This window comes from Salvelinus namaycush, chromosome 6, assembly GCF_016432855.1.
Source record: "Salvelinus namaycush isolate Seneca chromosome 6, SaNama_1.0, whole genome shotgun sequence".
NCBI lineage: Eukaryota > Metazoa > Chordata > Actinopteri > Salmoniformes > Salmonidae > Salvelinus > Salvelinus namaycush.
This window is the reverse complement of record NC_052312.1, coordinates 25,610,500-25,754,678: the sequence shown is the minus strand read 5'-3', so window position 1 is coordinate 25,754,678 and position 144,179 is coordinate 25,610,500. Positions and strand designations below refer to the sequence as shown.

Below are 144,179 nucleotides of genomic sequence, written 5' to 3'. Positions count from 1 at the left end.
ATGCTAAGGGTTATTATGCCAAGCAGAATTTCTATTAGACGCTAATAGTGCACCGTCATTGTGATCATGATTCCCTCAGAGCTAGAATGGAGAGGGGTTGTTTTACTGTACTCTATAGTAGTGAAGGTGTAAAAGCTGAGCATGATGAATATGATGATGGGGATGATGATGACTATAATAATGATAATTATAATAATGATGATGATGATGATGAACCAAGTAACTATCTCTTACCCTGACATTCTTCTTGATGATCTTGCGGCTCATCAGGACACGCCCCTCCGTCAGGTCGATCCCGGCCAATGGGATGAGCATCTCGCCGATAACCTCATCACGGGAGAACCTATCGAAGCTGAGCACCATGAAGTGGAGCGACAGCTCCTGCACGCGGATCATTGGGATCCCATAGAAGCTGAAGGTCTCGTCGAACACCGGGTCCAGAGTCTTCCTCAGGACGCGGGTCTTGACCCGGTGCTTCTTCTCAGGCAGCAGGGTCAGCTTGATGTAGGGGTCAGAAGTCAGGGACTGCTCGTCGGTCGGAGTCAGCCTGTGGGCCTCCTTAATGTGAACCACGAAGGCCTTCTTCTCTGAGTTGTACTCCAGAGAGAAGTGGAGGGTCCCAAGGCCGACATCGGGGCCTCCATCCTGGGGTTTGTCCTGGTCCGCGTCCCCTTGGGTGTGGGTGGTGGCCTGGCTGGAGAGACTGCCGCTGGTGGGGGAAACCAGGGCCAGGTCTCTAACCCCAGGTTGGGTGAACCCTGGGTGGGGCGAGGGAAGATCCAAGTCTGGGGAGCTGCGGACCTTGGTGTGGATCTGGACATTGGGGTGTGGAGGTTTGGTGGTGATGGTGAAGTTGTCATTCAGGTCTTGTTGTTTTTCCAGGTCGAGGTGGAGGGCCATTCTGCCCCCTGCTGGGCTGGAGGCCACTTGTTGTTGTTGTTGTTTACCATTGTTGCTGTTGACATTACAGTTTCCGTTCACGTCGATCTTGCTGTCTAACTTCTTGTCGCTGAGGCTCTCTGGGTAGATGTCGATGCCTTTGAGCATGTGCATGAACTTGTAGGGTGTTGTCTCCTGGGACTTGGTGTTCTTACGTTGGCAGCAGATCCAGGCGAAGATGGAGACGCAGGACACTAGGCCAAACACACTTACCACGGCAACACTCACCGGCACCTCTGCTATGGAGAAGGGGGGGGGGGGGGGGGGGTCACAGAGAGAGTAGGGGAGAAGTCGGGGGGAGAGAGAGAAAGATAAATTAATACTTTTGTCTTGTTTTTGTAACTGTCCCTCCCTCCTGTTGATCCGTCTGTCTGTTGAGTGTGTCTCTGTGTGTGTGTGTGTGTGTGTGTGTGTGTGTGTGTGTGTGTGTGTGTGTGTGTGTGTGTGTGTGTGTGTGTGTGTGTGTGTGTGTGTGTGTGTGTGTGTGTGTGAATGTGCGGAAGCTCCTTTGTCTTACTAGGTCTGTAGATGAATATAATGACAAGCTGCGTCAGAAACCCACTGCTTAATACTAATTACTAATAGACTGAATGACTGACTGGCTGGCTGACTAATGCACTGTCTGAGTCAGAGACAGCATAACAACTGCACAATCTCGGGGCGTGTCACAAATGGCACCTTATTCCATATGGACACTGGTCAAAAGTATTGCACTATATAGGGAATAGGGTGCCAGAGACATCACACGTGTCATATGACAACAGCACAATCTGTGACTCCTACATTACATGACTGACTAATCAAGGCCCATATAGAGTCATGAGATGTACTGAATATGAATAGAGAAAATGCCTTTTTGACGTAAACATTTAGATGTCATGGCGATTTGAAGACAAAGTCATTCACTTGCTTACTGATTTATCTAACTGATTACTGATTAATTAACTATCACTAATCTCAAATAGTAATCTAATCAGATGAGTGACTAGGGTGCTTGGTTAGTTAGCAACACAAATAGATATTCTTAGCTTAGTGTCAGAGCACAAACTGGGTAGGCAACCCCAGTGCATTAGGACATGACAGGATATTTTCAATATGAACTCCTAAATAAATAAAGGATAAATACATTTAATAAATAGTGAATAGGGTACTATTTGTGACGCAACTGAATATTACCAACCAAAATAAAAGAGACAGGGGCTTTCCGAGTTCTCCCACCAACTATTGGCTGCTCCCACTCAAATAAGACAGTTTTCCCATCCCAGCTACTTACCGAACTGCATTTCTTTCGTCACCATTGGAGCCATGGTCCCGCTCGCTCGCGTGCTCTATCCAAGGTGCTGAAAATGCTCCCTCTTCGACTTAATTCAGCGCTCGTGCTCTATAAACCTACCGTCAACCAACAACCCTGCGCACCAATAGTCAACCTCTCTCGGTAGCTTATATCTAGGTATATCTCCTTGACAGGGAATAGCGATTGTTTTTTACCAATTGTCAACCTCTCTCGGTAGCTTATATCTAGGTATATCTCCTTGACAGCGAATAGCGATTGTTTTTTATGATGTGACTCCTTCAATCATTTAATCTGTTTGTTTCCGTTTAATAAGTCAAACCCAGCTGTTCCTTTCAGAGAGGCGAAGGTTGGTATTCTCCGTTCTCTTCCAAGTGCGAGTCTCACCCTGCTCGTGTTGTTACTCTCTGCACTATGATCTTCTGAGGAGGCACCACCCTCTCTCTCTCTCTCTCTCTCCTCTCTCCTCCCTCCCTCCTTCCTTCCTTCCCTCCCTACCTCCCTCCCCCGCCTCCACCAACCATGCTGAGTTCACTGCCACTGCCAGAATTGTGATGGCTTCAGAAATCACTGCCTCAGTGACAGCACAACAAGCAACAAGCTCATCAATTTCCCTGACTGGTTGGCTGACTGAAGGTCTGAATGGTTGACTGAATGCCTAGCCATGAAAGGAGTTTCCCAGACCCCAGAGGTGTGTGTGTGGTGTGCAGGGCATTACGGGCGGGTCTTATGGGGCCTGGCCTGCCCTACCTTACCTCTTTGTCTGTTCAAAGAAAATATTCAAATATTGATAATTTATTTGACCGAGACTGCCCCTCTGTCTCAGTATGTGTAGACCATGTATCTGATGCTGTATGGACCAAAAGATTATGGCTTGTCATACTATTTCTGTCCAGACAGCATCAGATGCATGGGCTACATATAGTTGGCAGTAAATTGATTCGCCAAAAATTATATAATTACTCCTGTCTAAATCAAATCATTCAAAATACTTCAACCGGTAGCATGACATAGCCACAGACGATCATTAGCTTACTTAAAAAATAGCTGTGGATTGGATCAAATCACAAGTATGTTTGGAAAGCCCGCAATTTGGGTAGTGTGCATGGCAATAGGTCTAGCTGATTGAGTTGCGGCTGTCAGTGAAAAGCTTCTAAAATACACAACATGACCAAAAGTATGTGGACACCTGCTCGTTGAACATCTAATTTCAAAATCATAACCATTAATATTGAGTTGATCCCCCCCTTTGATGCTATAACAGTCTCCACTCTTCAGGGAAGGCTTTCCACTAGATGTTGGAACATTGCTGCGGGGACTTGCTTCCATTCAGCCACAAGAGCAATTCTAAGGTCGGGCACTGATGTTGGGCAATTAGGCCTGTCTCGCAGTCGGTGTTCCAATTAATCCCAAAGGTTCGATGGGGTTGAGGTCAGGGCTCTGTACAGGCCAGTCACGTTCTTCCACACCGATCTCGACAAACCATTTCTGTATGGACCTCGCTTTGTGGACAGGGGCATTGTCATGCTGAAACAGCAAAGGGCGTTCCCCAAACTGTTACAAAGTTGGAAGCACAGAATCGTCTATAATGTCATTGTATGCTGTAGCATTAAGATTTCCCTTCACTGGAACTATGGGGCCATGATAAACAGCCCCAGACCATTATTCTTCCTCCACCAAATGTTATGGCACTATCCATTCGGGCAGGTAGCATTCTCCAAGAATCCGCCAAACCCAGATTTGTCCGTCAGACTGCCAGATGGTGAAGTGTGATTCATCACTCCAGAGAACGCATTTCCACTGCGCCAAAGTCAAATGACGGTGAGCTTTACGCCACTCCCGTTGACGCTTGGCATTGCGCATGGTGAGCTTAGGCTTGTTTGTGGCTGCACGGCCATAAAAACCCAGTTCATGAAGCTCCTGACGAACAGTTATTTTGCTAACGTTGCTTCCAGAGGCAGTTTGGAACTCGGTAGTTAGTGTTACAACTGAGGAATGACACGCTACGCGCTTCAGCACTCTGCGGTCCCGTTCTGTGAGCTTCTGTGTCCTACCACTTCGCGGCTGAGTCGTTGTTGCTCCTAGACGTTTCCATTTCACAATAACAGCACTTACAGTTGACCGGGCAGTTTTAGCGAGGCAAAAATTTGACGAACTGACTTGTTGAAAAGGTTGCATCCTATGACGGTGCCACATTGAATGTCACTGAGCTCTTCAGTAAGGCCATTCTCTGGTCAATGTTTGTTTTTGTAGATTGCATGGCTGCCCGGTCAACTGTAAGTGCAAAACTAGATAAATCTGACGAGTTATCTACAAACAGGGGCATGCAACTTGATAAAATGCATGCAGTTTTGATGAACGTTACTCAAAGCAATAATGTTGTAGTCCAAATGCTGCAGATCAAAGACGATACATTTATGAACACAATGACCATGTTGGATGAAAAAACAGCGGAACTCATTGAAGTCGCTGATCAAATGATTGATGAGAGAACCCAGGTGAGAAAGATGGAAAAATGTATCTCCAATCTCATCACTGAATCTCTCGCTCCACACTCTCTACCTGCAAACCATGACAGTTAAGTATGAAGCCAAACGGAGACAGTGTGACACTCACGTGTCTGAAATAAGTACTCTAAGCGCCCAAGTGGACTCTGCTATGCGGCAAAATACCACCCTTAGGTACTGTACCGTCTGGAGGAATTCCAGAACAGTCACGCACTCGTGACTATCCTACCAAGCAGCCAAGCTCGCAATCGGACCCCGGTACACAAAGGTGTGAAGACGACAAAAGGTTTCAGTCTTCTCCTCTTGGCCATTCGGCACAGAGTAATTTGGCACCTCCTTGCCAACAATCCCAAAGCTTGGCTTCTCCTCTTGGCCAAGAGGGTACTATTGGTAATGGTGAGATTCAAGAGGCTCTGTTGCGCCTTCTTCACCACACTGTCTGTGTCCGTGGTCCATTTCAGTTTGTCAGTGATGTGTAAGCCAAGGAGCTTGAAGCTTTCCACCTTCTCCACTGCGGCCCCATTGATGTAGATTGGTCGGTACACAGTGTGCTGTTTCCTGAAGTCCACGATCATCTCCTTTGTTTTGTTGACTTTGAGTGAGAGGTTGTTTTCCTGACACCACACTCCGAGTGCCCTCACCTCCTCCTCCCTCGTCATCGTTGGTAATCAAGCCTGCTACTGTTGTGGCTTCTGCAAACTTGATGATTCATAACACATTCATGAAGCCTCTATATCGAATGACGCTGTACTTCTTTTAAAGTCAGATATATTTGGTCATTTACAGCACATGCAAAATGGCTTAATGATGTAAACACAAATGTTCTAACACTTAGGGAATCATCACTAACAGTTAAAACAAATAAACATTTAAGACATGTTTAAATGATATATTTCCTTTTATTTGTACATTTTTACATTTTTGTACATAAAGTTCAGCAATGCAATTACATTGAACATTACAGAGGGCTGGCGAATAGTGTAGCTTGTCCCTGAGCTGGCGGACAAATGGTTTTTGCCTCTCTTCTTGTTGGAGGAACTGCATGTAACAACAAAGAAAGTTAGTAGGTCTGTTTGTAAATGCCTTTGTCACACCATCTGGATAAGGGCATTTCTGTGCTGTGACAGAAACTCTAAATAGGAAGATGGGAAACTCAATTAAATTGGTATTATTATATTCCTCTCAATTTACAAATCTCATGACGTGGCTATGAGATGTGGCTGTATCTAGGGGGATTTGTATTTAGCTGAGCCTGCTAGCTAGCAAAATTGTAGCTAGCTGAAATTGCTGTGAAGTCACAGAAATTATTTGAAAGAAATGTGGTAAACCAGAAGAAATCTGGGAAATCCGAAACCTGGAAAAACAAAACCAAGAAAACAGAATTTTGGGGGAAAAAATGATTTTAAAAGGCCCTAACAATGTTTTGTTTCATCCTGCAGCACAGCATTTTGGGGGAAGTTGAGGTCAGGTCCAATATTGACTCTGCACCCAAGAGGAAAAGAGGTTGGGACATCCTAGAAATGTTTTATTGAAATATAATAGATACTGAACAAAAATATTTATACACATTTAAAGTGTTGGTCGAATGTTTCATGAGCTGAAATAAAAGATCCCAGAAAGCACAAAATGCTTATTTCTCTCAAATTTTGTGCACAAATTTGTTTACATCCCTGTTATTGAGAATTTCTTATTTGCCAAGATAATCCATCCACCTGACAGGTGTGGCAAATCAAGAAGCTGAGCATGATCACAGGTGAACCTTGTGCTGGGTACAATAAAAGCATATTCTAAAATATGCCGTTTTGTCACAAAACACAATGCCACAAATGTCTCAAGTTTTGAGGGAGCATGCAATTGGCATGCTGACTGCAGGAATGTGCACCAGAACTCTTGCCAGAGAATCCTCTACCATAAACTGCCTCCAACTTCATTTTAGATAATTTGGCAGTACGTCCAACCGGCCTCACAAACGCAGATCATGTGTAACCACACATGTGGTATCATCGGAGACCAGCCACCCGGACAGCAGATGAATCTGAGGAGTATTTCTGTCTGTAATAAAGCCCGTTTGTGGGGAAAAACTCATTCTGATTGGCTGGGCCTGGCTCCCCAGTGGGTGGGCATATGCCCTCCCAGGCCCACCCATGGCTGCACCGCTGCCAAGTCATGTGAAATCCATAGATTAGGGAGTAATGAATTTATTTCAATTGACTGATTTCATTATAAATCAAATCAAATGTTATTTGTCACATACACATGATTAGCAGATGTTAATGCGAGTGTAGCGAAATGCTTGTGCTTCTAGTCCCGACCATGCAGTAATATCTAACAAGTGATCTAACAATTTCACAACAACTACCTTATACACACAAGTGTAAAGGAATGAATAAGAATATGTACATAAAAATATATACGGATGAACGATGGCCGAATGGCATAGGCAAGATGCAGTAGATGGTATAGAGTACATTATATACATATGAGATGAGTATTGTAGGGTATGTAAACATTATATAAAGTGGCATATTATATAAAGTGGCACACTAGTGACTAGTGATACATTTATTACATCAAATTTTTAATTATTCAAGTGTATAGAGATGAGTCAGTATGTTGGCAGCAGCCACTCAATGTTAGTGATGGCTGTTTAACAGTCTGATGGCCTTGAGATAGAAGCTGTTTTTCAGTCTCTCGGTCCCCGCTTTGATGCACCTGTACTGACCTCGCCTTCTGGATGATAGCGGGGTGAACAGGCAGTGGCTCGGGGGGTTGTTGTCCTTGATGATCTTTTTGGCCTTCCTGTGACATCGGATAGTGTAGGTGTCCTGGAGGGCAGGTAGTTTGCCCCCGGTGATGCGTTGTGCAGACCTCACTACCCTCTGGAGAGCCCTACGGTTGTGGGCGGAGCAGTTGCCGTACCAGGTGGTAATACAGCCCAACAGGATGCTCTCGATTGCGCATCTGTAAAAGTTTGTGAGTGTTTTTGGTGACTTGCCAAATTTCTTCAGCCTCCTAAAGGTTGAAGTGTCGCTGTTGCGCCTTCTTCACCACGCTGTCTGTGTGGGCATTTCAGTTTGGCCGTGATGTGTACGCTCGAGGAACTTAAAACTTTCCACCTTCTACACTACTGTCCCGTCGATGTCGATAGGGGGGTGTTCCCTCTGCTGTTTCCTGAAGTCCACAATCATCTCCTTTGTTTTGTTGACGTTGAGTGTGAGGTTATTTTCCTGACACCACACTCCAAGGGCCCTCACCTCCTCCCTGTAGGCCGTCTCGTCGTTGTTGGTAAGCAAGCCTACCATTGTAGTGTTGTCTGCAAACTTGATGATTGAGTTTGAGGCGTACATGGCCACGCAGTCATGGGTGAACAGGGAGTACAGGAGAGGGCTGAGAACGCACTCTTGTGGGGCCCCAGTGTTGAGGATCAGCGGGATGGAGATGTTGTGTCCTACCCTCACCACCTGGGAGCGGCCCGTAAGGAAGTCCAGGACCCAGTTGCACAGGGCGGGGTCGAGACCCAGGTCCTCGAGCTTAATGACGAGTTTGGAGGGTACTATGGTGTTAAATGCTGAGCTGTAGTCGATGAACAGCATTCTTACATAGGTATTCCTCTTGTCCAGATGGGTTAGGGCAGTGTGATTGCGATTGCGTCGTCTGTGGACCTATTGGGGCGGTAAGCAAATTAGAGTGGGTCAAGGGTGTCAGGTAGGGTGGAGGTGATATGATCCTTGACTAGTCTCTCAATACACCTCATGATGACAGAAGTGAGTGCTACGGTAGTCATTTAGCTCAGTTACCTTAGCTTTCTTGGGAACAGGAACAATGGTGGCCCTCTTGAAGCATGTGGGAACAGCAGACTGGGATAAGGACTGATTGAATATGTCCGTAAACACACCAGCCAGCTGGTCTGCGCATGCTCTTAGGACGCGGCTAGGGATGCCGTCTGTGCCAGCAGCCTTGCGAGGTTTAACACGTAAATGCTTTACTCACGTTGGCTGCGGTGAAGGAGAGCCCGCAGGTGTTGGTAACGGGCCGTGTGTGTGGCACTGTATTGTCCTCAAAGCGAGCAAAGAAGTTGTTTGGTTTTTCTGGGAGCAGGACATCATGGTCCGCGACGGGGCTGGTTTTCTTTTTGTAGTCTGTGATTGACTGTAGACCCTGCCACATACCTCTCGTGTCTGAGCCGTTGAATTGTGACTCTACTTTGTCTCTATACTGACACTTAGCTTGTTTGATTTCCTTGCGGAGGGAATAGCTACACTGTTTGTATTCGGTCATGTTTCCGGTCGCCTTGCCCTGATTAAAAGCAGTGGTTCGCGCTTTCAGTTTTGCACGAATGCTGCCATCAATCCACGGTTTCTGGTTGTGGAAGGTTTTAGTAGTTGTTGTAGGCAATCTTGAAGCATGGAATCAGATTGGTCTGACCAGCGTTGAACAGACCTGAGCACGGACGTTTCCTGTTTTAGTTTCTATCTATAGGCTGGGAGCAACAAAATGGAGTCGTGGTCAGATTTTCCGAAAGGTGGGCGGGGCAGGGCTTTGTATGCGTTGCAGAAGTTAGAGTAACAATGGTCCAGGATTTTTTCAGCCCAGGTAGCGCATTCGATATGCTGATACAATTTATGGAGTCTTGTTTTCAGATTTGCCTTGTTAAAATGCCCAGCTACAATGAATGCAGCCTCAGGATATGTGGTTTCCAGTTTACATAGAGTCCAATGAACACTGCCATCGATGTGTCTGCTTGGGGGGGATATATGCGGCTGTGATTATAATTGAAGAGAATTCTCTTGGTAGATAATGCGGTCGACATTTGATCGTAAGGAATTCTACGTCAGGTGAGCAAAAGGACTTGAGTTCCTATATGTTGTTATGTTCACACCACGTCTCATTAATCATAAGGCATAACCTCCCGCCCTTCTTCTTAACAGAGAGATGTTGGTTTCTGTCGGTGAAGAAACCAGGTGGCTGTACCGACTTCGATAGCGTGTCTCGAGTGACTCACGTTTCCGTGAAACAAAGAATATTATAATCTCTGAAGTCTCTCTGGAAGGCAACCCTTGCTTGGATTTCGTCTACCTTGTTGTCAAAAGACTGGACGTTGGCGAGTAGTAAACTCGGGAGCGGTGCGCGATGTGCCTGTCTACGGAGCCTGACCAGAAGAACGCTCCTTCTGCCCCTCCTGCGGCACCGTTGTTTTGGGTCGCCGGCTGGGAACCGATCCATTGTCTTGGGTGGGGGACCAAACAGAGGATACGCTTCGGGAAAGTCGTTTTCCTGGTAGTAATGTTGCTAAGTTGACGTTGCTCTTATATCCAATAGTTCCTCCCGGCTGTATGTGATAAAACGTAAGATTTCCTGGGGTAAGAATGTAAGAAATAATACATAAAAAAACAAAATACTGCATAGTTTCCTGAGAACTTGAAGCGAGGCGGCCATCTCTGTCAGCGCCGGAAGAACAGTAACTCAGTAAAATCATTGAAATTGTTGCATGTTGGGTTTATCATTTTGTTCAGTATCATATATCAAATTTAGCAGGCGCTTTTATGCAAAGCGACTTACAGTCAAGCGTCAAAACATTTTTACGTAAGGGTGGTCCCTTGAATCTGTACCAAGATGCATGACAGGGTTAAACATTCTTTGTGAAGCCTCAATTTAATATGATTTATAAGGACGTTAATAACCCTTGTGTGGTGTTCATGTTTTTGTAATTCACCCAATGTCCGAGGGTCTGATGGACCCACAACATGATTGGGTTTATAAAACAATACAGCCATAACCATTTACATAAAAATACTTAGTACTTAATACTTAGATGTTGACTTATATCAATTGCAAGCAGTATAGACAGCATACAGGTTAATATTTGCCATTTACCTCTGCTAGATCACATTTATAAATAAAAGCGCTAATCATTTTTATTATCAATTATCATCAAGACATGGGTGGAATAAATCATTTTTATCTTGAACAAATATAAATAAAGGTTTTCATCACTTGCCTGATTACCTTCCCTATATATGTCACTCCCTTTGGTTCCTTCCCCAGGTGTTATTGTTTTTGTTCTGTGTCAAGTCTGTGCGTTGTTCGTGTTTTCTTGTTTCGTATTATGTTACCTTTATTTATTAAAACACTCACTCCCTGAATTGCTTCCCGACTCTCAGCGCACTCGTTACAAAATAACGCCTCACCTAAGGGAGTGTTTTTTGTTTTTTTGTGTGTCAGTGGGAATGACTTCGGGTCCGGGAGCCGCTAATGGCTCTCATGCCTCAGCCAGATCAACAGGCACTCATGCCTCAGCCGGATCGCCAGGCTCCCCTGCCTCAGCCGGCTCGTCGGGCTTTCATGCCTTCGCCGGATCGCCAGGCTCTCCTGTTTCCACCGGCTCGTCAGGCTCTCATGCCTCACCCGGATTGCCAGGCTTCCCTGCCTCAGCCGGACTAACAGGTTCCCGCGCCCCAGTCGGCGACAGGGGTGACCTGTCTGCTCCTGATCCCCGAGATCGTCCCTTTGGTTGGTGTCCTGCGGCTGGAACTGAATGCGCCGGGGAGGGTGTACCGTCACGTATGCTCTCTCTCCGGCGCTCTCGGTCACCATGCTCCCACGTCTCAGCCGGATTGACAGGTTTCCTGTGCCTCAGCAGAGGTGACTGGTCCGCTCCTGATCCCCGGGATCGTCATTTTGGTCGGTGTCCTGTGGCCGGAGCCGCGAGTCGGGGAGGGGGTACTGTCACGTGTGCTCCCTCTCCGGCCTCTAGGTCACCAGGCTGCTCGTTATGGCGTACACCTGTCACCATCGTTACACGCACATGCGCGCACATGCGCGTCATCAGACTCCTGGACACCTGGACTTCATCACTTGCCTGATTACCTTCCCTATATATGTCACTCCCTTTGGTTCATTCCCCAGGCGTTACTGTTTCTGTTTCTTTGTGAAGTATGTGCATTGTTCGTGTTTTCTTGTTTTGTATTATGTTACGTTTATTTATTTAAACACTCACTCCCAGAACTTGCTTCCCGACTCTCAGCGCACTCGTTACATCACTATTGATATTTATTGCTTTGAACTGAACAAATTGGAAGGACACATTTTACATTTTACAGTATTTTATGGAAATTATAAATGAGCCCCATTGAACACAAATTAAGGCCGGTCTACACACCACATGAGGGACAGAATTGTACTGTGTGTGTTTGCATATGTGTCTTGAACTCTGTGAAGCATATATTTGGGCTGCAATCTGAGGTGCAGTTAACTCTAATGAACTTATCCTCTGCTGCAGATCCTGTGGCGGTTCTCATGAGAGCCAGTTTCATCATAGCGCATGATGGTTTTTACAACTGCACTTGAAGAAACGTTGAAAGTTATTTTACATTTTCTGCATTGATTGACCTTCATGTCTTAAAGTAATGATGGACTGTTGTTTCTCTTTCTCGCCATAATATGGACTTTTACCAAATAGGGCTTTCTTCTGTATATCACCCCTACCATGTCACAACACAACTGATTGGCTCAAATCCATTAAGAAGGAAATAAATTCCACAAATTAACTTTTAACAAGGCACACCTGTTAATTGAAATGCATTACAGGTGACTACCTGGATAGAAGGCCAAGAGTGTGCAAAGCTGTCATCAAGGCAAAGGGTGGCTACTTTGAAGAATCTCAAATATAAAATATGTTTTGATTTGTTTAACACTTTTTTTGTTACTGTATGATTCCATATGTGTTATTTCACAGTCTTCACTATTATTCTGCAATGTAGAAAACAGTAAAAATAAAGAAAAACCCCGTACTGAGTTGGTGTGTCCAAACTTTTTACTGGTGCTGTATGTCCATGAATCTCTGGAATGCATTTTAAGCCATTACATGCATTTTAGCAAATACATTCTATGTGACTTAAATGTATTGAACTGTATTTTTTTCTCATCTGGGTTAAGAACAAAACAGTACTTTATTAGCCACGTGTCAAATCATTATTTTCTCTCTCGTCTCTTGTGCCCTCATACTCTTCATTATCTCTGCTCTTCATTCTTATACTTTTGCTCTCCTTTCCTCTCTCTCTCTCTGTCCCCATTCCTCCCGTTCTCTCAAACAGAGATGTGTTGAAACTACCCCAGCTGAAGAATCTGAACTCCTTAGATTTATCCCTCCCAAGAGCATAACAAAAACCATTTGACGATAATCAGGCCAACATTGCAGTGGTACCGAATTCGTCACTTCTTTACTGAGTGCGTTTTTGCAAATCAAGCACTTTCAGTTGGGAAAGACATCAGGAATTAGAACTCAAAGGGTCTCCCGATTGGCGCAGAGGTCTAAGGCACTGCATCGCAGTGCTAGCTGTGTCACTACAGATCTTGGTTTGGTCCCAGACTGTGACCGGGAGACTCATGAGGCAGCGCACAATTAGGGGAGGGTTTGACTGGCTTGGTTGTCCTTGTCTCATCGTGCTCTAGCGGCTCTTGTTGCAGGCATGGTCACCAGGTGTACACTGTTTCCTCTGACACATTGGTGCGGCTGTCTTCTGGGTTAAGTGAGCATTGTGCTAAGAAGCAGTACGACTTGGCGGGGTTGCGTTTCGGAGGACGCACGGCTCTCAGTCTTCGCCACTTCCGAGTCCGTATGGGAGTTGCAGCGATGGGACAAGTCTGTAACTACCAATTGGGGAGAAAAAGGGGTAAAAACAAATATGATAAAACATTTATAAAAACTAACTTAGAAATTAGAACTCACAACATATAACTCAGAACTATGGACTATCATTATAGTGAATACTTTGAAACCTCCTTAAATTAAATATGCTGTTGTCCTTGCAAGAGATTCAGCATGTCAAAATCAATGTGATTGCGTGTTTTTTCTTTCTGAAACAATAACATGCAAGAGATAAACCTAGCTACATCCAGTTACATAATAGCAGGCCTATATGGGTTGATGTTCTGGAATAATTAATCTGTGTTGTTCCAACATATGTGAAAGGTAAAATAATTTTCCCTTTGACGAACACAAATAATAGCATGTTCCATGTTCGATCCAGATGACAGAGTTAGTAAGACAGAAAGTCAGGACCTTTGTTTGGCTTTGGAATCGGACCCGGTTCTAATAAAGAGTTCTGAGGTCTTTTCGCCTCATGATTTCTTCATGACTTTTATGCAGATGTGGTGACTCACATGGATTCTCACTCATGCTTTTATGATGCACACATTCCAGGAATCTATACCATATGTGCTCATAAAATATCCTGTAATTTCGCGTAACTGCATCAGCTTGCATGGAAACCGTTACTGTTGAGGATATTTAAGATGAATAAAGTACATATTCAGTTAAGAGTAATTGACACAATGCCTATTATATTTACATGTTGTCCCTTTCTGTAATACACATTATTTCCTGTGTTCTATTTTGTGACACATTTGTGTACGGTTTGAAGGTCACTAGACTTGATACTGAATGTTATGGATTGTTCTCATATCTGTTGATAATGATTCATGCCAGACTGTAGGTAAAAGGACCGAGGACACTGATTGTGAATGGCGGGTGTTTACAGAACTTTAAATTTAGATAAAGGGCTTGCTTACAGAAAGTGAGTTAGACATTTTCTATGCTTCTATCCTGGAGGTTGCCTCCCTGTTGTAACTTGTATTAAACATTTTAAAGTGCTATAAGACAACCAAATTTAACACTGATTTACAGTCATTTTCACACGCCCTCCCTTAAGGGCCTTATCTTTTATGACAAGGAAGGACTCAAACTCTCTTAAGCCTCAACACTCCCCCTTCAACCTCCCCCTTCCCCAATCTCAAGTTCACACGCCACGTTCATGCTAGCAGTGTCTGCACAGCAGGTATGTGTGCGTGTGACTGCTGTTCTGCTGGCTCACGGTCTAGAGCTACGGCTGATCAGAACGATCTTCAAGCTTTGAACAAACACATGATGTCATAGAGGGGGCATAAAAAGGCCAAGTGCAGAAAGAGAAAGAGAGAGAGAGAGAGAGAGAGAGAGAGAGAGAGAGAGAGAGAGAGAGAGAGAGAGAGAGATGGAGAGAGAGAGAGTCAAACTGATAAGCTGACACGCATGTGCGCGCACACACACACACACACAATTCTCTGAGGACCTTATGGGAGAGTATAAGGAGGAGGAGAAACAGTCTAGTTCTGCTGACACTGCTAACTGAGACTGAGTTGAGGAGAGAGACGACGCCGGCCAGAACTAAACAGACTCTGTAAAACTACTGAACATAGACTAGGCTTCACCAGACCAGTATAGCACCTCTGTCTACCTGTCTCTAGTTGTGTCTCGAGCTCTGTCTACCTGTTTTAGTTGTGTTTAGCTGCATCTAGCCTGTGTCTCTAGCCTGTCTCTAGCCTGTATCTAGCTCTGTCTATCTGTATCATCGGACCTCAACTTCATCAGTCAAACATGCAGGACCATCACCACTATTTCAGTAGCAGGACAGCCTTTGCATGGTGTCTGGTGTCTCTGGTGCTCGCTCAACAGGTAAGACTGAAAACCTTTACATTTCCTATACTGTAACTTCTATTCATTATTTTGCATGCTTGCGAGTTTATGGAACTTTGGACCTGCAGCCATTCCGATGTAGAAAATGGAAACAGTCAACATGATGACATATCAACGGTAAAGTAAAGTTACAACATTTGTCCTTTACAATTACAACTACCTCCAATTATTGGCCATAGATCATAATTGGACTGCCTGTGTAAACTCAGCCTGACTTTCTATTGTATCAGTTGTCTGCCAGCCCTATTCTCTCTTTAATATTTTATTTTACAAACAACGGTATGAACAACCGTAGCTCATTGATTATGTCTGTGTATATTTTTCAGGTGTCTTCGAGCCCTGATCCTTCTGCGGACGTCCAGCCCAACTCTGGTCAGCTCCAGCTGGGTCCGGGGCAGAGGGTACTGAGGAGGACGGCACGTATGACCCCGCTGTGGAGGACCATGGGTACTAAACCCTATGGGGCGTACTGTCAGAACTACTACGAATGCTCCACTGGAAACTGCAGGTAAATAACATACACGCGCAGACACGCACACACACACACACACACACACACACACACACACACACACACACACCTAGGCAACATCTGTGGGTCAAAATGTTCCATCATTAGCTACAGTGTATGACGTAGGTGCCAAAATGTTGGAGTACGATTCAACAACGTTACATTATTGCCTTGCATGTCTGTTTCCACTTTTATCGTTTTCAGTTGAAGAGAACCGAAGTTGTTTAATTCTACAGATAGATGAAGTTGATTTATTCTACAAATGGATGAAATTGATTTATTCACACCAGATAGATTTCACTATTTGGCTTTTATCCAGGTCCACAGGACATCAGGAGATGCCTTCAATACCGTCCACTAGGGGCAACATGAATCTGTATTACATCTAGTAGGCTCGCGGCTTGCAAGAGCATTGTGGATGGGTATAGTGTAAGGGCTTAAACTGTGTGCTTTGGCTCTGAGTATCACAGATTCAATCCCTGTGCTAGGCACTCTTTTTTTAACCATAACCCTTACATTAACCAGTCAGAATTAATGCCTTCACTTAAACGTCAAGTCTTTTTCTGTTTTAACATTAACCCTTACCTACTTTCACTTCACCCATAGATGTTTATCCCCCCTCGACAAACGTTGAATACTGAAGTGAGACTGTGAGATCTTGTTGCATTCTAAACACTTTTTTGACTCTCTCCTCTCATCTCTTTTTCTCTTCTCATTGCCTCCTTTCATTCTCCTCTCTTCTCTTCTACTGTCCTTTCCTCCCCTCTCCTTTCCTCTCCTCTCTTCTCATCTCCTCTCCTCTCATCTCTTCTCCAGGCGTGGTCACTGTATGTTCAGCCAAGCCATCAAGTCCTAGAAGAGATGACAGAGAAACATGTTCAACATTTTCCCAATCAGTTCTTCATGGACTTGTTCTCCAGGGATATATCATCACTCCCCTCAACCCTCCTTCTCCTCCACAGAGCCAATTATTAGTTATGGTATGGCTGGTTTCTATTGAAGAAAACCTCCAAGCGTAAGGGTTAGGATTTTTAATAAACAAGGAGTTTGGAAGATTGTATATTAGCTTTTTGACTTCACCAAAGTCGATGATATGCAAAAGGTATATCTCTAGTATATGAAGGGTTGAGATATCTTAAATCAGGCGTAAAGATATTCCTTAGAGCAGGACTCTCCAACCCTGGAGTGCTACCCTCCTGTAGGTTTTCGCTCCAACCCTAGTTGTAACTAACCTAATTCAGCTTATCAACCAGCTAATTATTAAAATTAGGTGCGCTTGATTAGGATTGGAATGAAAATCCACCTATCTTTCTTTTTCTTATGCAAGGTGATGGTTTGACTTGATGTTGTATGTAAGCTTTTTGACATTACCAAAATGGATGCCACACAAGTGTCACATCCACATGGGTTTTTGCTTGTCATACAGGTGACATATGAGGTTTCTAATATTTCTACTAAGATTTCATATGGGTGACAACAAATCATAGTGCCTAAACAAATCAAATCAATAAAATTGTATTTGTCACATGCACCGAATACAACTGGTGTAGACTTTACCGTGAAATGCTTGCTTACGAGCCGTTCCCAACAATAAAGAGTTAAAACATGTAATATTAACACAAGAGGAATAAAATAAAATACAAGAATGGAGCTATGTACAGGGAGCAGTACCAGTTCAATGTGCAGAGGTACAAGGTATTTAAGGGTAGATATGTACATGAAGGCAGGGTAAAGTGACTTGGCATCAGGATCGATAATAATACAAGTGAAATAAAGAACAGCGTAGCACCATCAAATTATGAGTGTTGAAGTGTACGTGTGTAATGTTTGTGTTGTGTCAGTATGCGTGTGTGTGTTATGTGTGTGCGTATGTAGTGTATGTGAATGTGTGTGGGTTTTGTGTGGGAGTGTCAATGTAGTGTGTGTGAGTGAGTGTGTAGAGTATATATATATGGGCTGCTGAGTGGTGCAGTGGTCTAAGGCATTGCATCTCAGTGCTAGAGGTGTCACTACAGACACCAATCCAGGCTGTATCACAACCGGCCGTGATTGGGAGTCCTATAGGGCGGTGCACAATTGGCCCAGCGTCGTCCTGATTTGGCCGGTGTAGGCATAATATCCTCTACAGGATCGGTGGGTCCCCCACGGGACAGTTGAGCTAACGTAGGCTAATGCGACTATTATGAGGTTGTAAGTAACAAGAACATTTCCCAGGACATACACATATCTGAAATTGGCAGAAAGCTTAAATTATTGTTATTCTAACTGCACTGTCCAGTTTACAATAGCTATTACAGTGAAAGAATACCATGCTACTGTTTGAGGAGAGTGCACAGTTATGAACATGAAAAAATATAAATAAACCAAATAGGCACATTTGGGCAGTCTTGACACAACATTTTGAACAGAAATACAATGGTTTATTGGATCAGTCTAAAACTTTGCACATACACTGCTGCCATCTAGTGGCCAAAATCTAAATTGCACCTGGGCTGGAGTAATGCATTATGGCCTTTCTTTTGCATTTAAAAAAATACCAAAAAAAGCATGTTTTTTTTCTTTGTGTTATATTTTACCAGATTGTATGTGTTATATTCTCCTACATTCATTTAACATTTCCACAAACTTCAAAGTGTTTTCTTTCAAATGGTATCAAGAATATGCATAACCTTGCTTCAGGTCCTGGGCTACAGGAAGTTAGATTTGGGTGTGTCAATTTAGGCGAAAATTGAAAAACGGGAGGATCCCTGACTTGCCAAGTTATATAAAGGTATATATATATATATATATATATATATATATAGATAGATATAGATATAGATATATATATATAGATAGTTTATAGATAGTCTAGTGAGTATGCTTAGACTCAGTGCAAGATAGGGTCAGTGCAGATACAGTAGTTTGTGTACCATTAATTGACTATTTAGCTGTCTGGCTATTTAGCAGTCTTATGGCTTGGGCGTACAAGCTGTTGGCTTGGCGGTAGAGCCTGTTGGTCTGCGAGCCGATGCATCTGTCCAACAGAGTGAACAGTCTATGGCTTGGGTGGCTGGATACTTTGGACATATTTCAGGCCTTCCTCTGGGATCTCGGCACCAGTGATATACTGGGCCGTACGATTTACCCTCTGTAGCATCTTCCGGTTGGATGCCAAGCAGTTAACATACAAAGCGATGATGCAGCCAGTCAAGATGCTCTCGATGGTGCAGCCGTAGAACCTTTTGAGTATCCGAGGTCCCATGCCAAATCTTTTCAGCCTCCTGAGGGGGGAGAGGTGCTGCTGTGCCCTCTTAATAACAGTGTGAGTGTGTGTAGACAATGTTAAGTCCTTAGTGTTGTGGACACCAAGGAGCTTGAAGCTCTCTGTCACGATCGTCGTCAGGGTGGAAATGACCGGACCAAGGTGCAGCGTGGTGAGCGTACATTTCTCTTTATTATGAATGTCGCCAACAAGAAACAACAGAAACGAACGTGAAGCTTACTAGGGCTATACAGGCCACTAACACAGACAACTACCCACAACTAAGGTGGCAAAACAGGCTGCCTAAGTATGATTCCCAATCAGAGACAATGATAGACAGCTGTCCCTGATTGAGAACCATACCCGGCCAAAACATAGAAACAGAAAACATAGAAATAAAGAAACTAGAATGCCCACCCTAGTCACACCCTGGCCTAACCAAAATAGAGAATAAAAGCCTCTCTATGGCCAGGGCGTGACACTCTCGACCCGCTCCACATCAGCCCCGTCAATGTGGATGGGGGCGTGCTCTCCTCTCTTTTTTCTATAGTACACAATCAGCTCCTTACATTTACATTTACATTTAAGTCATTTAGCAGACGCTCTTATCCAGAGCGACTTACAAATTGGTGCATTCACCTTATGATATCCAGTGGAACAACCACTTTACAATAGTGCATCTAAATCTTTTAAGGGGGGGGGGGGGGGGGGGGGGGTTAGAAGGATTACTTTATCCTATCCTAGGTAGGATCTTATTGACGTTGAGGGAGAGGTTGTTGTCCTGGCATCACACTGCTAAGTCTCTGACCACCTCCCTGTAGGCCAGTAGCTCGCCAAACAATTCTGAAAGTACATGCAATTTTTACGCGTTCCAATGCAAACTGTCATAAACAAATCTTATGAATATTAGACACCGCAAGCTCCCAGCTACTATCTAACAAATGCAACATTGACATTATCCCACCCCAGGATAGCCACTATTGGCTTAAAAAGCCAAACCTAACACAATATCTGCCAATTAATTTCCAGCAATATTGCCCCTTTTCTCTGTGTGGTGCGGGCGTTCGTCTATCACTTCGCATGTAGCCAGTAGTGATGGGTCATTCACAAACAAACAGCTCTTTTTGAATGGCTCTTTTTAGTGAACGTTGGGAAGCGAATCGCATATGTGAAAGAGATGGTCATTTGGCATATGTATTCACCCCCTTTGCTATGAAGCCCCTAAATAAAATCTGGTGCAACCAATTAGCTTCAGAAGTCACATAATTAGTCCACCTATGTGCAATCTGTGTGTCGCATGATCTGTCACATGATCTCAGTATATATACACCTGTTCTGAAAGGGCCCAGAGTCTGCAACACCAGTTAACAATGGGCACCACCAAGCAAGCGGCACCATGAAGACCAAGGAGCTCTCCAAACAGGTCAGGGACAAAGTTGTGGAGAAGTACAGATCAGGTTTGGGTTATAAAAAAATATCCGAAACATAGATTTTTTGGGGGAAAGAATATGGCACCACAACAAACCTGCCAAGAGAAGGCTGCCCACAAACTCATGGACCAGGAGGATTGGAATGAAATCATTCTAATCCAAGGAGGGCATTAATTATTAGAGGCCACGAAGAGACCAAAGATAACACTGAAGGAGCTGCAAGCTCCACAGCAGAGATTGGAGTATCTGTCCATAGGACCACTTTAAGCCGTATACTCCACAGAGGTGGGCTTTACGGAAGAGTGGCCAGAAAAAAGCCATTGCTTATAGAAGAAAATAAGCCAACACATTTGGTGTTCGCCAAAAGGCATGTAGGAGACTCTCCAAACATATGGAAGAAGGTACCCTGGTCAGATGAGACTAAAATGTAGCTTTTTGGCCATCAAGGAAAACGCTATGTCTACCACAAACCCAACACCTCTCATCACCCAGAGAACACCATCCCCATAGTGAAGCATGGTGGTGGCACCATTATGGTGTGGGGATGTTTTTCATCGGCAAGGACTGGGAAACTGGTCAGAATTTAAGGAATGATGGATGGTGCTAAATATAGGGAAATTTGAGGGAAACCTGTTTGTCTTCCAGAGATTTGAGACTGGGACGGAGGTTCACCTTCCAGCAGGAAGTGTAAATCAAATGATACACCCCCCAAAAAATCTATTTTAATTCCAGGTTGTAAGGCAACACTATAGGAAAAATGGGGGTGAATACTTCCGCAAGCAACTGTACCTGACAGAATTATATCATTAGTAGGTATATCATTTGTATCTATTATTTGTTATTTGCAAACTTTGAATGAAATGAGCAGCAGCAAAACAGAACCATTACTAGACCGGCACATTAGAAGGCACACTAGATGCGCAATTAAAGGGCCAGATGCACAATTAAAGGGGAATTACACCAAATCAAAATGTGTTTGTTTTCTTCCAGACAAATAAAAGGTATTTTAGCATTACATTGACTCAGAACATCCAATTGTGTTATTTCTCTATGAACAATTGTAATGACAGTGAGAATGAAAAACAAAACAAAATCTAAAACCAGGGAAAGTAAATCAGAGAAATTATAATTTGTGAAAATATAAAACATAATTTGGAAAACAAATCAGAGTTTATAGGGCCCGCTTAGAGCTTTTTATCAACCGTTATTTTACCAGGTATATTGACAGAAAACTCTTGTACACTAAGGACTTAGGGAAGAGTTGCAGGGGAGAGGAAAAGAGAAGAATGTGCCTATTTGAAACCTGGAAAGAAATTAGTAGCTTGAGAGATGTTTAATTATTAAAAAGTAGCTCTCGTGCTAGAAAAGGTTAGAGACCCCTGCTGTAGGCTTTCTCATCGCTGTCGTGTGTCATCAGCAAACTTGATGATGGTGTTGGAGTCCTACGTGGCCACACTGTCGTGGGTGAACAGGGAGTACAGGAGGGGACTAAGCACACACCGCTGAGGGGTACTCTGGTTGAGGGTCAGTGTGGTGGAGGTGTTGTTTCCTACCCTCACCACCTGGGGCTGGCCCATCAGGATGTCCAGGATCCAGTTGCAGATGGAGGGGTTCAGCCCCAGGGTACCTAGTTTGATGATGAGTTTGGAGGGGCTATGGTGTTGAACGCTGAGCTGTCTTCTATGAGCAGCATTCTCACATAGTTATTTCCCCTCTTGTCCAGGAGGTGGGAGAGAGCAGTGTGAAGAGCAATTGAGATTGTGTCGTCTGTGGATCTATTGGGGTGGTAAGCTAATTGGAGTGGGTCTACAGTGTCTGGGATGATGGTGTTAATATGTGTCATGACCAGCCTTTCAAAGCACTTCATAATTACAGACGTGAGTGCTACAGGGCGATAGTCTTCCAAGGTGCTTTACTAAATGTTTATACACTAGGACATTTAACCTCTAACGCCTACCAAACCCGGATCCGGGATCCCCCCCAACACAAAAGCTGACTAGCATAGCCTAGCCTAAAGTTACAGGGATATCATAAAAAAAAATGTTCATGAAATCACAAGTCCAAGACACCAAATGAAAGATACAGATCTTGTGATTCAAGCCATCATCTCTGATTTGTAAAATGTTTTACAGGGAAGACACAATATGTAAATCTATTAGCTAACCACTGTTAGCAAAAGACAACAATTTTCTTACTCCACCATTTTCTTACTGCATCAGTAGCTATCACCAATTCGGCCAAATAAAGATATTGATAGCCACTAACCAAGAAAAAAGCTCATCAGATGACAGTCTGATAACATATTTATGGTATAGGATAGGTTTTGTTAGAAAAATGTGCATATTTCAGGTATAAATCATAGTTTACAATTGCACCCACCATCACAACTCGACTAGAAAAAATACAGAGAGCAACGTGTATTACCTAATTACTAATCATAAAACATTTCTTAAAAATACACAGGGTACACTAATTGAAAGACACAGATCCTGTGAATCCAGACAATATTTCAGATTTTCTAAGTGTCTTACAGCGAAAACACAATAAATCGTTATATTAGCATAGCACATGTGCAAACATTACCCCAGCATTGATTCACGGCAAAAAGAGCGATAGCATTATCACCACCAAAATGTATTAATTTTTTCACTAACCTTCTCAGAATTCTTCAGATGACACTCCTGTAACATCATATTACAACATACATATAGAGTTTGTTCGAAAATGTGCATATTTAGCCACCAAAATCATGGTTAGACAATGAGAAAAGTAGCCCAGCTGGTCAGAAAATGTCGGGCGCCATATTAGACAGTGATCTAGTCTTATACATAAATACTCATAAACTTGACAAAAAAATACAGGGTGGACAGCGATTGATAGACAATTTAATTCTTAATACAATCGCTGAATTACATTTTTTAAATTATCCTTACTTTTCAATACAGGTTGCGCCAAGCGAAGCTATACCAAACAAAATGGCGGCATAAGCGTTTAACATTTTTTGACAGAAACACGATTTATCATCATAAATTGTTCTTACTATGAGCTGTTCTTCCATCAGAATCTTGGGCAATGAATCCTTTCTCCGGTCTAATCGTCTTTTGGTCGAAAGATCTCCTCTTGTCCGGTCGAAATGGTCACTAACGTTCACCATGCACTCGAAAAGTGCCCAGCGCTTCAAAGTGCATTACACAGAAAATGCCATAAAATCGCCCTAAACGGATATAAATTGCTATAAAACGGTTCAAATTAACTACCTTATGATGTTTTTAACACCTATAACGAGTAAAAACATGACCGGAGAAATATTACTGGCTAAACAACAGCTTGGAAGGAGGCAAGTCCGACGTCCTTCGTGCGTCAGGCGCAGGCAGCAAAAGAAAGCTACTTCCGGTATTTGGTGTTTCATACAGGCCCTGATTGCGCAATCGACTCCATTCAAAGCGTCACCACGTACTGACATCCAGAGGAAGACGTAGGCAGTGTCTGTTTCTCCATAGCATTTACAGGGACATTACAACCGACCTGGGAACAGGGGCCAAGATGTCTGAAATCTCACTCCCTGTCATGAAAAGTGCTGTAGAAGGAGTTCTGTTTCACTCAGAGACAAAATTCCAACGGCTATAGAAACTAGAGAGTGTTTTCTATCCAATAATAATAATAATATGCATATTGTACGAGCAAGAATTGAGTAGGAAGCCGTTTAATCTGGAGCCCGATTTATGCTAAGTCGAAACAGCACCCCCTATATTCGCAAGAAGTTAATGCAATGGTAACTATATTTGCTTTGTCATCTAGAAATGTGTACATGAACTTGGTCTGATATACAGTATCATTTTGACAGAATTTCAACACGTTTTTTTTTATCAGAATGCAATACATTTTACAGTACATGTATTATACTTGATAGTGCTAATGACATGGTCAACTAGATCTGTTCTGCAAAAAAATACATTAAAATGTAAAGAATAATGTATAGAAAGAAGGAAAGAAGTAAAGATAGAATGAAAAGAACAGACATGGAGCAAAGTTGACTTTGAACTCTAGAACAGATGTTTTATGCACATAGAGATGTACTAGAGACCTCATCTCCTGTCTTTGCCAATGACCACTTCTGTGACAGCCTATTCCACTTCATGTTTATACATGCTCACGTTTTAATTTTATTTGACATAGAAACACATTTAAATCATTTTCAGATACTGATGTACTGTATGTGTTTATGTAGTTAAACAGGTATTTATATAAAAAAATATATTTTGAATGGTTCAACCAGTCTCAAGTTCGGGAATTATGTGGTTTAATTATGTGGTTTAACAAAAAGCACCAAAATTAATATTTGTTTTAAACTATTTGATATCATGCATAGGCCTACAGTGCCATCAGAAAGTATTCACACCACTTGACTTTTAATTTGTTTCATTTATTGTCATTTTTTGTCAATGATCTACACAAAATACTTTGTAACGTCAAAGTGGAAGAAAAATTATATATTTTTATTAATGGGAAATTAAACTAATATATCTTGATTAGACAAGTAGTCAACCCCCTGAGTCAATACATGTTAGAATCATCTTTGGCAGTGATTACAGCTGTGAATCTTTCTGGGTAAGTCTTTCTGAGCTTTCCACACCTGGATTGTACACCATTTAACCATTATTCTTTAAAAGTTGGTTGTTGATCATTACTAGAAAGCCATTGTCAAGTCTTGCCATTGATTTTCAATCTGATTTAAGTCCAAACTGTAATTAGGCCACTCGGGAACTTAAATGTCATCTTGTTAAGCAACACCAGTGTATATTTGGCCTTGTGTTTTAGATTAATGTCCTGCTGAAAGGTGAATTTGTCTCCCAATGTCTGCTGAAAAGCAGACTTAAGGGTTTCCTCTAGGATTTTGCCTGTGCTTAGCTATATTCCGTGTCTTTTTATCCCCCAAAAAACTCCCTAATCCTTGCCGACAACAAGCATACCCATAATATTATGCAGCGACCACCATGCTTTAAAATATGAAGAGTGGTACTCAGTGATGTGTTGTGTTGGATTTGCCCCAAACATAACGCTTTGCATTCAAGACAAAACTTAATTTCTTTGCCACATTTTTTGCAGTATTACTTTAATAGTGGTTTTTGCAAACATCTTTTGAAATACTTTTTTTCTGTACAGGCTTCTTCCTTTTCATTCTGTCATTTATGCTAGTATTGTGGATTTATTTTAGTGTTTCTGATCCATCCTCAGTTATCTCCTATCCCAGCCATTAAACTCTGTAATTGCTTTAAAATCACCATTGGCCTCATGGTGAAATCTCCGATAACTGATTTAGAAAAATTGCCTGTATCTTTGTAGTGACTGGATACAAAGTGTACCATATTGAACCATATGAAAACCTCCCTGGTCTTTGTGGTTGAATCTGTGCTTGAAATTCACTGCTCGACTGCGGGACCTTACAGATAATTGTATGTGTGGGGTACAGAGATGGGGTAGTCGTTTAACACTATTACTGCACACAGAAGTCCATGTACCTTATTATGCAACTTGTTAAACACATTTTTACTCCTAAACCTATTTAGGCTTGCCATAACAGAAGAGTTGAATACTTATTGACATGTTAGCTTTTCATATTTAATTTATTTGTACAATTTCTAAAAACATAATTCCTCTTTGACATTATGGGGTATTGTGTCACAAAATCTAAATTTAAATTTAGGCTATAACACAAGAAAATGTGAAAAAAGTCAAGGGGTCTGAATACTTTTTGAAGGCACATATAATCCATTATACCTTAGAATATATTATTTCTTGTATTAAACTTCTACATGGTTGCCATAGATACCCATATATATCTGCATCCTCTCTGTTCATGAAACAATGTGCAATACAAAATAAACATGTTTTTTTTTTATTACAACTGCAGATTTTCTGTTTTTATGTACCACCGGCCTGTAGTGTAGTCTATCTACATACAGTCTCTTAACATTTTGTATTTTCATATGCAACCTTTGGAAGAACAGAATAGACATATTTTGAGTGAATTGTTTATACAAGAACAACCGAACTTACTGTAAAGCAGAACTGTCTGTGCTGTTGACTGTAAGCATGCATGGCACATGCTAATTGTTGTAAAATAAATAAATAAATAAAAATAAGAAAAGGATGTACAAAACCAATACAACTACTATGAAAATAAATGAATGTGACTTAACTTGAATTACTTTATTCTAGCTTGAATATTGTACTTTTAACAAAACAGAAACGCACAGGAAGTTTTCTCGGAGTGCTTTTGCTTCTGCTTTGCTTGCTCTCTGGGCTTTAGGCCAGGTAACTGTAAAGAGAAAGACAGAGAGAGAGAGAAGGAAAGAGAGACAGAGGAGAGAGATAGAGAGAGAGAGAGCAATGAACATAACTGAGGTGATTTAGTCCATTGATAAGCAAAATGGAAGAACGATAATCTTAGTCGTTAGGGAGGGACAAAGAGAAAGAACGGGTACAAAGAGATCAAATCAAATTGTATCTGTCACATGCTTCGTAAACAACAGGTCTGAACGAACAGTGAAATGCTTACTTATGGCCCCTCCCCAATAATGCAGAGAGAAAAAAAAGAGAAATAATAGAACAATTATAACACAAGGAATAAATACACAATGAGTAACGAAAACTTGGCTATATACACGTATACCAGTACCGAGTCTATGTGCAGCGGTACGAGGTAATTAAGGTAGATATGTACAGTACATACAGATAGGGATAACGTGACTAGGCAACAGGATAGATGATAAACAGTAACAGCAGCGTTAGAGCAAAAAGGGTCAATGCAGATAGTTAAATTGTTAACCAATAGCTACCCGTACTAACTATTTAGCAGTCTTATGGCTTGGAGGTACAAGCTGTTCAGGGTCCTGCTGGTTCCAGACTTGGTACATCGGTACCGCTTGCTATGCAGAGAGAACAGTCTATGACTTGGGTGGCTGGATTCTTAGACAATTTTTAGGGCCTTCCTTTGACACAGCCTGGTATAGAGGTCCTGGATGGCAGGGATCTCGAGCCCAGTGATATACTGGGCTGTACGCATTACCCTCTGTAGCGCCTTGCGGTCGGATGCCAAGCAGTTGTAATACCAAGAGTTGATATAGCCGGTCAATATGCTGTCAATTGTGCACCTGTAGAACTGTTGAGGATCTGAGCGTCCATGCCACATTTTTTCAGCCCCCTGAGGGGGAAGAGACGTTGTTGTGCCATCTTCACCACTGTGTTGGTTTGTTTGGACCATAATAATTCCTTAGTGATGTGGACTGAGGAAGTTGGAGGTCTCGACCTGCTCCACTACAGCCCGCAGATTTGGATGGGGGTGTGCTTGGCTCTCTGTTTCCTGTAGTCCACGATCAGCTCTTTTCTCTTGCTGACGTTGAGGGAGAGGTTGTTGTCCTGGCACCACATTGTCAGGTCTCTGACGACCTGTAGGCTGTCTCATTGTCGTCTAAGCAAGCATCCCTGCTTAGTCCCCTCCAGACGGAAAAATCGTCTTTGACACACAGTAGGCCTAGGCTACTGCTCTACAAAACAAACACTGTAGCCTACATTACACGTTCATGTAATGTGTGTGTGTTACTCACCTGTAGACGCTGTCAGAGGGTGGTGGGTCGCAGCAGACACACTGTGTTCGACCCGAACTTCCGATGCTGTTTAGGCCTCCCATCCGGGTTGGCCGTGCTCTTATACGAACTTAACATATACTGCAAGTTCTGGTTGGCCTTTTGCGCCCCTGTTAGTGGCCTGTGATGCGGCTGCTAGATTGTCTGCCTAGTGTTGTGGTGATTTCGGCAGCTTCTCCCACATAGTTGTGATTGTGACGATGCAAAGGCACTAGAAGGAATGGTGGCCATTTTCCCATCTGCTCGGGTAAAAGTAGAAGACAACAAAAATGAATGATGGCGCCGACAGAGATGGTCGCCTCGCTTCGCGTTCTTAGGAAACTATGCAGTATTTTGTTTTTTTATGTATTATTTCTTATACTGTTACCCCAGGAAATCTTAAGTCTTATTACATACAGCCAGGAAGAACTATTGGATATAAGAGCAACGTCAGCTACCAACATTACGACCAGGAATACGACTTTCCCGAAGCAGATCCTCTGTTTGGACCACCACCCAAGACAATGGACTGGATCGTTGAAAACAACGGCGCTGCAGAAAGGGCAGATGGAGCGGTCTTCTGGTCAGGCTCCGTAGACGGGCACATCACGCACCGCTCCCGAGTACACTACTCGCCGATGCCCAGTCTCTTGACAACAAGGTAGACGAAATTCGAGCAAGGGCTGCCTTTCAGAGAGACATCAGAGATTGTAACATTCTCTGTTTCACGAAAACATGGCTCACTCGGGATACCTTATCAGAGTCGGTACAGCCACCTGGTTTCTTCACGCATCGCGCCGACAGAAACAAACATCTCTCTGGTAAGAAGAAGGGTGGGGGTGTATGCCTTATGATTAACGAATCATGGTGTGATCATAACATCATACAGGAACTCAAGTCCTTTTGTTCACCTGACCTAGAATTCCTTACAATCAAATGCCGACCGCATTATCTACCAAGAGAATTCTCTTCGATTATAATCACAGCCGTGTATATCCCCCCCCCCCAAGCAGACACATCGACGGCCCAGAAAGAACTTCATTGGACTCTATGTAAACTGGAAACCATATATCCTGAGGCTTCATTCATTGTAGCTGGGGATTTTAATAAGGCTAATCTGAAAACAAGGCTCCCTACATTTTATCAGCATATCGAATGCGCGACCCGGGCTGGAAAAATTCTGGATCATTGCTACTCTAACTTCCGCGACGCATACAAAGCCCTGCTGTAACGGTCGTCTTGTGGTGAATGAGCGGACCAAGGCGCAGCGGGTGATGAATACATAACGAATTTAATAAATGAAAGACGAAACACGAAAACACTTGAACAAACTACAAAACAATAAACGAAGTAGACAGACCTGAACAAACGAACTTACATAAGAACACGAAGAACGCACGAAACAGGAACAGACTACCTAAAACGAACGAACAAACGAAACAGTCCCGTGTGGTATACACAGACACAGGAACAATCACCCACAAACAAACAGTGAGAACAGCCTACCTTAATAACCTGTTTGGGCTGCAGGGGGAGTATTGAGTAGCCAGATAAAAGGTGCCCATTTCAAACGGCCTCGTACTCAATTCTTGCTCGTACAATATGCATATTATTATTACTATTGGATAGAAAACACTCTCTAGTTTCTAAAACCGTTTGAATTATATCTGTGAGTCGAACAGAACTCATTTGGCACAAACTTCCTGACCAGGAAGTGGAAAATCTGAAATCGATGCTCTGTTCTACTCCCTGCCTATACATGGGCATGATACGTAAGAGTCTACGTGCACTTCATACACCTTCCCCTGGATGTCAAGAGGCGGTGAGAGAAGAAATTTCGTGTTTATCTTGGTCTGAGGTGGAATAAAAGCTCTTTGTATGACGTGACCGTCCATTTTCTGTTTTCTGGAGCGCGCGAAAGGGGACATGGATTTGCCTTCTGTTTAGCTGTCGTTATGGACGACTAATATCTCCGGCTATGATTTTATTTGATACATGTGACCATATCATCGTAAAGTATGTTTTTTCAATATAGTTTCATCAGATTATTGAAAATTTTTCGGGAGTTTTGCCGTGTTCCGTTCTCTTCCGTTTGTTGACTTGGAGAGCTTTGTGCCACTTGGCAAGTGCGCGTGCTAAATCGAGAGGGAAAATGAACGTTTTAAATCCAAACAACGACTGTTCTTGACAAAGGACACCTTCTACAACATTCTGATGGAAGATCACCAAAAGTAAGAAACATTTTATGATGCTAATTCATATATCTGTCGTGCATGTGAATTAGTCGTGGGCGCCCAACTTTGGGGTACTCAGCTATACCGAAGCTGGATGTCGTAATGAAGTTATTTTTTAGAATTCTAACACTGCGATTTCATTAAGAACTAATGGATCTATCATTTCCTATACAACATGTATTTTTTACTTATGTTTATGAATAGCTATTTGGTCAGAATATGTGTGTCAGAAAACGTGTCAGAAAAATATCGTTGCTGTTTAGACGTTGTGGGAAAAAGATGCTACGTTAGCACAATGTGTAACCACTGATTTCAGCTCTAAATATGCACATTTTCGAACAAAACATAAGTGTATGTATAACCTGATGTTATAGGACTGTCATCTGATGAAGAAAATCAAGGTTAGTCAAAAATTATATATCTTTTGCTTGTTTGTTACGATCGCTAACTTTTGCTACTGGGAAATTGCTTGTGTTTTTGGCTATTGTGGTAAGCTAATATAACGCTCTATTGTGTTTTCGCTGTAAAACACTTGATAAATCGGAAATATTGTCTGGAATCACAAGATGCCTGTCTTTCAATTGCTATACACTATGTATTTTTCAGAAATGTTTTATGATGAGTATTTAGTTATTTGGCGTTGGTGTCTGTAATTATTCTGTCTGCTTTCGGTGCAATTTCTGATTGTAGCTGCAATGTAAACTATGATTTATACCTGAAATATGCACATTTTTCTAACAAAACATATGCTATACAATAAATATGTTATCAGACTGTCATCTGATGAAGTTGTTTCTTGGTTAGTGGCTATTTATATCTTTATTTGGTCGAATTTGTGATAGCTACTGATGGAGTAAAAAACTGATGGAGTAAAAAAAGTGGTGTCTTTTGCTAACGTGGTTAGCTAATAGATTTACATATTGTGTCTTCCCTGTAAAACATTTTAAAAATCGGACATGTTGGCTGGATTCACAAGATGTGTACCTTTCATATGCTGTATTGGACTTGTTAATGTGTGAAAGTTAAATATTTAAAAAAAAAATCTTTTGAATTTCGCGCCCTGCACTTTGAGCTGGCTGTTGTCATAAGTGTACCGGTGTCGGGCTGCAGCCATAAGAAGTTAATATGGTTCTCAATCAGAGGAAACGTCAAACACCTGCCTCTAATTGAGAACCATATCAGGCAACACCTAAACCCAACATAGAAAACACATAACATAGACTACCCACCCCAACTCACGCCCTGACCAACTAAACACATACAAAAACAACAGAAAACAGGTCAGGAACGTGACACCTGCCCCGCCCTCCTTTCGGAAAATCTGACCACGACTCCATTTTATTGCTCCCAGCCTATAGACAGAAACTAAAACAGGAAACGCCCGTGCTCAGGTCTGTTCAACGCTGGTCCGACCAATCGGATTCCACGCTTCAAGATTGCTTCGATCACGTGGACTGGGATATGTTCCCGCATAGCTTCGGAAAATAACATGGATGAATACGCTGATTCGGTGAGCGAGTTTATTGGCAAGTGCATCGGTGATGTTGTACCCACAGTGACAACTAAAACCTTCCCCATCCAGAAAATGTGGAATGATGGCAGCATTCGCGCAAAACTGAAAGCGCGAACCACTGCTTTTAATCAGGGCAAGGCGACCGGAAACATGACCGAATACAAACAGTGTAGCTATTCCCTCCGCAAGGCAATCAAACAAGCTAAGCCTCAGTATTGAGACAAAGTAGAGTCGCAATTCATCGGCTCAGACACGAGAGGTATGTGGCAGGGTCTACAGTCAATCACGGACTATAAAAAGAAGACCAGCCCCATCGTGGACCACGATGTCTTGCTCCCAGACAAACTAAACAACTTCTTTGCTCGCTTTGAGGACAATACAGTGCCACTGACACAGCCCGCTACCAAAACCTGCGGGCTCTCCTTGGGAGCGGGCCACGTCAGCGGCACTGTGTTATCCTCAAAGCGGGCGAAGAAGGTGTTTAACTTGTCCGTGAGCAAGATGTCGGAGTTTATGAAGTGGTTGGTTTTCCCTTTGTTTTCTCAAAATTGTCTGTAGACCCTGCCACATACGTCTCATATCTGAGCCGTTGAATTGTGACTCCATTTCCTCTGTACTGACATTTTGCCTGTTTGACTGCTTTGCGGATGGAATAACTACACTGTTTGTATTTGACTAAATTCCCAGACACCTTGCCGTGGTTCACAGTTTTGGGTCGAATGCTGCTATCTTTCCATATTTTTTGGTTTGGGTAGGTTTTAATAGTCACAGTGGGAACAACATCCCCTATACACTTCCTGATGAACTCAGTCACTGTGTCTGTCAATGGTATTCTCAAAGGCAACCCGGAACATATACCAGTCCACGTGATCAAAACAATCTTGAAGCATTGATTCCGATTGGTCAGACCAGCGTTGAATAGACCTTAGCATGGGTACTTCCTGTTTGAGTTTCTGCCTATAGGAAGGGAGGAACAGAATGGAGTCATGCTTTGATTTGCCAAAGGGAAGGTGTGGGAGGGCCTTGTAGCTATGACAGAAGGGAGAGTAACAATGTTTGAGATATTTTGAAGTGCGAGTACTACATTCAATGTGTTGATAAAATTTTGGTAGAGTTTTCCTCATTTGCTTTGTTAAAATCCCAAGCTACAATAAATGCGGCTTTGGGATATATGGTTTCCAGTTTGATACAAAGTTCAGTGTAGTTCCTTGAGGGCCGTTGTGGTATCGGCTTGAGGGAATATACAGTGCATTCGGAAACTATTCAGACCCCTTCACTTTTTCCACATTTTGTTATGTTACAGATTTATTCTAAAATTGATTAAAGAATTTTTTTTCTCATCAATCTACACACAATGCCCCATAATGAACACCTATATAGTAATGCTGTTCATTGACTATAGCTCAGCATTCAACACCATAGTACCCTCAAAGCTCATCATTAAGCTCGAGGCCCTGGATCTGACCCCTGCCCTGTGCAACTGGTTCCTGAACTTCCTGACGGGCCGCCCCCAGGTGGTCAAGGTAGGAAACAACACCTCCACTTCGTTGATCCCCAACACTAGGGTGCGTGCTCAGCCCCCTCCTGTACTCATCGTTCACCCATGACTGCGTGGCCACGCATGCCTCCAACTCAATCATCAAGTTTGCATACCACACAACAGTAGTAGGTTTGATGACCAACAATGACGAGACAGCCTACAGGGAGGTGGTGAGCACTCTGGGAGTGTGGTGCCTGGAAAATAACCTCTCACTTAATGTCAAGAAAACAAAGGAGCTGATTGTGGACTTCAGGAAACAGCAGAGGGAGCACCCCCCTATCCACATCGACGGGACCGCAGTGGAGAAGGTGGAAAGCTTCAAGTTCCTCGGCGTACACATCACTGACAAACTGAAATGGTCCACCCACACAGACAGTGTGGTGAAGAAGGCGCAACAGCGCAGCAGCGCCTCTTCAACCTCAAGAGGCTAAAGAAATTTGGCTTGGCACCTAAAACCCTCACAAACTTCTACAGATGCACAATTGAGAGCATCCTGTCGGACTGTATCACCGCCTGGTACGGCAACTGCACCGCCCGCAACCGCAGGGCTCTCCAGAGGGTGGTGCGGTCTGCCCAACGCATTACCAGGGGCAAACTACCTCCAGGACACCTACAGCACCCGATTTCACAGGAAGGCCAAAAAAATCATCAAGGAAACAACCACCCGAGCCACTGCCTGTTCTATCATCCAGAAGGCAAGGTCAGAACAGGTGCATCAAAGCTGGGACAGAGAGACTGAAAAGCAGCTTCTATCTCAAGGCCATCAGACTGTTAAACAGCCATCACTAGCACATTAGAGGCTGCTGCCTATATACAGACTTGAAATCACTGGCCACTTTAATAATGTTTACATATTTTGCATTTCTCATGTCATATGTATATACTGTATTGTATTCTACTGTATCTTAGTCTATGCCGCTCTGATATTGCTTGTCCATATATTTCTATATTCTTAATTCCATTCCTTTACTTAGATGTGTGTGTGTGTTTGTTGTTGTGAAACTGTTAGATATTACTGCACTGTTGGAGCTAGAAACACAGCATTTTGCTATACTCGCAATAACATCTTCTAAACACGTCTATGTGACCAATAAAATTTGATTTGAACATCTGGAAAATGTGTATGTGACGAATAAAATTAGATTAAGATTTGATCTGTTACCATTAATGCTAAATTGTGTAGTGTGTTGCCTATGCAAATGAACCTCAAACAATGAAAACGTGTGGTGGGCGGGGCCTGTCCGGGCCGACTCCGCCCACAACCGCCCCCGCCCCGTTACATGTGCCGCAGTGTGGTGTACAATCACAGTTTTTAAATTCTACCGTGACTATCTGTGAAAGATGTCAGTCAAACTAGTTTTGAAATTGGGGGACTGGGAAAACTTCTTCCTACTGCGTCAGAGAAGTTTTGGTTTTGGAAGAATACTACCGTAGCAGGCGTAAAAAGACGCCTGAGCAGAGTCCTCACAACAGTTTTTTCAGGGGAAACTGCTGTAGCCCTGAAAACCGGAAACATCCGTTTTCACCACCCCGATGAGAGTGGAACACTAACGCTACTGCCTGAACTTTTTTTTTAGCCCTCCCCCAATCTGTATGTATCACTAATGTCTCTGTTCGATTTGTTGCTTTATTGCAATGGAATGGTAGGACCCATTGGCTAGTAGTGATGGAGACCGAGTTCTAAAACGGCGCAGGTAGAAAAGTGACTCCCTTCCACTCCGCTAGGTCGGTTACCGCGAGTATAATAACGTTAAAAGAGATCTAGAATGGAGACTGTTGAGCAGCTCGTGTCGTTTAACCATATCCCAGTCCAGTTAAACGGAGGCACGCCTTGGGGGTTCACGCTGAAAGGAGGTCTCGAGCACGGAGAACCGCTCATCATCACTAAAGTGAGTCGTGATTTGTTTTCAGAACTCTCGCACGCGCTCTGTTGTCGTGGGATACGTTTTAGTTGAGCTTTTACTGTTAGACTGACCGTCCACAAGGCCAATGCAATGTCCATTTGTTAGGCTACATAATTCTTGTGGTTTATGACTGTGTGTGAGAGTAACATGTCCAGTCTGTAGAACTGCATGGCTGGATATTTTGTTGCAACTTCTTTGCCTTTAATTCATCAATGTTCCACCACAGTCCTTTGAAACTTAGATCATTCTTGTGACTATATAGAAATAAGAATACATAGTATAGCTTGCGGTCACTACTGGGCATTTCCATCTAAAATGAGCCATAAGCACCAACATGTGAAGTGCATAGGAGAATTTCAAATTAGCTGTCAAAGCTGAGTTTTATTGATTTTTATTAAGGCATATACCTTTTTTAAGCCATTTTCCAACCTAAAAAATAGGAATAAGCAAAATCATTGACTTCTGGTCAACATATACCAGAAACAGTTTTACACAGGATTATAAATCCATCAAAACACAATCATGTTGTTGAAGCAAAGACCCCTGCCAACTAATATGAACACTTTTATATTTAGTTTTAGAGAAATAATTTGCCTTCTCTATTATATTGAACAAACATTGCCGTGTTATTCCAATACCAAAAACCCACATTTTATTAAGATAATTTCTATTTTCTCTCCCTCATGGGGGGATAATGAAAGTTCACACTCACCGAAGTAGCAAGTAAAGGTATACCTACCAATTTAGTTAGTGTTTTTACTGATATCAAGTTTGTTTATGAATGTATTAAGTGATTTAAAACCCATAATTCTGTAACTAAATCAGAATTATTTGCAATTGAATTGGCTACAATGGGAAATCATAGTAGTCATAAACCACAGTTGGGTCACCTGCTACTGTCCTCGCTTCCACTGGCATACTGTTATGTTCAGCTCAACAAAAAAGTTTTTTCTCTCTTTCTGTGGTCTGGTGGTCAAAGCCAAGACGTGGTCGGTATGCCCTGGCCGGACCAAATCTGAACCAACCCTAGACGTCTATGTTTCACAAGTTTGTACAGTACAGTAGACAACAGTACAGTCAAGAAAAGAGTACTGTAGAGTTCAGTACAGTAGAGCACACTAGAGTAGAGTACAGTGTATTGTACTGAACATATCTACTTTACTGTACAATATGGAACTCTGCTGTGCTGTACTGTCCAAAGTTGTGAAACACAGACATCTATAATTGTTTCAGATTTGGTCTGGACCGGACCAACCAAATGTGGTCTTGTTTGGGGGCGGAGCTCATTACAATAATAGCCAGTGTGTACAAATATACCCAAATATGAAAAAGGATATTGCATATGCTACCTTTGTGTACCTATTCAGGATGCATCACCATGAATATAATGATATTCATATCCATAATTATGCATTTCTGTATAGTACAGATCAGGGAGCCATAAATCCTGTACATGGTAGATTGTTACCCATAAATACCGTAAATACGTTACCAGGTGTACATCCACTTTACTTGCTGTATGTAGTTAAATAACCCACATACATTTTCAAATTCAAGGTGCCATGTCATAGCTGACAACTCATTCTTTCTGCAGATATCTTTGAATCTTAGGTTTTTATGCGACCACATTTTTCCAAAAACGGACAGATTTTACCATAATCCCATTACCAAAGTTTACAAAGAGTTGTATGGTTCGTTAAACTATGAAATCAAAGTTTTTTGTTGATGTTTTGTTTGGCAAACATTTTAAAGTGAAAACTAATTAAGATAATGGAATTGCCCACATGTTCAACAGTGCACAGATAGTCACCTATTGTTGTTTCCACATGACTGCAGTAGATTTTAGGTCTACATCCCAAATGGCACCCTATTACATATGTAGTGCACTGCTTTTTACCATGGTCCGTATGGGTCTGGCCAACAGTAATGCACTATATATGGGAAATAGGGTGCAATTTGGGACAGTAGTTTCTTCTCCTTTATCACAGCCGGGTGTGATAAACGTTTCTACTGCTTAGATTTGACACAATTGTGCGTGTGTGAGTGAGTTGTCAAAATGTTCTTAATGTTTAAACGGCCATGTCCTTCTCTTTAAACGATAAGAAAACAATTGTAAAATTACATGTGATTTCACCATAGATATGGTCCTGCGTATGACCGCACAGTTTTAGAGGCCGAGAGAAACTGTCCAGAAACAGACAAAGATCTTTCTTCTGAAACTTTTCAGTCTATTCTTGTTCTGAGAAATGAAGGCTATTCCATGCGAGAAATTACCAAGAAAATGAAGATCTGGTACAACGCTGTGTACTACTTCCTTCACAGAACAGCGCAAACTGGCTCTCACCAGAATGAAAAGAGGAGTGGGAGGCCCCGGTGCACAACTGAGCAAAAGGACAAGTACATTAGTGTCTAGTTTTTTGAACCCACAAATTCTGATGCGCCAGATACTCAACTAGTCTAAAGAAGGCCAGTTTTATTGCTTCTATAATCAGCACAACAGTTTTCAGCTGTGCTAACATAATTGCAAAAGGGTTTACGAATGATCAATTAGCCATTTTTAAAATGATAAACTTGGATTAGCTAACACAATGTGCCATTGGAACACAGGAGTGATGGTTGCTGATAATGGGCCTCTGTACGCCCATGTAGATATTCCATAAAAAACCTGCCGTTTCCAGCTACAAATGTCATTTACAACATTAACAATGTCTACACTGTAATTCTGATACATTTGATGTTATTTTAATTGACAACTAATGTGCTTTTCTTTCAAAATAAGGACATTTCTAAGTGACCCCAAACTTTTGAACGGTAATGTGTATTTTTCAATGGTGCTGTGATGTTTTTCACAATTTTTGAACCTTTCTAATCATATACACTGCTCAAAAAAATAAAGGGAACACTTAAACAACACAATGTAACTCCAAGTCAATCACACTTCTGTGACATCAAACTGTTCACTTAGGAAGAAAAAAGGTGGAAATTATAGGCAATTAGCAAGACACCCCCAATAAAGGAGTGGTTCTGCAGGTGGTGACCACAGACCACTTCTTAGTTCCTATGCTTCCTGGCTGATGTTTTGGTCACTTTTGAATGCTGGCGGTGCTTTCACTCTAGTGGTAGCATGAGACGGAGTCTACAACCCACACAAGTGGCTCAGGTAGTGCAGCTCATCCAGGATGGCACATCAATGCGAGCTGTGGCAAGAAGGTTTGCTGTGTCTGTCAGCGTAGTGTCCAGAGCATGGAGGCGCTACCAGGAGACAGGCCAGTACATCAGGAGACGTGGAGGAGGCCGTAGGAGGGCAACAACCCAGCAGCAGGACCGCTACCTCCGCCTTTGTGCAAGGAGGACTAGGAGGAGCACTGCCAGAGCCCTGCAAAATGACCTCCAGCAGGCCACAAATATGCATGTGTCTGCTCAAACGGTCAGAAACAGACTCCATGAGGGTGGTATGAGGGCCCGACGTCCACAGGTGGGGGTTGTGCTTACGGCCCAACACCGTGCAGGACGTTTGGCATTTGCCAGAGAACACCAAGATTGGCAAATTCGCCACTGGCGCCCTGTGCTCTTCACAGATGAAAGCAGGTTCACACTGAGCACGTGACAGACTTAACAGTCTGGAGACGCTGTGGAGAACGTTCTGCTGCCTGCAACATCCTCCAGCATGACCGGTTTGGCAGTGGGTCAGTCATGGTGTGGGGTGGCATTTCTTTGGGGGGCCGCACAGCCCTCCATGGGCTCGCCAGAGGTAGCCTGACTGCCATTGGGTACTGAGATGAGATCCTCAGACCCCTTGTGAGACCATATGCTGGTGCGGTTGGCCCTGGGTTCCTCCTAATGCAAGACAATGCTAGACCTCATGTGGCTGGAGTGTGTCAGCAGTTCCTGCAAGAGGAAGGCATTGATGCTATGGACTGGCCCGCCCGTTCCCCAGACCTGAATCCAATTGAGCACATCTGGGACATCATGTCTCGCGCCATCCACCAACGACACGTTGCACCACAGACTATCCAGGAGTTGGCAGATGCTTTAGTCCAGGTCTGGGAGGAGATCCCTCAGGAGACCATCCGCCACCTCATCAGGAGCATGCCCAGGCGTTGTAGGGAGGTCATACAGGCACGTGGAGGCCACACACACTACTGAGCCTCATTTTGACTTGTTTTAAGGACATTACATCAAAGTTGGATCAGCCTGTAGTGTGGTTTTCCACTTTAATTTTGAGATTGACTCCAAATCCAGACCTCCATGGGTTGATAAATTTGATTTCCATTGATAATTTTTGTGTGATTTTGTTGTCAGCACATTCAACTATGTAAAGAAAAATGTATTTAATAAGAATATTTCATTCATTCAGATCTAGGATGTGTTATTTTAGTGTTCCCTTTATTTTTTGAGCAGTGTATTATCCACAGATTGTGAGCTAAAGATGAAAACCATTCCTACGAGTACTTTTATATTATTTATTGATTGACTATGGCTTTCCATATCACCCAACACTGCTATTTGTAAGGTTTATTTTAAGTGCATGTTGTGGTTAAAAAACAAACAACTTTTGCCATTCCTGAACCTGTGACCAGAAACAAGCTACATAGGGGCCATACCAGAATAAGTGACATATTGATTCTGTCTCTTCGCAGCAAAATCTGCAGAGCTGAGATTGTTGTATGCCCTGTACATATAGCATTCTGTTGGTGGCAAGAAATGTATATTATTTAAATAGAAAAACTCTAAGTGTTGAATCAAGTAACTTTTTGTACCAGTTCATAAACCATGTGCCATGGAATTGGTACATCGAAAATCTCCTATTTATTTTGCAACCTGTATGGCGCAGCTGTCAACATTTTTGTCCTCAGATGAAACTGGTATATTTTTCTATTTATGCCAGTTCCTTTCAGCCAGTTTGTATCTTTAATATATGGCAGGCAAACAAATTCCCTACATTCTCCCTTTTCCACTTGCCTCCTCAATTTCTGCAATCAGTTGGTTGTAAGTTTGGATTGAGCAGATATTCCCATACATTTTTGATAACTGCATATGTAACAACTCCATTTCTATTCATAATATCATTAATAAATGTAATATCATAAAAAATAAAAAATTCCCCATAAAGAATGTTTTTTTATTAACTTCTCTAGGGTATGTGGGACGGTAGCGTTTCACCTCGTCAACAGCCAGTGAAACTGCAGGGCGCCAAATTCAAAACAACAGAAATCCCATAATTAAAATTCCTCAAACATACATGTATTTTACACCATTTTAAAGATACACTTGTTGTAAATCCAGCCACAGTGTCCGATTTTCAAGTAGGCTTTACGACAAAAGCAAACCAAACGATTATGTTAGGTGAGTGCCTATTCACAGAAAAACACAGCCATTTTTCCAGCCAAAGAGAGGAGTCACAAAAAGCAGAAATATAGATCAAATGAATCACTAACCTTTGATCTTCATCAGATGACACTCATAGGACTTCATGTTACACAATACATGTATGTTTTGTTCTGTAAAGTTCATATTTATATCCAAAAATCTCAGTTTACATTGGCGCGTTATGTTCAGTAGTTCCTAAACATCCGGTGATTTTGCAGAGCCACATCAATTTACAGAAATAGTCATCATAAATGTTGATGAAAATACAAGTGTTACACATTGAATTTTAGATCTACTTCTCCATAATGCAACCGCTGTGTCAGAATTTAAAAAAAACTTTGCGGAAAAAGCAAACCATGCAATAATCTGAGTACGGCGCTCAGACGACAAATCAACCCAAAGAGATATCCGCCATGTTGGAGTCAACATAAGTCAGAAATAGCATTATAAATATTCACTTACCTTTGATGATCTTAATCAGAATGCACTCCCAGGAATCTCAGTTCCACAATAAATGTTTGTTTTGTTCGATAATGTCCATCATTTATGTCCAAATTCCTCCTTGTTGTTCGCACGTTCAGTACACAATCTAAACTCACGACGCGCGGAAAGTACGGACGAAAAGTCCAAACAGTTCCGTTACAGTCCGTAGAAACATGTCAAGCGATGTATAGAATCAATCTTTAGGATGTTTTTAACATAAATCTTCAATAATGTTCCAACCGGAGAATTCCTTTGTCTTCAGAAATGCGATGGGACGCAGCTAACTCTCACATGAACGCACATGGTCAGCTCGTGGCACTCTGGGAGAGACCTTACTCAATCTCCTCTCATTCGCTCCCACTTCACAGTAGAAGCATCAAACAAGGTTCTATAGACAGTTTACATCTAGTGGAAGCCTTAGGAAGTGCAACATGACCCCATTTCCACTATCTTGGATAAGCAAAGAGTTGAAAACCAAAAAACCTCAGATTTCCCACTTCCTGGTTGGATTTTTTCTCAGGTTTTTGCCTGCCATACAAGTTCTGTTATTCTCACAGACATCATTCAAACAGTTTTAGAAACTTCAGTGTGATCTATCCAAATCTACTAATAATATGCATATCCTAGGATCTGGGCCTGAGTAGCAGGCAGTTTACTCTGAGCACGCTTTTCATCCGGACGTGAAAATACTGCCCCCTTCCTCAAATAAGTTAATTAGTATATTGGACTTTAGCCATAACATTTGTTGTAATATTTGGTAGATTTTTTCTGGAGGATAAAACTGAAATTGTAACCAGCTTTGTATGGCTTGTTTAACCTCTTTGGGCTGCAGGGGCAGTATTGAGTAGCCTGGATAAAAGGTGCCCATTTCAAACGGCCTCGTACTCAATTCTTGCTCGTACAATATGCATATTATTATTACTATTGGATAGAAAACACTCTCTAGTTTCTAAAACCGTTTGAATTATATCTGTGAGTAAAACAGAACTCATTTTGCAGCAAAATTCCTGACAGGAAGTGGAAAATCTGAAATCGATGCTCTGTTCTAGGGCCTGCCTATAAATGTGCTTGATATGTATTAGTATACATGCACTTCATACGCCTTCCACTAGATGTCAACAGGCAGTGAGAGAAGAAATGGAGTGTATAACTTGATCTGAGGTCGAATAAAAGCTCTTGGCATGACGTGACACCAATTTCCTGTTTTCTGGAACGCGTGAGAAGGGACCGGGTATTGCCTTCTGAAAAGCTGTCGTTATAGACGACTAATATCTCCGGCTTTGATTTTATTTGATAAATGTGACAATATCATCGTAAAGTATGTTTTTTCAATATAGTTTTATTAGATTATTGAATTTTTTTCGGGACTTTAGGCGTGTTGCGTTGTCTGCGTTTGTTCACGAAGGAGAGCTTCGCGCCACTTTGCTAGCTTTCCGTGCTAATTGACTGGAGAAGAGGACATTCTAAAACCAAACAACGATTGTTCCCGACAAAGGACCCCTTGTACAACATTCTGATGGAAGATCATCAAAAGTAGGACCCATTTTATGATGCTATTTCATATATCTGTCGAACATGTGTACTATTAGTTTGCGCCTAGATTTTGGGCACTCTCTCGCTATAACGTAAGCTGGATGTCGTAATGAAGTTATTTTTAGAATTCTAACACGGCGATTGCATTAAGAACTAGTGTATCTATCATTTCCTATACAACATGTATTTTTTAGTAACGTTTATGAATAGTTATTTGGTCAGAATAGGTGAGTGTCATAAAAATATCCGGACATTCTGGGAAAAAGATGCTACGTTAGCACAATGTATAACCACTGATTTCAGCTCTAAATATGCACATTTTCGAACAAAACATAAGTGTATGTATAACCTGATGTTATAGGACTGTCATCTGATGAAGCTTATCAAGGTTAGTCAAAAATTATATCTTTTGCTGGTTTGTTACGATCGCTAACTTTTGCTGCTGGTAAATGGCTTGTGTTTCTGGCTATTGTGGTAAGCTAATATAATGCTATATTGTGTTTTCGCTGTAAAACACTTAAGAAATCGGAAATATTGGCTGGATTCACAAGATGCTTGTCTTTCATTTGCTGTACACCATGTATTTTTCAGAAATGTTTTATGATGAGTATTTAGGTATTTCACGTTGGTGTCTGTAATTACTCTGGCTGCTTCGGTGCTATTTGTGACGGTAGCTGTGATGGTAGCTGCAATGTAAAACTGATTTATAGCTCAAATATGCACATATTTCGAACAAAACATAGATTTATTGTATAACATGTTATAAGACTGTCATCTGATGAAGTTGTTTTTTTGTTAGTTTGGTTGGTTCTTGGTTAGTTAGGTTGGTTTTGTGCATGCTACCTGTGCTGTGAAAAATGTCTGTCCTTTTTTGTATTTGGTGGTGAGCTAACATAAATATACGTGGTGTTTTCGGACATGTTGGCTGGATTCACAAGATGTTTATCTTTCATTTGCTGTATTGGACTTGTTAATGTGTGAAAGTTAAATATTTCAAAAAAATATATTTTGAATTTTGCGCCCTGCACTTGAGTGGCTGTTGTCATATTGTGCCCGGCTTCGGGCCTGCAGCCCAAATAAGTTAAGAAAGGGCAATACTTGAAACAAAACATTTTTTGCATATGAGAAGTTGTAATCTGTATGAAGGCAAAAAGGCAATTTTTGAACAAAGTATGAGTATTCCTTAATAATCTACTGAAGAACCATTTTGGGTTTAAGTATGACTTATGTATGAATGAAGCTTTTAGTGAGGGGTTTAAAGCTTTAATATTTAATTATTTTAGCCCCTCAAACTCCTATTCATTATATAAATAGACACTTTTTAATTTTGTCTGGCTTAGCATTCCAAATAAAATGAAATATTTTTTGCTCATATGATTTAAAAAAATGAGTCATTTGAAGTAGGCAGTGCCATTAGTAAGTAAGTAAACTGTGATAGGACCAAAGTGTTAATCAGTGTGATTAACACCCCCCCCCCATAAATAGACAAGTATTTACCTCTCCATGGTTGCAGAATCTTATCTATTTTTGCTGACTTTATATTGAAATTGTGGTAAGTTCATTTATATTTTTTGAGATGTGTATACCAAGTATGTCTACTTCACCATCTGCCCATTTTATTGGTAAAGTACAAGGTAGTGTAAACAATCCAATACTTAACCTCTTCAGGCTGCAGGGTGAATATTGAAAAAACTGGAAAATATGTGCACATTTTCAAACGGCCTCCTAAGAAACTTTTTATTTTACAATATGCATATATTTACTACTGTTGGATAGATAACAGTCTATAGTTTCTAAAAAGGTTTGAATTATTTCTCTAAGTCGAACAGAAATATTTTTACAGCCATTTTCCCAGCCGAATTGAGATTTCCAAAATGCGATGTGTCTCTTTAAGACCTTGTCTATAAAAGGTCATTAGACTTAGGACCGTAGAAACACGTCACACTCCTTCATCAGGGTGTAATGCGGAAGTGAGAATTGAAAGCAGTCGAATATCTCGTCCATGGACTGAATAACACACCTTCTTGTGAGACCTGCGCAGTTAAAAAAAAATTCCGGGCGCGAAGCATAATTTGGTCTCGGCTACTGGAAGAAGGTCGATAACGGTGAATATGATCTCTGACTTCGATATTATTTGATACATGTCACAAAATCATCCTAAAGTATGTTTTTTCAATATACTTTAATTATATTATTGCAATTTATTCTGGACTTTAGATGTGATGAGACGTAAGAATTTTTTGAAGAAAGACAGATTAGCGCCGCAATGCTATTGTGCTTGCTAACCAAAGAGGGAAATAGTTCGTTCTGGAACCCAACTAAAGACTCTACTGGACATTGGACCCCGTTACAACATTCTGATGGAATATCAACAAAGATAAGGACCCAATTTGGGATGCTTTTTCATATATCTGTCGAACTGTTGTATGCTAGCTGTGCTAACTGTGCTAGGCTAGCGCTTGACTTATGCTAGTGCTGCCTTATGCTAGCTTATGTTGTTAGCTAATATAACGATATATTGTGTTTTCGCTGTAAAACACTTCAAAAATCGGAAATATTGGCTTTATTCACACGATATCTGTCTTTCATTAGCTATCCACCATATGTTTTTCTGAAATGTTTTATGAGGTGTAATTAGTAGTCGACGTTGGTGTATGTATTTTCTCTGGCTACTCCCGTCTGGATTCAGACTTTAGCTATGTGGTAGCATTTATGGTAGCATCAATGTAAAACTGATTTATAGCTAAAATATGCACTTTTTATGAACAAAACATAGATTTATTGTGTAACATGTTATATGACTGTCATCTGAGGTAGTTTTTTCTGGGTTCTTTAGGTTGGTTTTAGTTTATTTCGGTTGGCTTGTGCATGCTACTTGAATCATAATTCATACATCATAATCATATTCATACGTGTCTGTCCACTTTTGTATTTGGTGGTGAGCTAACATAAATATATGTGGTGTTTTCTCTGTAAAACATTTAAAAAATCGGACATGTTGGCTGGATTGACAAGATGTTTATCTTTCAAATGCTGTATTGGACTTGTTAATGTGTGAAAGTTAAATATTTTTAAAAAATAGATTTTGAATTTCGCGCCCTGCAATAGAGCTGGATGTTGTCATAAGTGTACCGATATCGGGACAGCCCGCCTAACAGGTTAATATGGTACACTTGTCATAATTAGGTTTTATTCCAGAGGCTAGAAAGGTGATCAAGTTCTTCAGTGAGACTGCAGGGATCCAGATTGCAGACTTAAGAAAAAACTAGAGTCATCGGCATACATTGACACTTTTGTTTTTATCCCCTGGATTTCTAACCCCTTGACGTTCTTGTTGGATCTAATTTTAATAGCTAGCATTTCAATGGCCATAATAAATAGATATGGAGACAACGGACAGCCTTGTTATACTCCGCTTAAAAGCTCAATACTTTCTGAGAAGTAACCATTATTTACTATTTTACATCTGGGGTTGCTGTACATAACTTTAACCCATTGTATAAGAGATTAAGTAATCCAGGCATTTATATATAAATTCTAGTCGTACTTTATCAAACGCCTTTTCAAAATCTGCTATGTAGACCAGGCCTGGTATCTTCGATGTTTCATAATGTTCAATTGTTTTAAGTAATTGTCATATATTATCTCCAATATGACATCCATGTAAAAAACCTGTTTGATCAGGATGAACAATATCTGGTAAAAACCTTTTTTTAAATTCTATGTGCTATGCATTTCGCCAGGATTTCCGCATCACAAAATTGAAGTGTAAGAGGCCTCCCAGTTTTTTAAATGGACTGGGTCTTTATACTTACCACCTGGGTCCTGTTTTAGTAGTAATGAAATCAGACCTTGTTGAGTACCTGAAAGTCTACCATTTGTATAAGAGTAATGAAAACATGCTAATAATGGGTCTTTGAGTACATCAAAAAAGGTCTGATATACCTCTACTGGTATACCGTCAAGCCCTGGTGTTTTTCCAGACTGAAAAGATTTTATTGCCTCAAAAAGTTCCTCTTCTGTAAGGTGGCCTTCAGACAGGTCTTTCTGTAAATGTGTTAGTTTTACATTATTGTTATTAGAAAACATATGTTTTCTTTGCCCATGACAAAAGTATATTTCTCCCTCCCAGTCCTTTTTCTATATTTGTAGAATTTGTTTCCTGTAAACAATATATATTATGTTCTTTATCTTTTAGCCATGTAAAAATGTGTTTTTGCCCTAATATTCCACCCACTAAAACCCCCCATATCTAGGTCTGTTGTCACTAAGACCATCAGATCATCTCCCTGACTCACGACGCACCTTTTGCGTCCTAAGGCAAACCCTTGGCCGCCAATTGCTGTTGGCCAGAGGGAAATATGGGAAGTCCATAAATATCTGAGGATGCTTAAGAGAACTAACCAAATAACATGGAAAACAGTCAGAAAAAAGTAAATAGTAACAATAAGAGATAATATTAATAGAACTAATAACAGCACAATCTTATAAATTAATGGTCATATTTGAAAGTCCTAGCAAGGCTATAAGCATGTCAGCCTAGCCTGCTCAGTTCATTGGATTCAATGGTTTGACTTTTTTTTTTTTTTTTTAATGAAGAGAACTTCATAAATATAATCGCAAGACCAGACCTTTTTTTATGTCCATTACATGCAAGACATATTTCATGTAGTCCTCATTTATATCCTGTTGTATTCCGACGGAAAAAGGAACATAGATTCTAATGACTGCAAGTAAAAATTATTCTTAGGCATCACATTATATCCTGCTGTATCGTGCCATGGCTGTGCCAGAGCCGACTGCAAGCCAACCCCGGGCACTCTCTTATGGGAAGGCATACCCAAGTTCAACTCACAATCGACTCTGACACAGCCAAGAACACATGCAGTACTGACAATCCAGAGCGAGTAAACCTGTAAAACCAACCCTCTCTCCACCCATACACATTTTGTTTTTTATTCAAGAGTTGTTGCTCTATCACTTCAGCTGTTTTACACCTAGGCCTATAATCATTAGGATCAAGAATATAAAAGGTAGCATAAATAGCTTATGGAAATATATAATATACCTTTCTCTTGCTTAGAGAAGTGCTTCCGTAAGCCAGTTATTGTATTACTTCTACTGTTAACTTTAATCCCTTTATCCCAGTGTTAACCAGCCTGCCACACACTAGAGACAACAACCCTGTTGACAATACCTAATCCATCCATTTGCCGGTGTGTATCGGAAGAATAATCATCCTTAACATTTTTTATATTTATTTTTAATAAATAATAACACCAATAACACCAATTATTTTAGGATCGTGTAGGCCTATTCCAATAGAAAAACTAGGCAGGTTTTTAATTATATAATCCTTTATCGTAGCACTAAAAACGTAATATGAATAGATTTATTAATCTTAAAGGCTAATCCTTCCGATTCACATCGGCGAGCAAGGGCCGCACTATATAAGAGCTTTTAAGTCATAATATTCTCGACCTCTACAATTAGGCCATGTCATGTTAAACAAAAAAAAATACTTTGTACATTAGAAATACCAATCTTCAAATGTAATACATAAAAAGTCAGCCTTAACCATCCTCGCCGTCCCCTAAATAAAAACCTGATATTACGTCCATATTGTCCAAAGTTCCATATTTCCTAAATAGAAAAAGAATAAGTTCATCATTCCCATTCTGCATTACCATAAGTCCAACCTTTGTATTAAGTCCACGGTTCCATACTACATTAATAAAAAAATGAATCCATATTTGTACTGTGTAATGCGGTGCAAATATGTATCGGGGATTACTTCAGCAGGAGGTCGTGCCGTGTTGCGTTATTCAAGTGTGTAAACTTCTGTGCATCGTGGGGAGCTAACACGTAGCAGCCAAGACTCCAGTTCTGGGGATACTGTTGTATTTGTCCTACTCTGGCTCCAGATGTAAGGATGTTTTATGTATTTCATCTATCTTATGTATATAGTCTTATTTAGTATCTTATGACTTTGCTTATTTGTGAAACATCTAGGCTGATGTAGTGTTTTAAGTCTTTATTATTGGCCTAATAGACCTGAGAACCACATGGAACGCTTTTGTTTGATGTTACCGTCGTAGATAGCCCAGTGTTAATGGTTGTAAAATATGTACCGGTTGTAACATTGAGCTGCTTTATGCATTAACTCAATGGGAATCTCTTTACTAGTTGTCCCAAGTCAATATTTTACAAGTTGCAATAAGAGGACAAGTGTCAAAGGGATACCTTTTTAATTTTGGCATTGATGCCCTTTATTTTCTTCCCCAGAGTCAGATTAGCTCGCGGATACCATTTTTATGTGTCTGTGTCCAGTATGAAGGAAGTTAGAGGTAGTTTCGCAAGCCGAAAAATACACTGGTAGAAAGAAACTGACAATAACTTCTTTGTACTGTATATCATGCGTTCTTTCATTCTCTCTGTCCGTTCCTTCACCCCTTTCCTGACTCCCTCGTTCTCATGCTCTGGTGTTACTGGTACCACAGGACGCAACACACACACACACACACACACACACACACACACACACACACACCACACACCACACACCACACACGGTGTTACTGGTACCTCGGGGTGAAATAGTCATACTTTTCCTTCCCTCCTCCTCTACTTTAAATGGAACAGTGGAACTAGTGAATAGGAACAGTTGGGAATTGGGGAATTTACAGTGGAGTGCACGCACAAACACACACCCTCTCTGTCACACACTCCTACATAACACATCCTAAAGTTTCGGCCAGTGTTTGAACGTGTCCATTAGAGAAATCACACCAAAGGACCTTATCTTCCCAAGGAGAGAGGGAGAGGAGGAGGGAGGGGAAATAGGGGGAGGGGAAGGTTTTGGTGAAGTGGGCAAGGTCGTTTCAGCCTACAGGGAGGTGGTGAGAGCCCTGGCGGAATGGTGCCAGGAAAATAGCCTCTCCCTCAACAAAATGAAGGAGCTGATCGTAGACTACAGGAGACAGCAGAGAGAGCATGCCCCCATCCATATCGACGGGCCACAGTGGTACGGGTCAAAAGCTTCAAGTTCCTCTGCGTGCACATCACTGAGGACCTGAAATGGTCCCTTCATGCCGAAGAAATTTGGCTTGGCCCATAAGACCCTGACAAACTTCTACAGATCAAATCAAACTTTATTTGCCACATGCGCCGAATACAACAAGTGTAGACTTTACCGTGAAATGCTTACTTACAAGCCCTCAACCAACATTGCAGTTCAAGATGAAGAAACTATTTACCATGTAAATGGCTAAAATAAAATGTAACACAATAAGAATAACAATAACGAGGCTATATACAGTGGGCACTGGTACTGAGAAAGTGTGCAGAGGTACAGGCCAGTTTAGGTAATTTTTGGGGGCGAAGTGACTATGCATAGGTAATAAACAGACAGCGAGTATCAGCAGTGTACGGGGGGGGTCAATGTAAATTGTCCGGTGTCGGTTTTTATGAATTGTTCAGCAGTCTAATAGCTTGGGGGTAGAAGCTGTTGAGGAGCCTTTTGGTCCTCGACTTGGTTCTCCGGTACCACTTGCCGTGCGGAAGCAGAGGAAACAGTCTTTAACCTGGGTGACTGGAGTCTCTGACAATTTTATTTGCTTTCCTCTGACACCGCCTATTATATAGGTCCTGGATGGCAGGATGCTTGGCCCCAGTGATGTACTGGGCCGTTCACACTACCCTCTGTAACACCTTATGGTCAGATGCCGAGCAGTTGCCATACCAGGCGGTGATGCAACTGGTCAGAATGCTCTCGATGGTGCAGCTGTAGAACCTTTTGAGGATCTGGGGGCCCATGCCAAATCTTTTCAGTCTCCTGAGGGGGAAAAGGTTTTGTCGTGCCCTCTTCACGACTGTCTTGGTATGTTTGGACCATGATAGTTTGTTGGTGATGTGGACACCAAGGAACTTGAAACTCTTAAACTGCTCCACTACAGCCCCGTCGATGTTAATGGGGCCTGTTCGGCCCGCCTTTTCCTGTAGTCCACGATCAGCTCTTTTGTTTTGCTCACATTTGAGTGAGAGGTTGTTGTCCTGGCACCACACTGCCAGTTCTCTGACCTCCTCCCTATAGGCTGTCTCACCATTGTCGCTGATCAGGCCTACCACTGTTGTGTCGTCAGCAAACTTAAATGATGGTGTTGGAGTCGTGTTTGGCAACGCAGTCCTGGGTGAACAGGGAATACAGGAGTAGACTAAGTACACACCCCTGAGGGGCCCCAGTGTTGAGGATCAGCATGGCAGACATTTTGTTGCCTACTCTTACCATCTGGGGGCGGCCCTTCGGGAAGTCCAGGATCCAGTTGCAGAGGGAGGTGTTTAGTCCCAGGATCCTTAGCTTATTGATGAGCTTTGAGGGCACTATGGTGTTGAATGCTGAGCTGTAGTCAATGAATAGCATTCTCACATAGATATTCCTTTTGTCCAGGTGAGAAAGAGCGGTGTGGAGTGCGATTGTGATTGTGATTGGTCATCTGTGGATCTGTTGGGGCGGTATGCAAGTTGGAGTGGGTCTAGGGTGTCCAGGGGGATGCTGTTGATGTGAGCCATGACCAGCCATTCAAAGCACTTCTTGGCTACCAATGTGAGTGCCACGGGGCGGTAATCATTTAGGCAGTTTACCTTCGCTTTCTTGGGCACAGGGACTATGGTGGTCTGCTTGAAACATGTAGGTATTACAGACTCGGTCAGGGAGAGGTTGAAAATGTCAGTGAAGACGCTTGACAGTTGGTCCGCGCATGCTTTGAGTACACGTCCTGGTAATCTGTCTGGCCCAGCAGCTTTGTGAATGTTGACCTGTTTAAAGGTTTTGTTCACATCGGCTACCGAGAGCGTTATCACACAGTCATCCAGAACAGCTGGTCCTCTCGCGCATGCTTCAGTGTTGCTTGCCTCAAGTGAGCATATAAGGCATTTAGCTCATCTGGTAGGCTCGCGTCACTGGGCAGCTCGCTTCTGGGTTTCCCTTTGTAGTCCGTAATAGTTTTCAAGCCCTGCCATATCCGAAGAGCGTCAGAGCTGGTGTAGATTCAATCTTAATCCTGTATTGACGCTTTACTTGTTTGATGGTTTGTCTGAGGGCATAGCGGGATTTCTTATAAGCATCCGGATTAGTCTCCCACTCTTTGAAAGCAGCAGCTCTAGCCTTTAGCTCGATGTGGATGTTGCCTGAAATCCATGGCTTCTGGATATGTACGTACAGTCACTGTGGAGACGACGTCATCGAAGCACTTATTGATGAAGCCGATGACTGAGGTGGTGTATTCCTCAATGCCATTGGATGAATCCCGGAACATATTCCAGTCTGTGCTAGCAAAACAGAAGCGCCGCTTCTGGGTGAGCATTTTCTTCTTAACTTCTTCTGGCTGCAGGGGCAGTATTGAGTAGCTCTGATAAAAGGTGCCCATTTCAAACGGCCTCGTACTCAATTCTTGCTCGTACAATATGCATATTATTATTACTATTGGATAGAAAACACTCTCTAGTTTCTAAAACCGTTTGAATTATATCTGTGAGTAAAACAGAACTCATTTGGCACAAACTTCCTGACCAGGAAGTGGAAAGTCTGAAAACTATGCTCTGTTCTAGGTCCTGCCTATAAATGGGCATGATACGTATTAGTATACATGCACATCATACACCTTCCCCTAGATGTCAAGAGGCAGTGAGAGAAGAAATGGAGTGTTTATCTTGGTCTGAGGTGGAATAAATCCTCTTGGAATGACGTGTCACCCATTTCCTGTTTTCTGGAAAGTGCGAGGATGGACCTCGAATTGCCTTCTGAAAAGCTGTCGTTATAGGCGACTACTATCTCCGGCTTTGATTTTATTTGATACATGTGACAATATCATCGTAAAGTATGTTTTTTCAATATAGTGTTATTAGATTATTGAAATTTATTCGGGATGTTAGGCGTGTTGCGTTGTGTGCCTTTGTTCAGGAAGGAGAGCTTCGCGCCACTTGGCTAGTGCGCTTGCTAATTCAAGAGGGAAAAAGGACGTTCTAAATCCAAACAACGATTGTTCTTGACAAAGGACCTCTTGTACAACATTCTGATGGAAGTTCATCAAAAGTAGGACCCATTTTATGATGCTATTTCATATATCTGTCGAACTGTGTACTATTAGTTTTGCGCCCAGGTTTTGGGCACTCGCTCGCCATAACGTAAGCCTTATGTCGTAATGAAGTTATTTTTAGAATTCTAACACTGCGATTGCATTAAGAACTAGTGTATCTATCATTTCCTATACAACATGTATTTTTTAGTAATGTTTATGAATAGTTATTTGGTCAGAATATGTGAGAGCCAGAAAAATATCCGGACGTTCTGGGAAAAAGATGCTACCTTAGCACAATGTGTAACCACTGATTTCAGCTCTAAATATGCACATTTTCGAACAAAACATAGATTTATTGTATAACATGTTATAAGACTGTCATCTGATGAAGTTGTTTCTTGGTTAGTTTGGTTGGTTCTTGGTTAGTTAGGTTGGCTTTGTGCATGCTACCTGTGCTGTGAAAAATGTCTGTCCTTTTTTGTATTTGGTGGTGAGCTAACATAAATATACGTGCTGTTTTCGCTGTAAAACATTTAAAAAATCGGACATGTTGGCTGGATTCACAAGATGTTTATCTTTCAAATGCTGTATTGGACTTGTTAATGTGTGAAAGTTAAATATTTTAAAAATAAATATTTTGAATTTCGCGCCCTGCACTTGAAGTGGCTGATGTCATATTGTGGCCGGCCTCGGGCTTGCAGCCAGAAGAAGTTAACTTATGGCCTTATCGAGTTGGTTTAGAGCGGTCTTAGTGCCAGCTTCACTTTGTGGTGGTAAATGGACGGCTACGAATAATACAGATGAGAACTCTCTTGGTCAATAGTGTGGTCGACAGCTTATCATAACGTACTCTACCTCAGGCGAGCAATACCTCGAGATTTCTTTAATATTAGTCATCACGCACCAGCTGTTATTGACAAAAAGACACACACCTCCACCCCTCGTCTTACCTGAGGTAAGCCGGTGCATGGAAAATCTGTTTCTTCATTCATCCACGTCTCTGTGAAACATAAGATGTTACAGTTTTTAATGTCCTGTTGGTAGGATCATCTTAAAATTGATGACCTACTATTATTTTCGAACGATTTCACGTTAACAAGGAGAATGGAAGGCATTGGGAGTTTACTCGCTCGCCTCCGGCTTCTCAGAAGGATCCCCGATCTGCGTCTTTTCTTCATGCAAAAGGTGTGGATATGGGCCTGTTACAGTGGAAGCAGGATATCCTTCTCGTCGGACTCGTTAAAGGAAAAAGTTTCTTCCAGTCTAGGTTAGTAATCGCTTTTCCAATGTCCAGAAGTTCTTTTTGGTCATAAGAGACGGTAGCAGCAACATTATGTACACAATAAGTTAAAGTTACACAAAACGTTAAAAACATTAAAAAGATTGCACAATTGGTTGGGAGAATGTAAAACGTCAGCCATGTTCTTCGACGCCATCTTTAACATGCACCATTGAGAGCGTTCTGTCGGGCTGTATCATCTCCTGGTACAGCAACTGCACCGCCTGCAACCGCAGGGCTCTCCAGAGGGTGGTGCGGTCAGCACAACGCCTTATCGGGGGCACACTGCCTGACCTCCAGGAATTCTACAGCACGTGGGAAAGCCAAGAAGATCATCAAGGACCTCAGCCACCTGAGCCATGGCCTGTTGCATTAACGCTGAGAGAAAAGCTTTTTATCAGTCTCTCGATCTCCAGGTCATTAGACTGTTAAATCGTCCGTAGGGCAGTAGTCTATGTACATAGTCATTTTTAAAATAAAAAAATATCTATTTTATTTGACCCCTTTTTCTCCCCGGTTTTGTGGTATCCAATTGGTAGTTAGTCTTGTCTCATTGCTGTAACTCCCGAGCGGACTTGGGAGAGGCAAAGGTCGAGAGCCACGCGTCCTCCGAAACACGAACCAACCATGCTTCTTGACATAATGCCCTCTTAAGCCGGAAGCCAGCCACACCAATGTGTCGGAAGAAACACCTGGCGACAGTGTCAGCGTGCATGCGCCCGGCACACCACAGGAGTCGCAAGAGAAAATCTGAGGACTAGGCTGCCGTTCTATCAACATATCGAATGTACTTCTTGCGCTGCTAAGACTCTCGACGAATGCTATTCAAACTTCCGGAATGCTTACAAGGTCCTCCTCTGCCCTCAAGGAGGAGGGAAGTTGCTCAGAGACTGCTGGCTCGAAATCATGAAAAGAATAGTCTATCAGGTTTGCTGATTGTATGTGCCGAGATATTGTAATATCTGCTTGAGTCAGATTCTGCATCGAGGTATCGAAACATCTTTTTCTGTGTAAATCAAGGGGACTGTGTTGTAGCCAGCGTTAGGGGGAAAACGGTGTGGTCAGTAGAGCTGGCACAGTTACATGTGACCACAATTGGTTGTTTTTCCAATGCATCAGTGGCACCAAACAATCCATTAAGTCTGCTCCGAGTAGCAGGTGTTCAGTTTCGAGGCTGGTAACATACACAGGGTTGAACAAGCTATATATTTTTTTTTTGGAAGTGTAGTTTCAGCATGAGTCGCGTTGTGAGAGGCGAGGTAGTCTGAGTGAACCCTCGAAGTTTAGTGTTGCATCGTTCCATTTTTAACCAACGTTTAGCTGGGTCCACCGCCCTTTTGAGTTCTTCCAGCAAAGTTTGAGATATTTGGGAAATTGTTGCGCCTGAATCAATTAGCGCATCACAGGTTAAGCAGTTTAATACTTTTTTGAGGTATTGCCTGTGAGTTGTTTTTTTCTCGTCATATCACCCACAAAGTGGAGTGGGTGTTCACAACAGTGTGGTGTGTTATTTGTCATTTGTCAAGACCAACTGCTGTACTTTGTGACCAAGTGTGTCCTCTATCAGAGTTTAGTGGAATCTGCTATTGCGATGTTGCTTACCTTGTGCATCGCAATATTTTTTATCTGAGTCTATAGTAGGGATGCAACGGTGCACAGTATGTTATCGAACTGTTTGATACTCCCCCTACGGTTCAATGCGCACACTTGAACGGCGGAATTACGGTATGCCTGTCATTTTCCTATAATTTCCAAAACGTGCTTATTGCGCCTCATACTACATGCACGTCGTACATTCAGATCCACAGAACCAGACGAGCTGTCTTGCGGCTGTTAGGTGGCTCCTGAGGGCTTACAAACTTTACTCCACAGCAATGTCTCAAAATGTGGCAACCGAGGGGACCACAACCCCCTCCCCCTTTAAACAACCAATGGATGATTTGCAATGACATCTCAGTAGGAAACCTTCCTAAAGGGGCCCCATGAAGAGAGGGGAAACTAAAAACAAATATTCTCTCAGCTCCAATGTGACAATGACGAGCGCTAGCAAGACAGAGAAGCAAATTTGAAGAGGCACCGACGTCTTTCAAATCCACTGTGTGGGAACATTTTGGATTCCGCGTTCAATACGATGACGAGGGTAAGAAGACCGTGAACAAACAAAGTACATTCTACAAACATTGCTTTGCCACTGTTGGCTACTCGAGTGGAAACACTTCTAACGTGTCATTTACGTTACCATCACCCGGCCTTATCCCTTGCAGGTGGAGCTGAAGCAAGGAGAGTCCACTTGCTAGCTAAAACACAACAATCTCTCGCTGCTGCCTTCCAACAACAATTTGCGACAAATTCAGAAAAACAAACAAATTACAAAAGCAGTAGGAGTATTCCTAGGCAAAGATTTTCAGCCCTATTCAGTGGTTATTGACTCGTGATTTCGTCACCTGATGAAAATGTAGCCACATTAATGTCCCTTCCCGCACACATTTCGGCAGCAAAGTAATTCCCAAACTCTATGAAACATCACAGAGAAATTGAAAACAAATTGACACAGACACACTACCTCCAGAGCAACTCAAAGCTACCTCACTGTGATGGTTCACTATGTACTGGATTGGGAGATGAAGAGCTACAGGTTGTCAAAGCTAAGAAGCACTTTTAATTTGAATGTTTTTCTCTCCTTGATTTCATACAGTAATGACAGAAACCAGGCCTAGTCAGTCATGGTGCCATTTTTCTGAAAGGCAAGTTTTATTTATCTATAGGCAAAATAAAGAGTTCATTGTTTAAGTTTTTTTCTTCAATATAAAGATACCGTTACCGTGGCCCACAAACCGTATACATACCGAACCATGGGCCCACTGTATCGTTGCATCCATAGTCTACAGTCAAATCCTGTGAGCTTGTTTCTTGTTTCGAGCAGGCCCTGGATAGGGTTTCGAGTGAGAGTGGGGGTAATTTGATTGTTTACGTCCTCGCTAATTTCAGCTGACCTGTTTTCCGGCAATTCCACGCCTAGTCATGGTGACTTATCTTTTTCCTCTTTCTCAAATTTGTGGCACTTTGTACTTCTCTTACCCAAACTTCTAGAGAGCATTTGTTTAAGTTTTGATCATCATTGAACCATTGTTACCCTTGTGCCCTGACCCTTGGATTGGGTGAAGGAACGTAGCGGCCAGGTCGATCATTGTGGTACCGGTTTGGTTGGCGATGTTCTTTATAGTTATTTTTAGTTATTTTTATCTCAGTGTTTATTAGTGTTGTGGTTTCGTGGTAGATACCATTTTGTGCATCACTCATTTGGGGAAGTGCTTGGCACACAAATACTCAGGCTGACTGGCTGTCGTTCAGGCAAATGAGAAATAAGTCCACTCAGGCTATCCGGAAGGCCAAAGTTAGTTACTTTAAGGAGCAGTTCTCTCTCTATGGGTCCCAAGAAGTTCTGGAAAATTGTGTAAAGTCTTCTTCCTAACAGCTGCCCATGTCCCTTAATGTTGATGATGTGGTTGTTACTGACAAGAAGTGTATGGCTGAGCTCTTTAATCAACACTTCATTAAGTTAGGATTCCTATTTGATTCAGCCACGTCTCCTTGCCTATCCAACACTTCCTCATTTCCCAGCCCTTCTGATGCGACTAGCCCTGATGCTCCTCCCTCTTTTCCCCTATGCCCCGCTACATAGCTTATCCTTGCTGGCGGTCACTGAGTCTGAGGTGCTAAAGAAGCTCCTTAAACTTGACCCTAAAAATACATTTAGGTCAGATGGTTTAGATCCCATCTTTAAAGTTGCTGCCCTCATCATTGCCGAGCCTCTCTCGCCTTTTTAACCTGTTTCTCCTCTCTTGAGAGCTGATCCTAACTGTTATAGGCCAATTTCTATCTTGCCCTGTTTATCAAAAGTGTTTTAAAAACTTGTCAATAATCAACATTTTTTGTTGTTGTTGTCTATAGTATTTTTTGTAGTATGCAATCTGGTTTCTGCTCAGGTAATGGATGTGTCACTGCAACCTTCAAGGTCCTAAATGGTGTAACCATTGCCCTTGACTCTAAGCAATGTTGTGCTACTGTTTTTATTGACTTGGCCAAAGCTTTTGATACGGTAGACCATTCCATTCTTGTGGGTCGGCAAAAGAGTATTGGTGTCTTTGAGGGGTCTTTGGCCTGGTTTGCTAACTACCTCTCTCAAAGAGTGCAATGTGTAAAGTCAGAACATTTGCTGTCTCAGCCACTGCCTGTCACCAAGGGGGGTGGTGAGGTTAAACCGAACTCTAATAGACCCTTTTCCAGTACACAACACATTGACGTCACGCACATACACTGCTCAAAAAAATAAAGGGAACACTTAAACAACACAATGTAACTCCAAGTCAATCACACTTCTGTGAAATCAAACTGTCCACTTAGGAAGCAACACTGATTGACAATAAATTTCACATGCTGTTGTGCAAATGGAATAGACAAAAGGTGGAAATTATAGGCAATTAGCAAGACACCCCCAAAAAAGGAGTGATTCTGCAGGTGGTGACCACAGACCACTTCTCAGTTCCTATGCTTCCTGGCTGATGTTTTGGTCACTTTTGAATGCTGGCGGCGCTCTCACTCTAGTGGTAGCATGAGACGGAGTCTACAACCCACACAAGTGGCTCGGGTAGTGCAGTTCATCCAGGATGGCACATCAATGCGAGCTGTGGCAAAAAGGTTTGCTGTGTCTGTCAGCGTAGTGTCCAGAGCATGGAGGCGCTACCAGGAGACAGGCCAGTACATCAGGAGACGTGGAGGAGGCCGTAGGAGGGCAACAACCCAGCAGCAGGACCGCTACCTCCGCCTTTGTGCAAGGAGGAGCACTGCCAGCGCCCTGCAAAATGACCTCCAGCAGGCCACAAATGTGCATAACAGTAACAGTAAGCCAGGGGAAAGGAGGACAAGTAGCAGGTAACCTATCCGTGGTTTGTGACTACTATAATTTACTATTTAAGCCAATTAAATTGCAGTCAGTAGCTAGGTCTCCATCCGATTGGCGACATGTTCATGCAAATGTTCTAAAAGACTTATTGCAGATAAACATGAGTGTGTGATGTAGTGCACACAATTAACTTTTTCATGTACCAAATAATCTAAAGTTAAGTAGGTTTCCATTATATTTTCAACTCTACCGATCGTTTTATCACAAAAACGGTTGCAGTCCAGCATCACTACTCTGGACGGTTCTGACTTAGAATATGTGGACAACTACAAATACCTAGGTGTCTGGTTAGACTGTAAACACTCCTTCCAGACTCACATCAAACATCTCCAATCCAAAGTTAAATCTAGAATTGGCTTCCTATTTTGCAACAAAGCATCCTTCACTCATGCTGCCAAACATACCCTCGTAAAACTGACCATCCTACCGATCCTCGACTTCGACAATGTCATTTACAAAATAGCCTCCAATACCCTACTCAATAAATTGGATGCAGTCTATCACAGTGCCATCCGTTTGGTCACCAAAGCCCCATATACTACCCACCACTGCGACCTGTACGCTCTCGTTGGCTGGCTTCATACTCGTCACCAAACCCACTGGCTCCAGGTCATCTACAAGACCCTGCTAGGTAAAGTCGCCCCCTTATCTCAGCTCGCTGGTCACCATAGCAGCACCCACCTGTAGCACGTGCTCCAGCAGGTATATCTCTCTGGTCACCCCCAAAGCCAATTCCTCCTTTGGCTGCCTCTCCTTCCAGTTTTCTGCTGCCAATGACTGGAACGAACTACAAAAAAAATCTCCCTCACTAGCTTTAAGCACCAGCTGTCAGAGCAGCTCACAGATTACTGCACCTGTACATAGCCCATCTATAATTTAGCCCAAACAACTACCCCTCCCCCTACTGTATTTATTTATTTTGCTCCTTTGCACCCCATTATTTCTATTTCTACTTTGCACATTCTTCCACTGCAAATCTACCATTCCAGTGCTTTACTTGCTATATTGTATTTACTTCGCCACCATGGCCTTTTTTGCCTTTACCTCCCTTATCTAACCTAATTTGCTTTGTAATTTGTAATGCTTTAATTTGCATTGTATATAGACTTGTTTTTCTACTGTATTATTGACTGTGTGTTTTACTCCATGTGTAACTCTGTATTGTTGTATGTGTTGAACTGCTTTGCTTTATCTTGGCCAGGTCCCAATTGTAAATTAGAACTTGTTCTCAACTTGCCTACCTGGTTAAATAAAGGTGAAATAAATAAATAAAGTATTTAAAAAATGCCTATGTAGATATTCCATAAAAATGTCTACACTGTCTACACATCAATTTGATGTTATTTTAATGGACAACATTTTTTTGCTTTTCTTTCAAAAACAAGGACATTTCTAAATGACCCCAATCTTTTGAAAGGTAGTGTACATCCATAAAAAATTGGGGTGTGTGCTGTGGGGTTGAAGCTACGAGGCTTGGCTATCTCATCCCTTCCAGGCTTCTGGGAGGGAGGGTGGACAATGAGCCTCTCATAGCAGATGTAAGCAATGTCCCCACGCGCTCTGGCAGCTTTCATGGCTGGGATAAGTTCTTTCCTCTTCTGGCGCTGAGCTTCAGGATAGTCCTCGTTGAGGAACACATTGCACACAGTGAGTCCATGCAACTTAAGTGACCTGTTAAGCAAATATTTGTCCTGAATTCATTTAGGATAGCCATAACAAAGGAGTTAAATACTTGGCTCAAGACATTTCAGCTTTTCATTTAATTTTTACTTGTAAAAATGTCTAAAATCATCTTTCCACTTTGACATTATTGGGTATTGTGTGTGCCAGTGACACGAAATCTTAACCTTTTCATGCATGAGTTTCAAATATCTCTAATTGTCGCCCCAGGGTGAGTTTTTTTTTATGCACGTGATGTTAGAATGTTCTCTCCATTCCAGAATGTGATTGTTACGCAACAGTACATTTAATCTGCTCTTCCCTCAAACCAAGGCACGCAGCCTGTTTTTTTTTTTTTTTTTCTAAGAACAGTTTGAATTGAGGTGTGTTCCGCCTCATTCATTCACATAAAAGTAGTCGTTTTTACTTTTGCGGACCGATTTGATTTTTTAGACATTTTTGACCCGGACAAAATTCTCCAAGCACTTCCCAATTTGTTTGTGCAGTTCAAGTCTGCAGACATTTTCTCATCTCTCGTTCTGCTCACACGTGTTCACATTTCCCATCTGTTGCCTGCATCGCAATCATAGTTGTTTTCGTTACCAATAATAACTTTTGGAATGTGTGCGTTTCTATCAAAGTAAGTGCCTTAATACATTATAATAGTTTGCATGTTGTGTTATATCGTTTCTACTGTAGCATAATATTTTTTTGTAAATTTCTTTCAACCGGACACGCGAGGTAACGTTACTCATGTCATAACCTTTATGGTGTTATACTCAATGCTTAGGTAGCTAGCTACATTCTTCTATTAGCTCTGTAAAACAATGCTAATTGTGTCAGAGAAGTATTAGCATGTGTTGTATTTTGAAGCTACCCTGGCTTTTTTTATAATACATTTTTTAACCCCCTTTTTCTCCCCAATTTCGTGGTATCCAATTGTTAGTAGTTACTGTCTTGTCTTATTGCTACAACTCCCATACGGGCTCGGGAGAGACGAAGGTCGAGAGCCATGCGTCCTCCGAAACACAACCCGACCATGCCGCACTGCTTCTTAACACAGCGCGCATCCAACCCGGAAGCCAGCCGCACCAATGTGTCGGAGGAAACACCGTACACCTAGCGACCTGGTCAGCGTGCACTGAGCCCTGCCCGCCACAGGAGTCGCTAGTGCGCGATGAGACAAGGATATCCCTACCGGCCAAACCCTCCCTAACCCGGACAACGCTAGGCCAATGGACCTCCCGGTCGCGGCCGGCTGAGACAGAGCCTGGGCTCATCCCAGAGTCTCTGGTGGCACAGCTAGACCACTGCGCCACCCGGGAGGCCCCCCTAACCTGGCCTTATGACTCCCAAGTGGCGCAGCTGTCTAAAGCACAGCATCTCAGTGCTAGAGGCATCACTACAGACACGCTGGTTCAAATCCAGGCTGTGTTTCTATCAAAGTAAGTCCCTTATTACGTTAATAGTTTATGTATGTGATTTGCATGCGAACTGTATGTCCAATTACAAGAAATCCCTTGTTCTGTAATCATCTCACCTCTTAGTTGGCAGTGAACTATGTGGCCATTAAGAACTGCGTTGATCAGATGGAAATGTATCTTCTTATACCACTTGGTCGTTTCCTGAGTGCATTCCACAAAGCTGTTTATCATGTCTGCCTTATCCACTGCCCCCATTTTGAGGTAATAGTCAAGCATGCAGTCTGTTTGATTTTTCTCTCTCCAGTCAGGTAGTCCACCTTCCCTGTGGCAGACATGGTTGCTGTATGGACAGTAGAGAGGACATGGATGTCTCGTTTGTCATGCCACTTTACTACCAGCTGTTAACATTTCTTATTTTACATAACAGGTCATTATGGGTGGCAGTAGCATTGTTGATGAATTGCAGTCATTGCAGCAGAGCTAGCAAGCAGTCTTGGGAAAATAGGGTGGCAAAGAAAGGAGTTGCAAACATAGGATCTGTGCTCCAGTATTCTCTTAGGGAGTTCTTCTTTACTATCCCCATGAGAAGGACTGTCACCAGGAAGGTATACTAATTGTGGTTGCCCCCCCCACTCCTGGCTCTCTTCTCCTGTAGCTCTAAGGCATAGCGATTGGTCTCTACTATGTCTCCCACCAGCCCCTCTGTCAGAAACATCTTGAAGCACTTCAGATGGAAATGGCAAGGAGCGTTGCACTCCAGACTGGGACTCATCAAAGCAAACAGCAGGGCCAGGAGGGGTGAAATGGCTGGCAGCCTTCCAGCTACCACAGAACTCCTGTACTTCATCCACTGTCAGTCTGCCTCCATCACCACCAGCATCTTCAAAGGGAACTGGGACTTTGTCAGTGGACAAGGGGTCCTTAGATTCAGGGTTCTCAAAGGCTGGGGGGCAGCTCGTCACTGTCACTGTCAGAATCCAATTCTTGACTTTCAGACTCATTGTCAGAATTTTTAAAAATCTCCAGAATTTCCGCACTTGTGAGTTGTCTCCTTTTGAAAGACGTTGCTAATGCTACAGCTTAGCTCACTAACTACATACATAAACAACAACACTGAATGGCTCAGAGTGGGAGTGAGAGGTTACGTGATTGACTGCCTGCATGCGCCATTTGTATCAATAATTCACTATCAGAAAATGTTTTGTGTGGTAATTATTTAAATATTTACTGTTTTATTCACATGTTTTTCAAGTAGTAGTGATAAATCATGCATTCCGAATCTTGCATAGATTGTAATGGGCACATAGTATGTGTGTAAAATTATTTTTTGAAAGTTATACAGATTATGATGCGCTAAGCTAATTCCAGCTATGTGTGGAGCCATGTTTGTTGACATAAAATGCATTCTGGGTTTCACGTAATCGTCTGTTGGACCAAAGATGCTATAACAAAATGAGGTGAGTAAGGGTTCACACATTTTTTGAGAACTTCAGGAAGTGAATGGTGGGATGTGAACGAAGGTAGACGACACACCCCTTCAACATGTATACTTTAAACAGACCAAACTCATGTTGTCTTCTCTTATTATCTTTGGTTTCTGTGAGGAAAAAAAGTATGGCGGCGGGTTGAAACTAATCATCGTCGGATTACTTTCGATTTCTAGAAAGTGTTTTACTCAATTATTTTGATCAATGGTGAGCTCACCCGTGATGATTAATTATACATAATTGCTATTAGCTAATTCATATTGTAGTTTGTCAGCCGAGAGTTATAAAATTGGACTGCTTGTTTTGCGTCAATCTTTCCAAAGTGTTAGGACAAATGTAGCCTACATTTTTTCTGGTTTGGATGATTGTGTTATGCTGTCTCTACTTCTGTGAATGTCTGAACATTGCATCCAAACATAAACTGCTCACATTCTGGACATAACTTTGTAAGGACTCTGTTTGTGTAAATAGTTTCTGGGAAAAAGTGTGGCCAGCTCAAATGCAGATTGTTGCGTCATTCGAAACTGGCCGTTCTAAATAAGCGGTCTAATCTCACGGGTGTGATCATATGCTTCAGGGACCACTGTAGAACGATCACACCTGTGTGATGGTACGTGTGAAAGGGTTAATTTAATACATTTAAAATGCAGGTTCTAATACAACAATGTGGAAAAAGTCAAGGGGTGTGAATACTTTCTGAAGTCACTGTATAAATGCTGATATCATAGATGGCTATCCTTGCATCCATAGCTCTGTCTTTGAATTTGAGAGTGGTTACATTTCTCCAGCCCAATCCCTCAGCTATATACTGAAACAGTGGTTGGGAAAAGGCTTTGTTATTGTTTTAACTGCTGATTGCCGTTTTAATGGACCGTCACATGTACTCACATACAAACACTGTTTGGGCTTTCTCTTCTGTTATTGATTCTTTCTTTGCAGTAGATCATTCTGGGCTAAAGAACTAGAAAGCACCAACTCACTTTGCAGAAAAGATTGCACACCCCTTTGCTTGGTGCCATTACACCTGATTCAACTAAGCACCTTGATCAGGGGTCTCACTGCTGGGTTAGGAGAGAACCTTGCGGCTCTCAGTATACTGACGTAAGTCCTTGTTACCAGGCAGACAGAAAAAGTCCCATAGTGTCTTATGACCGTCATGGAAATTCCCTTTTGGCACAATGGTGGGCACACTGCCACCAGACACAGACAGACAGACAGACCCGTTTATTAATAGAGCATTGATGGCTGACCTCAGGCCCTGTGGACTGACGGGGACAGTGTGTGTGTGTGTTCAGAGAAGGGGCATTCTTCTCTCCTCAGCCTGGCATGACCTCACCCTGCCTGGGCAAATATCACCATGGCACTGCCCTCTACAGACATGCAGGAATGCACACACACATGCAGGCACTCACTCACTCCCACACATGCGCGCATATACATACACACACAGTTGATGTCATCACACGAGGTATTGCGCTTGAATCACTCCAGTTTCAATAAATGATGTTAAACTGTACCAACTTAAGCAATGACATTGACACCTGGGGAGTGTACTTAACCTATAAAGTTAAGAGTGATATGCCGTAAAACTTCAATTCAAGGCATTCTCAAATAGCCGCCTGTCTCTTTTAATAGCCATGCAACGGCACACGTTTCAGAAAATAAACGCCTGTTTCAAATAAACAGAACAGTATGATTCTTGATTATGCAGACAATTTGGAATTCACAGTAATATTTCTTATAACAACCAGAAGTGATGGAGTTCATCTTTCTTCTACTTTCAGCCAGGTGAGACTTGCATGCATCTTGTTGATATTAGCTCTGTTTTAGTGGTGTGCGGGCCAGCTGTTTGTTCAGTAGCAAACGCATGCAATTGCTAATCACCCATCCACCCGACTATATGTGAAAATCTGAGGCCAGCACCTGACCCTAACCCGCTAATATAGAAAACACATTGTAGGCTACAGTTTGAGACGGCAGAATTATCAAATTTTTTACAGGGTGTACATATTTTTTTTGCCTGATTTAGATATGTTTCTTTTTATAATTTTCTACGTTTTGGTAGGCTATTTGTTAGTCAACTTGTCTATAATTAGATACATGCAGCTTCTCTCTGGTCATTAGGCTATACAGTGCATTCGGAAAGTATTCAGACTTTTTCCACATTTTGTTACGTTACAGCCTTATTCTAAAATTGATTACATTTTTGTTTGTCCTCATCAATCTACACACAATACCCCACAATGACAAAGTGAAAACAGGTTTTTAGGAATTTTAGCAAATGTATTAAAAATAAAAAACATACCTTATTTACATAAATATTCAGACCCTTCGCTATGAGACTCTAAATTGAGCTCAGGTGCATCCTGTTTCCATCAATCATCTTTGATCTTTCTACAACTTGATTGGAGTCCACCTGTGGTAAATTCAATTGACTGGACATGATTTGGAAAGGCACACACCTGGCTATATGGCCGCCCGGCCAAACTGAGCAATCGGGGGAGAAGGGACTTGGTGAGGGTGGTGACCAAGAACCCGATGGGTTCCTCTTTGGAGAAACTTCCAGAAGGACAACCATCTCTGCAGCACTCCACCAATCATGCCTTTTTTTTCAGGCCTTTTCCTCAGAACCAAGCCACTCCTCAGTAAATAGTACATAACAGCCCAATTGTAGTTTGCCAAAAGGCACTAAATGACTCTCAGACCATGAGAAACAAGATACTCTGGCCCGAATGCCAAGCGTCACGTCTGGAGGAAACCTGGAGCCATCCCTATGATGCTGCCATGGTGGTGGCAGCATCATGTTGTGGGGATGTTTTTCAGTGGCAGGGACTGGGCGACTAGTCAGGATCAAGGGAAAGATGAACCGAGCAAAGTACAGAGAGATCCTTGATGAAAACCTGCTCCAGAGCACTCAGGACCTCAGACTGGGGCGAAGGTTCACCTTCCAAAAGGATAATGACCCTAAGCACACAGCCAAGACAACGCAGGAGTGGCTTCGGGACAAGTCTCTGAATGTCATTGAGTGAACCAGCCAGAGCCTGGACTTGAACCCGATCAAACAGCTCTGGAGAGACCTGAAAATAGCTGTGCAGCGACGCTCCCCATCCAATCTGACAGAGCTTGAGAGGATCTGCAGCGAAGAATGGGATAAACTCCCCAAATAAACGTGTGCCAGGCTTGTAGTGACATACCCAAGAAGACTCGATGCTGTAATCGCTGCCAAATGTGCTTCAACAAGGTACTGAGTAAATGGTCAGAGTACTTATGTAAATGTGATTTATATTATATAAATTAAAGCAAAACTTTTTTTTGTCATTATGGGTTATTGTGTGTAGATTGATGAGGATTTTTTTGAAATACATTTTAGTATAAGGCTGTAACGTAACAAAATGTGGAAAAAGTCAAGTCGTCTGAATACTTTCCAAATCCATGTATGTTGCCTTTGAAGACCAAATAAACCCTTGCTCACCGGAGTGTTATAGTTGACATTGGTAAAGTTTTCTGTCATTTCTATATCTTTCGCCGAGCAAAGAAGTTTAAGGACTGGGGAGGAAATGTAATAACAAGAAAAAAACTGAAAATGTTTTCAGTTTGACCAGTTGTAAGGAAATAGAAAGCTGTGACAACGACCCAACATGTTTGATCTTATTTATTTTTGTATCTAGTGTGTTTTTGTTCTACTTTGTTATTTTTAGTATTACATTTTTAATGATTCATTGTTGTACTTAGAGCTTGCAAGAAAGGCATTTCAATGTTCTTGTGCATGTGACATTAACTTGAAACTTTTATAAGATTTCAGTTCGGCTTGGATGCATATTTTAAATACTATCAGCTTTTATGATGCGTATAAAGATAGCACCTCTACAGACGGTATCTAACTGCACATTCATATTCTCTCAAGATGCAAGAATAAATCATTCATATTTCTCTACATTTGGTGTATCATTTTACTGCAAGAAATGCTTAATTCTGAAGAAGTTAATATTAAGGCTATTTGAGAGGTTATAGACCTACACTCAGTATCCAGATTTCCATTTGCTTTTAACCCATCTGAACAGTAGGTTACAGTTCCCTTGACGTGACATTGGCCTATTTGAAGTTCCTGTCTTGTCGAATTTGTATTGTGTGTCACAATCATCACAACATAGCCCGGCACTACTATCAGTCTCTTTTACATCTTCACCAAATCTCTCAAAATGACTTTTCTGGCCCCCCCTTCTCTATTTTCAGCTCTCCATTTCACAGTTTCTCTTATTTAATTAAACTGACATTGTCCTTTTTGCCTCAGTGGATCAACAAACATTTTTCCTGCCCATTCCCAAAAGCAGTTGGCGATTAGCGTGTAGGCTAATTTGTTTGGGTGAATGTGGTGTTAAGAAAGCAGAGCAGAAAGACCTCTCTTTATAACCATAGAATCAATATGCCTTTACCATGACGGTTTGCCATCTAATGTAACACAAAGAAGTTTAGTCTCTACTTGCTCAACAGCCTCATCATTCATTACCAGATTCAGCTGAGGATTAGAATTTAGGGAATGATTTGTACCAAATACAATGCTTTTAGTTTTAGATATGTTTAAGACCAGTTTATTACTGGCCGCCCATTCCAAAGCAACTGTAACTCTTTGTTAAGGGTTTCAGGGACTTCATTAGCTGTGGTTGCTGTGCTGATGTGTATATGGTTGAATCATCAGCATGCATGCACACACATGCTTTGTTTAATGCCAGTGGCAGGTCGTTGGTAAAACTAGAAAAGAGTAGAGGGCCTAGAGAGCTGCCTTGTGGTAGCGCCACACTTTACATGTTTGAAATTAGAGAAGCTTCCATTTTTATTGAACCTTTATTTAACTAGGCAAGTCAGTTAAGAACAAATTCTTATTTGCAATGATGGCCTACCCCGGCCTAATCCGGGCGACACTGGGCCAATTGTGCGCCACCCTATGGGACTCCCAATCATGGCCGATGTGATGCAGCCTGGATTCGAACCAGGTACTGCAGTGACACCTCTTGCACTGAGATGCAGTGTCTTAGACCACTGCGCCACTCGGGCAAGGTCTGTGCATTGAAAAATGTTCTATTAGATACAGTGCATTTGGAAAGTATTCAGACTTATTCACTTTTTTCTAAATGTTTCCGTTACAGCCTTATTCTAAAAAAAATTTTTAAGAAATGTTCCTCATCAATCTACACACAATACCTGTAATGACAAAGGAAAATCTGTTTTTTAGAAATTTTTGCAATGTATTAAAAATAAAAAACATCTTATTTACATAGGTATTCAGACCATTTGCTATGAAACTCGAAAATTGAGCTCAGGTGCATTCTTTTTCCATTGCTCATCCTTGATGTTTCTACAACTTGATTGGAGTCCACCTGTGGTCAATTCAATTGATTGGACATTATTTGGAAAGACACACACCCCTGGGTATATAAGATCCCACAGTTGACAGTGCATGTCAGAGCAAAAACCAAGCCATGAGGTCGAAGGAATCATCCGTACAGCGCCGAGACAGGATTGTGTCGAGGAACAGATCTGGGGAGGGGTACCAAACAATGTCTGTAGCATTGATGGTCAGCAATAACACAGTGGCCTCCATCATTCTTAAATGGAAGAAGTTTGGATCCACCAAGACTTCTCACAGAGCTGGCCACCCGGCAAAACTGAGCAATCGGGGGAGAAGGGCCTTGGCCAGGGAGGTGACCAAGAACCCAATGGTCACTCTGACAGAGCTCCAGAGTTCCTCTGTGGAGATGGGAGAACCTTCCAGAAGGACAATCATCTCTGCAGCACTCCACCAATCAGGCCTTTATGGTAGAGTGGCCAGATGGAAGCCACTCTTCAGTAAAATGCACGTGACAGCCTGCTTGGAGTTTGCCAAAAGGCACCTAAAGGACTCTCAGACCATGAGAAACCAGATTCTCTGGTCTGATGAAACCAAGTTTGAACTCTTCGGCCTAAATGCCAAGCCTCACATCTGGAATAAACCTGGCACCGTCCATACGGTGAAGCATGGTGGTGGCAGCATCATGCTGTGGGGATGTTTTTCAGCAGCAGGAACTGGGAGACTAGTCAAGATCGATGCAAAGATGAATGGAGCAAAGTACAGAGATCCTTGATTGAAATCTGCTCCAGAGCTCTCAGGACCAGAGCTCTCAGGACCTCAGACTGGGATGAAGGTTCACCTTCCAAAAGGACAAAAACACTGAGCACATAGCAAAGACAACGCAGGAGTGGATATCCTTGAGTGGCCCAGCCATGGCCTGAACTTGAACCCGATCAAACAGACCTGAAAATAGCTGTGCAGCGACTCTCCCAATCCAACCTGAGAGAGCTTGAGAGTATCTGCAGAGAAGAATGGGAGAAACTCCCCAAATACAGGTGTGCCAAGCTTGTAGTGTCATACCCAAGAAGACTCGGCTGTAATCTCTGACATAGGGCCTTCAAAGTACTGAGTAAAGGGTCTGAACACTTATGTTCATGTGATATTTAAGTTTTTTCAAAAAACTTTTTAAATTCTTTATTATGGGGTGTGTGTATAGATTGAAGGCCTGCATCAATAGTCATTTACAACATTAACAATGTCTGCACTGTATTTCTGATCAATTGTATGTTATTTTAATAGAAAAAAACTTGTGCTTACTGCTAACCAGAGGAGAATCTCTCAATGACAACAGAATGAGAAAGCGGGATGTAGCAACGAGAATGAGAATGTTTGTCACTTGGCTGTTTGTTCCAAAATGTTTTGTGCTGAGCATAGTTTCCATGGGGACAGTGACCTACTTAGAATGGAGGACTGGGCCTATATCCGAATGGTACCCTTATGGGCCTGGTCAAAAGTAGTGCACTATAGGGATTAGGGTGCTATTTTAGACATAGCCTGAAAGGACACAGTGTGTATGTTTGTGTGTGTGCGCAATGCATGTTTTTTAACCCCCACCTCTCTCTCCCTACAGATCGAGGAAGGTGGTAAGGCAGAACAATGTAAGAAGCTGAGAGTGGGTGATGAACTGGTGAATATAAACGGATCAGCACTCTACGGTTCAAGACAGGAAGCTCTTATACTCATCAAAGGATCCTACCGGATACTAAAGATCACCGTACGCAGGTAGGAATTGACAGACCATATGTATGTGTGACAGTATGTTGTTGGGAGATTGAGTGTGTGTGTGTGAACAGATAAGGGAAATGTAACAAGAGGTGCGAGATGCACCCATTTTGTGGTGTGTCCCATCCTATCTTCAAATGCTTGTAAAATACCTCAACAGGTCTAGTGAAGCGATGTCAGACTTGGTGATTGAGTGTCTACATTTTTTATATTTTTAAAACTTTGTTTATTTTGGAATTAACAGAGCTCTACCAGGCAGTTGAGAAGTCAAGAGGGTCATACCAGCAAATTGCATAGCATTTTTATTCATCTTTATTCAAACATTACTTTAGGTCTGCTTCAATGGTTTTATAGATGGGTAAGCATTGTTAAATGAGGACTTATGTCAAATTTGAATATTTTATGGTCATTTTGTAATATATTTTAAATTAATACCTTTTCAGGTGGTTTGTGGTGCAATGTCCCTCAAAGGTTTTCTTAAATTTCAAATGATCCAGGTTCTTCCACCATGTTTCCCACATGTTGAGACTACATTGAGAGACACAGTGCAGTTTTGTATTACTATTATAGGCATTGTTTTATAGTTGACATTAAGTTTGAATATTGAATAATTGACCCCCATGGCTCATGAAATGTGGTTTGACCAATTTATGTTGTATAATATAGTTTGTTGTCAACAATTCAATCATCTTTTTCAGCAAAATAAGTATTTTTAATCAAAAATATTAATGTACCCTATTTTCTATACAGAACATCACAAACAACACAAAAACTAAAAGAAAACGTTCACTATACAAGACATTATTACTTTTTTGGGGGGGGGGGGGTAGATCCGCTTTAATATTGCAAATAGATTGTGGCTACTATCAATGTAATTGTCTGCATTTCCAATCCCCCATTTATTTGTTTTGTAAATACAGTGCATTCGGAAAGTATTCAGATCCCTTGACTTTTCCACATTTTGTTACGCTACAGTCTTATTCTAAAATTGATTACATTTGTTTTTTTTCCTCAATCTACACACAATACCTCGTAATGACAAAACAAAACAGGTTTTTAGACATTTTTGTAAATGTATAAAAAAATTAAAGTAGAAATACCTTATTTACATAAGTATTCAGACTGCAGGATAATAACTAAAGCAGAAGGCCAAATATACACTCTACCATAAAGGCCTGATTGGTGGAATGCTGCAGAGATGGTTGTCCTTCTGGAAGGTTCTCCCATCTCCGCAGAGGAACTCTGGAGCTCTGTCAGAGTGACCATTGGGTTCTTGGTCACCTCCCTGAACAAGGCCCCCCCCCCCCCCCCCCAATTGCTCAGTTTGGTCGGGCGGCCAGCTCTAGGAAGAGTCTTGCTGGTTCCAAACTTCTTCCATTTAAGAATTATGGAGGCCACTGTTCTTGGGGACCTTAGTTATCTTTTGTTTGTTTTTAGTCCCAGCTACCCTCAACCCCTCCCATCCAGTTTTGATTTCTAGCTGCCATATATTTTTCCACTGTGCTGTGATGTTTCACAAAAGTTATACGCCTTTCTTTTCTCAGTTTCTACAGATTTTAAATTAAAGAAACACTAAGAGTGTTATTATACTGATTTGACTGACTTTTCAAATCACCCAGCAGTACTATTTGCAGAGTTAGTTTCAAGTAAATATTTTTCAGCCATTCCTGAACCTGTGACCAAAAACAAGCTACGTATAGGCAGTACCAAAACAAGTGATCTAATGATTCTGTCTTATCGCAGTAAAATCAGCAGAGCTGGGATGGTTTTATGATGACATTGTTAATGTTGTAAATGACTATTGTAGCTGGAAACGGCTGACTTTAATGGAATATCTACATTGGCGTACAGAGGCCCATTATCAGCAACCATCACTCCTGTGTTCCAATGGCACGTTGTGTTAGCTAATCTTACTTACTTACTGACTTTATTGTCCCCATAGGGAAATTTTGTTGCAGTGTCATGTACACATTTAATCCAAGTTTATAATTTTAAAAGGCTTAATTGATGATTAGAAAACCCTTTTGCAATTATGTTACCACATCTGAAAACTGTTGTTCTGATTAAAGAAGCAATAAAATTGGCCTTCTTTAGACTAGTTGAGTATCTGGAGAATCAGCATTTGTGGGTTCGATTACAGGCTCAAAATGGCCAGAAACAAAAAAACTTTCTTCTGAAACTCGTCAGTCTATTGACATTTTGCTTGTTTGATTGCCTTGCGTATGGAAATGACTACACTGTTTGTATTCTGGAATTTTTCCCAGTCACCTTGCCGTGGTTAAATGCGATGGTACGCGATTTTAGTTCTGCACGAATGCTGTCATCTATCCACGTTTTTGGTTTGGATAGGTTTTAACCGTCACCGTGGGAACAACATCCCCTATACACTTCCTGATTTAAGATGCAACCCGGAACATTTCCCAGTCTGCTTGATCAAAACAATCTTGAACCATTGATTCCGATTGGTCAGACCATCGTTGATCTGTCCTTACCACGTGTACTTCCTGTTTGAGTTTCTGCCTATAGGAAGGAAGGAGCAGAATGGAGGTGTGATCTGATTTGCTACAATAAATGCGGCCTCAGGCTATATGGTTTCCAGTTTGCACAAAGTCCAGTGTAGTTCCTTGAGAGCTGTCTTGGTATTGGATTGAGGAGGAATATAGATGGCTGTGACGATCACCAAAGAAAATTATCTTGCAAGGTAATGCAGTCAGCATTTGTTTGAGGTATTATAGGTCGGGTGAACTAAAGGACTTGAGTTCCTGTACGTTACCACAATCATACCATGAGTAGTTAATCATACAACATGCACATCCGCATTTATTTTTTCCAGAGTGTTCTTTATTCCTGTCGGTGCGATGTACGGCTCAATTCAGTCTTATGTAGCAACATTTGAAAATGTGTTTTTACATTGGACAAAAGTAGAGACTCAGAGCTAGAAAATTGTATATCATACACTACACACACAATGCGAAAGTATTTCTGCTTTAAAAAAAGTTAATAAACTTGTACCCTCACTTTTGAGAAAATGGCCATTGAATGTTTTGGTAAACCTACTGGAGAGCTCTTCATTGTCTACACCCATTCAGCATTGTTCACACCCTCTTAAGCCTTAGCTTCACCCATATCTTTAACTTCTTATGGCTGCAGGGGCAGTATTGAGTAGCTTGGATGAAAGGTGCACAGAGGTGCCCAGAGTAAACGGCCTGCTCCTCAGTCATAGTTGCTAATATATGCATATTATTAGTAGTATTGGATAGAAAACACTCTGCAGTTTCTAAAACAGTTTGAATTATGTCTGTGAGTATAACAGAACTCATATAGCAGGCAAAAACCTGAGAAAAAATCCAAACAGAAAGTGGAAATTCTGAGGCTGGTGGATTTTCAACCAAGCTCCCATTGAAAGCCCAGCGAGATATGGATGAGTTTTTACTTCCTACGGCTTCCACTAGATGTCAACAGTCTGTAGAACTTTGTCTGATGACTCTACTGTGAAGGGGGGCCGGATGAGAGAAGAATTAGTCACCACTGCCATGAGGTGACCATTCTTTGACCATGCGTGTTCACATAAGAGGGAGCTCCGTTCCATCGCTCATCTGAAGTCATTATTATTAGTATTGGATAGAAAACACTCAGAAGTTTCTAAAACTGTTTGAATTATGTCTGTGAGTATAACAGAACTCATATGGCAGGCAAAAACCTGAGAAATAAATATGAACTTTATCAAACAAAACATACATGTATTGTGTAACATGAAGTCCTATGAGTGTCATCTGATGAAGATCATCAAAGGTTAGTGATTCATTTTATCTCTATTTGTGCTTTTTGTGACTCCTATCTTTGGCTGCAAAAATGGCTGTGCTTATTGTGGTTTGGTGTGACCTAACATAATCGTTTGTATTGCTTTCGCTCAAAAGCATATTTGAAATCGGACACTTTGGTGGGATTAATAACAAGATTACCTTTAAAATGGTATTAGACACATGTATGTCTGAGGAATTTTAATTATGAGATTTCTGTTTTTTGAATTTGGCGCCCTGCACTTTCACTGGCTGTTGTCATATCGATCCCGTTACCGGGATTGCAGCCATAAGAAGTTTAAGGATTAACATTTGAGGCCATGTACTAAATGATCAAAGATTTCAAGACTAAAGCCTGGTTTATGCTACGTCTATCGACAGTTGTCGCAGTGACATGAACATTCTATTGTCGTTCAACATTAAACTTGTCATTGTCATTATGAAAAAGTATGAACACAAAAAATACAGGCTGCATGACATCAGCAGCCTGATAGTACAAAATAGCTTAACTAGTGTATTTTTACACCAATATACCCAACCGTTTAAAAATGAATTTAGTATACAGTACCAGTCAAAAGTTTGGACACACCTATTTATTCCAGGGTTTTTCTTTATTTTTACCATTTTCTACATTGTAGAATAATAGTGAAAACATCAAAACTATGAAATAATTACATATGGAATTATGTAATAAACAAAAAATTGTTAAACAAATCAAAATACACTACAGTTCAAAAGTTTGGGGTCACTTAGAAATGTCCTTGTTTTTGAAAGAAAATGCATTTTTTTGTCCATTAAAATAACATAAGTTGATCAAATACAGTGTAGAAATTGTTAATGTTGTAAATGACTATTGTATCTGGAAACGGCTGTTTTTACTATTACAGACTACAAAGGAAAGCAAAGCCGCAAGCTGCCCAGTGACACGAGCCTACCAGACGAGCTAAATCACTTCTGTGCTCACTTTGAGGCAAGCAACACTGAGGCATGCATGAGAGCATCAGCTGTTCCGGACGACTGTGTGATCACGCTCTCCGTAGTCGACGTGAGTAAGACCTTTAAACAGGTCAACATAAACAAGGCTGCGGGGCCAGACGGATTACAATGACGTGTGCTCCGGGCATGTGCTGACCAACTGGCAGGTGTCTTCACTGACATTTTCAACATGTCCCTGATGGAGTCTGTAATAACAACATGTTTCAAGCAGACCACCTCTGTGCCCAAGAACACAAAGGCAACCTGCCTAAATGACTACAGACCCGTAGCACTGAGTGCTACGGGTCTGTAGTCATTTAGGCAGGTTGCCTTTGAAGTGTTTTGAAAGGTTGGTAATGGCTCACATCAACACCATTATGCGAGAAACCCTAGACCCACTCCAATTTGCATACAGATCCACAGATGATGCAATCTTAATTGCACTCCACATTCCCTTTCCCACCTGGACAAAAGGAACACTTATGTGAGAATGCTATTCATTGACTACAGCTCAGCGTTCAACACCATAGTACCCTCAAAGCTCATCATTAAACTAAGGATCCTGGGACTAAACACCTCCCTCTACAACTGGATCCTGGACTTCCTGACGGGCCGCCCCCAGGTGGTGAGGGTAGGTAGCAACACATCTGCCACGCTGATCCTCAAAACTGGAGCTCCACAGGGGTGTGTGCTCAGTCCCCTCCTGTACTCCCTGTTCACCCACCACTGCATGGCCAGGCACGACTCCAACACCATCATTAAGTTTGCAGACGCCACAACAGTGGTAGGCCTGATCACCAACAACGACGAGACAGCATATAGGGAGGAGGTCAGAGACCTGGCATGGTGGTGCCAGAATAACAACCTATCCCTCAACGTAACCAAGACTAAGGAGATGATTGTGGACTACAGGAAAAGGAGCACCGAGCAAGCCTCCATTCTCATCAACAGGGCTGTAGTGGAGCAGGTTGAGAGCTTCAAGTTCCTTGGTGTCCACATCAACAACAAACTAGAATGGTCCAAACACACCAAGACAGTCGTGAAAAGGGCACGACAAAGCCTATTCCCCCTCAGGAAACTAAAGAGATTTGGCATGGGTCCTGAGATCCTCAAAAGGTTCTACAGCTGCAACATCGAGAGCATCCTGACTGGTTGCATCACTGCCTGGTATGGCAATTGCTCGGCCTCTGACCGCAAGGCACTACAGAAAAGATTATCAAGGACAACAACCACCCAAGCCACTGCCTGTTCACCCCGCTACCATCCAGAAGGCAAGGTCAGTACAGGTGTATCAAAGCTGGGACCAAGAGACTGAAAAACAGCTTCTATCTCAAGGCCATCAGACTGTTAAACAGCCATCACTAAGATTGAGTGGCTGCTGCCAACATACAAAGGGGAAAGGGGGATACCAAGTCAGTACAACTGAATCCCTTTTACTGAAATGTGTCTTCCGCATTTAACCCTACCCCTCTGTATCAGAGAGGTGCGGGGGGCTGCCTTAAAAACTTCTTAGGGCTAGGGGTCCCGCTAGCGGAACAACTTCCGGTGAAACTGGAGGGCGCGCAATTCAAATAAATAATATAGATTTTAAACGTTTATGTACAAATAAGTCTCTCATATTGGCTGAAAGCTTAAATTCTTGTTAATATAATTGCACTGTCTGATTAACAGTAGCTATTACAGCAAAAACATGCCATGCGATTGTTTGAGGACGGCGCCCCACATCAAAATAATTTTCCACCGGCACAGGTTTCATACATTCAAAAATAATGATTTAAATATTCACTTAGTTTTTGAAAATCTTCCTCTGATTTGTCATCCAAAGTGTCCCAGCTATATATGTTGTTTTGTTAGATAAAATCTTTCTTAATATCCCAAAAAGTCACTTTAGTTGGCGCCATCGATTTGAGTAATCCACTCATTCAACATGCAGAGAAAGAAATCCAAAAATCTACCCCTAAACTTTGTTTCAACATGTCAAAGAAAAATTCTATACACTCCTCAGATACCCTAAAATGTAATCAAACTATAATATTTCTTAAGGAAAGAAGTATGTTCAATAGGAAACCGATTTTAGCAGGTGCGTAATTTCTTCAGTGCGCGCACAAACACTAATTTTCAATACTGTGTCCTTCTGCTAAGACTGATATTTCTTATTCTTTTTTGAAGTTACAAGCCTGAAACCTTGAACATAGACTGCTGACACCATGTGGAAGCCATAGGAATTGCATCCAGGGAGCTAATTCTCAATATGAGCTTTCTCTTACATATCTAAGAGGGTCTCTCAAAAAATGTAATTTCCTACATTATTTTAACATTTCTACAAACTTCAACGTGTTTTCTTTCCAATGGTACCAATTATATGCATATCCTGGCTTCAGGGCCTGAGCTACAGGCAGTTTACTTTGGGCACGTCATTCAGACAGGAAGTGGAGAAAAAAGAGGCATAGCCATAAGTTAATTGTCATCCACGTCTTCGTCCCCTTGTAATCACTGGTCACTTTAATAAATGGAACACTAGTCACTTTAATAATGCCACTTTAATAATGTTTTCATATCTTGCATTACTCATCTCATATGCATATACCGTATTCTATACTATAAATTGCATCTTAGCCTATTGACATTGCTCTGACATTGCTTATCCATATATTTTATATATTCTTATTCCATTCCTTACTTAGATTTGTGTGTATTATGTATTTGTTGTGGAACTGTTAGAAATTACTTGTTAAATATTGCTGCACTGGCGGAACTAGAAGCACAAGCATTTCGCTACACTTGCAATAGCATTAATAACCATGTGTATGTGACCAATACAATTTGATTTGATGAGGTAATCACCTGGAATGCACTTTAATTAACAGGTGTGCCTTGTGAATTTGTGGAATTTCTTTCCTTCTTAATGCATTTGAGCCAAACAGTTGTGTTTTGACAAGGTATTGGTGGTATACAGAAGATAGCACTATTTGGTGAAAGACCAAGTCCATATTATGGCAAGAACAGCTCAAATAAGCAAAGAGAAACGACAGTCCATCGTTACTTCAAGATATGAAGGTCAGAAACACGAGCAAAGGACATTAGACCGGTGGAAATCTGTGCTTTGGTCTGATGAGTCCAAATGCACGATTTTTGGTTCCAACTACTGTGTCTTTGTGAGACGTAATGTAGGTGAACAGATGATCTCCGCATGTGTGGTTCCCACCGTGAAGCATGGAGTAGAAGGTGTGATGGTGTGGGGGTGCTTTGCTGTTGACAATGTCGTGATTTATTTTGAATTCAAGGCAGCATTCTGCAGCGATACGCCATCCCATCTGGTTTGCGCTTAGTGGGAATATCATTTTTATTTCAACCGGACAATGACCCAACATTGGCTGTATGTAATGATGCCAAACACGTTCTGAGCTAATAATGTTAGAAATAACAACAAAAAAGAAAAGACTGTAAAGTTGCTTAGGAGCCATGAACCAGGCGACCATGTCTATCGGCGTCATCTTGTCTTCTTATTCATGGTTCACCTTAAACCTCGTAATGTTGGTGTACATGTGTGTGTGGTATGTACAAAACATTAGGAGCACCTTCTTAAGAGCAGCGTTGCAGTTCTTGACACACTCAAACCGGTGCGCCTGGCACCTTCTACCATACCCCTTTCAAAGGCACTTAAATCTTTTTTCTTGCCCATTTCTCCTCTCAATGACACACACACAATCCATGTCTCAATTGTCTCTAGGCTTAAAAATATTTTTTAACCTGTCTCCTCCCCTTCATCTACACTGATTTGAAATGGATTTAACAGGTGACATGAATAAGGGATCATCACATTCACCTGCTCAGTCAAGGAAAGTGCAGGTGTTAATGTTTTGTACACTCAGTGTGTGTGTGTGTGTGTGTGTGTGTGTGTGTAACGTGTCATAGAAAGTGGCCTTTGACCTTTTAGGGTTCGACAGTAATCTTTGAAGCTGGGAGGACAGGGTTGCGTCTGCTCTCTCTCATCCTGGAGTGTGTGGGTGTGCGTGCGTGTACGTGTGATCCTGTGACAATGTTAGTCTTTATCTAAGCTGTGTGTTTTGGCTGATCGGAAGTCTGCTTACGTCAGACTAACGTTGGCAACGGAATGCTAGGTCACCCTTGACCCCTCTCGCTCTTTCTCGCTCATTTCAGTGCCTCATCTTGGCCGTGCCTGTCCTAGTTAGCAGAACTAATGGTAGTACAGTTTCCACCCAGCAGGAAGTTTCTTTCTGACTCATCCAGGGTTTGCAAGGCGAGAGGGACTTTCCCCTGGTCTGGTTCTCACAGTGACGTTCTGTCCATGTCACATTGCCTCCGTGTGGCCAGGGTGGGAACTACATCAAATAAATTACCATTTACAAATTACAAGCAACTGAACAAAAATAAACGCAACATGCAACAATTTCAAAGATTTTACTGAGTTACAGTTCATATAGGGAAATCAGTCAATATAAATAAATTCATTAGGCCCTAATCTATGGATTTCACATGACTGGGCAGGGGCGCAGCCATGGGCAGGCCTGGGAGGGCATAGGGAGCCAGGCCCAGTCAATCAGATTGAGTTATTCCCCACAAAAGGGCTATATTACAGACAGAAATACTCCTCAGTTTCATCAGCTGTACGGGTGGCTGGTCTCAGACGATCCCACAGGTGAAGAAGCCAGATGTGGAGGTTTTAGGCTGGCATGGTTTCACGTGGTCTGTGGTTGTGAGGCCAGTTGGTCATACTGCCAAATTCTATAAAACGACGTTTGAGATGGCTTATGGTAGAAATTAACATTCAAATCTCTGCATGCCTGTTGCATACCCCCTTCAAAACTTGAGACCTCTGTGGCATTGTGTTTTGTGACAAAACTGCTCATTTTAGAGTGGCCTTTTTTGTCCCTGGCACAAGGTACATATTGGTATGGGTAAAGTGACTAGCAGTGGTCTGTGTGTTGGGGTGTCAGTGTAAGTATGTAGTGTGTGTGTGGGTAGAGACCAGTGAGTGTGCATAGAGTCAGTGCAAATAATGGTCAATGCAGGTAGTTCGGATAGCCATTTGATTAGCTATTTAGCAGTCTTGTGTCATCGCTCCTGGGTGAGGATCAAACATAGCCCCCCCCTCCTCTCTCACACCAGAGAGGAAGAGGGGGAGTGAGGGTCGGTTCTATGACTTTAATGACTCGTCGTAAACTTTCTCTCTTGTGCACTGCAGTATGGAGAAGTCAAAATTCCTTTGTGTGTAGAGAGAGAATCTTGCCAAAACTTCAAACATCAGAAGATTTGGTATTGGAACATTAGTTTTCAAATCCAAATGTGGAATCACGAGGAATCTAAGATGGAATGAGGCCTTCATGTGCATTCAGCCTATATGAAATTAAATTATACACCCAGATTTCAGTATACACCATTAGGGCTGTAGGTAGGAATTGTTGAGGTGTGTGTGTTGCCATTTGAACAAGATCTGAAGGTTGCGTCTGTGTTGTTTCTCTGACATAGTCAGTGGGTATGGTTAGTTATTAAATGTATTTTGCTAGGGCACGATCCAGACAATTATAGAAATTTGATAAATAGAGCGTTGGGCCAAACGTAGTACTATTTCTGTCTCTCGCATTTTAGCAGCGAGTAGACTCGGTCATTATTAATTTCTTGAGCCAGACATATGGGCTGGCCAATTAGAGAAATTTGAGGAGATGTTATCTTGACCAAGCGAATAATTATCTATTCATCTCTCGCGTTTCGGTTGCGAGAGTAGATCAAGGTGTACTTCTCCATGTTTCCGCGTGTTCCGGTAAAACATTGCGGAAAATAAAGGGTTTTAATGTGAGACGATATTAGTAAAACCTTTCCCTTGCTGAAGGGGATCCTATATTACTTGGAAGTGAGAATTCCGATAAAGATTCTCTCCAGTTTAGCCCTGATGTATTGCCATCAGAGATTGGCATCAGTCCAGTACCGCAGTCCTCAGCAGCACGTGCAAGAAATGCCTGATATAAAGGGACAGGTTAAGAGAACTGTGCAACTAATGACAAAAGCAGAAAATGAAAAGATTCTGTTAGCCGAGGAACTGCGTTTGAAAACGGAACAATTAAAAGTAATTACAAGAACTTTTGACGATGAACAAGCACAAACTCTTCAACAAAACAGTTTTTTACAAGAACAACTTGATTTAGCCAAAACGAAATATGATGTAGTCCACTCCAAACTAGATAAATCTGTCGAGTTATCTACAAACAGGAGCGCGCAACTTGATAACGTGCATGCAGTTTTGATGAATGTTACTCAAAGCAATAATGTTCTAGTCGTAATGCTGGACCAAAGACGATCAGTTAATGAACACAATGACTAAGTTGGATGACAAATCAGCAGAACTCATTGAAGTCGCTGACCAAATGAATGATGAGAACTCAGGTGATGAAGATGGAAATATTGATTTCTAAGCAAGCAGAGGAAATCTCATCACTGAATCTCTCGCGTCGTACTCAAGACCTCTACCTGCAAACCATGACAGATAAGTATGAGGCCGAACGGAACAAGTGTGACACTCACGTGTCTAAAATCAGTACTCTAAGCACCCAAGTGGACTCTGTTATGCAGATGAATACCACCCTTAGGTACCAGAACGGAATTGCAGAACGGTCACGCGCTACAGCGTGTCTACCCAACCAAGCAACCTGAGCTCAGTACTCAAAGGAGTGAAGACAAAATATGTTTTCAGACTTTGCCTCCCTCATGTGTCCCTCAGTCTTCTCCCCTTGTCCATTCAGCACAGAGTATAATTTTTGTAACCCTTATTTTACCAGGTAAGTTGACTGGGAACACATTCTCATTTACAGCAACAACCTGGGGAATAGTTACAGGGGAGAGGAGGGGGATGAATGAGCCAATTGTAAGCTGTGGATGATTAGGTGACCATGATGGTATGAGGGCCAGATTGGGAATGCCATGGGATCTTTAGTGACCACAGAGTCAGGACACCTGTTTCACGTCCCATCCGAAAGACGGCACCCTCCAACACCACTTCCAGCAGCATCTAATTTCCCATCCACGGACCAACCCTGCTTATCTTCAGAAGCAAGCCACCAGTGGGATGGCATATGGCACCTCTCCACAAACAAAGCCAAAGATTGGCTTCTCCTCTTGGCCCTTACTTTGGCCTACTCACTGAAACAGGAATGGAAGAGCTGTTACCATTCAAACAAATGTTTTATGTCGAACATGTATCCCACTTTCATTACCTACTTGGGCCCTACAGCCCATGTTGGCTTGCCTATCTTACAACTCAGAGAGCTTGCAAGCACAGCTTTTGAGGCATCAACAGCATGCAACGCTAAGAACCCTGACATCTCGGTTTTGTAGTTTGACCAGGAGCACTCACTCCAGTTAGAGGGTGCATTGTTAGGTATTTGAGCGTAGCGAGATTGCGCACAACAATTGTTTCTACCACGAAAGAACAATACCAATACCCACCGCAGAAATAACTGCCATCGAAACGACTACAGCTACAATCAACCTGATCGCTACGTTCCTGCACCCAACCCACACAGTGTCAGAGCACAAGGTTAACAAAGGGTTCAAGGATGATCGAAATGTAGACCAATGTTCTCTAGAAGTTCTACTACATGGAGAATTAAAGCGAGAAAAGGGAAAAAGATAATTCACTAGGATGAGACGTGGAACTGCCGGACAACAGGTCTGCCGGAATTATCACACTTAACAAGGACGTTAACATTCAAATTATTCCCGCTCTAACTCAAGACCCTATCCAGGGCCCGCTCGATCAAGAAACAAGCCCACAGGCTTTGTCTATAGACTCTGATACAAAGGTTGCAAAGAAAAAGGTCAAAAGCTTCGCAAAAGCCAAGTCCACGCAAAACACGATAAGTCGATTTGCTTTCACCACGAACAGAAATGACACATCACGTCATTGCGAACAACCACTTCACTTTGTGGGGAATATGTCCACTACACGCAACTCAGAGACCATACCTGGAAACAGTCCTGGAGGACTGCTTAACATGTCATGCGCTAATTGATTCGGGCTCGACAATATCGCTCATCTCTCAAATGTTGTTCAATGATCTCAAAAGGGCTTTGAAGCCAACTAAACATTGGATAAAAAGTGAACGATGCGCCACTGCACTTTGAGGTTTCACTCAGACTACCTCGCCTATCACATTGAGACTCATGCTGAAACTACACTTCCAGGATGTATTCGCTTGTTCACCCTGTGTATGTTACCAGCCTCGAAACTGAACATCTGCTACTCGGAGCAGACTTGATGGATTGTTTACTCCCACTGATGGATTGGAAAACCAATCACGTATGGTCACATTGCCGTCTCCACTAACCACACTGTCTTCTCCTAACGCTAGCTGCAATGCAGTCATCCACGAGGGGTATCTGTTGACAGCACCCCTTGAGAAAAATACTTTTGAAACCTCTTGGTGCAGAATCCGACCCAAGAAGATATTACGCTATCTCGACACATTCCATCAGCAAACCTGATTTACCCTTATTTTCATGATTTCGAGCATAGCCAGCAGTCTCTGTGAATGAGCAACTTTCCTCCTCCTTGGAGTTGTGCAATACTGTAGTTGAGATGAGCTTCTCTTGTCCTTCGGACACTTCCGCAAGCACATGTTGCCGTCTTGGCAATAAAAGCATCGATGTGCAGAGTGTAATCTGCTGCCAATGATACATTTTCCGCTTTAAGGGGGCCTGAAACCCCTTACAATGACACTAATGCTGTCAGTCCCGCAACTGACCCGATGACTCCCACTGGTGAAACACTGTGCGATATCACAGACAGATATCTCGTCTCAGTTTGCAGGTACTGGAATGGTTGCCACACGTGGACGCTGTGGTGGCTGACAGGCCTCGACAGCCACTGAGCATTTTGAAGCACGAACACCAGGAGATTTGGTTGAAAGGTTACAACCAATCTAATAACGCGGCTGCTGACAACTCGTACATAGGGTCTGATCTTTTCATTTGTGCCTCAGATACCAACACCAACCGCTGGTGGGGGGGATCCTGAGACACAGAGGGGGGGGGGGGGAATACTAGCCCAGACCCATGATGAGCCCGGTGGGGGGGTTGAGACTACGTGCAACATTGTACGAGGCCGCCAGAGCAGGAACAAATCTAGTTGTAAACTTCCTCATGAGAACAGAGAGGAGCGGACAGGCCCCTCGACAGAGATAACCTTAGAACATATCTAAGATATAACTGAGGTGTACCACATTGGTCAGAAAAGAAGTCCAGTGGACTTTCCACCTCCAAAACAAATGGTAACAATAATCATTAATCATTTCAACTAGTATGCAACTAGTAAAATGCTCTAATCATGTGTTCCAGTAGGATAACATTTAAGAATAAGTCGGTAGGATAACTGGTCTTCTTGAGTACCAGTACCCTTGCCAGCACAGTCAGTCCAGCCACGATCAGTAAGAAGGTTAGAGACCTATCAATCGCAAGTTGACTTGTTAACAGTGACAGAGGAGTTAGTAGTCACTCAAATTGCAACACATGTACGGGAATCTCCAGAACACTCTTCTCATGGTTAACACACGTGCCACTAATAAATAGAACCTTCCATTCAGGAGGAAAGTTATTAGAAGTCATGAACCATGATCACGCCACATATGACTGGTTCAGTGCATATAGAGTACTTCCGTTGTGAGGTTAGCTCCTCCGTAGATAACATAGCTATGAAATAGACTCCGTCATACCTATCGCCACTACAATGGTGTGAGACACGGTGACTTCTAGTAAAACTACTACAGATCCCCTTAACATATGTCTTGAGATTGACATCAATTCTTACTGACCTCTAGGCATTGACATGAAAATGATCTGATGAAGTCCGACTCATTCGGAACAGGTTGCAACCTACCAGGATACTTGGTTTTCTTTCCCTTGACATGTGTGCTTATGTAAGCCTAAACACACACGTACAACAAAACATTTAATGAGGATTTATGCTAGGATCACTTAAGAGTCCGAGCAAAATACCATCCTTAGTAAAGTTGAACAAAGTTACCCTTAGGTAATAAAGTTACCCTTAGGCCTTTGACTCTACAGCTACAGTACTCACCAGTTTCTCCACAGATGTCCATATGTCATTATTGTAGACTGTCTGAAGCTGGTGCCTTGCAGCTGTAGACTTATCATGTAGTTATCAACTTAGGATAGTGTCCTAAGCAACCCACCGCGAATTTGGAACACTCTAGATATGACATTGGACACAATGCCATGATAGGGTCATTCTGGCAAGACCGTGGACGTATATGGAATACAGTCCCATTTAGATGATTAATGTTTGATAACTATATTTTGTATGTCTTTTGTTTATGCCTTTATTCCTGTTCGTTTCATTAAAAAAAAATGTTTTACCCCCTTTTCTCCCCAATTTTCGTGGTATCCAATTGCTAGTAATTACTATCTTGTCTCATCGCTACAACTCCCGTAAGGGCTCGGGAGAGACAAAGGTCGAAAGCCATGTGTCCTCCGAAACACAACCCAACCAAGCCGCACTGCTTCTTAACACAGCGCGCCTCCAACCCGGAAGCTTAATTTCATTTTCTTTGACACTTAAGAAGTGATAGAGCCATAAACAAGTTCCCCATACAACCATCAGTTAGTGCCACAACTCTGTTCATTTGGGACAAAATATAATTATTTTGCCCAGATCTACCAGCCTGGACGACCAGACGATGGGACCGCAATGACGATCACCAACCAGGACCTCCCCTGGCCATTCTTGTGGTAGTGTGCAACTTGCAGGATAATTACAAGACTGAAACCACTAGAGGGACTGTCATGACTCTTGCTCCTGGGTGAGGATCGAAGAGAGCCCACCCTCTCTCCCACCAGAGAGGAAGAGGGGGAGTGGGGCCGGTTCTGTGACTTTAACGACCGGTCGTAAACTTTCTCTCATGCACTGCGAAAAATCCTTTGTGTGTAGAGAGAGAATCTTGCCAAAACTTCAAACATCAAAAGATTGGGCATTGGAACATTAGTTTTCAAATGGAATGGTTGGTGGGGATCCAAATAATAAATCCTGTTAAAAGTTTGTTTTGTGATATCATTACAACCTCTACAGAATCGGTGTCCCGTCCTCGGGACGGTTGAGCTAATGTGATTAGCATGAGGTTGTAAGAAACAAACCAAAAAAATCCCAGGACATATCTGATATGGGCAGAAAGCTTAAATTCTTGTTAATCTAACTGCACTGTCCAATTAAGAATACCATGATATTGTTTGAGGAGAGTGCACAATTATGAACTTAAATGTATGAATAAACCAATTAGGCACATTTCGACAGACTTGATACAACATTTTGAATAGACATGCAGTAGTTCATTGGTTCAGTCTAAAACTTTGCACATACACTGCTGTTATCTAGTGGCCAAAGTCTAAATTGCGCCTGGGCTAGAATAATTTAGCATTGCCTTTCTCTTGCATTTCAAAGATGATGGTACAAAAGATGCATGATTTTATTTCTTTGTATTATCTTTTACCAGATCTAATGTTTTATATTCTCCTACATTCATTTCACATTTCCACTTCAGTGTTTCCTTTAAAATGGTATCAAGAATATACATATCCTTGCTTCAAGTCCTGAGCTACAGGCAGTTAGATTTGGGTATGTCATTTTAGGTGAAAATGGAAAAAAAAGGGTGGATCCTTAAGAGGTTTTTAAGGATGGTATAACTAAATAACTGTAACTCTACAAATGTATACGTCCCAGTTATCAGATTTACATATAAAAATTGTAGAACTTATATGATTAAATATGAAACGATTTGTGTGAAGATGAAATGTGATTTTAGCCTTCTAAATTATTTTTATTTTTTATAAACATTTACCAAGTCAGTAACCATGCCACATGAACACAGACACTGAGGCAACGTGATGAAACTGCCCTCCAAGGCCCAAGGCGAGTGCATAAAATGGACTGCTAATGCAATTTAAATACAAACCAGTACATTGCATGGCTGCTACTGGCGTGTAAAATGGTCGGGAGCTGAACCCTGAATAATCAACCATTGAGACCAAGCAGGCGGACAGTGTTGAGCCGGACGTCACAAATAGTTAGACTGTACCTGACCAGAAAGCGTGGAGCGGTGGCTACACTTTGAAATGGTTGCAATTTAAATACAGACCAGCGTGACTGACAGCTTGAGCTGAATGTTACGAAATGGTAAGACCCTCTGAAAATCAACAGAGAAGAAGACTAGACTAATACATGTCCCTTCTGCAGCTCTGCATGAAACGTAGTCTAGGAAACTCGACTGAAGATGAGAAAAGAATAACATTTCCCTCTCAACACCGCGTGTGTACATCTGTAGGTTCCAGTCAAACGAACACTCAGCGATAAAGAAAGCCTACTACTTCAACTACAAAGGAAATTGTGACCTCTGGTGGACAACCAGAGACTTACACAACCAGAGACTTTCTGTCAAACTATTCGTCAGACAGATCAAGTTGTTTCAACAGTGAGATGACAGACAAAGACATCTAAGTGTTAATATACACTACCGTTCAAAAGTTTGGGGTCACTTAGAAATGTCTTTGTTTTTGAAAGAAAAGCATTCCATTTAAAATAACATCAAATTGATCAGAAATACAGTGTAGACATTGTTAATGTTGTAAATTACTATTGTAGCTGGAAACGGCTCATTTTTTTATGTAATATCTACGTAGGCGTACAGAGGCCCATTATCAGCAACCATCACTCCTGTGTTCCAATGGCACGTTGTGTTAGCTAATCCAAGTTTATCATTTTAAAAGGCTAATTGATCATTCAAAAACCCTTTTGCAATTATGTTAGCACAGCTGAAAACTGTTGTGCTGATTTATAGAAGCAAAAAAAATGGCCTTCTTTAGACTAGTTGGGTATCTGGAGCATCAGCATTTGTGGGTTCGATTACAGGCTCAAAATGGCCAGAAACAAAACTTTCTTCTGAAACTCGTCAGTCTATTCTTGTTCTGAGAAATGAAGGCTATTCCATGCTAGAAATTGCCAAGAAACTGAAGACGCAGTGCACTACTCCCTTCACAGAACATTGCAAACAGGCTCTAACCAGAATAGAAAGTGGAATAGAAAGTGGGAGACCCCGGTGCACAACTGAGCAAGAGGACAAGTACATTAGAATGTCTAGTTAGAGAAACAGACTCCTCACAAGTCCTCAACTGGCAGCTTCATTAAATAGTACTCGCAAAACACCAGTCTCAACGTCAACAGTGAAGAGGCGTCTCCGGGATGCTGGCCTACTAGGCAGAGTTGCAAAGAAAAAGCCATATCTCAGACTGGCCAATAAAAGATTAAGATGGGCAAAATAACACAGACACTGGACAGAGGGAGATTGGGAAAAGTGTTATGGACAGACGAATCTAAGTTTGAGGTGTTCGGATCACAAAGAAGAACATTCGTGAGACGCAGAAAAAAATGAAAAGATGCTGGACGAGTGCTTGACGCCATCTATCATGCATGGTGGAGGCAATGTGATGCTTTGGTGGTGGTAAAGTGGGAGATTTGTTCTGGGTAAAAGGAATCTTGAAGAAGGAAGGCTATCACTCCATTTTGTCATTCCATACCATGCCCTGTGGACGGCGCTTAATTGGAGCCAATTTCCTCCTACAACAGAACAATGACCCAAAGCATAGCTCCAAACTATGCAATAACTATTTAGGGAATAAGCAGTCAGCTGGAGTGGACAGCACAGTCACCGGATCTCAACCCTATTGAGCTGTTGTTGGAGCAGCTTGACCGTATGGAACATAAGAAGTGCCCATCAAGCCAATCCAACTTGTGGGAGGTGCTTCAGGAAGCATGGGGTGAAATCTCTCCAGATTACCTCAATTCATTTGCAACTAGAATACCAAAGGTCTGCAAGGCTGATAATTGCTTCAAATGAATGATTCTTTGACAAAAGCAACATTTGAAGGATGCAATTATTATTCAATTAACCTGTTTGGGCTGCAGGGGCAGTATTGAGTAGCCAGATAAAAGGTGCCCATTTCAAACGGCCTCGTACTCAATTCTTGCTCGTACAATATGCATATTATTATTACTATTGGATAGAAAACACTCTCTAGTTTCTAAAACCGTTTGAATTATATCTGTGAGTGAAACAGAACTCATTCTGCAGCAAACTTCCTGACAGGAAGTGGAAAGTCTGAAATTGAGGCTCTGTTCCAGGGGCTGCCTATTAAATCCCTTGTTATTTATTAGTTTAGATGCACTTCATACGTCTTCCACTAGATGTCGACAAGGCGTGAGAGAAGAAATGGACTGTGTAACTTGATCTGGACTCGAATTACAGCTCATGGAATGACGTGTCCTCCATTTCCTGTTTTCAGGAAGGCGCGAAGAGAGACATGGATTTGCCTTCTGTTTAGCTGTCGTTATAGGCGACTACTATCTCCGGCTTTGATTTTATTTGATACATGTGACCATATCATCGTAAAGTATGTTTTTTCAATATAGTTTCATCAGATTATTGAAAATTTTTCGGGAGTTTTGCCGTGTTCCGTTCTCTGACTTTGTTGACGATGGAGCGATTCGTGCCACTTGGCTAGTGCGCTTGCTAAATCGAGAGGGAAAGTGGCCGTTCTAAATCCAAACAACGACTGTTCTGGACAAAGGACCCCTTGTCCAACATTCTGATGAAAGATCAGCAAAAGTAAGAAACATTTTATGATGCTATTTCATATATCTGTCGTGCATTTGAACTAGTCGTCGGCGCCCAACGTTTGGGTACTCTAGCTATACCGAAGTGGATGTCGTAATGAAGTTATTTTTTAGAATTCTAACACTGCGATTTCATTAAGAACTAATGGATCTATCATTTCCTATACAACATGTATTTTTTAGTTATGTTTATGAATAGTCATTTGGTCAGAATATGTGTGTCATAAAAAGTGTCAGAAAAAAATCTGGACATTGTGGGACAAAATAGCTACGTTAGCAGAATGTATAACCACTGATTTCAGCTCTAAATATGCACATTTTCGAACAAAACATAAGTGTATGTATAACCTGATGTTATAGGACTGTCATCTGATGAAGAATATCAAGGTTAGTCAAAAATTATATATCTTTTGCTTGTTTGTTACGATCGCTAACCTTTTGCTACTGGGAAATGGCATGTCTTTCTGGCTATTGTGGTAAGCTAATATAACGCTATATTGTGTTTTCGCTGTAAAACACTTAATAAATCGGAAATATTGGCTGGAATCACAAGATGCCTGTCTTTCATTTGCTGTACACTATGTATTTTTCAGAAATGTTTTATGATGAGTAATTAGGTATTTGACGTTGGTGTCTGTAATTATTATGGCTGCTTTCGGTGCAATTTCTGATTGTAGCTGCAATGTAAACTATGATTTATACCTGAAATATGCACATTTTTCGAACAAAACATAGATTTATTGAATAACATGTTATAAGACTGTCATCTGATGAAGTTGTTTGTTGGTTAGTTTGGTTGGTTCTTGGTTAGTTAGGTTGGCTTTGTGCATGCTACCTGTGCTGTGAAAAATGTCTGTGCTTTTTTGTATTTGGTGGTGAGCTAACATAAATATACGTGCTGTTTTCGCTGTAAAACATTTTAAAAATCGGACATGTTGGCTGGATTCACAAGATGTGTACCTTTCATTTGCTGTATTGGACTTGTTAATGTGTGAAAGTTAAATATTTAAAAAATATATATTTTGAATTTCGCGCCCTGCACTTGAAGTGGCTGTTGTCATAAGTGTACCGACGCCGGGCTGCAGCCATAAGAAGTTAAAAATCATTATTTATAATCTTGTCAATGTCTTGACTATATTTCCGATTCATTTTGCAACTCATTTCATGTATGTTTTCATGGAAAACAAGGACATTTCGAAGTGACCCCAAACTTTTGAACGGTAGTGTATCTACTGTAAATCACGTACAGATATGCTACTTATTTAACATGCACAGAAATAAACCACATCCATCTTAATCTTTTGGTAGGTATTTTCATTAATAAACATGCAATGAACTACATGGAGGGAAAAGTGTGAGGAGTGAAGTCTCTGGGCATTGACTAGAGCAGTGAGGTCAGGTATAGGTTCTGATGTCGTTATGTGCAGGGTTGCTGATAGGTCAGTAAGTCAGTAAGAGATAATCTGTGCCTTGACTTGTTATATTTCATCACTGGAAATGTCTGTTCACATACATAGGTTGACCCAAACAGGAATAGTTTCGAATAGTTATCCAACCACTGCATCAGACTGAAGATCGATAAGCTGAAGTTGCAGGTCAGTGAGAGCGTTATCCACATTGAAGGTGAAAGCAATGGAAACCAACAGCATGTTATTTTCCAACACTTTGAAATCCTCAAAATGACGAGAAAACGCACCGTTCAACGCACGCAGCAGCGATGTATACTTCTCCCGCTGGTCATCTGATATTGAACAGACTAGTAGTGTCGGAAAGTGGGTGAGATTGTTGGCTTCTACTTGGCGGGTCAGGAGGAGTAATTTTCCCTTGAAGGCTTTGACAAGGCTGTACTTCTGATGTGCAAAAAGGCCCTTCCCTTGTAGTTTGGAATTCATTTAATTCATGAGGGCCATGATGTCCACGGTGAAAGCAAAATCAGCCAAACATTCTTTATCTTGCAGTTGAGGGAAATCCACATATTTGCAAAAACTCAGCAATCTCCAACTTCAGGTCCCACACCCTTTTAAGCACCTCCCCCAAATTATGCCATCTCACTTTAGTGTGGTAGGGGAGATCTGCATGACCCAACTCTGACTCTTCCAACAGTGAGACAAACCGACTGTGGTTTAAGATTTTGCTCTTATGACGGTTACCACTTTAGTGTGACTGTATCCACAACACGGCTTATTTTCAGAACACATTTACAGAGCACCTCCTGATTACTAGTGCAATGCAGGAAAAAAAAATTCTGATCTGGGTTCAGCTCAGCTACTTGATATTGTATCCTTTTCATAAGGCCAACATTTTTTCCTGTCAAGTTTGGGCACCATCAGGCACACTGGATAACTTTTCAAAACTCAGTCCAGGCTTTGCCACACACTAACCTCCTCCAATAAATCTTTCCCTGTTGTTGTGCTCTTCATTGACTGCACTGAAGCAGGCTCCTCTGTAATTTCAAAGTCTGGTGTTATGCTTTGTAAGAATATCAACAACTGCGTCGTGGCACATGCATCACTGCTCTCATCCAGGGCCAAGGAGAAATAGGTGAAATCCTTTACCTTGTCTTTCAACTGTTGTTCCATATTCTCTCTCTGTCACTGTTCGTCTTGACAGGGAAACATTTTCAAACAGCTATTTCTTGTCAGGGCAAAGTATTGCTGCGGACTCAATTAAACATTCTTTAATGAATTCACCCTCAGCGAATGGCTTGCTATGTTTAGCAATTTTGTTGGACAGTACATAACTAGCTCTCGCAATTCTGTCGTTTGCTGAATGCAGTTTTGTGAAAAGTCCTTGCTGCTTTTGCAACTGAGAAACCAACTCTTTCAATGCACTTGCCCTCTGCTCAGAAGACATATTCCTATATTTCTCTGCATGCTCCGTCTGGAGGTGTCGGGACAAGTTGTAGTCTTTCAAGACAGCAATGTTCTCTTTGCACACTAAGCACACAGCTTTCCATGATACCTCAATAAATACATATTTCGATGTCTACTCTTGCTGGAACACCCTACATTCAGTGTCGACTTTCCATTTCTTTTAAATATTTGAAAAACTAATTTTTGCGCAATTTCTTGTTAGCTACTTTTTGTAACTGACGTGTGTGTCAGTCCGTCAGTCACTGTCTGTCCTCGTTCAGTTGTTATTTATACGTGTCTTCAAAATAGATCTCCCACAAGCGGTGGGAGTTAAATCATTACACAAAGGCGAGTATTCATTGGGCATTTTAATTTGAATAACAAATAAAAAAAATAAAAACTTTACTATTGCAAATTCTTTGATCTGAGCATGATTCCGCGGGCCGTATTGAATCAGGTCGCGGGCCGCATATGCTCCCGGGCCGGCCTTTGCCCAGGCCTGGTCTAGGGTGTCCAGGATGAAGATGGTGTTGATGTGAGCCATGACCAGCCTTTCAAAGCACGTCATTGCTACCAACTTGAGTGCTATGTGGCGGTAGTAAATTTGGCAGGTTACCTTCGCTTTCTTGGTCACAGGGATTATAGTGGTCTGCTTGAAACATGTAGGTATTACAGACTCTGTCAGGGAGAGGTTGAAAATATCTGTGAAGACACTTTCCATTTGGCCCGTGCATGCTCTGAGTACACATCCTGGTAATTCGTCTGGCCCCGTGGCTTTGTGAATGTTTACCTGTTTAAAAGGTCTTGCTCACATCGGCTACGGAGAGTGTGATCACAACAGCTGATGCTCTCATGCATGCTTCAGTGTTGCTTGCCTCGAAGTGAACATATAAGGCATTTAGCTTGTCTGGTAGGCTTGCGTCACTGGGTAGCTTGCGGCTGGGTTTCCCTTTGTAGTCCGGAATATTTTTCAACCCTGACACATCCGACGAGTGTCAGAACCGGTGTGGTAGGATTCAATCTCAGTCCTGTATTGTCGCTTTGCCCTTTTTGATGGTTCGTCTGAGGGCATAGCGGGATTTTTTGATTAGTGTCCTGCTCCTTGAAAACGGCAGCTCTAGCCTTTAGCTCGGTGCGGATGTTGCCTATAATCCATGGCTTCTGGTTGGGAAATGTATGTATGGTCACTGTGGGGACGATGTTGTCGATGCACTTATTGATGAAGCCGGTGACTGATGTGGTATACTCCTCAATGCCGTTGGATGAATCCCGGATCATATTCCAGTGTGTATGTGTGCAAGCGCAAAGGCAATGAATGTGGATGTTTTCAGGTTATTCTGACCTTGAAATACCTCTTTAGGATGCATCCCAAATGGAACCCTATTAAGGCACTACTTTTAACCGATTCTAGTGAAAAGTAGTGCACTGTGTACTGTGTAGGGTGTCGTTTGGGATGCAGATGGATTCTTCTTCCTGTTATGACAAAGCCTTTGTACCGGCCAGCTGTAATACATATTGTTATGTGTGTGTGTGTGTTTGCGTGCGTCTGTTTGTGTGTCAAAGAGAAAACATGTCTGTTGTACTAGTTTTGGAATCCTATACTTTCAGGCTTCATCCTATCAGCCATAAGTTAATTCCAATCAGACAATTCAATTCTAACGACTCTGGGTTGGATTAGTGCAGGGAACCTCTTGCTTTGGTATGGTTCTGTGCAGGGATCGTCTCTCTGTGGTCCTTTTATCATAAGGTGGGCAGTAGGGGTCATGTTTTGGACATTGCAGCAGATACTGTGTGGGTGGATGGGTGTGCGTGTGTCCTCCTACAGTAGGTCTGTCTAAGTAACAGGAAGTCAGGAAGGGAAACATTGGGAGTTACAGGAAGTGATGCGATGGGTAAAGAATGTCCCTCCACTGCTGCTCACTGTGAGAAACTGACCACACACACACACTACCATGGGACCATATGAAGACAAAACAATGTATTTACAGCTAGTGACCATTGGCAAAGCCGGAAGACTCTAAAAAGTCACCAACACACCCTTACCGATTGTCTGTGAGTGCGCCCGCCAACCCCCGGCTTCACTGTGTTTTTGCTGGTGACCAACCTTTGCTGTGTTTTGGACACTGGTAGCCAGCCTTCGCTATGTTTTTTTTCTGGTGACCAACATTTTCTATGTTTTGAATACTGGTTACTAGCTAAACCAGCATCAAGTCACATTATAATGGCTTGCTAAATTCCTATTGGAATCCAGCCAGAGTGGGGATATCCAACAACTGGAACTTTACACTGGAAAAAACAAATTCAGTAACGGGTGCAAGAAGTCCAACTAACAGATTATATTAGTTTAGAATTTGTATTTATCTATCTCTGACTAGCATTATATTAATTAATCAATCAATGTACATGTAAAACCACAACAAACAAAACAAATATTGAAACAAACAGTTCTTAAGAATCAACTACAATAGAGCATGCTGGGAAATATAAAAATGATGGGCTTGGTCAGACCAGCTTGGCCAGCTAGAACATGCTGGTCAACCAGCATAACCTGCTAGACCATGCTGGTCAGACCAGCTTGACCATCATTAGACCAGCACTGACCAGCATGGACCAGTTTTTTTTGTTTTTTTTTGTTGGACAAACGTGACCGACCACTTCGATTTGGTCTTATGTAGCAAAATTTGAAATGGTGTTTATTACATTGCATAAAAGCAGAGACACAGAGCTACAAAATGGTATATCATACACTGAGGAACAATGGGAAATGAATTCTGCTTTGAAAGTTGATCAACTTGTAACCCCACTTTTAAGAAAATGGCCGCTGTTTTGATACACCTACTGGAGAGCTCTTCTTTGTCTACACATATTCAGCATCGTTGACACCCTCTTAAGCGTAAGCCCCATCCATATCTTTAAGGGTTCTGATGTGAGGCCAGTGAGGTCATGCGCTAAATAGAGTGATTAAGGTAGTGCAGTAAACAACCAAAGATTTCAAGGCTACAAGTGGTGAAAGTAGAAGCCTATAATAAGGAAAAAGTTTAGGGGTCTGAATTCTTAACAAATGCACTGTACTGTATATCCTAATATGACTTTGGTGCAGGTCATGTTGTTCCGCACGTTACCGTCTCTGGTAAACACACACTATATCAAATACAATCAAAATGTATTCATCACATGTACAGGATACAGAAGGTGTAAACAGTACAGTGAAATGGTTACTTGCATAGTAGCAATATCAAAAATAGAAAGTGTCCCGATCAAAATATTTTATAATTAGCTGATGCCTCCCCAGACACAGTTGTCTAAATTGACGGGTCATGTGAAATAATAAATGCTATATTCACCCCCCAGCCATATCAAGCTAAGTGGATGGGTCACTATTGTCTAGACATGTTCACATGTTCATGAAATACAATTGATGGCCATAAACACCTTGATGGTGTTTATCACCTCATACAATCATCTGGCGAAGTGGAGTCTTTTGTTTAGACATGTATCTGGCTTGCTAAACAATGAACCATAATACTAACCCATACAGTACAAACGGATTGTCATAGCTAGCCACCATGCATGCTGTAGTATGAATCTGCAGGTAGCTAAAGCTAACCAACTAGGTTCAATGTTAGCTAGCTAGCTAACATTGGGCTATAACTAGCAATGCAAATGGTTTCTGAGATACGAATGACTAAGGAGATGATTGTGGACTACAGGAAAAGGAGGACCGAGCACGCCCCGATTCTCATCGACGGGGCTGTAGTGGAGCAGGTTGAGAGCTTCAAGTTCCTTGGTGTCCACATCACCAACAAACTAGAATGGTCCAAACACACCTAGAGAGTCGTGAAGAGGGCACGACAAAGCCTATTCCCCCTCAGGAAATTAAAAAGATTTGGCATGGGTCCTGAGATCCTCAAAAGGTTATACAGCTGCAACATTGAGAGCATCCTGACTGGTTGCATCACTGCCTGGTATGGCAATTGCTCGGCCTCCGACAACAAGGCTCTACAGAGGGTACTGCGTACGGCCCATCCAAGACCTCTACACCAGGCGGTGTCAGAGGAAGGCCCTAAAAATTGTCAAAGACCCCAGCCACCCCAGTCATAGACTGTTCTCTCTACTACCGCATGGCAAGCGGTACCGGAGTGCAAAGTCTAGGACAAAAAGGCTTCTCAACAGTTTTTACCCCCAAGCCATAAGACTCCTGAACAGGTAATCAAATGGCTACCTGGACGATTTGAATTGTGTGCCCCCCCACCCCTCTTTTACGCTGCTGCTACTCTGTTTATCATATATACATAGTCACTTTAACTATACATTCATGTACATACTACCTCAATTGGGCCGACCAACCAGTGCTCCCGCACATTGGCTAACCGGGCTATCTGCATTGTGTCCCGCCACCCACCACCCGCCAACCCCTCTTTTACGCTACTACTACTCTGTTCATCATATATGCATAGTCACTTTAAGCATATCTACATCTACGTACTACCTCAGTCAGCCCGACTAACCGGTGTCTGTATGTAGCCCCGCTACTGTATATAGCCCCGCTACTGTTATTTTTCACTGTCTTTTTACTGTTGTTTTTATTTCTTTACTTACCTATTGTTCACCTAATACCTTTTTTGCACTATTGGTTAGAGCCTGTAAGTAAGCATTTCACTGTAAGGTCTACACCTGTTGTATTCGGCGCACGTGACAAATAAACTTTGATTTGATTTGACATTACTACACAGATCATACACTTAATGTTAGCTAGCGAGCCAGCAAGCTAACGTTCGCTAGCTAGCTAACAGTACACTTTAACTTGCAATGAAAATGACTTTCTGAAAATGTGTCTAGACTCTTACCTGTATACATGGATAAACGCTTCATGGTAGACTGGAACCACTTTCACTAAGTAAGACATCCGACTGTGTCGTTTCCGTTTTGTTTGTAACAACAGCTTGTTTGGCCCATTGTGTCAAGTCACTCCAGTTCACACTGACCATGTGCAGAAAGTAGTCAATCACAACATTTTCCCAGTGATCTTTGTTGATAGTGCCTGCGAAATTCAGGGCAGCAATGTTGTTGAGAGCAGTAGTAACACTTCTGCAGTCTCCATGGCTAATGTTATATCTTTCAAAAAAGCTGCAGTAGCAAGGATTATCTACACATACTGAGCAGCTCATGTCATAGACAGAAGCATGCTACATGGCAGACCAATCCGAAGTCAACTCGTGGCATGTCCAGCCCATCCATTATCTCAGTCAATCACGGCTACCGGGAATGTTCATGTATTTTTTTTCTGTGGCTAAACCAACTTGGCTCGTCTTTTTTGTTGTTGTATTTACAGATGGCATACACGTTTATTAAGACACATGAAAGTTCACATGTTCCAGAAGGCATTTCTACCCCAAAACACATTTTGATTAAAAAAGAAATGTTTTGTCTCTGTACTCCAGCACTTTGGATTTTAAATGATACAATGAGTATGAGATAAAGTGCAGACTGTCTGTTTTAATTTCAGGGTATTATCAACCATATTGGGTGAACCGTTTAAAAAAAATATCACTTTTTGTACATTGTCCCCCAATTTTATGGGACAAATTATTGGGACAAATTAACTTATGTCTATTAAATAAGTCAAAAGTTTTGTATTTGGTCCCATATTCCTAGCACGCAATGATTCAATCAAGCTTGTGACTCGTCAAACTTGTTGGAATCACCGTTATTGTACAAAATAATATAATGTTTCTAAACTCTTTCACACTTCAGTAAGAACAAATCTACCATACCGATGCCTACCCCCATGTACCCTGCTAAGCTTTGGAACAAATAGACCACTGACAACTGTCCATGTAGCTAGCTTGCATGCTAATCTTATCTAGCTATCTTGCTCACTTAATCTAGCAAACTAATGTTATCTGTTTTTGCTGGGGGTGGGGGGGGTTTCACTACACTTTATTCAAAACATTAGCCAGCTGGCTCTGGTTCTGGAGCTAGATTTGTCATAAGCATTGATTTAGTGAAAACTTCACGACAGATGGAAACCAATCTTGACTTCGCCATCTATTGTTATCTCAAGTTTTGGCATCTTCCATAAATTGCGGCTGCGAATCCGCTTTAGAAATAGTTAGAAACAATAAGATGAAGCTCCGGTAATATTGATAACTATAGCTAATATGCGTTTTTCTGCATTGTAATGGACACGATAGGTAAGCTGTTGGCAGGCTTCAGCTGCGGTACAGAGAAGTCAAGTGAAATGATAGTCTACAATGACTTTGCTCATGCACGCTGCAAACTACATGTTACTATAAGTTCCTTGAATTTTCTTTAGCGGATGTGTTTTCATTATCTGGATAGACACTTGTGGTTTCTAGCTAACGTTACATCAATCAAAGCAGTGGCGCGTATAGTGAAGCTAAACTTTAACGGTCAAAACCATTCATCTTGGTGCGACGGGGGGAGTGGGTTTGCAAAATGCTATCATATCAAGCAATTATACCATTTATAAAATGGTCAGATATACAGTACCAGTCAAATGTTTGAACACACTTACTCATTCCAGGGTTTTTCTTTTTTTATACTATTTTCTACATTGTAGAATAATAGTGAAGGCATCAAAACGATAAAATAACACATATGGAATTATATAGTAACCAAAAAAGTGTTCAACAAATCAAAATATATTTTGTATTTGAGATTCTTCAAAGCAGTCACCCTTTGCCTTGATGACAGCTTTGCGCACTCTTGGCATTCTCTCAACCAGCTTCATGAGGCAGTCACCTGGAACGCATTTCAATTAACAGCTGTGCCTTGATAAAAGTTAATTTGTGGAATTTCTTTCCTTTAATGCGTTTGAGCCAATCAGTTGTGTTGTGACAAGGTAGGGGGGTATACAGAAGATAGCTGTATTTGGTAAAAGACCAAGTCCATATTATGGCAAGAAGAGCTCAAATAAGCAAAGAGAAATGACATTCCATCATTACTTTAAGACATGAATGTCAGTCAATACGGAACATTTCAAGAACTTTGAAAGTGTCTTCAAGTGCAGTTGCAAAAACCATCAAGCGCTATGATGAAACTGGCTCTCATGAGGACCGCCACAGGAAAGGAATCCTCTGCTGCAGAGGAGAAGTTCATTAGAGTTACCAGCCTCAGAAATTGCAGCCCAAATAAATGCTTCACAGAGTTCAAGTAACAGACAAATCTCAACATCAACTGTTCAGAGGAGACGGTGTGAATCAGGGCTTCATGGTTGAATTGCTGCAAAGAATCCACTACTAAGTACACCAATAATAAGAAGAGACTTGCTTGGGCCAAGAAACACGAGCAATGGACATTAGACCGGTGGAAATTTGTCGATTGGGCTGTATTCCAATTTGGAGATTTTTGGTTCCAACCGCCGTGTCTTTGTGAGATGCGGTGTGGGTGAACGGATGATCTTGTGTATTTTCCACCATAAAGCATGGAAAAGGAGGTGTTATGGTGTAGGAGTGGTTTTCTGGTGACACTCATTTATTTTGAATTCAAGGCACACTGAACCAGCATGGCTACCACAGCACTCTGCAGCAATACGACATGCCATCTGGTTTGGTCTTAGTGGGACTATCATTTGTTTTCCAACAGGACAATGACCCAACATACCTCCAGGCTGTTTAAGGGCTATTTTACCAAGAAGGAGAGTGATGGAGTGCTGCATCAGATGACCTGGCCTCCACAATCCCCCGACCTCAAACAAATTGAGATGGTTTGGCATGAGTCGGACCGCAGAGTGAAGGAAAAGCAGCCAACAGGTGCTCAGCATATGTGTGAACTCCTTCAAGGCTGATGGAAAAGCATTGCAGGTTAAGCTAGTTGAGAGAATGCCAAGAGTTTGCAAAGCTGTCATCAAGGCAAAGGGTGGCTATTTGAAACATATTTTGATTTGTTTAACACTTTTTTTGGTTACTACATCCTTCCATATGTGATATTTCATAGTTTTGATATTTTCATTACTATTCTACAATGTAGAAAATAGTAAAAATAAAGAAAAAACCTTGAATGAGTAGGTGTTCAAAAACTTTGGACCGGTTTTGTGTGTGTGTGTGTGTGTGTGTGTGTGTGTGTGTGTGTGTGTGTGTGTGTGTGTGTGTGTGTGTGTGTGTGTGTGTGTGTGTGTGTGTGTGTGTGTGTGTGTACATTCAAAAGTTTGTGGTCAATTTGAAATTTCCTTGTTTCTGAAAGAAAAGCACATTTTCTTGTCCATTAAAATAACATCAAATTGATCAGAAATACAGTGTAGACATTGTTAATGTTGTAAATGACTATAGTAGCTGGAAACAGTGTATTTGTTGGGGGAATATCTACAGTTGAAGTCAGAAGTTTACATACATTTAGGTTGGAGTCATTAACTCGTTTTTCAACCACTCCACAAATTCCTTGTTAACAAACTATAGTTTAGGCAAGCCGGTTAGGACGAGTCCTATATCGAGTCCTATATCGACATAACCTGAAAGGCCGCTGAGCAAGGAAGAAGCCACTGCTCCAAAACTACCATAAAAAAGCCAGACTACGGTTTGCAACTACACGTGGACAAAGTTTATGTAAACTTCTGACCCACTGGGAATGTGATGAAAGCTGAAATAGAATGATTTATCTACTCTTATTCTGATATTTCACATTCTTAAAATAAAGTGGTGATCCTAACTGACCTAAGACAGGGAATTATTCTGAAATAAATCATAAAAGCTGAAATAATTCATTCTCTCCACTCTTATTCGGACATTTCACATTCTTAAAATAAAGGGGTGATCCTAACTGACCTAAGACAGGGAATCTTTACTCTGATTAAATTTCAGGAATTGTGAAAAAGTGAGTTTAAATGTATTTGGCTAAGGTGTATGTAAACTTCCGACTTCAACTGTAAATGTGTAATATCTCTGTCATTTTTAAAGTCATGCCCCCCTCGTCCTTGACTTTTACTAAATAAGTGTATATTACACACTGCCGTTGTATCACAAACAGAACTGGAGTTATAACCAGTTTTAGGAGGGCATGTCATTGTTTGAATGGTTTTCCCCGGCCTGGTCCGCTCCTTCTCCATGAATTGAATGTGCCGTGCCCAGTTGATAATCACCCAGATAATTGCCTCAAAACTGAACCTAAACTATAACAAAACTAATTTCACACATATAACAGATTATATAAAAATGAAGTATGGTGTGATGGGTGAGTTGTGAAAGAAATACAGGGTGGGCCATTCTAATGTATTCATCTATTCTAATTATAATCTCAAAACGATGTACCCTATATCAGTCCACTGAATCCAAGCAGTGTTATTAGTCTACTCTAGGCCTACTTGGAGTCAGCTACAAAGTGAGAGCGTGTGTAATTTACAATGGTAAGACCAAGACTAATGGATGCACATGCTGCAATAGCGTTGCTACACGATCTAAATGAAAACGACTCGGATGGCGGGGAAGAAATGGATTAGGATATAGTTGATGATTAGAATTCTGATTCATGCATTCATCCATATCTGGGAAAGGATCCATATTGGGCAGCGGTGAGCGAGTGTCAGATAATGTTTTGGATCAGATGACATGGCTGTACTAGGTGAAAGGAGGACAGCACACAGCATGCTGGCCTTGTGCTGTGTTCTACAAAATGTTTGACTTGGCTGCTAACAACGCTGTGAAAGAAATACAGGGTGGGCCATTCTAATGTATTCATCTATTCTAATTATAATCTCAAAACGATGTACCCTATATCAGTCCACTGAATCCAAGCAGTGTTATTAGTCTACTCTAGGCCTACTTGGAGTCAGCTACAAAGTGAGAGCGTGTGTAATTTACAATGGTAAGACCAAGACTAATGGATGCACATGCTGCAATAGCGTTGCTACACGATCTAAATGAAAACGACTCGGATGGCGGGGAAGAAATGGATTAGGATATAGTTGATGATTAGAATTCTGATTCATGCATTCATCCATATCTGGGAAAGGATCCATATTGGGCAGCGGTGAGCGAGTGTCAGATAATGTTTTGGATCAGATGACATGGCTGTACTAGGTGAAAGGAGGACAGCACACAGCATGCTGGCCTTGTGCTGTGTTCTACAAAATGTTTGACTTGGCTGCTAACAACGCACACGTGTTGTTCAAGCAGTGCATGAACAACACCATGAGCATTAGAGACTTCATCATGAGTCTGGCACACAGGGCTACGTGAGAGACATATGAGGGCCAAGGCAACAGCAAAGTTGCTACGTGTTCCAAATTGCGCACGGCTCCCGGGAAGGAAAAACTGCAAGGTGGGCAGATGCACTCGAAACAGAACCCATGACACCTGTTTCAGCTGCGAGCGACATGTTTGTGGGAAGTGTTGCAATCAAGTGAAAGTGACAAAGATTTGTGGTGACTTTTAGGACAAGAGATAACAGCTAAATGAGATCCAACTGTTACGTGAAGACGCACGCCATACTGTAAGCACGAGCAAGGCCATAAATAATGTGTCCAATTACTGACAATAATAGACTATTTTTGACTGCTGTCATATCGACACTTAAATTTGTTTTTAATGCCATTATTGTTTTTGTGCTGATTTTCACTTCACAAGCATGCTTGGCGCTTATACTGATGTTTAGGCTACAGATATTTTTAATTTATTTGTAAAAAAAATTCTTACTTGACTGTTTGTCTTGTGGTTTGGGTATTTTTATTTGTTTTGTCATTATAAAAATAAGCTTTTATTGTGTTTCAAAGCACATGCTTTTTTCATAGTTGTAACAAAGGCACTCCAATAATAACATGTATTTTACACTTGAAATGCTGTGCTTTGAGTGGTTTTACATTTGTCCATATAGCCTACAGTAACATAAACGAATGTTCTTTCAAATATTTATATATCGTATTTTGTTACCCGAGACCTTCATTAACACAACCACATGTAATCTAAGGTTCAGTTTTCTATAAACAGATACTACACATTTTAGCCACCGCTAGCTAACCATCAATGGAAGTGATGGGGACAATTGTGCGAGTAAAAAAAAAAAAAAACGTTTTAAGTAACATCAAACCAAATATTTTGATTTGAGTTGATTTCACACGCACCCCCCTCCCCGAAGGCTATTGGCAAGACCTCCCCTGCTGTGCCAAGGACCAGGTAAAACAATACCCTAACCCCCTTACCTTCCTCCTTCTCCTGACAAAACAATGGGCATTCCTGCCATTCCTAATGCCTCTTCCTCTCTCTCTAACTCAACCCATCTCATCCCCCCGTTCTTTCTTCCTCTCTCTGAATGTGTCTTAAATGGCACCCTATTCCCTATAAAGTTCACTACTTTTGTCCAGAGTCCTATGGGCCCTGGTCAAAAGTAGTGCACTTTAAAGGCAATAGGGTGCCATTTGGAACACAGACCCTAACGCAACACATGTCCTCTCTTCTTTAATCTATTTCCCAGAGGAGGACAAACAATAACTTACTCTACCACTAATCGGACCCAGGGGGTGTGCGTGTGTGTTTTAAATGCAGGATTCTGCCACAGTTGAAATGTGCCCTGTCAGCGCTCACCGGAGCAGACAGAAATCGTCTTTGTGTGTGTGTGTGTCTCAGTATTTGTGTTTCTGTGTTTGTTAGTGTCTCTCTGTGAGTGTTTCGTCTCTATGCCTTTGTCTGTGTCTTTGTGTGGTGTGTGTGTTTCGTCTCTTTTCATCTCTGTGCGTTTCTCTTTGTTGTGTGTGTCCTCTCTGCGTGTGGCCTGCCATAGTGATTATTGCAGCTGAGTCCTCATGGCTTCTATTAGCTGTCCCATTAAACAAGGATTCCAATGATACATTACCTCCACACACACACACACACATACACTACTACACATGCCTACAAGATGTGTGTGTCTCGTGGGAAGAGGGATAGAATCTTGTCAGATCAACTGCATGTGAGAATGTGAGACATGACGATGGACATAATCGCACCACTGAGTGTGTGTGTGTGTGTGTGTGATCACTGTCTGTGGCTGGTAAAAGGTCCTCCATGTTTTTTAAATGTACACTGAACAAAAATATAAAACGCAACATGAAACAATTTCTAAGATTGGTGACATGTCTGAGTATGCAGGCCATACTCGACGCGGCTTATGGTATAGAAATAAACATTACATTCTCAGGCAACAGGTCTGGTGGACATTCCTGTAGTCAGCATGCCAATTGCACGCTCCCTCAAAACTTGAGACATCTGTGGCATTGTGTTGTGTGACAAAACTGCACATTTTAGAGCAGCCTTTTATTGTCCGCAGCACAAGGTGCAGCTGTGTAATGATCATGTTGTTTAATCAGCTTCTTGATATGCCACACCTGTCAGGTGGCTGGATTATCTTGGCAAAGGAGAAATGCTGACTAACAGGGATGTAAGCCAATTTGAGAGAAATATGCTTTTTGTGTGTATGGATAATTTCAGGGATCTTTTTATTTCAGCTCATGAAACATGGGACCAACACTTTGCATGTTGCATTTATATTTTTGTTCAGTGTATATTTTTCTTGAGTTTGTTGGATAGACATGGGGAGGACACACAAGAAAGTAAGGAAGAGAGATGGTAGAAGGGTGTGGGCATGATTCGAACCCGTGCCAGCACTGGAACACTGGAATGTGCTCTGAAGGCAGCGGCTAGACGACTCGTATGTTTTATTCTCTGGAGTGACAATGGTGATATACAGGCAGGAAACACCAACATAAAGTGTCTTTATAGGGTGTTGGGCCTCCACGAGCCTCCAGAACAGTGTCGTGTCTTTGGCATCATTAAAGTGAAGACTGTTATTTGATCAAATCAGTTCTCTGTAATTATTATTATGTGATTAAACTAATCATGTAAATTTAATTACCTAGGAAGTTGGGGCACCAAGGAAAATCTTCAGATTACAAAGTTATAATTTTCCTAATATAACTTCAGATATTTTAATATCTGATCAATTAGTCTTCTAATTAATGAAATATTCTTTACCTCACGTTAGTCTCATTCCAAACGTCGTAAATTGTTGGTTATCTGCACGAACCCAGCCTTTACTATGAATCATCCATACACCAATTGTCTTAATCATTTATTTACTAACTAAATAATCGCAGAAATGCATAAACAAACAAACAGTACATATGGTTACAAGGAAATGATAGGGGAGGTTCCCTAGTGGGCTAAGCCGATATGACGGCTTGGTGGACAAAGGGAAGTGGGTGTGGACTGAGAAGGGCGGGAATTACAAAAGAGTCACTACACAGTTGATAATTATATTAATTGAAATGCTAATCCTTTGCACATGAACTCTCACTCATTCGGGAATAATTGCAATCAATGTATTTTTTACGCCCAGTGTGTCATCGTGATCTCTGTTAGAATCGTCAGTCCTTCTGTTGGAAAGTTCATCTGAGCGTCTCTCTGCTTCCCTGAAGTTTTTCATGGTTAGAATGGATACTTCAAGTACCATTCAGAAATGTTCTTATAGTATAGATGTTTCGGCGGTTGTCGGTCTTCTCATCCCATCGCACATAATTTCTAGCTGCAGACTAGTAATTAGTATCTAAGATTTGCTCTTATTCTGTCGGAATCGATAGTCTCAGAGTTTAACCATTTCCATCCGTGTAGACAATGCTCCACGTGGTATGGTTAGGAATTCAACAACCATTGTAACCTTAGTGGACACTGAGGTTTTTGTGGTCTCTACCCAAACCTTCGCCCCCTCAGCTAACCGAGGTACGCATGGTCTGAAGAGGATTTCTTCAGGTGGTGGTTTTATTCGTAACAGTAGAAAAGGGCTGTCCCATGAACCAGATCATGTCTGTGCTCGTGGGGGCGGGTCAATGACTTAGTTAAACTTTAAAGGGAATACAATTCTCACACATTAACGGTTTAAAATTACATTACATAATTTCACAAATAGTTTCATCTTTACTCATTCATTTTAAACAATAATTAGACGCAAACCTCCTGTATAAACAGAGTTATGGTAATGTGGCTGTATTGTCTTTCATGAGGTCACAAACATGAAACAAAACGGACCGGGTCGTAGCTGGCTTCTCCACCGACCGTTTACACATTCTCCAAAACATGTTCAGTTCTCAAGTTCTGTGATGTAGAAGAAGTTCCTTTGTTCTCTCTATGTGTCTCTTTCTGCATGGCCAGGAGGAGAGAGTCTCCTCCAAGAATTTACGACCTGAGATAACAGAACCTGGGTGTAGGAGGGAGAGAGGGGGAAGCCACTCGTGATGGTAGTGAAAACGCAGTCTCAATCACTGCTCCAGAATCTCCCAGTGTCCAATTGGGTTGAGATCTGGTGACTGAGACACACACACACACACACACACACACACTTTAAACCCCCTATGCTCGTTTTAGGCCCCTCTTTCAAAGTCACTGAGATCTCTTCTTCTAGCCATGGTAGCCAAAATAATGGGCAACTAGGCATTTTTATATATGACCCTAAGCATGATGGGATGTTAATAGCTTAATTATCTCAGGAACCACACTTGTGTGGAAGCACCTGCTTTCACTAATGTGACCCTAAACATGATGGGATCTTAATTGCTTAATTAACTCAGGAACCATGAGGGAGAGGGTTACACATTTGGGGGGGGTCACATTGGCATTTTCAACTGCATTCCTTTCTTTTTAAAGAGATATTGAGAGTAAGTAAGTGAGATATAAAGAGAGAGAGAGAGAAAGGGGGGGACATACATACATACAGTTGAAGTCGGAAGTTTACATACAAGTTTTACACAATTCCTGACATTTAATCCTAGTAAAAATTACCTGTCTTAGGTCAGTTAGGATCACCACTTCATTTTAAGAATGTGAAGTGTCAGAATAATAGTAGAGAGAATGATTTATTTCAGCTTTTATTTCTTTCATCACATTCCCAGTGGGTCAGAAGTTTACATACACTCAGTTCTGCTCACAATTTTTTTATGGGATTGAGGTCAGAGCTTTGTGAAGGCCACTCCAATACCTTGACTTTGTTGTCCTTAAGCCATTTTGCCACAACTTTGGAAGTATGCTTGGTGGTCATTGTCCATTTGGAAGACCCATTTGCGACCAAGCTTTAACATCCTGACTGTCTTGAAATGTTGCTTCAATATATCCACATCATTTTCCTCCCTCATGATGCCATTTTGTGTAGTGCACCAGTCCCTCCTGCAGCAAAGCACCCCCCACAACATGATGCTGCCACCCCCATGCTTCAGGGTTGGCATGGTGTTCTTCGGCTTGCAAGCGTCCACATTTCTTTCTGCAAACATAACGATGGTCATTATGGCCAAACAGTTCTATTTCTATTTCTCCAAAAAGTACAATCTTTGTCCCCATGCAGTTGCAAACCGTCTGGCTTTTTTGATGGCGGTTTTGGAGCTATGGCTTCTTCCTTGCTGAGCGACCTGTCAGGTTATGTCGATATAGGACTCATTTTACTGTGGATATAGATACTTTTGTACCTGTTTCCTCCAGCATCTTCACAAGGTCCTTTGCTGTTGTTCTGGGATTGATTTTCAGTTTTCGCACAAGTACGCTCATCCCTAGGAGACAGAACGCATCTCCTTCCTGAGCGGTATGACGGCTGCGTGGTCTCATGGTGTTTATACTTGCGTAATATTGTTTGTACAGATGAACGTGGTACCTTCAGGCGTTTGGAAATTGCTCCCAAGGATGAACCAAACTTGTGGAGGTCAACTGTTATTTTTCTGAGGTCTTGGCTGATTTCTTTTGATTTTCCCATGATGTCAAGCAACGAGGCACTGAGTTTGAAGGTAGGCCTTGAAATACATCCACAGGTACACCTCCAATTGACTCAAATTATGTCAATTAACCCATCAGAAGCTTCTAAAGCCATGACATAATTTTATGGAATTTTCCAAGCTGTTTAAAGGCACAGTCAACTTAGTGTATGTAAACTTCAGATCCACTGGAATTGTGATAGTGAATTATAAGTGAAATAATCTGTCTGTAAACAATTGTTGGAAAAATTACTTGTGTCATGCACAAAGTAGGTGTCCTAGCCAACTTGCCAAAACTATAGTTTGTTAACAAGAAATTTGTGGAATGGTTGAAAAACTAGTTTTAATGACTCCAACCTAAGTGTATGTAAACTTCCGACTTCAACTGTACATACACACACACACACACAGTCTCAGTAACAAACAGGGTATTGTCCTTCTGTGGACTTCACCCTTCCTGATAGATCCCCCTGGAATGGACCTTAGTCTCCCTGCACTGATTAACTGGTGTGTGTGATGGGGGACCACAAAGTAAACAAACTGCTGATTGCAGTCTGGTACATAGAGAAACACACATACTGAGGACCCATAAAGCAAACAAATATGCGATGATTGCAGTCTGAACACAAAGGTAGAGGGGGGAGAGAGTGAGAGGGGGTAGAAGGGGTGAGAGCAGGGAGAGGGGGAGGAGGGTTGAGACAGAGGGGTGTTGAGGTTGTGACTATAGTTAACCCTCTGCCTTCTGAAGAAAGCACGTTATGTAAGAAATCTAAACACACACAGACACGCTTGAAGATTGCAGCGACGGTGGCCTCTGGAAATCCTCTTCAACCCCAGGACTAATATTGTGTGTGTGTGTGCGTGCGTGCGTGCGTGCGAGTTCTCGATCGGAGTCTGTCTTCTCCCACTGTTCTGGATGTTGTTAAAGTGAATTTTCAGAGGAGTTCTTGATCTTTATCCCCTTTATCTCCATATTTCGTGGTATCCAATTGGTAGTTACAGTCTTGTCCCATTGCTGCAACTCCTGTACAGACCCAGGAGAGGCAAAGGTCGAGAGCCATGCGTCCTCCAAAATACGATCCTGCCAAGTCGCACTGTTTGCCCTTACCCGGAAGCCAGCCGCACCAATGTGTCGGAGTAAACACTGTACATCTGGTGAACGACGTCAGCTTGCAGGCGCCCGGCCCGCCACAAGGAGTCACTAGAGCGCGATGGGACAAGGAAATCCCGGCCGGCCAAACCCTCCCCTAACCCGGACGACGCTGGCCCAAATGTGTGCTGCCTCATGGGTCTCCCGGTCATGGCTGGCAGTGACACAGCCTGGGATCGAACCCTGGGCTGTAGTGATTCCTAAAGCCCCGCAATGTAATGCCTTAGATCGCTGCGCCACTCGGGAGGCCTCACAAGGAGTTCTATGGATTCATTTTGAATCTACAGACTGCCTACTTCTCCCACTGCTCTCTCCTTTCTTTCTCTCCCCCTCCTCTACTCCTCTTTTCCCCTCTCTCCTATACATACCCTGCTGAGGTCTTCTCATCTCTGTGTTGTACTATCGCTACTCAGCAAAGGGCAAGAAAACACCAGTCTGGCTGGATGCCACAATAACACTAATCTCTTCTTCTCTTCCTTCTCTCTTTTTACCCCTATATTTCTCCCTTTCCATCTCTCTCTCCATTTGAGCCCCTCTGAAATGTTCTCTCTCGTTGCTTCTGCAGTTCCAAAACTGGTGTCTTCCTTTTTCTCTCCCTCCCACTCCTGCCCTCTTCCCCGTCTCTCCCCCTCCTTCTCTATCTTTCTCTCTCTCTCTCTCTCTCTCCATCTCTCCCTCCCCCTCCCTTCCTCTCTCTTCTTCTCCCTCTCCCTCCCCCCTCTTTCTCTCTTCTAGACAGGAAGTACCTCTGCGTATTTCCCTGTGTGGAACAATAACACTGTGGAACTCTGGGTATTATTTTAACAGCGTCCCAGTCTTTATCTGCTCCGAACATAGCTTCCTCTCTGCCTCTCTTTCTGTTTCTCTCTCTCTCTTCCTCTCCCCCCGAGTCACTCACAGTATTCTGCCTAGAGAGAGATAGAGGGATTGAATGGGAGTGGGGGAGGGAGGGAGGATGGGGGAAACAAAGGCAGAGAGAGAGCTATGTTTGGTCTAAGTGACTGAAGCGAGGGACGGTGAGAAGGAGGGAGAGAGGGGAACAAGAGGGTAGATGAGGTTTGTCGGTTGGTTTTTTGGGAGTCTAGGTCAGTTGAGATGGACCACAGAGAGAGAGAAGACTTTGAACACAGTCTCGTTCTATTACTAGAGGACTATAGGGCTGCTCCGAAGGATATAACTACTCCTAGAAACAGAACCTAACTCTCTTAATAGGGCTAGGACTGTTGGACTACTCCTAGAGACAGAACCAAACCCACCTAGCAAGGCCAGAGAACTGGATTAAGGAGGGATTGAGAATTTAAAGGGAACTTCTTATCACAACAGTTTTTATTGCCTCCTTTTGAACACCGCAGTGGAAATGTTATGTTGAAGACTTGATAAACAGTAGTAAGTAGCCGGACCACCTTCTTTGGGCTAAGTCCATTGTCGTCTGTGTTGGATTGAAGATCTTTGGGCATCTTTATAAGGACTGCTCTCAGACCAGTCTATGGTTGAACTAACATTGGGCCTGACCCTAACTGTGACCCAGTAGACACGGTTCTAGGATCAGGTGTGACTAGGGCCTCTTCTGTGTGGATCCACTCTGGTATGTTATAGACTGACTCGGGAACAGTTAGAAAGTATCGGGTGTTTGTTTCCTCTTATCATCTCCTTTAGTTCCTCTCCTTTTCTCTTTTTATCCCCTACCTTCCATTCATCTTCTCCCTTCTCTGCAGTGTGTACTGTTCTACCTTCACTCCTCTTTGTGTCTTTGAACTTGTAGGCGTCTTCAAGGTGTGACTGGGTGTATGTCTGATCTCTGTTTTTGTGTGTCTTAATGTGTATATCATTTCATTACTCAGTGTCATTGTGACTCAGAGTAAATGCCCTTCAATCTAGTCTCTTCAACTTTATTCTAGTTTAGGAGTCAGTATCAGTCAGTTGTTCTAGTTTCTTCTACCACATATAGTATTATCAGTTGTTTCTGTATCAGTGTTTCACGCAGTCATACATTCACAATGTTTTATGGGTCAAAGTAACATAAATAATGTCTATACATAAACCATGGAATGTGGTTTATCTTGCTATCCATCAGTCAGAGTAAAGCATTCAGCTACTGTTCTGTAGACTATGTTTATAAATAGAACTAAGGACGGTCTTGTGAAGTTTATTTGATTTCCTGAATGTCTGACGGTGTCCGACACTGATTGGTTCCGGTCGCTAACTGGCTAATCATGTTAACTGTGGCTTGGGATGTCGAGGGCGATTAACTGTTCCTTTATATCTGGCTGCTTGACAAATGTAACACTAGGACTAGGTCAGTGGAACACATTCTGTCTGAGGACAGTAGAACTACATTATATCTCACGTTATTTTCTTCCATTTCAATATTTTTTTTAATAACTCTGTTTCATCATGTCATGTTTCACAAAGATGTCTGAGTACAGTAGATTATCTCAAATTATACTGCCGAAGACAAAAATTAGAGATATTTGGATATTAAATATCTCACATTTTTGTCTTCGGCAGTATACTTCTAAATAACTTTTCTCTGTGTATATCCTAGTGTAGTTCAATGGATCAGATTCTAAGTACAGTATATCTCTAAATACTGTATAGGCTGGTTTTTCCAGACACAGATTTAGTTTTCCTTTCTATATTCGCTTCTTGTTTTTTATTTTAGCTTGGTTTTCATAGTCATCAATAATTCCAGGACCAATCTGGGCTCCATTAACAGTCCTGGGGCAAAACTAATCTTAGGTCCATTCATAGTCCTGGAATAAATGATAATAGTGTTTGTTCTATTCCGTTTGGGGACTTCCAAAATCTCTCCCTAATTCCTGAACTATACCAAGAGGAACATTTTCAGGGAACAGACAATCATTCTGACAAGTGCACACATGGACACACACACACACACAATCTTCCTGAGAGAAATCCAAAAGGAGCAATTTTAGGAACTATTCCGTTTACTTTAATGAATGGCCATAAATCATAAACAGAAATTTTCCCAACGTTTTCTTACTTCCGACTGTGCCAGATCCTCATTCATCCTCCATCAGGGTTCTTCCTCCTCAATATTCCCAGAATTCCTCTGTCGAAATTCTCCCCTGAGAGGAAAACTTTTTCAGAGTTATTCCCAGTGCGTTATTCCGAAATTATTAATAGCTTCAGAATAATGGGCCATTCATGAACAGGAGTCTCCTGGGAACTCACCGAAGTTTGTTCTAGGCTCCTACCTGGCATATATACACTGCTTATGGTACTTCCTTTTGGGTGTACATAGACTTCCTTTTGGGTGTACCGACAAATCATGTTACCCCTACTGTTACCCCTACATTATCCCTTTTTTTCTTGAACCTTTATTTAACTAGGCAAGTCAGTTAAGAACAAATTCTTATTTACAATGACAGCCTAAACCGGCCAAACCCGGACGACGCTGGGCCAATTGTGCGTCGCCCTATGGGACTCCCAATCACGGCCGGTTGTGATACAGCCTGGATTCGAACCAGGGTGCCTGTAGTGACGCCTCAAACACTGAGAGACTGCTGCGCCACTCGGGAGCCAATCCCTCACCTGTATGTGTGTGTTCCCGCTCTCTCACCAGACGCAGTGTACCTGTGATCAGGCCTCACTCGTGGAACCTGGCCAAGCTTTCATCAACGGAGTCCCCCCACAGTTCTACCCCTGTCCCCCCTCCTACCCCCCCTTCCCCCCCATCTGCCATGCAGCTCCATCCTGGGCCCTACACACTACCCTGGCACTCTACAGCAGACAACAGGTAACATACACACAGATGCATATATACAGACACATACACACAAACACACTGGGCCCTATACACTACCCTGGCACAGCAGACAGCAGGTAATTGTAATTTATATTGTGAAGATACGGGATGACTAAGTACCCTGGCTTATATGTGAATTAGAGTTTATAGCAGTCTGTCCCTTTCTATCCGATTCCCCCAGAGAATCTTGTCTCCCAACCTTCTATCAAGCTATGTTTGCACACGCCACGTTTGTGTGTGTCATAATCATAATACTAATAATCATAATACTGAATGAATCATGAATAATGATGAGTTAGAAAGTTACAGAGGGTCAAACATCATACCCCCAAGAAATGCTAACCTCTCCTTTTATTGGTAATGGTGAGAGGTTAGCATGTCTTGGGGGTATGATCTTTGACCCGATGTAACTTTCTCACTCATCATTATTCACGATTCATTCAAGATTGAATGAATCCACATTAATGTAGAAGTGCTTAGAAACATATTATACTCTTATTTACAATAAAAGTTACTCCAAATTCACACAATACATTATTTACCATTAATTTCTATTGGTCACAAAATAATCTAAAACACAACCAAAACGAACTGCAAATGCATCCAACAAGTTTGTAGTCACACGGTTGATTATAGTCATTGCATGCTAGGAATATGGGACCAAATACTAAACTTTTGACTACTTTATATATAAGAATCTTTAGGGATGTCAATCATTTTGACCCCTACCGTTTTGAGAAAAAATATTATTACTTGTTAAACAAAATCTCTTTCTCTGAGCAATTGTGTTACTATAAAATAATATAATTTCCCCAAATAATTTCCAACCCCTGTGCGCTCGCATGTGTGTGCATATCTGAGCTGTGTGTGTTTGATGCTCGGTACACAGTCTTGTGGGAGTGCAGACTAAGGGTATTTTGACCTGTGACCTGTTTCCAAAGACTAACAATCATCAGGAAGCTTAGTGAACTCATCGTGTTCTAAAGTCAATAGCATCACTCCAGATAACAGGGGTATTTTCAGACAGGCATCGATTCACGCATTCCTCACTGGCTGATCACTCAATGGTGGGACCCCCAAACGATCAAAATGGCTTTTCACACTACTGAGACAAACTGGGCCGAGTCAAAGTTGCGGGAATAATATTTGAGCCAGCACAGTTTAATTTGGGTCGGGTACCATAGTATAAAAAGGGTATAAGTCTCTCTTCCCAAATGGTACCCTATTCCCTCATTGTGCACTGCTTTTAGCCTGAGCGAATAGTGTAATTTTGGATTGACCCTAAATCTGTGAGGAAGGAGAAAACCACCAATGATTTCAACAACTACAAAAAAATCTATATAAGAGTTAAGAAAAAACACAATGAATTGGTTGAGAGAAAATAGTTTTAAGGAGATTTTATTTGATTAAAGTCAACACTAATAAGTACATTGAAACGTTTCCAAAGCTTATACATACTATATACTGAACAAAAATATAAAGCAACATGTAAAGTTTTGGTCCCATGTTTCATGAGCTGAAATAAAAGATCCCAGAAATGTTTCATACTCACAAAAAGCTTCTTTCTCTCAAATGTTGTGCACAAATTTCTTTACATCCCTGTTGGTGAGCATTTCTCCTTTGTCAAAATAATCAATCTACCTGACAGGTGTGGCATATCAAGAAGCTGATTTAAACAGCATGATCATTACACAGGTGCACCTTGTGCTGGGAACCATACAAGGTCACTATAAAATTAGCAGTTTTGTAACACAACACAATTCCACAGTTTTTAGGGAGCTTGCAATTGGTATGCTGACTGCAGGAATGTCCACCAGAGCTGTTGCCAGAGAATTGAATGCTAATTTCTCTATCATAAGCCACCTCCAACGTCGTTTTAGAGAATTTGGCACTACGTCCCACTGGCCTCACAACTGCAGACGTCGTGTAACCAAGCCAGCCCAGGATCTTCACATCTGGCTCCTCCACCTGCGGGATCATCTGAGACCAGCCACCTGGACAGCTGATGAAACTGAGGAGTATATCTGTCTAATTAAAGCCCTTTTGTGGGGGAAAACTATGGCCTTCCCAGGCCCACCAATGGCTGCTTCCCTGCTCAGTCATGCAAAATCCATAGATTAGAGCCTAATGAATTTATTTCAATTAAATGATTTCCTTAAATGAACTGTAACTCAGTAAAATCGTAGACATTTTTCCATGTTGCATTTATATTTTTGTAAAGTATAGTAATATAACTATGCTTTATGTGTGTGCGTGCCTATGTGCATTACTGATTCTAGCCAGTAACAACAAGAAATAGATTGCCTGATATGTTCAGTACATCAGAATGTCCACAGTTAGCTGTGTAGCGTATACACACAGAGACACACACATGCACGCAGTGGTTCCCCTTTGATAACTATTAATGATTTAACTTCTTTTGGCTGAGATCCCGCTAACAGGATCGATTTGACAGCCAGTGAAAGTGCAGGGCGCCAAATTTAAACAACAGAAATCTCATAGTTAAAATTCCTCAAGCATACAAGTATTTCACACCATTTTAAAGATACACTTCTTGTTAATCCCACCACAGTGTCCGATTTCAAATAGGCTTTTCGGCGAAAGCACCACAAACGATTATGTTAGGTCAGAGCCAAGTCACAGAAAAACACAGCCATTTTTCCAGCCAAAGAGAGGAGTTACAAAAATCAGAAATAGAGATAGAATTAATCACTAACCTTTGATCTTCATCAGATGACACTCATAGGACTTCATGTTACACAATACATGTATGTTTTGTTCAATAAAGTTCCTATTTATATAAAAACATCTCAGTATACATTGGCGCGTTATGTTCAGTAGTTCCAAAAACATCCGGTGATTTTGCAGAGAGCCACATCAATTTACAGAAATACTCATTATAAATGTTGATTAAAATACAAGTGTTATACATGGAACTTTAGATACACTTCTCCTTAATGCAACCGCTGTGTCAGATTTCGAAAAAGCAAACCATGCAATAATATGAGTACGGCGCTCAGAGCCCAAACAAGACAAAAAGATATCCGCCATATTGTGCAGTCAACAGAAGTCAGAAATAACATTATAAACATTCACTTACCTTTGATGATCTTCATCAGAATGCACTCCCAGGAATCCCAGTTCCACAATAAATGTTTGTTTTGTTCGATAATGTCCATCATTTATGTCCAAATAACTCAGTTTTGTTCGCGCGTTCAGTACACAATCTAAACTCACGACGCGGGCAGATCCAGCGGAAAGTACGGACGAAAAGTCCAAAAAGTTCCGTTACAATCCGTAGAAACATGGCAAACGATGTATAGAATCAATCTTTAGGATGTCTTTAACATAAATCTTCAATAATGTTCCAACCGGAGAATTCCTTTGTCTTCAGAAATGCGATGGAACAGAGCTCGCTCTCACGTGAACGCGCATGGTCAGCGCATGTTCAGCTCATGGCTTACTCTTACCTTACTCAATCCCCTCTCATTCAGCCCCACTTCACAGTAGAAGCATCCAACAAGGTTCTAAAGACTGTTGACATCTAGTGGAAGCCTTAGGAAGTGAAACATGACCAATATCCCACTGTATCTTCAATAGAGAATGAGTTGAAAAACGACCAACCTCAGATTTCCCACTTCCTGGTTGGATTTCTTCTCAGGTTTTTGCCTGCCATATGAGTTATGTTATACTCACTTTATACTCACAGACATCATTCAAACAGTTTTAGAAACTGCAGTGTTTTCTATCCAAATATAATACTATTATGCATATATTAGCAACTGGGACTGAGTAGCAGGCAGTTTACTCTGGGCACCTTATTCATCCAAGCTACTCAATACTGCACCCAGCCATAAGAAGATAATTCACTACAATTACCCCTAATAGTTTTAACGGGCTTAGATAGTCCAGTATTTATGTATCACACACACTAATGGTTTTGAATGGTGTAGATAGGCTTGAGTTTACATAAAGCTGTAATGCTTTGTGCTGCAATTCTCACAATTATGCAGTCCTCACCTTTATGGCCACATACACAAAACATACACACACACACACCCACACACACACACACACACACACACACACACACACACACACACACACACACACACACACACACACACACACACACAGACAATGCAATGTCTGATGAGACATATTCTCTCTGCATAACAGGACAATGGCATGTAACTTCCAGAACATGTGGACAAAGAGGGGAAGACAGTTAATAAACAGAACGAGTGTGTGTGTGTGTGTGTCTGTGTGTGTGTGTGTGTATGTGTCTGTCTATCTGTCTGTGTGTGACTTCCTTTGGGATGTACCGTCAGAAGTTCCATAAACGTTAAACAACCCCTTAAATAGCTAATCAAGACCTCAAACAAAGGCTGACAGTCTGACTCGAGTCCAACTTGATGACTATGATTGTGTGTGTGTGTGCCTGCCTGCCTGCCTGCCTGCAGTACGGCTGTGTTTGTGTGTGTGTATGTGTGTAGTGTATGTGTGCCCACTCTAATTCACCATAGAGTTGTTATTCCTGTCATGTTCTTTATCGTCCCTTGATGGAACGTTCGGGAGGGAGGGGATGTCATTTCCTCTGGTTACGACATAATTTCCTGTCGCCCTCTCTACCCACGATGCAGCAGTAATCCCTGACTGCTTAAAGAAGCTATCGTTCAATCTGCTCCTTTTTCTTTTCTTCCCCACAAATCCTTCAGAAACACATGGCAGAGGTAGCTCTATGAATAGGAATACAGTAAAGCAGATGAAATCAAGTAGTATATCCTATGCTTCTCTTACTTTACCATTTAGACTAGTGCAATTATAGAATAGATTCAGCTTCAGTAGGCCTACTTCTTAAGATGTAAATAATGTAGCAACTGGTATATGTCGGGTAAATTAGCCAAAATATGACTTGTATTGATGATAATACTATTTACTTAACAGAAATTAGTAATCACTCATTTCTGTCTCCTTTCCTCTCCGACCTCCCCTCTCTTCACCTCTTTACAGTGATCTGTCTATCCAGTGGAACCAGCTCTCCAGACACTACTCTACAGACAGAAGCAGTTCCCTAGGTAGCATGGACAGCCTTGACCCTCCTAGCAGCCAAGTGTACTACGATTCCCATAATTCCCCAGTGGACCCGGCCATCTTCAACAATAAGAGAGACTATGATTACAACAATTCACCAGTGGACCCTGCTATTTTCAACAATAAAAGAGACTCTGCCTATAGCTCTTTCTCAGCTAGTTCTAATATGTCAGACTATACTGTCTCATTAAGGCCCGGTGAGGCCTGTTCTATGGAGAATATCCTCCGGAACCTTGGGCCAGGGGGACCCGCCTGCCGGGTTTATGCCTGTGGCAATGCACCATCTGTGGGGACGGAGTCAGGCGAGGCCCATGATGAGACCAGTACCTCAGCCCTACTACTAAAGTCGAGGTCACTGACCAGGCCAAGAGTGAGGCAGCCGGAAGCGAAGGAGAGACCATCTTCGTACTGTTTTGAAGAGGAGGGGAGAGGGGAGAGGGGTGGAGGAGGAGGGAAGAGGGAGGCTTCAATTCCCCCCCTTCCCCCAACCAGGAAGGACAGTTTTAGGGCCACGAGAGGTCGCTTGGGGATTACAGATGTCAAAGATCAACGATGCATCTCTGCCCCCGTCGGAATTCCCAGCCTCTTCCGTTGCCATGCCGAGGACGATGACGACAATCCTCAGAACGTTCCTGGTGTTTCGGTTATTCCCAGCTGGAATGGCTATTCCGCTCCTTGCAAGGCGTCAAAGGCAGAGGGAGACATGGGAAATGGGAAAAGGGTTGGGGTTGGGAATTTTAAAGGAGATTCTTTGGAGCAATACTACACCCTCATCTCCAAAAAAAAAGATTCCCTTCTGAATAAGAACTCAGAGATCCAGGAGATCCACTCAGACTCCCTCCACCTCTCTGCCCTAGAGAGAAGCTCCTCTTCCTCCATCCCCGGCTCCAGCTCCCTACCTCCAGACAGCTCCATAGATCCAGACCCCCCAGGTGAAACCAACCACCTCCTCCCCCAGAACAAGCACTGCTCATCAGGTCTCTACAGACAAAGTGTCCCTGAGAAACTCTTATCGCAGCTACGTCATCTAGAGTTTTCCAGTGACCCTTCGGACCATAGCTCCGTCTCCCCCTCCAGCTCCCAGTGGTCTCACTCCCCCCTTAACCCCCCCAGGGAGGACCTAGGAGGGGATATAGGGAGTCATGACGCCTCCCTCCTCCTCCTCCAGCAGAGCCAGGGGGAGTGGGAAGGAAGGAGTCAATGCTCTACCCCAGGATTGGTGGACATTGATGGAATTGGGGAGGCAGGACAGGTGAGTGTGGTGGTTTGGGAGAGTAGGGAGGTGGTGGCGGCTGCTGGTAATCTCCTCTCCCCCATCCAGGTCCAACACCCCTGGGGTAGGCCGGTGAATGTTCCAGGGTCAGGGGAGCCCTCTGGAGATTGTACACAGGGAGAGGTGAGCTCTGAGCGGATATGGGAGACCGACTTTGGGCCTCTCAGTGCTGCAGCCAGTGTTGACAGCCTACTGGAGGGAAGTCATAGAGGAGGAGGAGGAAGAAGGGATGATAATGAAGGAGAGGTGCTGATGAAGAAACCCAGGAGTCACCGTTCGTCCCGGGCACGCCGTCGCAGCGAACGCTTCGCCACGAACCTCCGTAACGAGATCCAGCACAAGAAGGCCCAGCTGTCCAAGAGTAAAGGCCCAGGAGGGTTGCTCTACAGCGGGGAGACAGTTGAGGAAGAAGAAGGTCCAGACCTGGAAATCCAGGACCTCCAGAGGAAAGAGGCTGAGGACGTCGATCCGCCTGCCAAGGAGAGCAGCTCCCAATGTGTGTACACCTCTTCCGACATCAGCCTCTCAGCTCCAGCTCCTGGAGGTCTGAACAGACTATCCTCTTCTTCCACCCTCCAGCTCCACCAGCCGTCCCTAGCCCCAGTTTCAGCTCTACAACCCCCCAGGGATGAAGAACCTGAACCACCAGGGAACCAAGACCAAGCTACAGACTCATCCAGGGCACGCCAGAGGTCCGACCCAACCTTGCCCAGCTGGGGTATGGGTATCCAGGTTGTGGAGGAGCTAGCTCCAGCTGGTAAGTCCCGCCGATGGAGATGGACACCCGAACATAAACTCCAACCAGAAATTGACACTGACCGACGGGGGGAGAGGGTCGGAGTGGCCTTGGGAGTGTCAGGACGAGGGAGGGCATCCTCTGCCTCCTCTTCTTCTTCCACCACTTGTTCTTCCCACACTGAGGAGTCTGATATTCTACCTTTCGCGGACCGCTGTAAGTTCTTTGAGGAGACAAGCAAGAGTATATTGGTGTCAAATTTGCCTGGTCTGACGAGACGACGGCAGAGGCCAGATAGACATGAGAGGCAGCCTCATCTGTCGATGCTGGAGAACCAAGGAGGGGGCTATGGACAGGGACAAGCCCAGAGGAGGTACTCCTACCAGGGTGGATTCGAGCGAGAAAGTCCCCTTTTGATTAGTACCATGGAGGCCCGGAGACAATCGGTTAGTGGGAACAGGGAGAGAGAAAATGAGAGGGAGAGAGAGAAGGAGAGGGAAAAAGAGAGGGAGATGGAAAGGGAGGAAAGAGCAAGAGAGAGGGAGAGGGAAAGGGAGGAGAGGGCGACAGAGAGGGAGAGGTTGTTGGAGAGGGAGGAAATGGTAAGGGAGAGGGAAAGAGAAGAGAGGGCCAGCGAGAGGGAGATGGCACTTGAGGAAGAGAGACAAAGTGAGGAAAGGGCTAGACTGAGAGAGCTGGAGATGGAGAGGGAAAGGGAGATAGAGAGGGAACAAGATAGTGAGATGGAGAAAGAGAGACAAAGTGAGAGGGAGAGAAAGTCACTCAGTTCAGCTCAGGATCTCTTTGCCAGTCAATCCCAACCCCATGCCTATTCCCAGCCCCACTCCTACTCCCGTCCCCAAACCCAGATCGAGGCCCCTCGTTCAGCCTTCCACCCGGTCAACACCGCTCTCCTCCAGGATAACCAGGCTCTTCACCAGGGGTATCCACCACAGAGCTACACACCAACAGAGGCAAGTATAGGTTACTGTTACACAATACCTAGACACACTCACACACACGTGCACACAGACACGCAAAGGTTGAATTCAGATTAAGGCCTTTGGTTCAACGCCAAGGTTTTATACAGTATCTGGAGATGTCGAAGAGTGTTTAACGGGTCCAGATCTGAATGAGGATGTAATATCTTGAAGCTTGCTTGGCCTTGCCTAAAGCACCCTAAGGGAGGAGGATGGTTGGCCAATACAAGAGGATATAAAGACACACACACAGACTGGAGGGGTTTCATCAACCGATTCCAGTCGTTGAGATGGGAACTGAGTAGTGCATTTTATTATTCATCTCTTGTCACTCACTCACACTAGTTAGCCGTCTGTCCTCCAAGTTGAGTTTTGGAAAAAGGTTTCATATTTTAAACATTGAAAGGTTCTAAAAGGGTTCCATTGTTCTAATAGTTCCTCCTCTTTGTTCCAGAAGCTTACATTTCCCACATTATCATCACTTATATAACTTTTTAAAGTAGGTACTGAGCGTTGGTGTCAACGAGCATTATTCTTTAAAGCGGATCCTTGGGCGAGCAAGCGACATTCCTGCTTCTCTCCCTGTCCTCCTGTGAATAACTTGGCCGATGTGTTCCACAGGCGTATCCTGCTGCGTCTCGACCGTTACCATGGGAACAGACACAGATCAACAGGAAGTTCAGCCTGACCGAGAGGTATGTCATTTCCTATCCAACCTCCTGTCTCTGTGTGTCCCCCAAATGGCAACCTATTCTCTGTGGGCTCTGGTCAAAAGTAGTGCACTATGTAAAATATAGGGTACCATTTTGGACGCAGCATGTGTCTCTACACTCCGCTTTTAGAGAAAGAAACAAAAAAGAAATAGACAAAGAAATAAAGAATGGGTCCCAGTAGACTTCCTTTTTGGCCTGATTGCTCTCTCTCTCTCGCTCTCCCTCTCTCTCTCTCTGCCCTGTGGATTCTGGTCAAAAGTAGTGCACTGTGTAAAATATAGGGTACCATTTGGGATGCAACATCTGTCTCTACACTCCGCTTTCAGAGAAAGAAACAAAAATAGACAACGAAAAAAATAATGGATCCCAGTAGACTTCTTCTTTGGCCAAACAATCAGTTCTCTTTTTTGCTCTACCCCCCCCCCCCCCCCCCCCCCCCCCCCTCTCTCCATCTCTCAGGGACTACCCCCGGTACAGACGTGATTCATCCACCGGGCCACCAAATTGTGCTATAACAGTAACACCTGACTACCACCACCACCAGCAAGTCTCCCAAAGTGGGGTTTGTTGGAATGGCTTGCTGTCTGCCTGTAGTATGGACGAGGAGGACCATCACCAGACGTCTATGGTGGTTAACCCCACATCATATTCATCTTCATCACTACTACGAAGCAGGGCCATGTCCGAGAACGATCTACACTTTGGCTCTACCTACCGCCGTATTTCACCCTCGGTTGCTATGGCGACACCACTGTCTGAGCTGGAGGAGGGAGGCGGGATCGAAGGGGGAAGAGTGGGAGGAATTAGGGGAGCGGCTAACAAAAATAAGACTCTACCCCCTCCGAGGCCACCTCCCCCCAAATGGGAGCAGTTCCACCGCAGGAGAGCCTCCCACCACACCCTCATCGCCTCTCCTCTCTTCTCCACTTCTGTTTCTTCATCCGTCCATCCATTGGTAAACCCCACCCCCCCTCCTCTCCCTCTCATACCACCAGAGGGTTCCACCTCTCACCCTTCATCTCACCCCTGTCACCCCGAAAAGAGTGAAATGACGCGTCAGCGCTCCTACAGCCTCCCGCCCCAGAGGGAGGAGCTAGAAGGGTGCCAGCGCTGCATCAGAAGCCAAGTCCAGGAATGGCGCTTTTCCCAGGCTCCGCCTAGTCCAGGGTTCACACACACGGCCTTCCGGCCGGTGGCCCCGCCCCAAAGAGATAAAGACACTCCCCCTCGCTACAACGACACACTGCCGCCATCAGAAAGCTGTGTCAGGTGAGATGGAGACTTAGAGGCACGACACACAAATGTGTCAGCACTTATACTACTCACTACTCTACAGAGTGTCTATATGTGGGTTTCTGCATGTGAAACACTATGTAGTCAGAGCCATTTATACATCTTATTATATTATTATTATTAATAAAGCGGAGCCAGTTCAGAGGGGAAACCCGATTCTGGTGGCGTCAGCTGATTGCATCAGCGGACATTGCACCAATTTGATTCACACTACTTACATGCGGTCTATTTAAGTTGACCAGTTCTACACATGCTTCCTCAATGCCGGATGTCATGTGCTGGTGTCTCTTGCTGCCGTTGGTGCTGTAACTAGCTGTTACTCGCTATGCTTGCTGTTTCTGATATCCCACCACCGCCCCCAGCATCCACCTGTCTGGGTTCTGTGTTTCTTCCTTCAGGGGATTTGACATTGCATAGTGCTCACTGCCTATAGATATATTATCATTTTCATATGACGCTTCGCTCTGGCAGTGAGCTACCCTGAAGGAGCAGAATCAAGACTATGCATTATCTTTTCTAATAAATGGTTAAATGTACATCTGGTGTTTCCTTTCTGAATTATTATTATATCACCTCCACTTAGCATGACGTAACACACACCTGTTTAACTGTATATTATATGTCCCTCTGCAGGTTGTACAACATGGTTGACCAAGATTGTCCTGCTGTATTGAAGCCTATCTCTCATAGACAGCAGAGGGCCAGGGCTGAGTGGGACAGAACTCCGTCTCCCAGAGTGCATAGCGTCTCAGGTCAACTCACCATAGAGAATGGCGTTATCTCACCAGAGTCCTACTTCGCTATGAGCTATGAACAACAACAACAACAGTTACAGCAGAATAGAAGATTGCGGAATCACCCCCACAACAATAACAACAGTAAGTAACACCATACAATTCTGTAAAGCACTTTGTGACAACTGCTGTAAAAATTTGTTTTGTAAATTATGATTCAGTGATTGATTGATTGATTCCCATTCCAGAGCCGGAATTGGAACAAGAATTATTGGAACTGGAACCGGAATCCGATTTTGGCCCAAGCCCCGCCCAGAGCTTGGAACAGGAGGTGGACATCCCCATGGAAACGGACATTGACGACTCCCAGGAGGAGGGGCTTCCAGAGGATGAAGAGCCAATCAGGACAGAGCTACAATGTTTCGCCCTGCCCGTCACGGTGTGTAACATGCCTCACTGTGCTGCTAGGGTGTAGGGTGAAGTTGCCCATAAGGTCAGGATATGGGGAGGGGAAACTAATGCTAGATCTGTACCTAGGGGAACCTTCACCCCGCAGCTTGATGCTAACCTATATAACTATACTGGACTCAAACTAGTGAACCTCTGCTTTGCAAACAAACGTGACCACCCGCTTGACAACTTACTGGCCAGTTGCGCCACCAGAAAGCTAGCACTTCGGCGAAGCGAGTTGAGACATCTCAAGGCATTTAAGCTGTGGAGTGAGCTTACCGGTACAATCTTATCTCCGTTGCAGGTGCTGGAGACCGACATCGACACGATCCCTGATCAGGAGGCCTTGCCAGCGGGTAGGATGACAGTGGAGAATGGGTCTCTGGATGGAGAAATGGAGGACCAGGGGATGAGGACCAGAGAGGAACTCATGGAGGAGCTGTTTCCCCAGAGCATTGAGGGCGAGGCAGGCACAGAGAGCTGGAGAAGGGCCTACCGTAGCCCCAACCTGGAGCACAATACAGACAGCCTGGATAGGTGAGTGCGTGTGTGGGTTGTGTATTTCATATTTATATGGTATACACATATCATAAAATTCACAATTAACTGCATTTACGTAGCACGTTCCATTAGATTCTCAAATTCCACAAATAACTTAACATTGTCGGGGGGTATCACATCTAGCACATTTTTTTAAATTTTTACATAGATCCTGAATTGAGTCAACTCTATCCTTACCTCTCTCCTTTCCTCTCCTCCTCCTTTATCCAGGCGTTCTGGTGCCAGCTCCAGTTGTTCGTCCTACTACTCTACCTCAGCAGCCAAAGCTCAGCTCCTCACTCAGATGAAGGACTACTGCTCAGACACTAGAGACACTGATGATGATGATGAGGAACTGTCTTACAAGGTACACACACAACACACGTGTGCACTCTTTTATGATAAATCCTAGCTTGTATACTACACACACACACACACACACACACACACACACACACACACACACACACACACACACACACACACACACACACACACACACACACACACACACAGGATCGAAGATGACTGTAACTGACTTTGCTCTCTGTAACACTCTCTACCTACCCTTCCTTTACTCCCTCTCTCTCTTCTCCCCCCCCCCCCCCTGTTCCCCCCCCCCCCCTGTTCCCCCCCCCCCGTCTCCCCCCTTTACAGAGACAGTTGATGGAGAGTCTACGTAAGAAGCTGGGAATTCTGAGAGAGGCACAGAGAGGTCTACAGGAGGATATACGGGCTAACGCACAGCTGGGAGAGGAGGTGTGTATAGTACACACACACACATATACAGTGCATTCGGAAGGTAATTAGACCCCCTGACTTTTTCCACATTTTGTTACGTTACAGCCTTATTCTAAAATGATTATAAAAAAAAAAAATCGCTCATTAATATACACACATTACCCCATAATGACAAAGCAAAAACTGTTTTTTTATATATATTTTTGCTAATTTATTGAAAATAAAAACCCAAAAGCATTTTCTTAAGTATTCAGACCCTTTACTCAGTACCTTGTTGACATTTGGCAGCGATTACAGCCTCGACTCTTGGGGATGACGCTACAAGCTTGGCACACCTATATTTGGGGAGTTTCTCCCATTCTTCTCTGCAGATCCTCTCAAGCTCTGTCAGGTTGGATGGGTAGCGTCGCTGCACAGCTATTTTCAGGTCTCTCCAGAGATGTTCGAACGGGTTCAAGTCCGGGCTCTGGCCGGGCCACTCAATACATTCAGAGACTTGTCCTGAAGCCTCTCCTACCTCTCGTGCCTCTCCTCTCCTCCCCCAGTCCCTGACGCCTAAAGATCCCCACAGCATGATGCTGCCACCATAATGCTTCACCGTAGGGATGGTTTCAGGTTTCCTCCAAACATGACACTTGGCATTCAGGCCAAGGAGTTCAGTCTTGGTTTCATCAGACCAGAGAATCTTGTTTCTTGTTTCTCATGGTCCGAGAGTCCTTTAGGTAACCTTTAGGTAACTACAAGTGGGCTGTGATGTGCCTTTTACTGAGGAGTGGCTTCTGTCTGGACACTACCATGGAGTGCTGCAGAGATGGTTGTCCTTCCAGAAGGTTCTCCCATCTCAACAGAGAAACTCTAGAGCTCTGTCAGAGTGACAATCGGGTTCTTGGTCACCTCCCAGACCAAGGCCATAAGATCTAACTCTCCTCTTCTCCCCTTTAGGTTGAGAGCCTGGTGCTAGCGTTCTGTAAGCCCAATGAGGTGGATAAGTTCAGGATGTTTATCGGGGATATGGATAAGGTGGTCAGTCTGCTTCTGTCTCTCTCCGGACGGCTACTTAGGGTTGAGAGCTCACTGGACAACCTGGAGGCCGAGACTGGACACTATGAGAGGGTGAGGAAAGAAATAATAAGAAAAAGTACAACCTTAAAACAAACTCTGTTCTCGCTCTCACCCCTCCCTCCCTCCCTACCTCCATAGCTCCCCCTCCTGGAGAAGAAGCGTCAGCTCCTGGTGCAGCTGTCAGAGGCCCAGGACCTCAAAGAACATGTGGACCGACGGGAGCAGGTTGTGGGAAGGGTGCTAAGGCGATGCCTCTCCCCAGAACAGGTACACACGCACACACACACTGTCTTCGCACTGCTCCAACCATTCCAACTTCCAACCTCTGTGTGTGGTGTGTTTTCTTTCTGAAGGGTTGGGATAAAGCAGAAGTGAAATGCGTCTTGGACCATGTGTACAATTGGGCAGTAAAGTCATCTTTATCTTCTTGATCCACAGCACCGTGACTACAGTCATTACGTCAAGATGAAGGCAGCATTGCTGGTGGAACAGAGGCAGCTGGAGGACAAGATCAGGCTGGGAGAAGAGCAGCTAAGAGGGCTACGGGAGAGTCTCGGGATGGGATTAGGGATGTCCATGGGATATGGGCACTACTGAACCCCAACCAAGAGACCTGAAAGCTGGGCAGATGGATGGGGTATCGACACTATTGAGAGAAAGTGAACAAGGACAGTTAGAGCAGTTAAGAACCTTAATGGAGAGTCTGTGTTGGGGATGTCCATGTTGATGGGGGTATGGACACTATTGAGAGAACTAACTCTAACTTAAAGGTGAATTTTGCTTTTTTTAAAACAACTCTCTATTCCAGACACTTTTTTTTGCCATTTCACTTGTTTTTGAGAAACTTACCCCAACCAGTGATTCACTTCCTCATTGTTGTTGTGCAGTAAGGGGGCTCTGAAAAAACGGGGGGCTCTGAACAAACATGAACAAATGTTCCAAAAACACCCAAATAAGTCCTTTTAGAAATGGAAACACTCTGAGTATAGTGATGCAGGTCTTTAGATGTTGTACATGTGAAATTGTGTCATTCTGAACTTTATCCACAACGTTATATTCCATTTTGTGTGGAAATTAATTTCTGGTTGGGCAAAGTTTCTCACAATCGCAAAAAAAAGTGTATTGACCCTTCTATGACATGCCATTTACATCCAAATAATATTTGATTGTAAAAAAGGAAATTTCTCCTTTAAGGAAACTTTAGAGACGAGTTGATGGTGTTAGGGATGGGCTGGGGGATGTATGTGGGATTCATTCATTATTGAGTGAAAACCACCCTACCCAGGGAGACCCTAGAGTGGGGTACGTTAGGATGGGGGGTGGGGTATGGACACTATTGAGAGAGAACCAACCCAACCTAAGGAGAGCCTGGAGAGCTATGGTAGAGTTTAGGGTTAGGGGTAGAGCTGAGGGATGTCCATGAAGTATGGGAACTGTAGGGAGACAGCCAACCCACACATGGAGGCCCTAGAGTTGGGTAAATAGGGACGGGGTTAGAGTTGGGGATGGGGTATGGGCACTACTTCCTAAAACACTCCAGTACTTTTCCTGACACCAACATCTACACTGTGTTAAACAGAGGTGGCCATTAAAACCACACAAGACAATTCATTAAGGCTGCACTTGGCAGTATTTGTCCATTAAGAAATACACACCTACTCTTTGGTGTTAGACACACTGGTACACCCAAGAGTAACAACTATCTTTCACTTACCAACTGTAACCTCACAATCGCATACTCCATGCACTACAAAACGAGGCCAAAGAATAAGTTGTTGTTTAGTGTGTGTGTTACTGAACAAGACTGGGGAAAGTATTTATTTATTTATAACTCTGTTGAGCAATACTGACAGGGAGAATTTGGGGTGCTAGACGAGAGTATTTTCATGAAACTGTTGGGGAGTGCATTGAATACATAGAAATGGATAGAAGGTGCATGTGCCATAAAGCTGCCCATGCTATCACATAAAACATTATTGCGAAGAAAAGCCCTCTATCCAAATCTATGATTGCATATAATCCTATTACAGTAATATGTCCAGAAATGGAGAGAGACAGCTGCTTCTCTCCACTCTCATAAAACACTATACTAGCCTGAGTGCCAGTCTGTTTGTGCTATCATGCAAACTCCTTAACGCTTATTGTCATGCCAAAGCTTGACAATGACAGCGATGGAGTTTGCCAAGAGCGCAAACGGATTTGGGGCCTGGAAAACCCTATACTCCATAACTGCATCACATCACTGCATTGACACCTCCTTAACACTACACTACCACACTATCACACCACGCCTTAGATTGTGTATATTGGTGTAGGGTGAAGTTTCCCCTAGACACTGATCCTGGGTCAGTTTTGCATTTCCCCCACTGGTTAAGGTTAAAATAGGGGGAGGGGAAGCTGATCCTAGGAAATTTCACCCCGGAGCCCTAAAATTACCACACCATGTCTTACAGTGTGTCTATGCATTCATTATTATTGTGTATATTAAATGTTGTGTATAGAAGTGATATTCATGTGTTATAACTGGAATCCATCATTGTAGTGTAAATATGTCATGAGAAGTTATGTCATTTTAATATATACGTCATATGGCATATAATCGTCATATGGCAAAGTTCATCCTAATACAATACGTGCCAATAAAATAAAATAAACTTTGTTTTTATTACATTTTGGGGGATTTTTTGGGGGCACGAATTGTATTAGGATGAACTTTGCCATATGACGTATATATGCCATATGACGTGTATATATATATAAATGACAACTTCTCATTTATATATATATATTATTGGCTGTTTGACCAAAAACATGCATGCAGACCATATATTTTTATTTTTGCAAGACAGCTATGTCTTACTATACTTGTGAGGACTTTTTGGGGACCAACGATTCCCATTCAAAATCCTATTTTCCTTAAACCTAACCTTAACCCCTAATCCTAACCCCTAATCCTAAAATAGCCTTTTTACAAATGAGGACTGGCAAAAGATCCTCACTTCCTTGAATTCTAGTTGGTTTACTATTCTTGTGAGGACTTCTGGTACTCACAAGTATAGCAAAACGTGTGCACACACACTCGCACAGATACACACACAAGTGCCTTCGGAAAGTATTCAGAACCCTTGACTTTTTCCACTTTTTGTTATGTTACAGCCTTATTCTAAAATTGATTAAATAAGAAAAAATCCTCAGCAATCTACACACAATACCCCATAATGACATTTATTCAAATTAAAAACAGAAATACCTTATTTATGTAAGTATTCAGACCCTTTGCTATGAGACTCGGAGTTGAGTGCAGGTGCATCTTGTTTCCATTGATCATCCTTGAGATGTTTCTACATCTTGATTGGAGTTCACCTGTGGTAAATTCAATTGATTGGACATGATTTGAAAAGGCACACACCTGTCTATATAAGGTCCCATAGTTGACAGTGCATGTCAGAGCAAAAAACAAGCCATGAGGTCAAAGGAATTGTCCGTAGAGCTCCGAGACAGGATTGTGTCGAGGCACAGATCTGGGGAAGGGTACGAAAAAATGTCTGCAGCATTGAAGGTCCCCAAGAACACAGTGGCCTCCATCATTCTTAAATGGAAGGAGTTTGAAGCCAACAAGACTCTCCCTAGGGCCAAACTGAAGTTCTGTGGGAGAAGGGCCTTGGTCAGGGAGGTGACCAAGATCCCATTGGTCACTCTGGCAGACCTCTAGTTCCTCTGTGGAGAGGAACTCCAATACCTGCAGCACTCCACCAATCAGACAGAAGCCACTCCTCAGTGAAAGGCACATGACAGCATACTTGGAGTTTACCAAAAGGCACCTAAAGACTCTCAGACCATGAGAATCAAGATTCTCTGGTCTGATGAAACCAAGATTGAACTCTTTGTGCTGAATGCCAAGCGTGATATCTGGAGGAAACCTGGTGCCATCCCTGGTGGTGGCAGCATCATGCTGCCATGATGCTGGATGTTTTTCAGCAGCAGGGACTGGGAGACTAGTCAGGATTGAGGGAAATATGAACAGCGCAAATTACAGAGAGATCCTTGATGAAAACCTGCTCCAGAGCGCTCAGGACCTCAGACTGGGGGCGAAGGTTCACCTTCCAAAAGGTAAACAACCCTAAGCACACAGCCAAGACAAAGGAGGAGTGGCTTCGGGACAGATCTCTGGCTGGACCACTCAAGATGTCCTTGAGTGGTCCAGCCAAAGCCCGGACTTGAATCCGATCTAACATCTCTGGAGAGATGTTCAATCGCTGTGCAGCGATGCTCCCCATCCAACCTGACAAAGCTTGAGAGGATTTTTTAGAGAAGAATGGGAGGAACTCCCCAAATACAGGTGTGCCAAGCTTGTAGCGTCATACCCAAGAAGACTCAAGGGTGTAATTGCTGCCAAAGGTGCTTCAACAATGTATTGAGTAAAGGGTCTGAATACTTATGTTAAATGTGATATTTCATTTATTTATTTTTTGCAAAAATGTCTAAAAAACAGTTTTTTGCTTCGTTATTTTGAGCTATTTTGGGTAGATTGAGGGGAAAAAACAATTGAATCCATTTTAGAATAAGGCTGCAACGTAACAAAATGTGGAAAAGGTCAAGGGGTCTGAATACTTTCGGAATGCACAGTATGTGTGTATTTATTTATTTTTTTACATTTTTGTTTACTGTATTCCTTACATAGTGCACTACTGGAAACGATGGGTTGGGACCAATTAAGGGGTCCCAAGCTTCCACACAAGTAAGCTAAACTTCCACAAGTAAAAAAATATCCACTTAGTCATGCATTCAATGGGAAATTTAAGTGAAAATGTTACTCTTGGGGGGAGGTTAGGATTCACTCCTAATTCTAGGCTTATACTGCTGTGTATTTTCTGATATGTATTTTTTATTAGATTTATTGCAAAAATCTTTTAGTAAAAAACAAGTGAGACGAGTACCATAATTAATAATACTATTTTAAACTACCGTGTGTTTATGAGTCGGGATTTGTGTAGTGTCTGTGTGTGTTCATGGGCTGTGATTTATTTTATGTCCTCTTGGGTAAAGCTTTGTTTATGTTTCATTTAGCGTAACATTTCATTCACTTTGTAGTAATAGTTAGGTAAACAGAGCTGAAATGAAGAATAGCAGAAGAAAGAGGGAATGAGAAACTGTGTGAGTGTGTGTGTCTGTGCGTGTGTAATAGTTAGGTAAACAGTGCATACAGCAAATGGAGGCTAACATATGAGCTGCCAGGTGGAACATTTAGACAAATAGTTTTTTTTTTATCTTAAAGGATTTGAGCTGTAATCTCTGGGTAAAGAGAATCACTGTTGTAAAAGTGAATGATAGCAGGAGAGAAAGAAAGAGCCAGACAGTTTTTTGTGTGTGTGTGTGTGTGTGGGGGGGGGGGGGGGGGGTATGGACGTGAAGAATCACCATTAGAGTAGCAGGGTGTGCATTCCAGAGTTCAACCCAATTCTGCTCTTCTTGGCTAAAGAGAGAGAGGAACAAATAAAAAGAGGGATAAAAGAAAGCATTCCCCCTGGACAAGTTTGACCCTTTATGGGAGGCAAGGTGGATAAATATTTATATTTTCTAAAATGTGGGCAGGCGATGGAGTGGAGCCAGAGAAAGGGAGGTAGAAGAGGAAAGAGATAAAATGAGATGAATGAAGGAGGGAGAAAAAGCTGATTTATACATCCATGGACACAGACATGAACCAGGCCTCGTGCATGCTTGCACACACACACTGTCTCTCGCTACCTCCATTTTCTTCTACTCCTCTCCTATCTAAAGAAAGAAAGAAAGAAACACTAAACAGACCAAAGAAGAATCCTATGCAGGGACCACCAGACCATGGGAGAAGCTCAGTTGCATTTCCTTGACTCCTCGAGTCCTCTCTCCCGCCTCCTTCTCAAAACCCATTGAATGAGAAAGTCTTAATTCCCCAATGGGTTTTGAGAAGTAGGCAAGGAGAGGGGATGTGCGGAGTCACGAAAATGCAATTGAGATTCTCCTCATGACCACAGAAGAAGAAGCCTACCATTCCCACAAGGTGTCACTATGTAGCTTCTCTTACATTAAGAATGTGAATCAACAGCTATATTGGTACTAGGAGTACATATAAGTACGGATTTACAGTTTCCTTGAAGAAAAGTTGTCATGTTATCATATTCTCTGAGGTCATATTCAATACAGTCGAATATATTATTAAATGTAAATCAACAAATAATAATAAGGTCTACTAAATTACAGGCTAGATGTGCCATTGACAACAGCATAATCAAATGTTATTTATAACAAGCATTTGCCAACAATTGTTTGCATGTTTGTTGTAAACCAGATACCGTGAAGAACTAACCTAATGTACTGACAAGATCCCTTTAGTAGACCTGACTAGACTAGAGGATCACAGATAACCCAATCTGTTCCACTAACCCAATTCCTGCAGTTTAGCTCTGACATTGACTGTATTTTCTGGCTGCTTGGAAACTCACAAAGACATCGGTGTCATGTTCATTAGGAACCAAATAGAAGAGAACAGGCTGAAACAGGGAGGGATTTACCTTAACCTGTGCAACAAGAAATGCAAACAAATAAAGCAGACATTGAATATCCCTTTGAGCATTTTGAAGTTATTAATTACACTTTGGATGGTGTATCAATAAACCCAGTCACTACAAGGACCCCAGACTGGGGCGAAGGTCACCTTCCAACAGGACAACGACCTGAGGCACACAGTCAAGACAATGCAGGAGTTGCTTCGGGACAAGTCTCTGAATGTTTTTGAGTGGTGCAGCCAGAGCCCGGACTTGAACCCAATCGAACATCTCTGGCGAGACTTTAAAATAGCTGTGCAATAACGCTCCCCATCCAACCTGACAGAGCTTAACCTGAAAAGCCGCTCAGCAAGGAAGAAGCCACTGCTCCAAAACCGCCATAAAAAAGGCAGACTACGGTTTGCAACTGCACATGGGGACAAAGATCGTACTTTTTGGAGAAATGCCCTCTGGTCTGATGAAACAAAAATTTAACTGTTTGGCCATAATGACCATTTATGTTTGGAGGAAAAAGGGGGAGGCTTGCAAGCCGAAGAACACCATCCCAACCGTAAAGCACGGGGGTGGCAGCATCATGTTGAGGGGGTGCTTTGCTGCAGGAGGGACTGGTACGCTTCACAAAATAGATGGCATCATGATGAGGAAAATGATGTGGATATATTGAAGCAACATCTCAAGACATCAGTCAGGAAGTTAAAGCTTGGTCGCAAATGGGTCTTCCAAATGGACAATGACCCCATGCATACTTCCAAAGTTGGGGCAAAATGGCTTAAGGACAACACAGTCAAGGTATTGGAGTGGCCATCACAAAGCCCTAACCTCAGGCCCATTTGCGACCAATCTTTCACTTCCTGACTGATGTCTTGAGATGTTGTTTCAATATATCCACATCATTTTCCATCCTCCCCATGATGCCATCTATTTTGTGAAGTGCACCAGTCCCTCCTGCAGCAAAGCACCCCCACAACATGATGCTTCCACCCCCGTGCTTCACGGTTGGGATGGTGTTCTTCGGCTTGCAAGCCTCCCCCTTTTTCCTCCAAACATAACGATGGTCATTATGGCCAAACAGTTCTATTTTTGTTTCATCAGACCAGAGGACATTTCTCCAAAAAGTACGATCTTTGTCCCCATGTGCAGCCTCAAACCGTAGTCTGGCTTTTTTATGGCGGTTTTGGAGCAGTGGCTTCTTCCTTGCTGAACGGCCTTTCAGGTTATGGCGATATAGGACTCGTTTTACTGTGGATATAGATACTTTGTACCCGTTTCCTCCAGCATCTTCACAAGGTTCTTTGCTGTTGTTCTGGGATTGATTTGCACTTTTCGCAGCAAAGTACGTTCATCTCTAGGAGACAGAACGCATCTTCTTCCTGATCGGTATGACGGCTGCTTGGTCCCATGGTCTTTATACTTGCATACTATTGTGTGTACAGATGAACGTGGTACATTCAGGCATTTGGAAATTGCTCCCAAGGATGAACCAGACTTGTGGAGGTCTACAATTTTTTTTATGAGGTCTTGGCTGATTTCTTTTGATTTTCCCATGATGTCAAGCAAAAAGAGGCACTGAGTTTAAAGGTATGCCTTGAAATACATCCACAGGTACACCTCCAATTGACTCAAATGATGTCAATAAGCCCATCAGAAGCTTCTATAGCCATGACGGAATTTTCCAAGCTGTTTAAAGGCACAGTCAACTTAGTGTATGTAAACTTCAGATCCACTGGAATTTTGATACAGTGAATTATAAGTGAAATAATCTGTTTGTAAACAATTGTTGGAAAAATTACTTGTGGCATGCACAAAGTAGATGTCCTAACCGACTTGCCAAAACTATAGTTTGTTAACAAGAAATTTGTGGAGTGGTTGATAAACGAGTTTTAATGACTCCAACCTAAGTGTATGTAAACTTCCGACTTCAACTGTAAATACACAGGGGATAATGGGGAAGATGGGCGACACCTGGAGGGGAGGTGGAGGCAAGCACAAAGACAAGTGAAACAGATCAGGGCGTAACAATTGCAATACATGTTTTCAATACATTGTAAAAAATGCGGTACTTTCCCACACTCTACCCCAGCCAGGTGCAAATTGAGGGAGGTACACAACAAATAAATAGCTTTGCATGTGTCACTCCTTACCACAATCAATCAGTATGGCAAAAATAATCTCTGCTCAGAGGGCCTTAGAAATATCCCTGGGTCCAATGTTACTGTTGATAAACAGCGTATGCCATTTTGGGGCAGCTGCCCCTTCAGGTAGTATCAATCAATCAATCAAATGTATTTATAAAGACCTTCTTACATCAGCTGATGTCACAAAGTGCTGTACAGAAACCCATTCTAAAATCCCAAACAGCAAGCAATGCAGGTGTAGAAGCACGGTGGCTAGGAAAAACTCCCTAGAAAGGCCAGAACTTCGGAAGAAACCTAGAGAGGAACCAGGCTATGAGGGGTGGCCAGTCCTCTTCTGGCTGTGCCGGGTGGAGATTATAACAGTACATGGCCAAAAGGTTCAAATGTTCATAGATTACCAGGAGGGTCAAATAATAATAATCACAGTGGTTGTTGAGGGTGCAACAGGTCAGCACCTCAGGAGTAAATGTCAGTTGGCTTTTCATAGCCGATCATTCGAAGTATCTCTACAGCTCCTGCTGTCTCTAGAGAGTTGAAAACAGCAGGTCTGGGACAGGTAGCACATCCGGTGAACAGGTCAGGGTTCCATAGCTGCAGTTAGAACAGTTGAAACTGGAGCAGCAGCACGGCCAGGTGGACTGGGTACAGCAAGGAGTCATCAGGCCAGGTAGTCTTGAGGCATGGTCCTAGGGCTCAGGTCCTCAGAGAGAGAGAGAAAGAAAGAAAGAGATAGAATAAGAAAGAAAGAAAGAAAGAAAGAAAGAGATACCATCTACATACTGTCTAAACCTGCAAAATATGGAATCAAGATCTGGGCTGCCTGTGATGCTGTTTCATCATATGCGTGGAACTTGTGTATACGGGGAAGCCTTATCTTTTTTTGTCGTCAAATCCCTGCCAAAAGTCAGGTGACCTAAGCGCTTCCAAATACGTAGTTGCAGGTCTGCCATATCTATCATGCTTGTGCATATCTCTCTTATGTGCAAATCTTTATGGCATTCATTTTACATTTTACTTATGGTATTCATTTTACTTTACCTCGATTTACAAATGCAAATCAAAAGGTGTTTGTTTGTGGGCAGTGAATTGCATTTGTGGATAGCGATTTACATTTGTGGATAGCGATTTACATTTGTGGATTGGTGATTTACATTTGCGGAGAGTAATTTACATTTGTGGATTGGTGATTGACATTTGCGAATACAGTTGGCATGATATTGATCCCATAGAGGAGAGCCAACCAGTAACAGCACAGCCCTCTTCATTATCGAATTGTGCCATCATTGTGCCATCAATATTGTGCCATCAATATCAAAGAGCCATTCCATACTCTGAAGTCAGGAGGACTTCGATAGTTAGGTGTTTGCCAGACTAATGATTAACTGCAATGTAATTGTTTGTCTGGCTTCAACATAACACAATTTTAAGTCATATGGGGCAGTCTTACATGCATTAGAAACAGCATTGGGTGTGAATACAGTGGCAACATGTGGATCTGAGAAAGTATGATGTCATTAGTGTTTGTGGATATGTATGTAAATGTTAATTTGTCTATTGTTTTGTCAATGTATGTTTTTGTTTATTGTTTTTAAGTAATTGTTTGTCTGCTTTACTACAGATTGCTCAGGACTTCTACATTTTAAACTCGGACTGCTCGAGGAAACTCACTGACAACTGGATCGCGGTCTTCAAGGACAAAAAACGTTGCTTTGCCAGCTGAGAGAAGCAGGCGCAAGATCTTCTCTTCAAAGTGTAGGTAGTTGACCCTGCTGGTGGTGCCTCAGATGCTCATAATTTTTTGTTGTTGCCTGAAATAATTAAGTTATTCACTAAATATTCTTCTCTCCAGATACACAAGGTGCAGTGGCGACCGGTCATTCAGGTCAGGTGGGGCTGTTTTGAGCCCCACCTTTTTAGCTAAAGATAATTGTAAAAAAAAATATTATAAAATTGGGTTTGCCTTTTTGCATGTTATTTTGGCGTTAATACGTGTCACATATCAGTTTGCAAATAATGTTTAATAATCATTGAGTTAATAAAGCCACATACAAACTTGGTCTCTTTTTTGATTTCTTGAGTAAGTCAGCTCCAAAATGCAGGTATTTCAGCCTAGCTTAGTTCTTTCTGTGGTGGTGGGGCAGCCAGCAGAAAATATGGAGTGTAGGGGTTGGTAATGTTCTCTAGTTGCACCGTGATTTGCTCATTGTTCTGTCACTTATGGGGACACTACGTCACCGCCAAATCTAGGGTAGAGCTCGAAAATTGATGCCCCTTGGGTGTATCAGCACCATTTCGCGCATAAATAATTTTAACGACACAAAAAAATCCCACCGTGTCGAAACGAACACTGTCTGTAGGCATTTATAGAATTGTACTGGCATTTCATGTTTCCATCAGTCCGGTTGTGACATTTTTCATGCGTCAGGTAATTCATCCGCATGAAATGGTTGGATGGAAAACGTGATTGGTGTTGTTGTGTAACTGAAGATTTAGGCATCAAACTTTCAGTTTCTTTTTTTATGAATTTCTGCCTAGTTTTTGCTTACACTACGGTTTGTGGCTCGTTTGCCTTTAGTTAAACTACTGAAGCGCGTTTTAGTACACTTTCATTATATCACAACAATTTATTTTAAATAGAAAATGTAATATTTTGGGGATTGTGTAAAGTGCTTTACGAATGAAACACAGTTATTTCTTAAGTAATGGCAGTTATTAGTCCATGTCCTTAGTAGTGACCTTCAAATGTCACATTTTACACTTGTTCTCTGTCTAACAGTGTTTTAACTCTACCCAAATGTAGACTATTATTGAATGGCAAAACAGCATGATGTGTGTGTGCTGTCACCTAAGATATCTGCAGTGTGTCAGTGAATGTCAATATCTATTGATTAGCTCTGGCACTGTCTGATAGACAGATCTGTGTTAATACCACTTAAAACAGACAGTGTCACACACATGTTTGTTTTTCTCAGGATGCAATCTAAGTGTGATCATCAAGTTCAGCCTGAGGCTGATGTACAGTATATACATTTTAATAATCATTCCTATCTTATGAAGTCTTATCTTGTGAAATAACACGTACTTAGACAATAGGGCTTTGTTTCAATGTGCTATTTAAAAAAAGTATATATTGGTACATTGTGGACAAGTCTTTGACGTTCTGATATGTACTGTATGTTCTGAAATGCAGGCAATGCAAATGCATTATTTGAAATTCTTGATTGTTTGTGTAGGAAAGGGAGGGGTGGGGTGGTAGAGAAAGTAAATACACTGCTCAAAAAAATCAAGGGAACACTAAAATAACACATCCTAGATCTGAATGAATGAAATATTCTTATTAAATACTTTTTCTTTACATAGTTGAATGTGCTGACAACAAAATCACACAAAAATTATCAATGGAAATCAAATTTATCAACCCACGGAGGTCTGGATTTGGAGTCACACTCAAAATTAAAGTGGAAAACCACACTACAGGCTGATCCAACTTTGATGTAATGTCCTTAGAACAAGTCAAAATGAGGCTCAGTAGTGTGTGTGGCCTCCACGTGCCTGTATGACCTCCCTACAACGCCTGTGCATGCTCCTGATGAGGTGGCGGATGGTCTCCTGAGGGATCTCCTCCCAGACCTGGACTAAAGCATCCGCCAACTCCTGGACAGTCTGTGGTGCAACGTGGCGTTGGTGGATGGAGCGAGACATGTCCCAGATGTGCTCAATTGGATTCAGGTCTGGGGAACGGGCGGGCCAGTCCATAGCATCAATGCCTTCCTCTTGCAGGAACTGCTGACACACTCCAGCCACATGAGGTCTAGCATTGTCTTGCATTAGGAGGAACCCAGGGCCAACCGCACCAGCATATGGTCTCACAAGGGGTCTGAGGATCTCATCTCGGTACCTAATGGCAGTCAGGCTACCTCTGGCGAGCACATGGAGGGCTGTGCGGCCCCCCAAAGAAATGCCACCCCACACCATGACTGACCCACCGCCAAACCGGTCATGCTGGAGGATGTTGCAGGCAGCAGAACATGCTCAGTGTGAACCTGCTTTCATCTGTGAAGAGCACAGGGCGCCAGTGGCGAATTTGCCAATCTTGGTGTTCTCTGGCAAATGCCAAACGTCCTGCACGGTGTTGGGCTGTAAGCACAACCCCCACCTGTGGACGTCGGGCCCTCATACCACCCTCATGGAGTCTGTTTCTGACCGTTTGAGCAGACACATGCACATTTGGTGCTGGAGGTCATTTTGCAGGGCTCTGGCAGTGCTCCTCCTTGCACAAAGGCGGAGGTAGCGGTCCTGCTGCTGGGTTGTTGCCCTCCTACGGCCTCCTCCACGTCTCCTGATGTACTGGCCTGTCTCCTGGTAGCGCCTCCATGCTCTGGACACTACGCTGACAGACACAGCAAACCTTCTTGCCACAGCTCGCATTGATGTGCCATCCTGGATGAGCTGCACTACCTGAGCCACTTGTGTGGGTTGTAGACTCCGTCTCATGCTACCACTAGAGTGAAAGCACCGCCAGCATTCAAAAGTGACCAAAACATCAGCCAGGAAGCATAGGAACTGAGAAGTGGTCTGTGGTCACCACCTGCAGAACCACTCCTTTATTGGGGGTGTCTTGCTAATTGCCTATAATTTCCACCTCTTGTCTATTCCATTTGCACATCAGCATGTGAAATTTATTGTCAATCAGTGTTGCTTCCTAAGTGGACAGTTTGATTTCACAGAAGTGTGATTGACTTGGAGTTACATTGTGTTGTTTAAGTGTTCCCTTTATTTTTTTGAGCAGTGTATATGCACGCAAAATTTAAATTAGGATGACACTGAAAATAACCCAAGGATTACATAAAACATTTCTCAGTGGCTGGGCCAATCCCCCAAACCAATGTGCTGGGTTTATGACACAACCCAACACACTGGTTTGTTTTAACCCAGCCATATAGTCTAATTTACCCAGCAGTTGGGTCATGTGCTCAACGCAAGTGGTGGGTTAGAAAAACAACTCAAACCCACTGAGTTGAATTAACCCAATGCTATATTTGTCCAATATTGACCCAGCGCTGGGTTGTCCAAATTACCCAAATTGGGTTAGCAATTTTTAAGTAGAAATAATTAATTTTGGAAAAATAATATGAATTGCCATATTAGGCATAACAAAATATCTACCTATTAAGATGTTTTCAGTATCCTAATTTTGTTTGTTTTGTTTTCTGATTGTTTCAGTGCAGGCGTTTAAACTGGTTTTGGATGAAGGATTTCCAATGGGCCACCATCTCCAAAGTTCACTCAAAATGGCAATAGTTCTGAACTGGGTTCGATTTAGTTGTTGTTGTTTTAATTATTTATATGTTGCTATTTATATTTTAAACTTCCATTGGTTTAAATCTATTGCTCAGTTATCACTTGGCTCATGTAAATAATCATGTAGTTGTACTTTTAAACATCCTAAGGTCAACATCCCCATAGTGTTCCCATTTCTCTCATGTAAATGTTGTAGCTACATAAAAATATTAAACATTTTATTTGGGAAATATCCAGTCTTTGCTAATGATTTCAAGTTGTATTGAATTTATTTTGATCTGTTAAGACATTGAATACATGTTGTTTAGTATACTTACAAAATTTAGTATGTTTAGCTTTTTCCTCTGTGAAGTAAGTTGATTTAAAGTTATGTGATTTGGTTTCTGTAAATACATTTAGTTAGTTAACACACAGTAACCAGAAACATGATCTAATTTGCATATTCATATCCAGTTTGCAGCAAATTTGCAGCAAACAGTAGAATGTTCGCCACAAACTTCCTAAAATTGTTTGCCAGAAGTTCACAAGTTTCACAGTTTTCCACAACTAAATTTGAATACATGAGCTTGCGGCAAATTGGCCAAAGGTTTGCCACAACTGTTGTCAGAAGCGAGTTTTTTCGGTAAGGGTTGGGAGAGTTGTCCACTGTTGGCTAGGGTCGGGTTTTCTAAACTAAGCATTCAGTTACTGTACTGACCATGTCCTTTCCCCTGTTTTGCCTGTAGGGTGCGGCAGCATACATAGTCAACTATCTGATGTTCATGTTCTGGGCTCTACTGTTCCCTTTCCTGGCTGTTATATTGGTCCGGGCCTTTGCATCTTACGCCTGTGGATCAGGAATACCAGAGGTGTGCGCACAAATGGACGGTACACACACACGCACGCACGCACACACACACACACACACACGCACGCACGCACGCACGCACGCACACACACACACACTCACTGAACTATGTTCTGGCTAAGGAATAAGCTCACTCCGAGGACTATCAACTTCCAAAGTGAAAACCTATGTTTTAGTTCAGGGGTCAACACTGTTGCATTTAAAGCTTTTGGCCAAAAAGTTTATTTATTTATTGTATTACTCTTTCACTTCTGCTTCCTACAGTCTCATCGATGTTCATCCAATTCTATTTAAAGCCAGACCCTGAACTCTGTTCTCTCTACTTTATTTCTGAGAAAACAAATGACTGAGAATACAGTGGGTGTTTCCCAGATGGCACCCCATTCTCTAAGTCCACTACTTTTGACCAGGGCCCATATGATAAATGTAGTACACTATATAGGGAATAGGGTGCCAATTGGGATTCACACAGTTTGTTTTGGAGTCAAGACTATATCTGTGTTTTTGGAGCTGTCACTGGCTTGTATTGTCCTTCGGAATTTGGCTAAAACACTTTCTGCTGTATTGCCACAATCACTAGCAGACACACACACTAGCATATTGACGCTGGCAGAAACACTGTCCTATAATATCCGTTTGGCATAGTCAGATCTGTTCATTGTTTGGGGCAGAGCACAATACGCACACAGTGCTAGACCCACAAGAATAAGCAAACAGAACCACTGGCAGATGGAGCTATGGCTGTATATCATTCATTTAACATAAAAAAAAAGGTATGTACCAATCACAGACTGCAGCTTTAGGAGTCCCATTGAAGTTGACTAAAAACATCTAACTGAGGGAACAACATTGTGAAAGCTTAGTCAAAGGTCCCATATTGAGAGGATAGGTTTAAAACCATAATTGATACATTGGTATTATATTGCAATCACACCAGCTGAAGTAGATGAGCACATTTACATCTCTTAGAGTTACTGTAAAACTCTATGGCTTGTCTGTGGCTTGGCTGTGCTTTTGGCTTAGTGTGTTAGCCTAGAACGTGCTACAATATTATATCTGCAGTCATTGTTTTGTTGAAGAAGGATAGAGAAAAAAATAACTACTGTCACTTTCTGTTTACTCCATCCATCCAAAATAGGCAGAGCCCCACCTGTTTTGATCCCCATATATTTAGCAAAAAATATAATTAAAATAATAATAATTATATATATATATATATACCCTTATTATTAGGATCCTGGTTGCAGTTCCTATGGCTTCCACTAGATGTCAACAGTCTTTAGAAATTGTTCGATGTTTTTCTTTTGAGAAATGAAGAAGAGATCCTATTCATTGTAAGTGTCACTCTAGGTGGACTCTACTGTTTTGGTGCGCGTGAACTGGAGCGCGCTTCACGTTGTTTTTATCCGGTATTAGAAACAGTTTATTCCGTCTTAGATTTTATTGATTATTTACGTTTTAGGGTACCTGAGGTTGGATTAGGAACGTTGTTTGAAATGTTTGGACCAAGTTTACAGGTAACTTATTAGATACTTTGTAGGCATGTTGGGCGAGTTGAAACCGGTGCATTTCTGAATCGAACATGCCAAATAAATTGAAATTTTTCAGACATAAAGAAGGACATTATCGAAGAAAAGGACCATTTGTGATGTTTCTGGAACATTTTGGAGTGCCAACAGAAGAAGATCTTCAAAGGTAAGGCATTAATTATGTTGCTATTTCTGACTTTTGTGGCGCACCTGCCTGGTTGAAATATGATTTTCATGTGTTTGTATGCGGGGCGCTGTCCTCAGATAATCGCATGGTTTGCTTTCGTCATAAAGCCTTTTTGAAATCTGACACAGCGGCTGGATTAACAAGAAGTTAAGCTTTATTTTGATGTATAACACATATATTTTCAAGAATGTTAAATATTTGAATTCGGTATTTTTGAATTTCGCGCTCTGCAATTTCACCGGATGTTGGCCAGGTGGGACGTTACCTGCCCATAAGAAGTTAATGACAAAGTTTGATGACAAAATTTGCCCATAAAGGACTGCATCACCACCTTCACAAGGTGCGTCCAAAGGGTAGGCAGAGGTGGGACCCAGCACCTCTCCTAAGGGCCATAACCCTCCTAGTCAACCAGGTACTGGAACCCCCTGCCCCGAGGTCG

General features: G+C 42.3%; 4 protein-coding genes across 7 annotated transcripts in view; 3 read left to right on the top strand and 1 right to left on the bottom strand.

The window, feature by feature from the left end:
- Nucleotides 1-2,246, bottom strand: part of syt4 (synaptotagmin IV) — a 13,066-nt gene extending 10,820 nt beyond the window's left edge. Inside the window, exons 1-2 of the mRNA XM_038995554.1 lie at nucleotides 2,213-2,246; nucleotides 235-1,178 (exon numbers count right to left, since the gene is read on the bottom strand). Of these exons, the coding sequence (XP_038851482.1) occupies nucleotides 235-1,178; nucleotides 2,213-2,246 (978 nt within the window). The remainder of the gene's footprint in view (nucleotides 1-234; nucleotides 1,179-2,212) is intronic.
- Nucleotides 2,247-14,900: 12,654 nt separating this feature from the next.
- Nucleotides 14,901-17,415, top strand: LOC120049302 (liver-expressed antimicrobial peptide 2-like). The gene is made up of 3 exons (XM_038995553.1): nucleotides 14,901-15,226; nucleotides 15,574-15,755; nucleotides 16,575-17,415. The coding sequence occupies exons 1-3, from the start codon at nucleotides 15,149-15,151 to the stop codon at nucleotides 16,612-16,614; spliced, it is 300 nt and encodes a 99-aa protein (XP_038851481.1). The 5' UTR covers nucleotides 14,901-15,148; the 3' UTR covers nucleotides 16,615-17,415.
- Nucleotides 17,416-35,036: 17,621 nt separating this feature from the next.
- Nucleotides 35,037-113,578, top strand: LOC120049051 (protein Shroom4-like). Its single transcript, XM_038995309.1, has 3 exons — nucleotides 35,037-35,233; nucleotides 70,479-70,630; nucleotides 113,401-113,578. Exons 1-3 carry the CDS (start codon nucleotides 35,111-35,113, stop codon nucleotides 113,576-113,578), a joined length of 453 nt encoding a protein of 150 aa, XP_038851237.1. The 5' UTR covers nucleotides 35,037-35,110.
- Nucleotides 113,579-121,265: 7,687 nt separating this feature from the next.
- On the top strand, nucleotides 121,266-141,211 carry LOC120049824 (protein Shroom2-like). Of its 4 annotated transcripts, XR_005477143.1 has the most exons (13): nucleotides 121,266-121,660; nucleotides 122,288-122,361; nucleotides 122,839-123,648; nucleotides 124,306-124,550; nucleotides 124,655-124,845; nucleotides 125,161-125,393; nucleotides 125,628-125,763; nucleotides 126,054-126,155; nucleotides 127,080-127,250; nucleotides 127,338-127,466; nucleotides 127,638-127,969; nucleotides 137,495-137,628; nucleotides 141,100-141,211. XR_005477143.1 is itself a non-coding variant. In XM_038996271.1 (11 exons), exons 1-11 carry the CDS (start codon nucleotides 121,286-121,288, stop codon nucleotides 127,794-127,796), a joined length of 2,625 nt encoding a protein of 874 aa, XP_038852199.1. In that variant the 5' UTR covers nucleotides 121,266-121,285; the 3' UTR covers nucleotides 127,797-130,311. The 4 variants fall into 4 exon arrangements, 2 of the variants coding, with proteins under 2 accessions (XP_038852199.1, XP_038852200.1); XR_005477142.1 differs by lacking the exon at nucleotides 141,100-141,211 and having other exon boundaries at nucleotides 137,495-137,841; XM_038996271.1 differs by lacking the exons at nucleotides 137,495-137,628; nucleotides 141,100-141,211 and having other exon boundaries at nucleotides 127,638-130,311.
- The last annotated feature ends 2,968 nt before the right edge of the window (nucleotides 141,212-144,179 follow it).

Excerpts from the sequence above, each read along its gene's own strand:
- LOC120049302 (XM_038995553.1), top strand. The coding sequence starts at position 15,149 with ATGCAGGACCATCACCACTATTTCAGTAGCAGGACAGCCTTTGCATGG. Across the intron at positions 15,227-15,573 it reads CTCTGGTGCTCGCTCAACAG|GTGTCTTCGAGCCCTGATCC; the intron begins GTAAGACTGAAA and ends TATATTTTTCAG. Across the intron at positions 15,756-16,574 it reads TGCTCCACTGGAAACTGCAG|GCGTGGTCACTGTATGTTCA; the intron begins GTAAATAACATA and ends TCTCTTCTCCAG.
- LOC120049051 (XM_038995309.1), top strand. The coding sequence starts at position 35,111 with ATGGAGACTGTTGAGCAGCTCGTGTCGTTTAACCATATCCCAGTCCAG. Across the intron at positions 35,234-70,478 it reads AACCGCTCATCATCACTAAA|ATCGAGGAAGGTGGTAAGGC; the intron begins GTGAGTCGTGAT and ends CTCTCCCTACAG. Across the intron at positions 70,631-113,400 it reads CTAAAGATCACCGTACGCAG|ACGCAGTGTACCTGTGATCA; the intron begins GTAGGAATTGAC and ends CTCTCTCACCAG.
- LOC120049824 (XM_038996271.1), top strand. The coding sequence starts at position 121,286 with ATGGTAAGGGAGAGGGAAAGAGAAGAGAGGGCCAGCGAGAGGGAGATG. Across the intron at positions 121,661-122,287 it reads AGAGCTACACACCAACAGAG|GCGTATCCTGCTGCGTCTCG; the intron begins GCAAGTATAGGT and ends TGTGTTCCACAG. Across the intron at positions 127,467-127,637 it reads GATGCCTCTCCCCAGAACAG|CACCGTGACTACAGTCATTA; the intron begins GTACACACGCAC and ends CTTGATCCACAG.